Source organism: Larimichthys crocea, chromosome XIII, assembly GCF_000972845.2.
Source record: "Larimichthys crocea isolate SSNF chromosome XIII, L_crocea_2.0, whole genome shotgun sequence".
Lineage (NCBI taxonomy): Eukaryota > Metazoa > Chordata > Actinopteri > Sciaenidae > Larimichthys > Larimichthys crocea.
In genome coordinates this window covers 29,881,517-30,022,659 of record NC_040023.1, presented here as the reverse complement: position 1 = coordinate 30,022,659, position 141,143 = coordinate 29,881,517, and the positions used below count along the sequence as shown (strand labels likewise).

The 141,143-nt window shown below is 39.8% G+C and overlaps 11 protein-coding genes and 1 long non-coding RNA gene across 17 annotated transcripts in view; 5 read left to right on the top strand and 7 right to left on the bottom strand.

Annotated features, from left to right (window-relative positions):
• bcam (basal cell adhesion molecule (Lutheran blood group)) overlaps positions 1–37,740 on the top strand; it is a 48,094-nt gene extending 10,354 nt beyond the window's left edge. Inside the window, exons 2-17 of one of the 2 annotated variants that reach the window (XM_019267205.2) lie at positions 22,423–22,550; positions 22,783–22,999; positions 24,750–24,823; positions 24,961–25,057; positions 25,181–25,363; positions 26,188–26,309; positions 26,396–26,537; positions 27,046–27,161; positions 28,757–28,898; positions 29,201–29,325; positions 30,127–30,268; positions 31,029–31,052; positions 31,649–31,681; positions 33,354–33,495; positions 34,181–34,280; positions 35,676–37,740. In XM_019267205.2, the coding sequence (XP_019122750.1) occupies positions 22,423–22,550; positions 22,783–22,999; positions 24,750–24,823; positions 24,961–25,057; positions 25,181–25,363; positions 26,188–26,309; positions 26,396–26,537; positions 27,046–27,161; positions 28,757–28,898; positions 29,201–29,325; positions 30,127–30,268; positions 31,029–31,052; positions 31,649–31,681; positions 33,354–33,495; positions 34,181–34,280; positions 35,676–35,678 (1,790 nt within the window). In that variant the 3' untranslated portion in view covers positions 35,679–37,740. The remainder of the gene's footprint in view (positions 1–22,422; positions 22,551–22,782; positions 23,000–24,749; positions 24,824–24,960; positions 25,058–25,180; positions 25,364–26,187; positions 26,310–26,395; positions 26,538–27,045; positions 27,162–28,756; positions 28,899–29,200; positions 29,326–30,126; positions 30,269–31,028; positions 31,053–31,648; positions 31,682–33,353; positions 33,496–34,180; positions 34,281–35,675) is intronic. The other variant, XM_019267206.2, reaches the window with a different exon arrangement.
• Positions 37,741–50,597: 12,857 nt separating this feature from the next.
• On the bottom strand, positions 50,598–53,774 carry LOC104929459 (trypsinogen-like protein 3). The gene is made up of 5 exons (XM_010743990.3): positions 53,684–53,774; positions 53,461–53,599; positions 52,262–52,515; positions 51,193–51,329; positions 50,598–51,068 (listed from the first exon to the last, which is right to left on the bottom strand). Exons 1-5 carry the CDS (start codon positions 53,721–53,723, stop codon positions 50,868–50,870), a joined length of 771 nt encoding a protein of 256 aa, XP_010742292.3. The 5' UTR covers positions 53,724–53,774; the 3' UTR covers positions 50,598–50,867.
• A 2,947-nt stretch (positions 53,775–56,721) lies between these two features.
• On the bottom strand, positions 56,722–58,056 carry apoc2 (apolipoprotein C-II). The gene is made up of 4 exons (XM_010743991.3): positions 57,976–58,056; positions 57,640–57,702; positions 57,369–57,525; positions 56,722–57,267 (listed from the first exon to the last, which is right to left on the bottom strand). The coding sequence occupies exons 2-4, from the start codon at positions 57,686–57,688 to the stop codon at positions 57,177–57,179; spliced, it is 297 nt and encodes a 98-aa protein (XP_010742293.1). The 5' UTR covers positions 57,689–57,702; positions 57,976–58,056; the 3' UTR covers positions 56,722–57,176.
• A 13,350-nt stretch (positions 58,057–71,406) lies between these two features.
• Positions 71,407–73,695, bottom strand: apoeb (apolipoprotein Eb). Its single transcript, XM_010743993.3, has 5 exons — positions 73,610–73,695; positions 73,314–73,386; positions 73,043–73,196; positions 72,666–72,953; positions 71,407–72,573 (listed from the first exon to the last, which is right to left on the bottom strand). Exons 2-5 carry the CDS (start codon positions 73,354–73,356, stop codon positions 72,222–72,224), a joined length of 837 nt encoding a protein of 278 aa, XP_010742295.1. The 5' UTR covers positions 73,357–73,386; positions 73,610–73,695; the 3' UTR covers positions 71,407–72,221.
• A 5,288-nt stretch (positions 73,696–78,983) lies between these two features.
• On the bottom strand, positions 78,984–80,307 carry LOC104929462 (apolipoprotein A-I). The gene is made up of 3 exons (XM_010743994.3): positions 80,199–80,307; positions 79,904–80,054; positions 78,984–79,779 (listed from the first exon to the last, which is right to left on the bottom strand). Exons 1-3 carry the CDS (start codon positions 80,236–80,238, stop codon positions 79,203–79,205), a joined length of 768 nt encoding a protein of 255 aa, XP_010742296.3. The 5' UTR covers positions 80,239–80,307; the 3' UTR covers positions 78,984–79,202.
• A 1,695-nt stretch (positions 80,308–82,002) lies between these two features.
• Positions 82,003–83,532, top strand: LOC104929463 (apolipoprotein A-IV). Its single transcript, XM_010743995.3, has 4 exons — positions 82,003–82,115; positions 82,211–82,260; positions 82,416–82,566; positions 82,711–83,532. Exons 2-4 carry the CDS (start codon positions 82,221–82,223, stop codon positions 83,285–83,287), a joined length of 768 nt encoding a protein of 255 aa, XP_010742297.1. The 5' UTR covers positions 82,003–82,115; positions 82,211–82,220; the 3' UTR covers positions 83,288–83,532.
• Positions 83,533–88,579: 5,047 nt separating this feature from the next.
• Positions 88,580–92,952, top strand: LOC104929464 (meprin A subunit beta). Of its 3 annotated transcripts, XM_027286206.1 has the most exons (16): positions 88,580–88,822; positions 88,923–88,944; positions 89,098–89,142; positions 89,335–89,366; positions 89,450–89,546; positions 89,673–89,790; positions 89,886–90,064; positions 90,245–90,463; positions 90,573–90,734; positions 90,812–91,030; positions 91,247–91,450; positions 91,550–91,684; positions 91,812–91,976; positions 92,131–92,239; positions 92,356–92,408; positions 92,858–92,952. In XM_027286206.1, the coding sequence occupies exons 1-15, from the start codon at positions 88,775–88,777 to the stop codon at positions 92,363–92,365; spliced, it is 1,764 nt and encodes a 587-aa protein (XP_027142007.1). In that variant the 5' UTR covers positions 88,580–88,774; the 3' UTR covers positions 92,366–92,408; positions 92,858–92,952. The 3 variants fall into 3 exon arrangements, with proteins under 3 accessions (XP_027142007.1, XP_027142006.1, XP_019122755.1); XM_027286205.1 differs by having other exon boundaries at positions 88,581–88,822; positions 89,459–89,546; positions 91,247–91,684; XM_019267210.2 differs by having other exon boundaries at positions 88,581–88,822; positions 91,247–91,684.
• An 825-nt stretch (positions 92,953–93,777) lies between these two features.
• LOC109140401 (meprin A subunit beta-like) lies at positions 93,778–97,655 on the top strand. The gene is made up of 12 exons (XM_027287226.1): positions 93,778–93,792; positions 93,897–93,984; positions 94,307–94,325; positions 94,433–94,471; positions 94,640–94,665; positions 94,754–94,838; positions 95,246–95,363; positions 95,473–95,651; positions 95,985–96,203; positions 96,425–96,589; positions 96,816–97,046; positions 97,186–97,655. Exons 2-12 carry the CDS (start codon positions 93,922–93,924, stop codon positions 97,653–97,655), a joined length of 1,614 nt encoding a protein of 537 aa, XP_027143027.1. The 5' UTR covers positions 93,778–93,792; positions 93,897–93,921.
• A 349-nt stretch (positions 97,656–98,004) lies between these two features.
• LOC113747275 (uncharacterized) lies at positions 98,005–99,366 on the top strand. The gene is made up of 5 exons (XR_003463514.1): positions 98,005–98,107; positions 98,223–98,267; positions 98,340–98,387; positions 98,460–98,504; positions 98,651–99,366. It is a non-coding gene; the product is annotated as an uncharacterized LOC113747275 (long non-coding RNA).
• A 137-nt stretch (positions 99,367–99,503) lies between these two features.
• Positions 99,504–104,941, bottom strand: tomm40 (translocase of outer mitochondrial membrane 40 homolog (yeast)). 2 transcript variants are annotated; one of them, XM_010741403.3, is made up of 9 exons: positions 104,819–104,941; positions 104,011–104,246; positions 103,675–103,835; positions 103,218–103,319; positions 102,909–103,014; positions 101,057–101,179; positions 100,785–100,861; positions 100,549–100,651; positions 99,504–100,013 (listed from the first exon to the last, which is right to left on the bottom strand). In XM_010741403.3, exons 2-9 carry the CDS (start codon positions 104,225–104,227, stop codon positions 99,874–99,876), a joined length of 1,029 nt encoding a protein of 342 aa, XP_010739705.2. In that variant the 5' UTR covers positions 104,228–104,246; positions 104,819–104,941; the 3' UTR covers positions 99,504–99,873. The 2 variants fall into 2 exon arrangements, with proteins under 2 accessions (XP_010739705.2, XP_027142204.1); XM_027286403.1 differs by lacking the exon at positions 104,819–104,941 and adding an exon at positions 104,625–104,744.
• Positions 104,942–105,651: 710 nt separating this feature from the next.
• ddx61 (DEAD (Asp-Glu-Ala-Asp) box helicase 61) lies at positions 105,652–113,943 on the bottom strand. Of its 2 annotated transcripts, none has more exons than XM_010741401.3 (13): positions 113,825–113,943; positions 111,999–112,873; positions 111,575–111,638; positions 111,314–111,418; positions 110,774–110,903; positions 110,322–110,468; positions 109,949–110,043; positions 109,736–109,858; positions 109,504–109,632; positions 108,803–108,983; positions 108,580–108,681; positions 108,228–108,442; positions 105,652–107,675 (listed from the first exon to the last, which is right to left on the bottom strand). In XM_010741401.3, exons 2-12 carry the CDS (start codon positions 112,175–112,177, stop codon positions 108,240–108,242), a joined length of 1,458 nt encoding a protein of 485 aa, XP_010739703.1. In that variant the 5' UTR covers positions 112,178–112,873; positions 113,825–113,943; the 3' UTR covers positions 105,652–107,675; positions 108,228–108,239. The 2 variants fall into 2 exon arrangements, with proteins under 2 accessions (XP_010739703.1, XP_010739702.1); XM_010741400.3 differs by having other exon boundaries at positions 113,694–113,877.
• A 1,848-nt stretch (positions 113,944–115,791) lies between these two features.
• Positions 115,792–133,997, bottom strand: bcl3 (BCL3 transcription coactivator). The gene is made up of 9 exons (XM_010741399.3): positions 133,156–133,997; positions 132,377–132,497; positions 124,360–124,468; positions 118,987–119,188; positions 117,947–118,035; positions 117,756–117,833; positions 117,210–117,377; positions 116,709–116,808; positions 115,792–116,614 (listed from the first exon to the last, which is right to left on the bottom strand). The coding sequence occupies exons 1-9, from the start codon at positions 133,649–133,651 to the stop codon at positions 116,496–116,498; spliced, it is 1,482 nt and encodes a 493-aa protein (XP_010739701.1). The 5' UTR covers positions 133,652–133,997; the 3' UTR covers positions 115,792–116,495.
• Positions 133,998–141,143: the final 7,146 nt, after the last annotated feature.

The following is a 141,143-nucleotide window of genomic DNA, read 5'->3' as shown; positions in this document are numbered from 1 at the left end:
ACAGGACCTCCTGTCCTTCATCGGGCACTTTCTCCCTTTCCCCACCTACACTGTGCTCATTCCTTTTTTTTTCCTCTTTATTATTCTTTTCCCATTGGGCTGAGATAGAATTTTGAGCAGGACAAAGGAAACGGTGGCTGTGACTGAGAAAGACGAGAGACAGCTTGGGCGGTCGTGAACTCGGGATTGTGTTGCATTTGTTCACTTCAACATCGTCTGCACCTCTTTCTCTCTGTGTCCTCATTTCTGTCTTTCACTGTCTCCTGACCCTTCTCTCTGCTTCACACTTTCACCTTCTTCCAGTTCCTCTTGTCTTCTTGGTTTCTCTTTTCACTACTGTGATTCCTATCACCACTCTCAGAATTCTGCCTGCTGCTCATTTGATTTCTTACACCACATCCCACCGCCTCGCTGCCTCCGTCTCACTCTCGCTCGCTAACTCTGATGTTTCTTGTTTGTGTCCGTCTGTTCCCACTCAACTATGTGGTCACAGCCCCTGCAATAGATTATCAGTCAGTTGATTCACAGAGGGCAGCCAAAGCCTCCAGTACAAACATGAGACAATATCCAAATGATTGGCCGGTTGGCTCTGGACCGTGGAAACCAACCTCCATATCAGCTTGAGCCAGGCTCGGTCCACAGGTCTGCCCGTAAACCATATGAGGCTGGTAACACTGACACACTGCAGTGATTCTGTTTGTTTGCAGCAGCTGCTTTGTGTGCAGTACAATCCAAAATAGAATGAATTATCAGAAAAATAGAGAAGCCGCTATCGGTTGTTTTCACATATGGTTGTTATGCATGTGGGCGAGGGAAGAAGTTTGGATTGCAGAAATCATGTTAAATTATGCCAATAACCATGCGCTACTTAGACCTCCTGTCCAGATTTTTTTTTTTTTACAGAACGGATGAAATGTGCATGTTCAGCCATCAGTGAGTTCAGCAAGTTCTGTTTTTGCTCAAGTTTTGATTCCTCACTTGCAGCATCTGTGAAAAATAACTACAGTTTGTGCAAACTCGAGGCAATTCCTTGCTGTAGCCCTACACTTTGCACAGAGAAGATGGTTGTTGTTTTTTTGTTTTGTTTTTTTTGCATATATTAACTCTTGCTCGGTGCACATTGTGTGTCATAGCTCCCATATGTTGGTGCTTATTTGCAGAATATTATGATGAAGCAACCAGTTTATGACAACAGAGGGTGGTGAGCATCTGGGGGCTAGTATGCTAAATGTATATAATACCTCTTTAATCTATAGAACACATTGTCCCCAATATACTCTGTCTTTCGATTCCATCTGCCTTCGCTTGTTCCCGGCTAAAACTTAAGCTGGAGTGTTACCTCTATGTGTCTCGCTGCCTTGTTTGCCACTTCAGCCTGAGCTTCACAGCTCATTATGGAGATATGGGGCTGGCTTCTCTGCCCCCCAGCTACCTTTCTGCTCAGAGATGGAGAGTTGAAGTCATGGAAAATTCTGGAGCACTGCTGATGATAGACAGCTTCCACGTCTCCTGTCCGTCAACTTGGCTTACTTCTATTCCACATACCTCAGCTCACAGTTCTTTAGTCCTTCTCACCTCTCCCTGAAATTGACAGACGACCCCCCCCCCCACCCTTCCCAACCCCCACCCCTCCTTCCTGTCCTTTCCCTTCTTCCCCCCTCTCTACCCCTTCCTACCATATACCTGTGTGGACAAGCTTTTGCCTGCCTCTGCAAACCTCTCTCAAACACCCTTTTACCCTCTCTACCATAAATGTCAACATTCGCCCAAGGGCCCCCAACCCAACTGCAGAATGTGTAATTCTGACCGCGGCATTACAAAAGCACACTGTTCTCAAATGGCATTTAGTGACATACAGACTTTAGTGGACAGGCTTACATTAGTGATGTCATGTCCGAACAATGGAAACAATTCTGGAAATGCAAATTGAATATCTTACTCATGTTCTAAGTCACGTGTGCATGTTTTTTTGAGCTGGTTTGTGATTTTTGAACACCGCATTATGAATAATGGATGAATGATGCGGTTGGGGGGGGGTCCGGCTACGCAGCCGCCGCTGCCTTAATTGAAACAAGTTCAATAGTGTCATGTCTGCTTTTATCTCGATCTTGTTTCCTTTATCACTCCATCCCCCACTCCAATAATGAAAAGCACAGACTGAAAGCTATGAATATAGTCATACGATCACTGATGTCCAGTAATATACATATTATATATATATTTTCTCTCCAGCAACATGTGTTAAACTTAAGTGGAATTTTCTAATGGTTTCTAATCTTTCATACGTTACTATGAAATATGGCTAAAAATTTGAAGAACGCTGCTCAACAGTTTTATCTTTATCTTGCCTCAGAATGGTCTCTAGCCCTCTAAAATCTTTCTAACCCCACCCTTCTTTTCTCACCTCCCTCCACCCATCAGTGCTTTCTCCCCCTGCTCCTGCTCCCTTTGCCTTCATATGCTCCAATGTGTCTACATTATTACCAGATGCCTAGAGATGGAGGAGGTGGGATGCGATGGTGCCAGAGTAGTCGAGGTGTTGATAGTTAAGCTTCAACACTCCCACAAACTTCTATAAGCCTCCTCCTTACGCACATGCACACACACACACACACATCCTGCTTGGCTTCCTACCATATGATGTTTTGTTTCCTTTAATATACTAAACGACCAGCACTTGAAACAACCACCTGAACCATCTGCTCCTGTAAAACACCTACAGCAAGACTCATCTACTTGGAAAGAGACCAGGAATTTCTTTCCGGCTAAAGCTTGGTGAACAAATGCTCAATCTTAAAGGCTGGTGTGCATGGACATGTTGGAAAAAAAACAAAAAACAGTACAGTCCAGTTTGCTGAATATCTCCCAAGCTTAGACATAAAGTCATATTTTAAAGATCTGGACCGAGATCAATGGACTGAGTATTTATTGGCGCCACTGGTTCTCTATTTTAGGAAGTTACTGGTTCTCCAGGATACAGTCTATATTAATTGAGGAACAAATCTTTCTCCATACTGTCTGCCTCTGTGGTATGCAGTATGCTATGATTAAAGGACACCATGACGCACTTCTTTTTTTGTACTCAGTTTTTCTTTTGATCTGGGTATGTGGCCGATTAGCATATCATATCAGTGCCAGTTTTGACACATCTGCTTTCTTCTCCATCTCTTCCTATCTGTCACCGCCTGTCATCTTTGTAATCTCTGTCAGACACCATCTTCCTGTCATCACGTAAGTTGTTCTGCCATCATAAATCTGTTGTTTTGCTCCTCGATATGGTATCTCGGCTGCACACGTGGTTTGTGTGTTTGAGTTTTCATGAATGAATTTCGAATCATTTCAAACCAATTAAAGCTGGAACCAGATCATGTTTGACACTTTTTCTCGAAGGATTAATTGATTATTAACTGTTGCCAAATTCATTTTCATTCTTTCCTGTCATCACTAAAATAAACAACAACTTAAATCCGTTTTAACCTTTACCTCTGAAGACAAACTCTCATGTACATTAAGTTACACGTTTCCTTTGTTAACCAGGCGTGCCCTTAGTTTTCAGTGACTAGTAAAAAAGGTCGATCATACTTATGAAATGTCATTGGGAAACTTTGTAAATTTGCCTTATTTAAATTAGGGTGAATATACCGTGTGAGTGTGAGCATGTGGGTGCATTGAGATGCATCAACCACAGGGTCACGGGCCCATCTGGTGTGAGATCTCATTGGCAACAACATCACACGTCAGCATATGACCTTGGGTATGGTCACTTAAAAGGAGACGAAGGATTGATGGTATTTTTGTCCTGAAAAGCAGGACATGGGCACTATGTGAGCAGAGGAAGGGAAGGTACGAGTCAAACCTGCTGTTGGGTCCACTGGGTTAAAAGCGGCTGTTGAAAGAGGAGCAGAATGTGGCTGAGACATTTTTTTTCAATCATATTGCCGTGTCTGACCTTTTCGCCTCTTCCTCTCACACCCCCACCAACACTTGTCTTTGTCTCTTTCTCCATCCATGACGACGTCCCACTGTTTTTGTCTGTTTGTTTTTTTGACTTCGCTGTCTCTTCCAGCAAACCCTCCAGCCCTTACCTGCCCTCACCCCTCTCCCCCACCGTCTCCTGTCACACATCATGTTTCGCACCACCATCTCATGGAGCTGCAGGTCTGTGCAGGTCGCAGCGCGTGTTGTTTTGTCTTTCTCGGGTTTCTCACATTCCAGATATTATCACCAGGCTCCAGTTAGCTTAGCCTGATAGCCATCTAGACAGGACAGTCAATCACTTAACAGACAATGATGGTGCCCGTGGTCTTAACACAATGATACCTACATCATGTTGAACAGTCATGAGGTTATCTTGTCAGAAAACTTTGTTCTCTTCTTGTTCGTCATATTTTCCGTTTTGCTCTTCAGAGTCACCAGACGAGTATCCCTGGAATCAGTCAAAATGAGAATGAGCGTTGAATATTTAAATCTGAGCTTCATTTCCTTAATTATTTTGTCTGTTGTCTCCCATTCCTTGTCTAATCACATCACCATCCAAGCTATGAATAATAATTTAATGAAGCATTAATGAATATGAAAAATGTGCTCTGTAGCAGATTGGAATTTTATGAGGATTGGAATAATACACCTTCTGAAAGTCTCTGGTGAGCCTTGATGTGTAAATGAGTTAGACATTTTTGGTGTCTTAGTCAGAAAAATATCCAATTTATGAGAAGTGGCTTCATGAAAAAGAAATCAGAGCTTGGAATTGAAATTATTCATGGCTGCCATTTTCTCCAGTTTCGTTCTGTCATTTTCAAGCTCTCTCTCTACAACCATCATTTTATCAAGTTGAACGCTTGAACAATGTTCTCATTGTCTGTGTATTTCTGTGTTTGTGTCCGTGCGTGCCTACGTGTATCTATCCACCTCTAATCCAGCCTTGGGCAGCTTCTGTCCCCTGTAGGCTCAATGTCAGCAGCCTGACTTTGATGTCAAGCCACAATTTATTCGTCTGTCTCTGTGGACTCCCCTGCTGTCCACATAATGTCAGGCAATCAATAATAATGTGACCTGCCTATCTACCCCGCCTGCCCACTGCTTTAGTTATTCACCCCCTGCCCTGCACTGTTCGAATCTCTGACCTGCCGCTGCCCCTGAAAAAACCCCTCTCGTTCCCATCCTTCCCAGTTTTACCAATAATGCCTGTCTAGCTATGACAATAACCTCTATGTCTGTTACCCTGGTAACGTACACCCCCTCTAAAGCATAGACAAACCACTACACCACTTGTCAAAAAAAATTGTTCCCTATGGAAACGGATCAAGAGAGGGAGGGCTGAAGGTAGAGATGGTGGGATGCATAAAGAAAGAGAGAATTAAAAGAGAGGACGGATCAGCTGTTTGTTCATGAATACGTTTAGTGTGCCCTCTTTTCCCACTCCCCTTCAAGCCACCGCTGCATTTCTGAGGAGGTAATAGAGAATGGGAGAAGACAGGTGTGCCATTATGGTGCAGATTAGTGAAGAATGCTGGAAGGTTGACACAGACGGGGAGTTTGCTAACTCCACTGCGTTTCTGTGTATGCTTGTGAGCTCATATTCCCTCTAGGTTATCGCGGAAATATGTGCCCATACTATGCGATCTGCGTGCCACTTATGAAATGCGTGCTAGCCCAATCCATATGCTGAATGATATTTGAAATATGCTAACTGGGTGTGTAAATACATGCATGTGTGCATGTGCAGCTTTCTTCCGTCTCCTTGCCCCTACCCATGTATGGGCAATAGTTAGCTCCTCACTATCTCTTCGTCTGCAGCTTATCTGCTGGCCTGTCTTGAAGTGTTGGTGCAGAAAATAGAAACTATGTCGTAGGAATGCGTTCTCCTTTTCTTTCCCTCCCATATGATATATGCACCTCATATACAACGAAATACCATGAGACAAAAGATAATGCTGTGTGACATGGGGAATGATGTAGGGTGCTTTTAACCGTATATCACAATGGCATTTTATCTTTTTATAATGAGTTGCCTGCATGAGAACACTGGTGGCATCAGTTCGAGACAGAAAGATATTTGAGGAAGCTGTCTGCATACAAATGAGTGTGTAGCTACTGTATCTGGATCTCTAAATAGATTATGCATCTAGCATTGTGTATTTTTCTGCGTATTCTACCTTACAGCGAGCATCTTACATTGTGGTTCTTAATGGGTCTCTCCAGTAACCAGCCTCTCAGCCAGTCTTACACCAGCCACTCAGCCAGCCATGTGGTCTCTCTCCACTCTAATTAAACTCACTGTGGTTCCAAACTCCAACCAGAAAGACACAACCTCAATGCCAGACTCTGTGTCAGCTGCCAAGACCTGTATGTTGTTGTTGTGTATGTGTGTGTGCACGCGTGTGTGTGTTAGGAAGAGAAAAATTGAAAGAGGCGAAGAGAGGGGCTCATAACCATATTTGCCTCTCATTTTACTCTGTCAAGACATAGTGTGGAAGAGTCTGCCAAAGCACAAGTGGAGCAGTGTGGGGGGGGAACAAATATAAATGTGGAAAAGGAGACAAAGAAGGATCTACAGTAGATGGTGCCTGATGGAGGGAAAGAGGGAGTTTAGTGGATTTAAAAATCAAGACGAAGAAAGGGAGGAATGCAGGAGAATAGTAATTAACTCTGAATTATTCTATCTCGGAGGGATCAGGGGGGATTAATAGGAGCTTTGGTTTGGATTCTGCACCTTTCACAGTGTTTCAGCATGGTAGTCTGGTTCCTGTATTTAAACGCGTGTTTGTGTGTGTGTATGTGTATGTATGTGTGTGTCCTGCATGTGTCTCGCTGTACTCCAGAAGGCTCCATGTGTCTGTGCCAGTAGGCTTGTGACCGTATCTGCCTGCCAGCCTGCCAGCCAGCAAGCGATTGTGTGTGTATTGATGTGTGACTTTGTACCCCCCACTTACTGAAGTTCATCCAAGCATTATAAGTTAATCCGCCATAATAGGCAAAAAGACAGAAAGTGGGGGGGAGAGTGGTAGGAACTGGGGGTGGGAGGTGCGGCATCAAAAGGTAGTGAGAGTGTTTTTCTATGTGTGTGTGTGTGTGTGTGTGTGTGTGTAACAGTCTGCTGTGTGTGAGGTATGCCATGCAGGAGACTACAGATTTAGGGCTAGACAGACCGTTCTAAATCTCCAGCTTATACGCTGTTTTGGGACAGCAAGTGTTGATAGCACAGGCAGGCAGACAGCTCATGTCGTTCAGATGAAAATCATGGCTTTGGCCGCCACGTTTTCACAACTATAAATCAACCCAAATCTGATAAGAAAACTCTGATTTAAGAGGGAAACGGGGTGTAAATATATAGTTATATATATATATATTTTACTGAATGAATCATTGGTGGAGTATGGAGAGGTGAAGATGATAAGTTTGAATCTTGCGGTTTAGCTGACATGTGGAGGTCAGTGGTGGCAGTGAATTAGCACAGGTTATGGAAAGTGAGGCTTTTGTTGTTGGGCTAAAAGTCATCTATTCCAAGCACACAATGAATGAGTTCACCTTCTAGCCGGGGTTTCCCGTATCTCTCAACCTCACTCTGAGTGTTTCCACTGTCAACACTGTATAAGACTGTTTGTCCAAGACAGGAGGGGTTAGGGGGAGGGAAAGAAAGGGAGGGGTAGAGGGCCAGAGGGCAGGTGCAAGGGTAATTTTGTGACAGCGGAGGAGTGGAGGTGGAGGTAGGCTGTATCCAGCCTGTCTGGAGGCAGTGACCCATACTGTATACACCATGTCTCCTGAAACTCCCTCTCTTAAGTGTACCTTTTTTCCTCCCACCGTGGAATTGCTTGATTCCAAGATTTTCAAGCTCTTGTTAACATGAACTTGTGTTTTCAGGAACACACGCATACAAAGACCCGTGTTCTTTTCCAGCTTTCATTTCCACACTCTTGTGCCCTTTTCTCTCTCCTTTGCCCTATCTCACCACCAATATGTTTACCCCTACCTCTCTTTCCCTCTATCTATCCCTCGCACACAGGCTTTACCAGCCAGCTGAGCATGATGGCCTGCTTTTTTAAAAAAAAAAAAAAATGGAGCAATGGATGGATAAGAACACAGCAGAGGGATAAGGGATATAAAGAAAGGAAAGAAAGGAGGAACAAATCAAAGCGTACTCCAGTGGCCTGTTATCTCATTACAGCGGTACCGGCTTGTCACGCCCGACTGACTGGCCCCCCTAAGGAGCACCCTCGCCCCCATATAAGACCCCCTTTATTCAACAAGCGCTCTCGTATTTCAGCCTGGCCACAAAGAAGGGCAATTCTCTCTGGTTTCTGAGCTGTCCACACCCGATTTGTGTACCCTAGCTCAGCCAAGGCATACAACAGGGGCATGGGCACATACACAGAAGCCTTGTTAGTCGCTAGTTATGAAATGATGCTTGCGGATAATGGAGGCTAATAGGGAGAGTGGATATCCATTTGTTCCACCATTTTCTCCCTATTCCAGCCCTCTTGTACAGTCCCATGTGGGTATTAGAAGAGGGCTTCTAGAGGGAACTGCTGTCAGCTGAAGTAGTGGAAATGGTTCTCTGGCTTTTTCCCCTCTTCTGCCAAAATGAAGGCTCATTAGAAGTGAAGGGAGGGCTGTTTCTAAATGAGATGGGCAGAGTGCTACTCAGCACTCCTGCAGAGAGAGACTGAGAGACGAGAGAGAGAGAGAAATCAGGAGAAAGATAGTGGAACATACACAAGCAAGAGCAGTGTCACCATTTTAATTAACGCATCACATAAAGGCGGAGGTGGAAAAGTCACGCCAAGCAGACTAAGAATGAAGATGAGCATTCACGCCAACATTCAAGCAGACTAAGAATGAAGATGAGCATTCACGCCAACATTTTCCGGTCTTTCATAAAAGATCCCCATCACCTGGTGACATCTATGAGCACCTTTTTTTATGTTTGAATCAGGCAAACTCGTAGTTTTGTGGTTTTCATTTTCAAGTACAATGTGCATTTAGGAATGGAGCTGTTGAGATATGAAGGGCAGGCAGGTGTGTTTGTGCATGTGTTTCACTTTGTGGATGTTTGTGAAACAGTGCTCATACTGTAAATAGGCTACTGTAAATAGAACTTGAGACATTCATTCAGACACTCATCGGTATTAAAATACACACGGGTTGGCAGGACAGCCTGTTTCAGCCTTTGCTGTGTGTGTGTGTTTGTGTGTGTGTGTTTTGTTAGTAGGGTCAACAGGAGATATTTGAGACCCGCAGAGAGACATGTTGGCCCACTTTCACCTTTTCCTCACCTTACAACTTATCTCGAATCTTATTTCCCCTCTGGAACAAAAGTGTCTGGGTCTGTTTTGTTTATCTTAATCAAACACACTGCCAGCTATTGTATTCTGAACGACACACACATACACAAAGCACTGAAATATACACACTACTACAGTGTGTTGTTTTTTTACAGTAAATGGGCATAAGAGCTACCCTACACTGAGTATTTATCCGTACAGTATGCTAGGAAATGACTTGCAGGATGAATTGATTCGAGGATAGAGGGAGAGGGGAAACGAGAGAGACGGCAGAGACGGCAGCACTTTGTCCTAACCCTTTTAGCGAGATTAGCTCCAGTCTTAATGTCTTTCCCCTTATTTATACTCTGGGTGAGCCTTTCTCCCCTCACCCCCTCTCTCTCTCTCTCCTCCCTCTGACAGTCTGTCTTGACTACAAATGACAGAGGTGTCAATAGGTTTTCATTTTCAAAGCATAAAACCATTACAGTAACAAACAGCAGCAAAAGAGAGGACAGAGAGGAGTGCAGACTAAATTTGGACTAAATCGAGTTATTTCATATTTCCTCGAGTCAAGTTAACTCAGGTACTCTGGTGCTAAATCACCTCTGTAAAATTATATCCATTGACGTAACAGAGGTGACCCTTTCCTTCACTACTTTGTTGCCACTAAACTACCTGGAGCCAAATGATTTTGATTTAAAAAAAAAAAAACAAGCGTAAAACAGTGAACCCCGTGGACGTCCTCCCTTGACTATCTTTGTACTAATGTTAACCATTTACACACTGAAAAGTGATAAACAGTAAGGAATTTATTTTTTAAATCAGGAACCAAACTTACTGAAAATTACTGAATGACATATAAATCTTCAGCGATTTAATGTCAGTTGTATATCATAAGGTTATTTTATGACCTTAAAATACATTGTCGAGTGCAAACGTCAAGTCACCAGCATGTCACCATACCTGTAAATGCTGCCGTCCTTCATTAACATCTGAAATATGTAAACATGTTTCACGTCAGGACCTGAACTGAACCAATTAGTGGATTTAGAGAGAAATTTCCATCAGTTATACACAGAAAAGTCAACTCTTTGCTAAAGTTTGAAAAACTTGGGCAGGAAGAGTCTAGCAAAAGATGCTAGACTTTGCATTTTAGAAAATATAGACTCCAGTGTTTTTGGAGCTTAAATCAACACACCTTAGGCTTTGCTGCTTCAGTTTTAACCATTCCTGGTCTCTATCAGTCTCTTGAGAGTCATTCAATTTGAATAATCACCGGAAGTGGAAGGAACAGTCCACCACTCCCCTTTTTGTCAAAATCAAGTCAGTCATTTACATGAACATGTCTATAATATGCCTGTTTGTCCTACCAGTATTGTCAATCACTTATCATCCATCCATCATTTTTTCAGGGCTGCCCCTGCTCTTATGGGGTCCTAAAAGGAATTCATAATGCCCCTCATCACTGAATGCACCTTATTACAATACCCCATTATGGAGGCCAGCAACATTAGAGTCAACATATGCAAGCAGATTGCCTCTGCCAAACATTGCATATCATTGTGGCCCATTAAAGCAAGTCATTTACCTTGATAAATGGGTAGAGGCTGAGGGGAATTGAAAAGACACACCGGGGACCCTCTCCTTCCCTCACTTCATCTTTCTCCTTCTCCTACTGCTCCAATTTTAACTCCTGCATCGACAGTACTTTCTCTCTCTGGTTTGATGCTCATGGCTGCACTTGCATCAGTGTCCTCCTGTATCTCCTTGTTCTCTCCTTCGAGATCCTCTAGCCTTCTCAACTTTTTTTTCTCATTCAAACTTTGCACCGCACTGCTTAATGCGATCTCAGTCGTCTGCCTATCCCTCCATTCCTGTCTCGTCCCTCCTCCTGTTTCTAGATCTTATTTTCTGCCGGGGGCTGTGTTTCAAGGAAGGAGGGAATAGCGAGAAAGACTGAGAGAGAGGGAAGAAGAAAAGGACAGGGTGGGTTAATTGGAGTGCCTGAGGCAAAAGGGATAGAACGAAAAGAGGGAGAGGAGGAAAAGGAGACCTAGATTCAGGGGCCCCCAAAACATTAAATATTAACACCTTTTCTCATCTCTGCCCCTTAAGTGACATCTACTGATTGGGTTCTCTTTCAGTTGATCAGGACATTCACAGACACACACACACACACACACACACACACACACACACACAGGCACACAGACATATACACAGACATACACACTCACTCTCCTTTCTCTATTTTACCAAATTGAGTTCCCTCTGAAAATGAAAGGCAGCCAGGAGGAGACATAGTTCGGTAATTGGTGGACCCTCTCTGTTTTGTGCCCTTTGATTTGAAAAGTAATGAAATTCCTCTTGATATTTTTTATCCGATTTTGCATGCCATTCACTGCTGCAGCCTTGCTTTGCTTTGTTACCTTCACTGTATTAAGACCCCAAACTAATTCTAATAGGAGCACGACACCGGCTATTGTTGTGCTAACTCACTGTTAATGGAGTCACGTAAAAATGGCATCAGATTGTGCCAGCTAAAAAGATATTAGCTTTATAAATGGCCCAGACATTCTATGTGAGGGATGATTTTAATTTTATTCAGTTAACTCTAATGGGGAAGGACACTCAGACAATCCTTTGGTTTATCAGTGAGACTATATATCAAAGCTGCTTTTGCAGAAACACTTACACAGCACTGAAATGCACAAGACTCATGTATCCATAGCTCTATTTATAATCTTTTTACAAGACATCTTGCCTTTGTTTAATTTTTTCAACCATCACTTTCTGCAAAAGCGGGCCGGAAGGCTGCAATGTCAGCTCCACTAATTCATATTCCGCTCATGCACTCTGTCTCCGTTTTCCCTTTTTTGTTTTTCTTCTCCTTGTTCCTACCATCCATCCCTGTCGTCATTTTCTTCTCCTGACTCACTGGCTCATGTTCGCAAAGGACAAACACAGCCCCTCCTACCCCAGTAACCGCACAACTACACTCATTGGCCACACAGCTCTAAACTCTCCTGTTTGAATGGGGTTGACTTCTCACCCCGTTGCCCGGACAACAGGACCAGCAAGGGGGAATCTCCCGATAGACAAAAGAGTGTGTGAGGGGCCGACCTTGTAGCCCACTTCACACTGTTTGTCAAGAGCCCCTAAACTGCCGTGAGATAACATAACACACACACCAGTAAAGCTGGTGATTTATCTGCCACAACTGCACACACTGTGATGTTACCTCTCTGCCCTCCACTCTCAATGCAGCAGACACTCTTATACACAAAGAAATCCACACACCCGCTGTTTGGCTGGCAGACCTAATTTGCCGAGTCACTGAACTTTGCGATGGATTGGGCTCTGCGTTTTATTGCATTGAGTAGAATGCAGAGATGCTAATATTGTTGGGTTTATGGCAGTGAGGAAGACGGATGCGTACCCAGGCTAATTGCTAAAAGCCTTATGTTTGACTCAGCTGCATTACGTCAACGCCAAGTCCCCGGGAACAATCAGACCTCTTCTAAAAATCCGTGTCCTTGTTTCCACCCTCTGACGCCGTCCTCTATCTCTCCTTACTTGTTTTAGTCCACCTTCTGAATCCAAATGAAGTTATGTGTGTTTTTAAAAAAAATGTTATTCAGAGCATGCTTTACGCATCAAACAGATTTCAAACAAGGAGGTTAATATAAGATTCATTCAGTCTGACAGAAGAGACTGTAGTTTTATACGAGATAATATTCATAAAACTACAATCTGACAGAAGAGACAAATGGTCCAAATACAAAAGATCTGAGAACAGACAGAGAATGAGAACAGAACAATAAAAGCTTACAACGCCCTTGCCTGACAAACAATAAAATTTGTTTTCCCCTCATAATCTCTCCTTTGCCCTAACTCCCCTCTTCCATCTAGCAGACAGCCACACAAAGCCGGTGATTTTGTTGCCAATAAATAAACAAAGTGATAAAAGACAGTCTCCCCTGTTAGACTCAGATGACCTCTGCAACCAACCTGAATGTCTGTGTGTGTGTGTGTGTGTGTGTGTGTGTTGCCGCTGGGTCCCAGGTGTGAATTTTACTTCTACTCAGGTGGTACATCAGTACAAGTTCAGACAGGAAGACAGACAGTCCCCTTCATATCCTGTAATTGCGGTGCAAGGGCTTAGCATGTGGCATCTGAACATCCGGAATCGGTCTATCTCACCTTTAATCAAGAGCTCTCCCCGCCTGTTCCCAGCGCATACAGATATCACACATAGCCCTCATAAAACACAAGCGATCTATAAAAAAAAACAAAACAGGGGTGCCGTGTTTCACCAAGCAATGAAATTGAAGCACCAAATATATATAACTGTGTTTGACTCCAATTAGAGGCCCCAGATATCATCTTTGAAGCGCAGCAGACCTCCAATATGACTTCAGAAAGCTTTTGACTGGCTTGTGAACGGTCAGATGAGATTTACAAGACTGAGGCTGATTCTCTGATTGCTATAATTGGTACTTTAGTAGAGCACTGCTATCTGTGTGTTATTGAGCAAAAAGAAAAAAGAAAAAGAGTTTTTCAGGGGATTCTTGTGAAGTACATAACAGTCAAACCGTGGCTGTCTGACTGTTTGTTCATTAGGAGTTGTTTGAAAGATGCAATAACAGACTGATTCCTTTTAAATCAGAATTATAGTCACTTTATTAGGAAAATAAAACAAACACATAGGGATTTGTCTTGGGAACAGCTCGTCAAGGATCTCTCATGACTCTAGTTTCAAGGCATTTGATGTACTTTATTAGTCCCGCTGAGGGAAATTTCCCTTCTCTTGGAACATCTTAAGCAGAATCAAAACACAGTAGCAAACACAAAAGGAGCATACAAAGAGCAGATAGCAGTCACTGTGCATGCACAAACAGCCCACGTCTAACCAGAAATCCAATGTGATTATTCACAGTGGTTTGAGCGTTTGTGTGAAGAATAAATTCATTACTAAATCATTTTCTGTGCTCAATCAGTGCATTGTGATACCAATCACAATTTGCATTATTCCGAATATTTTTCATTCAGAGATATTCATAGCTAAAGTATTAATATGTGGGCATGTACTGTAGAGGATATGTGGGCATGTACTGTAAGAGGATGACTGTTTGAGTGCAACAGGATATTACAGACCACAATCTGTTTGCAGTGACGCATAATGTGGTGGGGGTCTTTTGTTCATGGTGTTTGCCACAGGATGTGGCCTCTTTTCAGTGTTAAAGGATATATGGAAATCAGCTGCAAGGTGAAAAAAAAAACTGTACCTTATGGATTTACTTTGTGTGTGTGTATATATATATATATATATATATATATATATAATCCTTCTGTCCTTGCATTGTACTTCTCTCCATACACTTTGCTGTCCTCTCCTTAGTTTGTGTATCTCCTTCTAATTAGCATTAGATACACATCAGTGCTTCCCTTTCAAAGGTCAACTCTTAGCAGGACACCGAGAGACATTGTTGCTCTTAATTCTGCCATCCACAGCACTGTGTGTGTGGATACAGTTGTCATTAAAAGTATCCAAGGTGACAGACAATGACCGTCTACTGTATCTTTTTATGTTTGGTTTCACTATATGTTGATTTTTTTTGTCTCCTTGGTTGCTAAAAGTTTTACTTCTACAAACTGCTGGGGTCTGTATGCCAGTTGGGAAACTTCCTCTCTCTGCACGTCTATCATCTGTGTCTCACTGTGACTTTCTCACTCTTTCCCTCGCTCTCTGTATGTGGCATTCATTGTTGGTTACTGAGTGTGAGTGTGTGTGTGTGTGTGTGTTTTGCTGCAGCTGCTGTTTCTGCACTGCACCTGTTCTTGTCTCATCAGTCAGGCGTTGACGGACTGCAGGCCTTACATGGACCCACCCCGACACTGGCAGTCTGACCCAGCCTGCCCCCTACCACACACACACACACACACACACACCTACACACACACACACACACACACACACACACACACACACACACACACACACACACAACACACACACACACACACACCCACACACACACACACACACACACACACACACACACACACACACACACACACACACATATATCATACTATGTATATACAGTGTACAGTATACAGTGCACATATATATCTATATGTACACTCCACTTATCCATTAATCTCAAACTGTCAGCTATTTAAACTATGAGAGGGAACAGCAAGTAAATGACTGAAATTTCACTCCTGCTGGACAGAATTGCAAAGACGTAACTTGCATTCTTTTTATGTCTCGGCAACCACCAGTTGTGTCCAACCACAACTGTGTTATTCAAATGGCAACAACATGCAGTTTTAACACATTAGCAAACGCTACCTTCTTGCAAGAAAGGCCTCTTTTTGTTCATATTTTTACTCCTTACAGCTGGCCCTGTTGGATAAATTGTTGAGATGGAACAAGTTTGTCCGCTAAAATGAAACTCACTGAGCAAAGTGAATTTCCTGAAGAGTGCAAACTGTGCCCATCAGGGCAGCTCAGGCAGACTAATGTGAGCGCTGAGCGAATTACGAAAAGCCCGTAAACAAGAGATTTGAGTCAGATCCAACCTGCAACATTAACAGGCCATTATCTGTGCGAGAGAGCTGAGGGCAACCTGCTACACCCCGCTGCCACAACTGAACTCACACACACACACACACACACACACACACACAGCCTCGAGCTCATGTTGATGGCTCCTGAGTCAGTCACATGGTATCTGTGGTGATGGTAGTAGTGAACCCACACAGACCGAGGAGATCATGCAAACTACAGCCACATCTGTGTCAGCAATGTTGATTAAAACACAGAAGGCGATTATGAAGAGGTTGAGAAATAATTCCAAACATATTGAAAGAGGTGCTGATCAGTGGAAAGTGAAAATGCGGAAGTTATTCAATGACTGTAGTCCTCGTGACATTGAGTCTGTGTCTTCTGCTGCAGTGGGACGCTTGTCTGCTTTGCCAACATTCAGACACACTAATCCTGTTAGAGGCCAAGGATGTTTTGGATCACACACACACATATACACACAAACACATGCACGCAGGTACACACACACACACACACACCTCCTGACACTCCTCATCCATCGGGTACAGTGTTGCACTCCTCTTGTCCTCTTCAGCTTTACACTCGCCTCATAAATCAAGTCTTCTGCACACACCTCGCCGCCACAGTTGGTGCAGATCTTCATGGTCTATCTCTGTGACACATCCTGCATGTAATCTTAAACACTTCACTTGCACCCGTAGCACCATCATCCAGGTGTATACAGTAGGCTTAAATAAAGCTGAGTTACTCAGAGCATCCATGGCTGCTCAGCAGAGCGGTGTTTGGGTTAGTAGGAAGACGAGCAGGTACTGTGAATGAAAAATGATTCACGGTGGCCTCACCCTCCCTTTCTCTTCCTCTCTTTCTTGCATTCTTTGTGCCTTTCTTCTGCTATCTCGCATTCTCTTTTTCCTTCACCGCACGCCCATGCGCAGAGGAGACACACGAGCGGGTTTGTGCGCTTGTTATTAAAGAATGCTCTTTGAGAATGAAGGATGAAAAGAGGACAGCCGGGGAGAGAAAGACTCAACTGGTTTGATGTCCAGAATACAACAGTAGGTGAGGGGAGGGGGGCGGCAAAGAGAGAAAAAAACAGGGCAGAAGAAAAAGAGAGCATCCAGCTGCTTCTTTTCATAATGACGGGTGCCCGCTTGTGTATGTCGGTGTGTGTTGAAAGGAGAAGAGGGTGAAGGAGGAAGAAGAGAGTGGAAGACAGAGACATGGAGCGAGTATTAAAGATGGTTTCACATTAACTTTTCAGTAGTTGTGGGACTGAGTCTCTGGGTCTCCTCCACTCTGCCACAATGCTTTGACTGCAGACTTGGATCTTTGTTGTTTCCACACACCCTGTACTTAACTCAAGCTTTTTGGGGTGCTTCGGTTGCTCATAAATATCACATGCATTATAGATATGTAAGAGTGTGTGTGTGTTTGTGTGTGCGTCAAGGTCACTGTACAGTCTGACCGTCTCGCTCCCATCTGTCTTACTACCCGGTCACGCACCCCATCACACTCCACCTCACACACACTTTCCCTCTCTTTGGCTAAATCCGATTATCTGGCCTGCGTCAGCTAACGAGACCCCCATGAAGCTGCTCTCCCCCTCCGACAGCCCCAACCACTCTCTTTCTCTCTCTCACACACACACACACACACACACACACACTTGTATAGTGACAGCCAACAGCCTGTGTCTCTAAGTACACCAACACACACACACATTGGTCTAATCTCAGATTGGACAGAGGACTCCCTAATTATGCTTTAATTGTCAGACTCTGTCTGCCCAGCTGCCTCGTGTGTAAAACACAGAGTAGCGGTATGACTGATTACTCTGGACCAAAACATATGGTGAATGACACTAAAAGATGTGTTTGAAAGAGAAGAAAAGGTTGAAAGGGAAACCGACAATGAAATCAGGATGGGGATGGGGAGAGGACAAGGTTGGGAAAGAGAGAAAGATGTGGTGCAGATGGCACACTTCATTGCTTTAATTGTCTCAATAGCTCTGTTTACACGCATGCAGCAGCCCAGCTACTCACCATACTCCAGTTAAAAGAGAAAAACAAGCGCGTGTCAGAAGTGATAAATGGAGAAAAACACTTTCACCCAGACTGTCTTCTGGCTGTCTAATAATAGGTGACTATTACTATCTCACAAAAGACAAAATTAGGGCTTGTAGCTGCTCCAAAAGTGAGGATTCAGCCATTTTAATTATATTCCATTATGTCTGACAAATTTGTGGCAGACACATAAAAATGTGTGACACATAATAACACAGCTGTCACTATATTTCCACAGGAAATGAATGTGACTCCTGTTGTGTGACTTGCACAGCAAAGAAAAAGAAATGTGCACGCAGCACATGTCATAGTTTCACAGTGTAAATGCTAACTTGCATGTTTGTCCACCAACATGCAGTATAGCTGAGGCTAATGGTAAAAGTTTGAACTGAAGTATAAAAAGTTAAAAATAAATGAAATACATTTTTGACCGTGAGATCAAAAGTTTTGTCCATTAAGGAACATGGATATCTGTGCTAAATGTTTGTGGCAATCCAATCTGGAGAGACGTTTCACTAAAAAATTAAACTGTCAACCTTAATGGTACTGAAGGAAAATCAGGGGATTAGCAAAGTCAATAACCTCCGTCCTCTTGGAACAATGAATGTTTGTACAGAATGTCATAGAAAAGTCGTTGAGAAATTTCAATCTGTACCAAAGCAGAGGACCAAATGACAGACTTTTTAGCATAGCTAAAAAGAAAAAAAATCTTGCTATTTGAGGCAAATCTTTCATTTAAGTGGAGTGTAGTAAATTACTAGAAGTTCACAAATTGTGATGTCTGTTAACAAGAAGGTTGAACAACCGCCACACCCATGCAGCCTCAAGCTCATGTTGATGGCTCCTGAGTCAGTCACATGGTATCTGTGGTGATAGTAGTAGAGTGAACAGTGGTCACTATATTTCCACAGGAAATGAATGTGACACCAAAAAAAAAAAGAAAAAAAGAAAAAGAAATGTGCACGCAGCACATGCCATAGTTTCACAGTGTAAATGCTAACTTGCATGTTTGTCCACCAACATGCAGTACAGCTGAGGCTAATGGGAAAAGTTTGAACCGAAGTAAAAAATTGTTAAAAATAAATGAAATACATTTTTTACCTTTTGATGGCGTGAGATCAAAAGTTTTGTCTAATAAGGAACATGGATATCTGTGCTAAATGTCTAAATGTTTGTGGCAATCCAATCTGGAGAGACGTTTCACTAAAAAATTAAACTGTCAACCTTAATGGTACTGAAGGAAAATCAGGGGATCAAAGTCAATAACCTCCGTCCTCTGGGAACAGTGAATGTTTGTACAGAATGTCATAGAAAAACATCCTGTAATAGTCGTTGAGAAATTTCAATCTGTACCAAAGCAGAGGACCAAATGACAGACTTTTTAGCATAGCTAAAAAGAAAAAAAAATCTTGCTATTTGAGGCAAATCTTTCATTTAAGTGGAGTGTAGTAAATTACTAGAAGTTCACAAATTGTGATGTCTGTTAACAAGAAGGTTGAACAACCGCCACACCCATGCAACCTCAAGGTCATGTTGATGGCTCCTGAGTCAGTCACATGGTATCTGTGGTGATAGTAGTAGAGTGAACAGTGGTCACTATATTTCCACAGGAAATGAATGTGACACCTGTTGTGTGACTTGCACAGCAAAAAAAAAAAAGAAAAAAAAAGAAAAAGAAATGTGCACGCAGCACATGCCATAGTTTCACAGTGTAAATGCTAACTTGCATGTTTGTCCACCAACTTGCAGTACAGCTGAGGCTAATGGTAAAAGTTTGAACCGAAGTAAAAATAGTTAAAAATAAATGAAATACATTTTTGACCTTTTGATGGCGTGAGATCAAAAGTTTTGTCCATTAAGGAACATGGATATCTGTGCTAAATGTCTAAATGTTTGTGGCAATCCAATCTGGAGAGACGTTTCACTAAAAAATTAAACTGTCAACCTTAATGGTAATGAAGGAAATCAGGGGATTATCAAAGTCAATAACCTCCGTCCTCTGGGAACAATGAATCTTTGTACAGAATGTCATGGAAAAACATCAAAAATAGTCGTTGAGAAATTTCAATCTGTACCAAAGCAGAGGACTAAATGACAGACTTTTTTAGCAAAAATCTTGCTATTTGAGGGAAATCTTTCATTTAAGTGGAGTGTAGTAAATTACTAGAAGTTCACAAATTGTGATGTCTGTTAACAAGAAGGTTGAACAACCGCCAATCTTCCCCAAAACACTGCGTGATGCACATCGCTGATTCTTTTCGCTATGAGCGGATTAACAGAATGTCGCTCTAACGCTGAAGATTCAGTGATTTATTTGAAAGTATGAAAAGGAACTGGCAACAGCTAAGCCTTCCCCTTTTGACTGGATAATTGGTTTCCTCTAATACTTCATTAAAACATGATCCAATATTCATATTAGGCTGTATCAACTGGAGATTAATCAATACGATTTAGGGTTCCGCATGTGCCAGTGAGAAACTTGATTTAATGTAGAATGTGAGTGAGTTGGTATTTTTCCCATGCACCACTTAAATTCTGAATCCTGGCTTACACAGCACTTCAACATTCTTGTACATTTGCTCGTCTGGGTTTGCTGTTTGTGTTGGCGCGGAAACAGAGGAGGATTTTCTTTTGGGCTACATCCCTCTCACAAACTTGAAACACGAGACTCGGTTTGTAAAACTAATGTTGTTACACTTGAGAGCCACTGAGCTAATAGAGAGGGGGATACTGGATATGGGGCGGGGGGGAAAGAAGAACATAAGGAAAAAGAGAGGCAGGATAAAAATAGAGGCGAGGGAAGTGAAAAAGTAAATCACGAGGAAGTGAAAGAACACAACAGTGGTGTCAGACATAAGATCTTTTCATCAAGTGTCAACACTTGACTGACCCCTGACCTCCTTGGGTCATTGTGAATCACAGCATCCGACCCTGGTGGAATGTGTCTCAAAAACAGACCTACACAACACCGAGCGAAAAGTGTGCATTTGACAGCTCTCCCCATTATCTCCTCTATATGTACTCTCTGCCTTCCTTTTTTTCCTTTCCATCCTTCGCTCTCTTCTTTCCTCCTCGCAGCAGAGTGATAACAAGGCGGTCATCCCTGAGCTCCTCTCATCTCTCTTTAGACATTTTTTTTGTGCAAACACTCTTTCATCTTCCCTGTCTGCATTTCTCTGCCCTGTTATTATAACTAGCTTGTCAAACAACTATGATTCCCAGAAGTCCATCCTCCCCACTCTTGGCAGATTCTCACAACAGATAAATTATTTAAATGTAGATTTTGTAGTCCAGAAATTGATGACATAATTTATGTTACCACACAGAGTATGGGGCTGGGTTGTTCATTAGTAACACATACTGTATGTCCAGAATATGAATATTAAACTGAGTGTAGATCCTTGGCTTTTTAATGATTCTTAACTTAATGTTTGGAGTGTTTGCAGCATAGAAAGATTTTGCGGATATAGTTAAGTTGTTATTTACTGTTCTGTTACTACTGCTTGCGCCAATGCATCCATTATTTATTCTTTAAAAAGATCGTTCTAGTTATAGTTTATTTCTGTCAAGGTGCTATATCTTCCAGCAAACATGACCCATAAGCCTGTAATTTTTATTTTTTTGCCTAACACTGTGTTGCATATAAGCCTACCACTGTGCACGCATGAAATATGCCACCCATATGTCCTTCTTTGCAGTTATTCTTCTGGGTTCAGGATTTATGACACTGTATGCGCTGCAGTGACTTCATTAGCGGAAATGGAGCTCCTTCTCTTCCTCCAGCTCTCAGTCTTTCTCCTCCCTCTTTTCCTGCACCTCCTATCTGTGATGAAATCTCTTTGTCATATTGTTTCGCCATAGCTACATGTGCACAGAGTTCGAAAGCTATAGTGTTGCGCTATCCCCACAGGAACCAGTTTAGGTCCATCCTGTGCTCTAGCTGCTACTCTCCCATTGATATCTGGGACACTGTGTGCATCCTAATGTCTCTGTTGAATGGAGTGTACTGACAGTGACAAGGCCCTTCTAGCTCCCCTCTAGGTCCCTTAACAGTTTTTACTGCAGTTGATACACCTTTAAGGGAAGACTGATATTTGTAGCTGCTGCAGTCTGTGTGGATTTGCAGCAGTTAAATCAAATGGAGAACTCGCACCGGCAAAAACATATCGAAACATCCATAAAAACTTCTTATGCACAATCCTGCAACACAGTCCACTTCTTTGCTATTGATCCATATGTTTAGTATGTTCCAAATAAGCTTACAGTCATGTTGGTTGCATTGTCTACTCATTACCCCTGTCCTTCTATGAGGTGCAATATATGGTACTAAAGTTCTTTGTGTCTTTTCCATTTAATGTATTTGGACATCGCCAAATCTATCATGCCTTACTTTCTGCATACCAGCCTGTCATGTCATAATCCAGAACTGTAATTCAGACCAACACATCTTATTATAAGTCATTAGAGCTTGCAATGTAGTAGGATTTCAACTGAGTCCTCTATCTGTCTTTCTTTGCAGTTTGTAGTGGACTTGTGAGTGTGCAGGTAACCCCTAAAGTGGAGGTGCTAAAAGGAGAGACTGCCAAACTTCCCTGCACATACACTGTTACACCATCTTCCAGCAACACTGTTGTTGAATGGTTCATTGTAAGTAATTTCTCTCTCTATATTTTTTTTTATTCAGATATCTTTTGGCAGTGAAACATATTTTCTTGGCAGTGAAAGTTTGACTTCTCAAAGTTAGAAAGAAATTGCATTTGCAGACCCAATTTCAGGTCCCTTATTTTCTCTGACTTATTTCTTTTTTTTCCTCCTTTTTCCATTACTCCTCATGTCCTGCCCCACTCTTCTGTATCTCTCTACCTCTCCGTCCATTCAGGAGGAGCAGGGAACCAGGAGGCGCGTGGCTTTCCGCTCTCAGAGTGGCGAGGGAAAAAGCGATGACGGCACCCCTCTGACTGGACGGGTCAAAATTGGAGAGGACTTCACCTTGACCATCTCCTCGGTTGAACCCTCAGATGAGCTTAACTTCTACTGCCAGGTCACTGCTGGCTCTGCCGGGGCTGGAGATGACACCACTATGCTCAAAGTCTTCTGTGAGTCGGCCAGTTGTGCCCTTTGACTTTTTATATGACACTAACATGACCTTTTCAAAGAGACCCCCACCCTCCCCTCACTTTCCCATCAGTTGACGACATAAGGAATTTATGTCTTGTTTTGTTACTGTCACTGCCACAAGGTTTATGGCTTTAATCAGATCCGTGTGTGTTCATGCATACCTTAATTTAGAAGTGTCTTAATTCAACCTAATGCATGTAATTCAATTTGCTGATTTTATTTCACACATACGCAAAGTAACTCCAGATATACAGATATATAGTATCAGAATTTGTCACAGTTATCTAGATTTGTCAAGAACAGAACAGACTTCAACTAAATTCTTTTCTCTTCATGCGTAGGACTTCAGAGCCTTCAGAGACTCTACCAATATTCTTTGATAAGATCCCCAGAGGTCAATTAACCGCAATCTAATCACTCTTGACACAATTGATGAATAGTTCAATCACACCTGTCATCTCTCATATATCTCACCTTAATAACGGTCAAGATTTATCACCAAGGCGCTGGGGGTTGACCCCTGATGCTGGCTGCTGTGTCCTTGTCCCTCCCTCAATCATACTTTTAGCACTCAGTGGTCTAACCGAAATGAATACGATTCATTTGCATTTTGGATTGGGCTGATCAGTCACACTAAAGAGGGAAGATTTCCCTGAATAGAAAAAAACAACCCTTTCTTTAGTTCCATTTTAAAAAGATGTTACAAGTTATCCATTAACATTTATGCACTCAGAGGCACTGAAGTTTAAAGCAATCTCATAAAATAAGCTATTAATTGTGAATGGGCTAGTCCTACAATACATCAATGCAGTGCTATTTGACCAAGGTCTTTTTAGATACACTTACTGCTCTCAGTTGTAAGAAAACAGCCTCGCAAACCAGCGATTATTCTTTGTCCGCGTTTGACCACTTGACTCATTGACTCGTGAATTATGATGTGTCTTGTCTTGCCTTAACTTAATAGGGCTGAGTTATGAGGTCTCCTGAGGTTTGAGCTGCAGCAGTGATAGCCTGGTTTCTCTCTCTCTCTCTCTGGAGGCCTGAAGCAGAGTAAACAATACATATAATGAGCAAAAAAAAATCCTGCCTGTATGTCTCTGTGTGTCTTGTGCTGTCTTAACACGCATTTAAATGCCTTTTTAAGGCTAAAAACCTTTATACGGCTGAATGTAAGAAACCAGCTTTTGAATGTTTTTGTTGTACATATAAATTACTGATTCATACTGCTCCGTGCAGTACGTGGAAAAGGAATGGCTCTAAAAAATGCTTGGTCAAATTTGGGAGCAATATAACAAAAAGTACTGGAAAGAACTGAGCCATGAAACAGAGGGAGGAATACCCGTCTACTGTTTATTTTCACAAGAATTCGACAGCTGCATGCAGTGATAAAATGACCTTGCATGTGAACACGAGAGCAGAGAAAAGAAGCAAGAGGGAACATTCACACCTGTGGTTGTGTGTATGCCAGAGAGAGGAAGAGTGTTGTTTTTTGTTATTTGACCCTTATCAGCTCATGTGAACCAGGTCACCGTGGAATAATGTGAAGCAGGAAATTTACTGCTTGACTTAATTAACAAGGTCAGCAGGCATGTGGGCTGGACTGCATATATGGAAGGAGTGGTGTGTGTGAGGTTGTGTGTGTGTGTGTGTGTGCTTGTATTGATGTTAAAGGTTTTCCTCGCATGATGATATAATAATGGTTTTTTTCTTTCCCTTTTCCCGTCTCAGTTGCTCCTGAGAAGCCAGAACTCACAAAGCCGTCAAGTCAGGCCATTACTGCAGGGCAGTTTACCAGCTCAGAGGTGTGTGTGCAGTTTCTGTAATTGTGTGTGCATACTGCATGTGAGTGCATATTTCCCAATTTCTGACTAAACAATGAAGATACACATTTTCAGTCTACTTTCTTTTTGTCCCTCCTGTATTTGTCCATGTTGATCAGATTGGTACCTGTGTGACAAAGAACGGACACCCCCAGCCAAGAATTATCTGGTTCAAAGATGACCAGCCCCTACCTGAGGTCAAGGACAGGAAAGAGAGTGCGTGTCCTCTGTGTCTGTTTGTTTGAATTTCAACAACAAAAATAAAGTCTAATATCATATGCTGCACAAAGCAGATAATAATCTGCATGATCTGTTTCTTCCTTCCCTCCTCTCTTTCAGGGACCTACATGATTCCCTCGGTTGTGAAGGAGGCCTCCGGTCTCTACACTATCAAGAGCACCCTGTACATGCAGCCCACCAAGGCCGACAAGGACGCTGTTTTCAAGTGCACAGTGGAGTACAGCATGCCAGGAGACCAAATCAAACAGAATAAGTCAAACACCATCACCATTAACCTCAACTGTGAGTGAAGGGGAGGGTCAAGATTTTAATTAGTGAGTTTAACAGATGCTGGTGGGGGAATTTTGTTTTGTTTGGACAGAGCTTTTTCCACCTGTTTCCAGTCTTGCCTAACTAAGCTACCCAGCTGCTGGTTGTAGACTTATATTTGCTGGATAGACATGAGAAAGGTGTTGATCTTCTTAACTATTCCTTGGCATGAAACGGTAAAGCATTAAACTGTAGCAATTAGACTTCAGGATCCCTAAATATACAAGCTAAACTGCTTGATAATCAAGGGACGGTTTCTTGTCTTGACTAGTTTGCTGCTTACTTTTTCAGGTTTGTAGTAATTGGATAGTTGTCAAGGCATTTCATACAAAGCCCAAATATGTCAACCTGTTGAGAAGTAAATTCACGGGATCACCAAATTAATCAGGATTTATCCTCTGGTGACCATGAATGGCTGTACAATATTTCATGGCAATCCACCAATTGTTGAGATATTTTACTCTGGACCAGAAGTGGAGCTGACATTTGGTGGTGGCTAAATTTTTAAAAAGATATCTGTTTATTTATCTACTTTCTGTAAGTCTCTCCCTGTTGTTGCTGGTCCCATTTTATTGGTAGATTATCTTACCTCTTGCTAAACGCTATAGTTAATGCAACACAGTGGAATTTAATATCAGCTAAGGAAGAATGTTAAGGCAAGGAAAGGGGGGATACTGAGGAAGTAAAACATACTGGAATGTTTTGCACATCTCTGATTGATGATATCCACTGTAACTGTGTAAATGTATCCAAAGGAGGAATTTTCATCTGTTCCATGTCTGTCCACGTCTGTCTAGATCCCTCTGAGAAAGCGACCTTTTCCCTTCTCAACAAGGATCCAGTGAAAGAGGGCGACACTGTAAACATGAAGTGCGAGACTGATGGAAACCCACAGCCTGAGTTTGACTTCATTAAAGATGTACGTGTGCATTTCATGTATATATGCGTTTGTTTGAGAGATGTCAATGTATCCCATCGTATCCCAACATGTCCTTCCACCTTCAGGGAGAAACCGTCGTTGGTCAGGGTGGTCTTCTGATGCTGAAATCTGTCAAGCGCACAGCCAGTGGTGTGTACACGTGCACGGCCACAGATTTCGATAACCTGGATGCTGACCTGACAGGAAGTATCACCCTCAATGTCAACTGTGAGTGAGCTAAAGACAAGACACGCACTCTCACACAGAGACACACAACTGCAGAATGAAGTAAACGCACATAATTTACCTCCTGTTTGTGCAGTTTCGCCTTTGCGGTTAGCTGTTTGTTTCATCCGTAAATCATAGAATTAAAAGGGTAGGAATGAAATGAGCTTTAATGGAATCCAATTCAGTTTTTCACAGTTCATCTGTTACCTTAATATTATCCCAACTACACTCCCTAATTTGATCTTACCACACATATTATGTTGAGATACACTAGAAATAGCATCGAATAGGCTTAACTTGGACTTCAAAATTGGGCTTACATCAGAGTAAGTGCAATTAGCTTACACAGAGAAGAAAAGAAATATTCTGCTTAGTACAGCTGTTTTAACAGCCTTATTACATGGTTGTTTAAGCGATGAGAAGATTTTTTTTTATCGTAAGTGGCACTTTAACTTTAACTGCTTCTTGCTCCCCTTCTCACAGTTGCTTTCCGTCTTCTCTCTGTTAGACATTGACCCAGTGAGTGTGACCCCTGCCCAACCTCAAGTTGTCATGCTTGGAGACAAAGTGAATTGGCAATGTAAGACCAAGGCCTCTGCCGCGCATACTCTTCAATGGAAAAAGGTGTGTCCCATCGTTTTCTCAACCTTCCCTCCCTTCTCCTTTCATGGAAAAGTGTTGCATTTCTAAGTATACAGAGCTGTACTCCTTTCCTCATCTGTTAAAACATTCCTTAATAACAGTCCTTACAATCCAAACTTATCATTATAAGATATTAACAGCTCTGGCTGGATGTTGAACAAGAATTCAGTCTTTCCTGGGGTTCCATATTTGGTCATTTTGCGATTGTGGTTCAGCTGTGATGCATACTTTTTAGCAACACTACTTTTGGTTTTTATTAGATAAGACAAAACGCCATAATGTAACACATACAGTAACTTACTTAGTATGCAGCTGTTACACAGCACTGGAGCTTTTGGATCGGAGGCACTGCCTCCTTTAAAGACAGTTGTGATCCTGCTACACAAGCTGCATTGTGTCCAATTGCAACAACTGGAAGGCCACTGCTGTTTGTGAAAGAGAAAAAAGTAACAGTAATAAATATTGTACACAATGATAGTGTGTCATCTGGGGCGGTGTTTGGCTTGGTTGGTGGAGCGGCCGCCCCATGTGCGAGGGCCAGGGCCAGTTTTAGCTATGGGCAATGTGGGCGACCGCCCAGGGCGCAGTCTCCGTGAGGGTGTTGGGGGTGTTGTTCGCCCAGGGCGCAAATGTAGCCAGAACCGGCGCTGGCGAGGGCTCAGTCCTTGCTGCAGAGGCCCAGGGTTTGAATCTGACCTGTGGCTCTCCCGTGTCTCTATCAAAATGGAGCTTGAAAGGGCCAAAAAAAATAATCTTTAGAATGATAGTGTGTCATCTACTAATGAGGCAATTTATCATGAATACCAAAGAAAAAAAACGACTTTCACCTGTGTAGGAGACATGCAAGTTCACTATATATCAGACATGATTTTAGTTTACAGTAGCAGGAGAACTTCATGGAAATGAAAACCTTTAAAGCTGTCTGTAGATGTGCCAGAATAGCAGCGGATGATTAGGGTAAAACAAGTTGGAGTTTGCATACTTTTAGTGTAGCAGGCTAAAGGGAATAGTTAATAGCAATGGAAAGCACTGCTTCTGGTCTCTCTTTTCTATGGGAAAATCTATTCTCTAAATTTATTTTCTACAAACCAAAGAAGAGGTGATTTGTTAGCTCATGCAGTCTATCTGAAGATGCTCTTTACAGGTAGCAGAGGTGTATTTGGTATTCATGTCTTGTCCTCAAACTTGAAATGTGCAGAGTGTTGCTCCAGTGTCAGGCCTGTTGTTGTAGACTGTGTATCTATTGTTGTGTCTCCTGGGTGTGATAGAAACTCACCAACTGCTGGTTTTCTGGGTAAGACAACGTGTCTGTTCTTCCTAAGAAGGATTCCTATGAGAAGAAGTTGAATGGAATTCCAAGAGACAGGTTCATCATGGACGACTGACTTTGATCTGTTATCGCTGTGCATGATGAGTGTGTGTGAAGGTTCTTTTTCTGCTTTCCCAGCATAGCTGCATGCCTTCAGAGGAGATATTCACAATGCTGTTCTACTCTCATATTTACACACACAGAATGAAAAGAAAGAACTGATAGTGCGAATCCACTTGTGTTCATTTCCATATGTGTGTTTCTGCAGGGCTCTAAGGTGCACTCTCAGGATGGCATGCTGACACTCAACAACGTTTCCTATGCTGAAGCTGGAGAGTATATGTGTGTTGGAGCTGTGCCATCTGTGCCAGGACTGACAGCCGAGGCCAGTGTCAACCTCACCGTCAAAGGTAACACACTCACATAGGTCTATAAATATAAAAGTTTATTCAGTTCCTCTGACTTGAAGTTTTTTTTGTTGTAAAATGATTTGTTAGATGAATGACCAGCTGAAAGTTCACTCAACTCAAGAAATTAAGTTTATAAAACATGATCATCATATTAGCAGACTTCCTAGCATGCAGTTAAGACTCTAAAACTCAGAAAGTCAACATTGGATTTCATTCAAATGAACCAGCCTACAATGATTTACAGTGTGTGCCTTTGCTGTTTTGTCTTAACAAAACTTCCCCTTTTTTACTGACTTTAACAGGAAAACCAATGATCGAGCCACCCACTCTTGGAGAGGTGGGGAAGGAAGGAGACATGGTGTCTCTGAAATGCTCGGCCTATGGCTTTCCTGCCCCTCAGTTCACCTGGAAGCCCTCTGGAAAAGAGGTATGAATGCAAAACAAAAAGAAAATACGATATACTATTATCCAATCCTAGTGTGCAATTTACAGGGATAAAGATGTAAATATATGTAACTGCTATGTTTCTAGAAAGGATTAAAAAAGTTAAATCAGAAAAAAAAGGGGTGAAGAGGTGTATCAAACGAACAGAGCTATCGCTATAAGTGTTTTCATTTAGGTCAGTATGTGAAGTTGGAGGAGTGATTTTTCATAACATCATAAGATCTTCTTTTCAAAAGGCTGGTATGCCGACCTTCAAAAGCAATAGAAAAGAGATGAAGAAAAAATAGCTTGCGGAGCTATGCAAAGTAATATTTTATTCTAATATTTTATATTGATCTGATGTAGTTGAAGAGAAAATCGCGTACGAAGCAGCTTTAAAGAAATTTACAGAGGGAATACAGCTTCATAATTGAAATATTACATAAAATAAAATGATAAAATGTAATAAAACTTTCATAAACCTTCTGAAAAAAAATGTATAATTTCAGAAGCAAATAGTGAAGTGTAGAAGATCAAAGCTGAGAGATAGTTAAACTTCCAACAGATCATTTTTAAGATCATATCTTGATCTATAAATGTGAATCATGGTAAGAAATGTAGAATAGAGCAATACTAGAGGGTGGGAAATGATAGGAACTATACATATCAAGACAAAGAAATAGTGTGTACAAAACATTAACAGAAAATCATTCCACATTTAAAATATGAGGAAGAAATGATGAGGGAATATGTAAAAAATGTATGTTCTGTCTCTTTGTCATCCTTGCTCCATCACTCCTGCCAGTCGGTGTCAGTGGAAGATAACAAGGTGGTGAGCACCGTGACCCTAGCAGCCACAGCTGAGGTCATGAAGGACGGTGTGACCTGCATGGTGTCCAACGAGCACGGAAAAGATAACAAGACCATCCTGGTATCTCTCAAAAGAGGTCAGTATCAGAAAATGATGGCAATAACCGAGCTTCTTTATCGACGTTCCTCCTTCCTTTTTTTTTTTTTTTTTACCACTGCAGTCTTTTGATGTTTAGTTGTGATGTAGAGCCTAAAAATCTGAAAAAGATGAAACTGGATTTTGTTCAGTCTTTGATTTCAGAAGTCAACTGCATCAGAATTTTTTTGTAAGATCAAACTTGGCATCAAAGTGGAGATTTATCCATCATCGCCACACAAACTAGTTATTACGTACAGCAACTGCCAGGTGTTACTGGTAGTATACCAAGCTTATATATGGTGGACAAATAGAGTTCAATAATGATGAGATGACTCTGAATTATACTTTCAAATTAAAAATTAATAATAATTAAATAATCATATATATTTTCCACTCAGTCCAAACGACAGGAATACTGCTTACTCTGAATCACAGATATTGTTCCATGATATTTAAGTTAAAGAAATATGTTTATTACCTAGTCCAATATAGTTGCCATTTTCGGGTGTTATGTTTTTGCATTTGACTACGCTATGGATGTTTCCTAGCAACCAATTTACACATTACAGGTGACAAGAATGGTACAATCTAATTTAATGACTAGTTTGAAGCAAGTAGTTGCTAAGAAGTTAGAATAAATAAATAATAGGTGCACAGATAGCTGGTGCAGCTGGATCCAGGTTTCTTTTGCTCTTTTAGCAGCACCACGACCTGCAGACTAAACCCTTTCCTCTTTTTTTTGTTCTCCTCTCTTGCAGCAATTGACAACTCAGCCAACAGAGGTAGAGCCTTCTCCCTTCTCCTCCTCCTCTCCTCCCTCCTTCTCTCAGGACTCTTTGTTGTACAGACCCTGTAATTTAGAAATCCCACCCCACCTCTCCTACACCCATCTCCTCTTGCCCCAGCCCCTCCATTACACACACACACACATATCTACACACATACACACCTACACACACACACATAACTCCCTCTGCTGTACTGTAATCTTGTATATTTGCCCTCTTGCTACCAAACACTGTGGATATTGTATATTGTTACTCTTCTTCTCTTGTCACCTTTGTATGATGTCTGTCCTATATTTTGTGGATGCTACTACAACTTTTTTGTGGCCCTTTGGGGACAATAAAGGATTCTATTCTATTCTATTCTTTCCTTTCTTCTCTTTGTTTCTTCACTGTGTCTCCTTTTTGGTCACCTCTTCTTTCCGACTGCCTTCTTGTTTCTCGCTTTTTCCTTTTCGTCGTTTCTACTCGCCGGGGTGCTGTGTGTACGATCTTTTAACCTTAGCGTTGTGTGTGTATGCTCTTAGTGGTGTTTGTCTTGTGGTTGTTGCTTTGCTATGCTATGGGACTGAGAAACTGTCTTTCTCTCAAAGTGCTGCTTTCTGGAAACCCTGTGCTTAAGTCAGGTCTGTATTGCTAACCCTTTTGACATGTGTATGGAGTTCGTCTAGATCTGTAAGTCACTGTGTGTGTATTGATGTTTGTGTGCACACACAGGTTAATGTATTTGTGTTTACAAGAAAAATGTGTTTGTGTATCCGTGCTTGTATTACTGTAGTTGAGAGGACAGACCTTAAATTATACTTAATTTTTGAGGAACTCCCATCACAACTAGAATTAATTTAGATAAATTAGCTGATTATTTGCTCATTTAGTTGATGAATTATTATCATTATTCATTTTTTGGGGTTTTAAAGAAAAGTTCATGCAAACCTGCTTTCTAGTTCGAAAACAAAAACATTTTGGTGGAAATATTTCAGGTCTCCTGAACGGAAGGCGACCCCGATAGCATATTTATATCACTGAATAAATAAGAGAGATGTGTTTGCATCATTTTTTAAAGTTTGTCTGCAGTAAATTCAGCTCATGTTGAGGTCAGTGTAGCCCTCGAAGAAGTGTAAGCGCTGTTACTATGGTTACCGTCATTTAAATACACTTCGTGCATTGATTTAGAAATGTTAACTGCTTCCCTGTTTGTGCCCGAGGTTCAACTTTAAAGGAATAGTTTGACATTTCCTGGAGTCTTGTCATCACCGTGCTGTTGCCAGGCAACTAATGGAAACTCCAGGAAGTCACTGAGACCCCGCTAAGAAAATAGTCAATCACATAAACCCCTGTAAAACCATTAAAAAAACAAGCACCTCTTAAGATCACAAATTATAACGTGTTAATTTGTGATCTTAATAGGTGCTGGTAATTGCAGACAGAGGCAGGTGAGTTGTTTTCCCCCTGTTGCCATGGCAACCGTTTACTCCAGCTCCAGCTTTATATTTAACTCACAAAAGAGTGGTATTGATCTTCTCATGTAACGCTTGGCATGAAGCAAACAAGTCTGTTCCCTAAAATGTTGAACTATTCCTTTAATGCACACCAGCCAGCCAATCAGAAACAAGTATTCTTAAATCTTGGCCATTGTATAAATTAGTGTCAACATTGGCCTTCGAAACACAAAACAATATATTTAAAATACTGTCAAAGTTTATGGAGAAAGTCATCATTATTGTAGTATCATGTCCTCACAAGTATACTAATACAAGTGTAGGTGGATGGGTGAGTATGTTCAGTGTTGTTTTCTGGTTCTGGTCAGCTGTCTAGTATTACCTGTGAGTAAACAGGCCCCGTTCTTGGGTCCCATCACTTTTCAGTCATTGCATTCAAAAGTTAGGCTAACCCCACATCCCACTCCCCGCTCCTTCTCCTCTCCACCCATCCATCTATGCATTGTCTTCATTTGGACCCCTTCCTCTCCCTTTCTCCATCCTCCCCTCTCTCTTCCCACCCCATCACCTCCTCTTTCCTTCCCCTGGTAACCAAAATAAAATTTACCGCCCCCCCTCCACCTTGCCTACCTCTCTTCTACCCCACGAATCAAACACCTCTACCCCCCTCACAATGCCCCCCTCCTTACCACTGCGTCTTCCAAATCAAAAAAAATTCCCTCCACCTTCTTCCCATCTCCTCCACTGCAATCAACCCTTTACCACCCACCCCGCGTCTTCCTCCCACCTTCATCCCGCCAACCCTCCACCCCACCATCCCCTCCTCCCTTCCATGTGTCCCTCCATTGCGGTGCTGTAGCCGACCAGCAGCAGGGAGGCTCCAGCGGGGTGGTGATAGCCGTGGTGGTGTGTGTTCTGCTGCTCTTGCTGATGGTGGCCCTCATCTATTTCCTGAACAAGAAGAACAAACTGCCCTGCAGCAAGAAGGACAAGAAGGAAATGTGAGTAGATAGTAGGAGAGAAAGGGAGGGAAGGAATAGGAGGACAGAAGGGATTAACATGATTGACATGAAGCGATTACCTCATGTAGCTCAATAACCACAAACGTTAAACTGTGAAAACAAAATGAAGTAGATTTATTTGGGGCTCTGCAAAGAAAACAGTGATTATTTTTAACAAAATAAAAGTCTTATTTATTTGCATTTAATAAAAAGAGAAGATGCCACATATAACACAAAAGCAATGAATCAAAAAAAGTCTGCAGTAGTAAATGTTAAAGGAGACAAATATGCCAACTTTTTTTTTTACTAGTGTCAGAGTAAAATTATATCTGCTGTTCTCTTTAATTTTCTGCCAATAGTCTTGACTGCTGAAGTACTTTATGTGTCAACATTATGCCAAGCTAACTTTCAAAGACAGTTGTGCCAGCATTATTGCATTATTACTTCTGGCATACATTTACACAATGTGTGTTAAATATGTGTATGCATTGTTAATAATGCTTTATTACTGCTAAAAATAAAAAATAAGCCATTTTGCAATCCTTTTGTGCAGCATGAAGAAGAATCTAAAATCTGTGTGAACTTGATGATAAATAAAAAAAATGTCCATTTCATAATTTTGGTCAATCATTCACTTTTCTTACCTCTTTCTTTGTATTCTTTTTTCCTCCCATCCTCTCTGCAGGGCCAATAAAGAGATGAACAGCGACATAGTGGTGGAGATGAAGACAGACAAAGCAAATGAAGAAGCCGGTCTCCTCAACAAAAGACCGTCCACAGAACAGGTGAGAACAATGGACGCAGACATAGAGGTTACATAGAGAGTCATAGATCAAACCAAAGCCACAGTACACACGTTTCCTGTGAAAAAGATCCAATAAGCTCAAAAGTTTCCGGTGGCCTACTTGCTTCTGTTGCCACTCAGGACAGTGGCAGTGGATAAAAACAAAGCCATTCTCGATGTGAATGGGCTTCTCATAAAAATAGTTTCCATTTAGTCACTGCTTGTGGTCAGGCCCGTATGATGTAGATTCTTATCACAGACAAAGAGACAAAAAGAAACTGGGGATTTTCCAAAGAATGTAGTCATGTTTCGATTTCAGTTCAACACTGCTGGTTAATGTAGTTAAACAAAGGGCATTCTGATTATTCAGACGTGAAGGAGCAAGTAAGTGGTAAGCAGCAGTCAGCAGAGGTCTTTGGATGTATTGCAACACCTCAAGGCTGCACATGAACGTGGCTTCGTCATAAATTTGATCAGTTTGACATAAACATGAGCTTTACAGTCAGCAGAAATATCTACAGACACACCGGAGTGTTTGAAGTCAGTTTTAGTTCAAAGAGAGCAGGTTTGAGAAAGCTGTCCATGCATCCCAAATGATGGAGCGTGACAGCTGAGAGTCATTTGAAAATGTCATCACAAATGTGAAACACTTCATCATGAAATTCATGGTAGTGGCATATTTGAAGTGAACGTAAAAGCGATTTAAAGAGAGTCTTGTTTCATGTGATTTTTTTTTTTTTTTAACAACTGACAGCAGACTGTGTGACATTTCAGAATTGCAGGCAGATTGCAGACACATTTTTTTGCTTTGCTTTTGAAATGGATAAGAAGATGTAAGAGTCACTCGATGTTTCTTTCCTGAGATATCATTAAAAAAACATCACCCTGTAAGCTGTCTTCTCTGAAAGGCTGCAGTCAAGCTAGACTGATTTAGTTTTATTCACGAACAAAATTATGTAGGAATGTCTTACCCCAATAAAGTAACATGACCTTATAATGCTTACAGCTTATAACGCCTTATAACAGCTTATAAAGCTGCAGAACATATTGCAGCGATATAGAGTTCTGAAATATAATAGCTCATTTGAATTCCACATATGAAGTAAAAACCCATAACAGACTGCATGTTACATTAACATGTGGATGTAATTAAATTAATGTGCTTGTTTTAATGCTACTGCCCTCTAAGAAAGGTTACCTACAGTTAATTAACTGGAGTTAATTGCTGAATAATGCAGAGGGAATAGTTATTAGTGTTTGGGGCACATTTGAATAAATATTTATTCTTCATGCATAAACATAAATACAGTATGTCTTATCTTTAGGAGCATATGTTTATCCATAATGATGGCACTTGGTCTTATTATGTGTGTTTTTCTCTCTTTCTCTGTGGCAGTGATGAAACAAGACGATGAAAGTAACCGACAGAGGGATGAAGGGACGGAGGAATACAGTTATGAAGACAACAGGGCTAATTTTGTATTTACTACACTAGACTGTGGGGGACAACAAGAGGTGGAGCATGGAAATTGGTTTGTTTTGGGGACCTCGGGAGGCTCACCATGTTTGGCATTGCTTGTTTTATAACCCGGAGTAGACCGTTTGGATGGAGTTTCACCTTTTTTCTTTTCTTTTTTAAATTAAAGATAGAGTCGCCGTCAAAGTTAACTCCATCCATCTGTGCTACTACAGGTTTAAAACCATACACGTTCAAAACCACAATGTGACATCACTGGATGACAATATTATCATGGCTTCTTTTGATTTCGAACTCCTCTGCAGAATAGAGCTGTACAGTGAGGCATGGCTGACACAACCCAGACACAGTGGCAGAAATCTTTCTTGTCTACCCCAAATGAAACACAAAATGCCATTATGAAGCCACTGTGTGTTACTGGGGTGTGTGTCTGTCATGCACATCTATTCTGTTTTGGAGTTTTGCACTTAAATTCTGTGCTCACCGCTGGGTATATTGGGAAAAAAATAATCACAGGCTGCCATTCTGTTTCATTCACCTCAATAACAAGTGATGATTTATGCTCACATTTAAAACCTAAGCACACTGTTTGGCACACATTGCTGTAACATTTCTGCTTGTTTTTTTTTTGTTTGTTTTTTAGTGCTGTTTGTTTAAATGCATTTTTGCCACCTGTGAATGTTTATCCCCATCCTCCCACCCATCCACCACCATATCTGTAATTAGCTTTCCATAGAAAAAGCCCGGGCATTTAATAACGCCAGTCCTTTTCTCTGAAATTGTTTTGCTTTTTTTAGATCCAGCTAAAGAGGCAACAAGCGAGCTATTAGGTTGTACAAATTTGTTCTTTCCGTTTTCACCATACTTGTATATTATGTTAGTACACAAATTGTTCACTTGTTTTTCCTTTGTTCTCCAGTTTTCTCTGTAAATTCGCAAACTGATTACCCTGTCTATCAAGCAGGATGTGTACTGTGCACGGCATGGAGCTCAAACAGTCATTACAAAGCTTTCACAGCCTTCCAGTCCTCTACTCCTGGATGAAACCGGTCTCACAAGAATAGCACACAGTGGTTTCACTCAGGAAGCCCAATTATCATCAGCTTTCACTGAAAAAAAAAAAAAATTGGTCGAAATTTGGTGAAATAGTCGACAAGCCAAAACCGCATCTTGCTACGTTGTCGTTTACACATGACAACAAAATGCGGCTGCACCTTTTCACCTCTTAGTAGAAATCACTAGCACAGGTTCACTCTAGTTTGATACGAGCAGGGAAGGGAAGGGGAGGTGTGAGAGGGATCAGGGGTTGTTACTGATGTATGCGATGTACATTTTTTTTTTTTACCAAATCAAAGAGTTTTGGGTGTCACAGCAAGATTGTTTATGTGTTGAGGTACGCAGTACTGCCATTTTATTCCCTACACTGTTGGCAGAAAAGGTGTGATTGGGTTGACGTGCCCTTTTACTTTGTTGTACACTGGAACTATTGGCCTTGACTTTTTTTTTATGTTTAAAAAGGTCGCCTCAAACCACTATCTCTACCCACAAGGCATATTTTATTTTTTAATGTCTGTCTACTGATCTTGCCATATTGACTGTTAGCGAACCTGTGATGGCAGGGGAAGATAGATGAGTGAACTCAGAGCATTGTTTTTTTGATTTTCATGTTTTATATAAAAAAAAAAAATTGTGGTATAAAAGTTTGTTTTTTTAGAAAGGGGATTCTTTTTGGAACTACTGAGTTTTCATTTTTCCCATGCTTTTCCACTTGCTCTGAGAGACAAGAGAAAAATGTGTTTTGTTTTGTTGTTTTGTTTTTTTTATAAGATATTCTCAGTGCTTTACTTCTCTCTCTCTGTACTGTGTACTGTATATTTTGTGGTACTGTTCTGTTGTGACCTCTGTGGTGTGTTGATGTATCTTTTTTTTTGTTCCGACTGTGTAGAATTTATAATGAAAAAACTCAAGAAAACCAATCACAACACTGTATTCTCTGCGTTTTTATTCCCATCCCCGAAACAGGAAGCTGCTTTGGCATTTCTTTACCTTGATCACTGTTTTTTTTTAACCACAAATTGAATTAAATTTGTTCTGATTTACTGTTTATACTTTTTTAGAAACGCAAGGTTGTGTGGAAGCATAAAATGTTATGTCTGGCTACATGAACAGGCAACTTACCATCTTCAAAAGCGCAAAATCCTAACAGAAATCAAATTGCTACTGATGTAATTCATCCGCATGTGTTTTTCATACACTTCCTAGATGACATCTAAATTGATTCCTCGCTCGCACCAAAGTTTAATCTCCTTGATATAAACAGCATTATGTAAATTTCCCCCTCTCGTTGATTGATCCCATGATTTGTTGTGACAGAACAGAAAAATCAAGGAAGCTCTTGTTTTGCATCGATAACTGCTTAAGGGATCAGCTCACTGCCAACTTCATGATGCAGCGTTCCCTCCACTCGCTTTCATTTTTAGAAACGAGTTGAAATTAAGCCATCAATCATCAGCAGAGCGATGTGAGGCTGTGTGCACAGATCAGTAACAGTTAGTAGGACACTTATCAGTAGCAGTTATAATCGTAATTGGCTATTTGAAAATTCATATATCAAAACCAAGCATTAATCAAGAGAAGGCATGAAAGAAAAGATCTAAACTAGCCTTCACCTTAGAAATCTTCCCTCCCTCTAACATAAGCTTACGTAACAGTGTGCTCTAACCTTGCACCACTTTGTGACTTGTGTTTTTCCCCCACAGCATGCATACACACAGGCTTTCTAGTTACGAGCCTATCTGAGCTATTGTCCTGGCACACACCCCCTGCTCTGCTGCGCTATCCATTAGGAAATTAAAAGTCGCCCATCAATGTGACCTGCAAAAATCGATCTGTGTTCAGAATACAAAGCCGCAAAGATGGAAGCAAGCACAAAGAGCGTATTGGCAGATAGAGGGGAATTTATGGTGAATAACAGTGTCAGTGTCATCCCCTGCTGATGTAACAGAGGTGGGGAAACATGTCAGCATCATCAGGCGTTTTAGACTAAAAAACCTGCAATGAAACCTCTAAACATTTGCTTTTCCACAAAGCAAATAATCTTAGATAGACCAAATTTGTGTATAGGGAATGTAGAATGTATTAATTTGATATTACTGGTAATTATATGTAGGCTGAATCTCGACAAAAAGTAGCATTTATCATCTTGTGATACCATCTACCTGCCCCACCCATCAAAAATGTTCATTGTATCCAGTCTGGGCTATTGCAGAAACATGGCGGTGGAACATGGCAGACTCCACGTGTAAATTAATCAATTATTATTATCAGATATACTAACGAACATAGTTGTGCATTTTGTATTATAAAGTAATGGAGTATTACTGGGATTAGTATGTAGTCACTGTAACTGCTTAAAGTTTAATCTGTTACTCAAAGTAATAATGTTATTAAGTAATGCCTTACTGTCCAACACTATCACAGTTGAGTTGAGGTAAACTGTATAGCCACCTTAAGCTACAGGTCATGTCAGACCAGGTACTGCTGTAGCAGCAAAACCCCTGCACAAGGTGTCTTTTGTTGCTTATGAATTCAGCTTTTCATTTGAGCGTTGAAGATTGTGTTATTTCCTCTCTTAAAAGTTACATAGTCTTGTTTTAGGCGTACGAGCTCTGTGATATTGTGACGAGTAAATGTATGAAATATAAACACTAGTACAGTGAAACCTGGCTTTAAGTGTGTGATCAAAAGTAAGTGTTTTTTGTATCTTGCCGTGTGATCCTCCCTTTTTTTGTTTTTACAAAGAATGAGAGGATCAGTGCTTTTCAGTCTTGCTAACAATGAGAGGGATTACTGCCAAGTGTCCTTCCCTTCCTTCCTTCCTCCTCCTCTCTACCCGCTATGAGTTTTCATACTGCTTCCACTGGGTTTAGTTACAATAGCTTTAAACTGATTTAGCCATTTAGTGTCAGCCTATTGAGGGATGACAGCCACTGTCTGTCCCCTCCGCCTGCTCCACCTGATTCTGATGGCTACTCAGTAGCACTTGGCTCGAATTCAGCTCAGAATACACACACACGTAGAAATAGACACACTATTATGCAGTGCTGTTGAGATGGATCCAGGTTGCGTAAGGCTCTCATGACAGCCTTGCTGACAATATGTGCTCCATCATCCTGCATAATCAGCACACACATGCAGTTTGAGCATACGACCCCAAGAGCAATGAGGCTAGAAAAAGATCAGCACAGTAGTAGAGATTAATAGAGGACTGGTTGTGTCAAGGGAGGAAGGGAAGGAAGAAGATAATTAATTGAGAAACTTACAAGTACTGAAGAAAAGGGGGAAAAGCTAAATGGAGTGAACTGAAAATGGATTCAAAGGCAGGATGGGGAGGGGAACATATTGACGTAGGAGATATATGTAGTATAGTGACGGTTAGTGTCAGCGTGAGCGGAAATGAGAGCAGTGATTGGTGACGAACAACGAAACAGGATGCCTTGTTAAGATGTCATAAATCTGCATTTGCTCTGGGCTTTTAACTAACATGGGCTCCAAGTAATTGAAACAGGTGATAAAGGGAGGAAGGGAGGAAAGGGAGGTGGAGGATGAAGGGAAGGAGGTAAAGAATGAAAGAGAGACGGGCAGTGATAAAGAATGAAAGGACGCTTGTGTGATAAGTGTGTTTATCTCCCTCAGTCCTAAGGTTTAATATCTTGTGTGGCCTGAATGTGTTTATTGTCTGGGTGTGATTACAAGAGACAGAACAGGCTACTCTGTACTCTCTGTGTGTGTGTTATACGCACCTGTGTGAGCCTGCATTTATCTGCTGTATTTCTGATATCTATCTCACAGCATGGAAGATTTGTTTCATTGATTGTATCTGTGAGTGTGCTATTAAACCGAGTGGCGTCTGATCCCCCGCCATTCGAGCATCTCGCGAGTGTGTGAGCGTGTGTCACTCACAGCCAGGCTACCTGTGGGATGTTTGGTTATTAAGGCACAGCTTGGTGTGCTTTCATTTTAATTGGTTAGGTTTACTTTGTGCTGTGTCTGAGGGAATGAGAGGCAAATAGAACCGAGGGAGATCGAATTTCCAGCAGGGTTCACAAGCTAAAGAGTGTAAAAAAAAAAAAAAGAAGAATAAAAAAATATGTAGTGTTGGTGTGTAGAAGCAAAGAAGTGAAGATTGTGAGCTGTGTTTTTGTGTCACTCCCTCTGAGTTCATCTATGGAATGATGTGGTCAATCCACAGGGGTCAGAGGTCACTTAAATTTCCCATGACAGGCTAAAGTTAGCTCCAAGATTCTGCTAAATGATTTAAAACACTATTTTTAATCAGAACCATTCAAAACCAAAACCAAGTTCTGGGAATTTGCCTTTGTGGACTAATTTTTTTTTGGGGGGGACATTTTAAATTTTCAGAAATTTTATTAGGTAGTTTCACACCTCTGTGTGGTTACACTGAAGGTTGACAGAACAAAAACCATACTGATCTGAAACATCAAGGCTAACCAGGTTTTGCCAGGTCGAACCTGTCAACTCCTTCTACCGATCGTTAAACAATACGACAGCAGGAAATCCATCATAACGGAGGAAAATATTTCAGTTCCTCCAGACACAATAGAAGCAATACACCAGAATAAAATGCAGCTTACTGTAGCTGGGGAAAACATTTGCTGGGTTTCTAAGGTAAATAAATGGGTAGTTGGGAAAACACTAATAGCTCTTCACAACATTTAAATTAAAACTATTTTAATTGGAGTCACAGAAGCTGCTAGTATATAACAACCCGTCTAGACTGGAATATTTGTTTTAGAGATATTCAACGATAAACTTCCTACTTGTTAAGTATAGATGTAGCAAAATCAGGATGAACTTTCACCGCCGACTGCTCCACCTCCAGGATGCAGCCATATGTAGTTTCACAACTTCTGTTGTGAAATAGTAATAGTGATGTATATGACACAGATAACCCGTAATGTAGTGTATTAGTATATTTTCACTGAGGTCACAGAACAGAAACCTTGAAAATATGATGCCCTCCCTACATGTAAAGTAGTCTTCATGCCTGGAACTTTATGTCCTAATTTATCACAAGGGCTTATTTAATCTAAATATTTCATTTGTTTTAATTTATGTCGACCTTCTCCCGAAAAACGGGGTGGGTGTTAAAAGGGAGGCACATGAGACCAGGCATACTTGTCAGAAAGAACAAAACATGATGGAAAACAGGACCATCAATCAGATTGAAGTCTAAAATCTTCTGATAAACTGCCACGAGGGCTTCACATCGGCATTCTTGATTATGATAAAATGTAGATGCATTAGTGTTCACACACAGTCACACACCATGAATGCTAGATTTATTGCCAAAAGCAATAAAAAATCTCATGGGGTCCAGTAGAGAGAAATGGGGGGGGGGATGGGATCAGAGAATAAAGTCAGCGTTAAAAGAAGAGGAAAGAGGGAGAAGGGCCCAGAGGAGCTGAAGAACAGCTGTTGAGTGCTGCTCCTCGGAGAACTTCTGTACATGCAACAGGCTCCTCCCATTGGCTAGCATTACAGCACAACAGCTGCCTGGAGGACAACACACGCGCGCACATAGGAACCTATGTTTTTTAGTGATGATTTATACACATCACTCCTATCTCGAATGTGTGCTTGTGTCGGTTTGTGCTAAACCGGTGCTCTTGATATGGCTAAGGGGCATGTTGAGCTGTGTGGCATTATGAAATGGTAGCACATTCTTCGTACTTGACCTTGTTGCCAAAGTCTCTCTGTAGAAAGCACACCTGCCCGAGGCCACACACACACACACACACAAACACACACACACACACACAGAAAGCCGAGAAAAACAGCAGTTGCATTTACATCATCCAACGGTATGCGAGCCTTCATCTTTCTCTCCTCTGTGTCTTCATTTAATTTCCATCACACATGCATAAACATGCACACACACACAGTGAAATGTGTTTTTTTTTCCCTTGTGTGTTGTAACAGTAATAGCGGTGACAGTGAGAGCGACTTAGGGCATCCCAAGAGTACACCTGATAATTACTATCATATGCTCCACTGACTTACTAATGGAGCTTTGCCATTATATCCTATCATGTCCTCCTTTTTTTTTTTTTTGTTCATTCTCATATTCACCCTCCTGTCTTTCCTACAGTTGGGAAAAACAGGATCTTATGTGTGTATGACTTGTTTTATTAAACAAGGGTAATACTCAATTCTGCCCGCCTCATTTAGACCCGCATTTCCATTTTAAAACTCCCCTTTTGACTTCAACTTCTAGTTCATGCTTCCCATTCACCCTTGTGACCTTCCCTACTTTTTTTTTTTTTTCTTAATGGAAAAAACGACCAGCTATCTGGTGATGAGAGAGCTCTGCTTATTACAGAGCCGGAGGGGTCTTATCAAGCTGCTCTGTGCAGTAATAGAAAACACGACATGAGCGTTTAGTCGCTGACAGCTGCTGTGCCAGTGTGTCTACCTGTGTCAAGGTTTTCCCCCTCCTGCATCGCCTCTTTGTGTGTGTGTGTGTGTGTGTGTGTAAGTAAGGATCCATGGTATTTCTCTTAGCGGCATCCTTATCGGCTTATCGGACCTGTCCACTTTATTTGATGTTGGATAAAAGGACATGGGCTCTGCATAACCTCTCACACACACAGCAGGGGAAGAGTGTGTGAGAAAGAGAGAGTATGTGTTTTTGTGTGAGATGTTTCACAGACGCTCAGCTACTATAAGTATGCGTGTTAGGGTAAATTATTTTCTCCCATAACCCGCAGACGCTCCTCCCTCTTCCTTGCACTGCCTGGCAGTGCCTGTCTCTTGTCCACACACACACACTATATATTAAAGTACAGTATATTTACTTCCTACACTCATTTGCTCCCACTTTGACCTCTGTACAGCAATACGAAGCTGCTTTAAATTACTTCTTAAGAATCTTAAGAACAACCTGTACTGTATGAAAAGTTGTGTTAGGGCGTGCTTCTTTTCTGAGCCACATGCTGTAGGGTAACTGGCAGCATGGGTGGGGTAAGAGGGGCTAACATTCCTTACTAATTGCATGAGTTCGCCATCCCTCTCTTCCCTCAATATTGTGTGTGTGTGTGTGTGTGTGTTATGTGTGTTCTTCTGCTATGTGCTGCAGAATAGCTTGGAAAATTGCCACTAAGACATGTGTTTGTGGAGTCGACCTTTGCCACACAGGGTCGAAGCCGGGGTTAGGTTTTACATTTCAAAGGTTAGCTGTCATGCTACAGTAGGAATGAGGTCAAGGGTCATCTCAAAGGACATTTGTCCAACTGCGATTCTGCTTGAAGGTGCTCTCTGTCTCTTGAAATGTAATATATATTTTAATAAGACAATGCCTGTATGAATCAGTGTTAGTTTAGCTACATTTACTCAAGATGAAGTGCAATATTGATTAAATCTATACCCAGCCCATAAAAGAGTTTACATTTGTTGTTTCGGTCCTCGGGGTAGTATTTCTAGTCTGGTCTTCGAAATCCTTTGCTGCACAGGAAATGATGCATTAATCCTTGTGACAGAGGCTAGTTTAAAATACATTGAAGAAGAAGTTGTTTGTTTGCAATGACAGCTATCGTGGCTGTACATACAAAACAGATCCACAATATTAGCATGTGGTTTAACTTCATGGGATTGCATTAGATGATGTCAGACAGGAAGATCTTTAGATCAGTTTAAAAGCTGACTCTTACTGGTAAGTCCAATGATCTCATGATCTACCAAAATAATTTAGTTAGTTTGTTAGCATTCATATAATAAGGAACAGGACCGGATATCTTTTTAGAGGAAATAACTAAAACTCAAACATGATCAGAGACTTCTCCAGCTTGAATAAGTCAAGCTCTACTCTACAACTTCTCTGAAACTTCTATGATTGCACGTTTTTCAAAGTTATTCACCTCCCAAACCCCCGAACTCCACTCCCTACTACTTGCACTGACAAGTCGTTTCTGTTTCTAATTTAATTACCAGGGATAAAAACTCAATTCTGACATTAAAACCCCCCTCTAGAAAGTATTTTACTTTTAAGAGTGGATATCATCGATTCTTTTTGTTTTTGGAGAATCAATTCCTCGGCGCATCTTGAGAGAATCTTGCCATATGATTTATTATTGATGTTTCTCGGGCGTGATGCAGGAAAACTCAGCTACAGCAGGAGGAGGCCACTGAGATGAAACAAACTATGATCAGCCAGCTGTTCAGCCAACATACCTTTTGTTAGAAAAAGTAACTCTGTCTGTGGCATTTTCAGTGTTCTGTGGAAGACATTTTCCTGCAGGCGGGGAGTTTCCAGGTTTGCACTGATATATGAGTCGACTTCTCTCCCCTGTGTGACAGACCTATCAATGAGTCGCGGCTTAGCTCTGGGGGGTTTGTCAGGCTTACCTGGTGTTAGCGATGGGACATCTCTCTCTCTGCTTGGGGGTGGTGTGTGTATGTGTGTTTTGCAGCAGAGTTGAGAAAGCATACAGCGTACATTCGATATTCGATTCACTGCAGTGAGCAGTTGTAAACAGCATTACAAACTGTGTATCTACTTGTGTACTATCATCGGGTGTTAATTTTACTGTCTCCCTGATGTAAAGTGTGCCCCCAGGTGAAGCTTTCTTACTGCATTCCTCACAGGCAAACACATAAGTACATTTACTCGAACACTTTGAGACATGCTTACACGCAGGAAACAACATGTTCTGGTATGTAGCAAGAGCGTTCGCCAATCCACAGGGATTATAGGCCTTCCAGAGAAAGAAAGATATACTGGAAAAATTACAGAGTAAAAGGGAGGGATGAAGTACTGTGTATCCATGGAAACGGAGCCTGTCCGTGGTGTTTTTAGGGAAGTGTATGATGATTGCAAGGGGAGGCAAATGGATTCCCTGTGGGGTTTACCTCTTTGTAGCTGTGGCCCCTTTTTGAGAAAACCATTACTGAAATGCACATGTGTATGTCTTTGTGTCTTTGTGTGTGTATGTGTGTGGAGGCGAGGGGGGTTGATTTGGAGTATGCATGTTCTGCCTATCCCCTTTCTGTCTTTCTGTTTTTTTGTGGCACAAAAGCACCTTCTCTTCCAAGCCTTCATTCCCACTTCGATTGTAAAACTCAAGGTGTTAACTGACAAAAGTACCTGAAGGTATAAAAGATTTGGGGTTTTTTCCACACTGGTGGTGCAACAATGCAACCTGATCCCATTCTGACCCACCGAAAAACATTGAATGTGCCTTAAAGACAGTTTATTGCATGCTCACTGCCTTAACGGCAAAGAGACTTGAAATCTGAAACACCTTCTGGCTAAATTCTGTATAGGCTAAATGATTTGTTAGTTACTTTCCAGCTTGGAAGAATCAGGTGTTCCCTGTAGAATACATTTATTTCAGGAAAATTGCCTGCTGTTGTTGCTTTTCTAGGGAGAAATCAATACAAATATTATTTGTTAACTCTCACCCACTATCAGTCAGATCTTAAAGAGACATCCTAGAGTATGTTTGAGTTTTGTTTTTGTTTTGTTTTTTTGTCATTGCCGTGGGCTTGTTGTTATTCAGGTGTAACTCTGTAAACGTGCAGACATTCAATAAAAATATATGTTATCATAATCACATATTCACATACAGTATGCATGAAAACATTCAGTCTGTGGATGCAATAAATATTAGAGAAGGGAAGGGTTGTCGTAGCCCTCTGGTCATTTTTGTGTTGATGTATTGAGAGTGGAGCTAGTGTGTAGCACAGAATGTCCCCATTCACTGCAATGCACTTTGTAACTGCATTTACTAAACAGCCTGTGTCCACCAAGGTGCACATTCTCATTTAAATGCACAGCAATATCCAATATGAATGCATAATGCCTCCCCCACCTCTGTCTCTTACTGACACTCACACACACAGGCAGGGATAGAGTGTGTGTGTAAGGTTTGGATTGTGCAGTGGGTGTGAGCGAACTCGCTGATCCACTGTAGTGCTAACTATGATGGAGGGAGTGGGAGAAAAGCAGTGTTAAACTAAGTGAGGGATGGTGTGTGTGTGTGTGTGTGTGTGTGTGTGTGTGTGTGTGTGTTCATTATCTCATCAGCTCTTGCATTATCACTCTCCACACACACAATCGCACACTCTCATGAACACATGTGTTAGCAAAACATGATTTTAATTACTTACTCACTCACTTGCTGCCTCTCAGAGCCACATCCCACACCTTTGCACACACCGCATCCCACACATACATGCACAAATGCAGACGCTGCTTCCTCTCATTGTGCTCTTGTAGCTATTAGGCTTGTGTCATTAAAGCTCTTCAGGCTAATTATCTACCCTGATGAGCCACAGGTCTCAATGGGACGACGGGGAGAGATCAGACATGATTGACTTGGTCTGTGCTACTCTCAATGAGCCATTAGCCTAGTGAAACAGAAACACCCACATACAGTATATGCTTCCACAAAAAAACACACACATGCACAGGCAAGTCAACCTCCCATATTAATTTACATCTTTGTGAAAAGACCTGTCAGTTGTTAGGAAGAAAAATTCTATGGTGGAGGGATAAGTGTGAGTGTGTGCACGCGGTGTGCACTTTGCCTCTGTTTGTGAATGTGCATTTGAGTGTGAGTTCGTCACTTTTCCTCTCTCATGAGCCAGGTGCCACAGGGGAATGCTGGGAATGTAAGCCGGCGATGAGTGATGGCGACAGTTTGCCAGAGAAACAGAGGGAGATGGAGGAAGGAAGGGAGATGCCTCGCATTTACAGATATAGTACCAACCACTGATAAGCACTGTCACACCGCAGGAAAAGGATTTCCCCCTATGGACCATCGTTCTTTTTAATTCCCTCATTAATCAGTTTATGCTATGATGTTTTGACAATTTGGGATGATATTTGTTTTCAATATGGGCCGTGCATGCATGCCTGAGTTATGAAAGTCAGAAGAGAGGGGAGGAGGAAGAGAGGACATTTAGAAATTGGGAAATTATTTACAGCATGTATACAGTAAGGAGGGAAAGGAGCGATGGTTAACCATCAATAAAGTTAAAAGATAAGCATATTATAGCTAACTGAGCTGAGAGAGAGGATTCCACAGTGAATCCACAATCAAAAGTGTTTTTGTCTGAAGGGTAGATTCAACAGAAATGGAAAGAAGGAGAGAAGCTCAGTGGGAGTCAGACTTGTGTCTAGAATTTATTCCAGGGCATAAACATCCCTCTAACCACCAAGGTCATCTTATCTTTACAACTTCTGATAGTGTTGGTCCATTAAATTCTGGTGGGAGCTTAGGAAGGTGCTTCTGACCTCCACAGTTCAAGAAACAAGGTGTCATTTTGAATCCAACTGTATTCTTAAGCAAAACACAAAACTATGCTGCTTGTCAAGACAGGCGTGTCTTAAGATTTTTCTTTTCCTAGAACCCCAAATGGAATGAGACCTCATTTTGGGCTATTACACAGAAAAAATGTTGAGTCTGAATGTAGTGGATGACAATTTCCTCCTGAAGTCAGTTAATCAACCCTTGGAACTGAGATATTTGTAAAATTAGTAATAGTTGTCTGTCAGCGGTGTGGCTCTAGGGATGGAAAAGCAGCATTGTCAGACAGTTGGTTCTGCACAGACTGAAATATCTCAACAACCATTGGATGGATGGCCATGAATACAGACATTCACAGATCTTTGGTAATCCCCTGACTTTTCCTCTAGTGCCACCATGAAGTTGATATTTAGGATTTGAAGTGAAATGTCTAATCTAACTATTGGATGGATTGCTGCAAAACCTGGTGCAGTTGAACAATCATGTTCCTCAGAGGATGATCTCCTAACTTTCATAATCCTTTAACTTTCCTTCTAGCACAGTCCTCTAGTTATAAATTTTAACTTCCATTTGTATTTTGTGCTCATTAGCAAATTCTAGCATGCTAACCTGCTAAACTAAGATGGTGAACATTGTACCTGCTAAATGTCAAAATGTTTCGCATTGTCTTTGTGAGCCAATATCATGTAGGTGCATCCTCGTGGAGAAACTTGCCTGACTCTCATATCTTATAGCATAGTCATTTCCTTCCTACTGTACTATATATCACTGTTTAACCTTACTGAATGGCTTTGACTCACTTTATATGCGAAGGAAATGAAAGGAATTCCAGCTAGTACTTACAGAAAAGAAATGGTCTGTGGTGTTTGCAGAAGCACATAAGATGACCCATTTCAGTTACCAGAGAGTTCACTTGGAATTTATTAGGGGGATGCTTCAGATCTCTGAAAAAGTCTTGTAAAACGAGGAACCTACAAGCCATAACAAACTGCAGATCATTTTGGATTTGGTATAAAAAGAGACCAAGAAGGTATTTTGTATTGGGTATCCCACCTGAGGGAATAAGTAAAGTATATATTGTATCTATTACAAAAGCTAGAAATTACTCTCACAGAAGCTATTATATACAATTGGTGTCAGACAAATCCCCCAGAATTACAAACAATGGCTATCGAAAAACAAACAGCAGCTCCTAAAACTCATACCAATTAATATCACACTGTTTTCTGAAGTGACATCCCAGTTACCAAAGTCAGCCCCTCAGCTTGCCTTCTGTCTCCCACTGAGGTGGGAGAAGAGGGGGAGAGTGGGTGATGAGCGGGAGAGAAATGCTGAGAACAGATGGCGGAGTGGCCCCTATGTTCAGCTGCCTGGGTGATTATGGACACAGCTGTCAGTCACTTCTCATGTAAGTGTGTGTGTGTGTGTACGTGTGTGTGTTTGATTTTGTATATTTATGAAGTGTCTGTACTTTGTGTGTGTGTGTGTGTGTGTGTGTGTGTGTGTGTGTGTGTGTGTGTGCCTATAACTCCCCCGTGTGTTCTCCAGTTCCTTTGTACTCAGTGTGTCTCGGTAGTGTTACATTAGATCCCTGCATTTATTGCTATAACATATCTATGCGAACATATTGGTGTCGTTGCAGCACTCAGATCTCAGATCAGAGATCACAAAACCTTGTAAAGAATGTAAGATTCATGTCACCTGTTCTTACTGTCAAGGCTGCCTGCCTGCCTGCCTGCCTGCCTGTCTGTCTCTCTCTCTCTCTCTCTCTCTCTCTCTCGCACATTATGCTCCTTTATTATTGGGCTTTACCCCCATCTAGTGGTGCTTCACAGTAATGCTGCTGTAATCTTTGCCGTCTGAGTGTTTGCATGATGCCAGGCACACCTCATAAACAGTCATTTCATTCCAGTATTAGTAACTTGATGGTTTCATTTCAAAATGACATTTCTACTATGTTTAAAATGGCATTTACCCTTGTAAAACAAGTTAGCTTTCTGTTACTGACACTAGACCTAACCTTTGACCAAGTTACAGTTAACACTAAAGGCAAACGCATTGTTGGTCATGTACCAGTTATTTTGGAGATGTGGGCTATTTTGCTTCCATGACATAAAAATAATAATGTAGGTGCTTAAAAATTACCACTGGATAATGTCTCCCTTGCATACAATTTCAGCAAACTTGCAATACAAAAAAATAATTGTCTTAAGTAATCAACTGGGGGAGTTTCATGGCGATATCATGGTGTCACCTGTACTATCTGGCTTTAAAAATTGCATGTTAAAGTTACCATGTCTGCATTATTTGATCTTTTTGGCCACTTAAGGCAAGACAGGCTGTGAACACAATATTGATGCTAGTATTATGACCATATTACATATTTTAGACAGACTAACATATTATACTATATGCACACATCCAGTAAATTGAGTAATATTACAATTAGTTGTAATACAATTAGTTTGTGCTCATGTTTGATGTTTCCACCTGATGAATGAAATGAGAATCGTTTTTTATCAAGATGTAGTAATTTTTATGTTCAACGTGTAAAAACAAAACAAACAATCGCTGTCTATGTATAATTCATCATCACTGTCTCCTGTATGCACAGCAGCATGTGTGAAATTATGATTTACTGAGGGGGAAAAAAAGATCTGAGCTAATTAGCAGCTATTAGCCAGCTGTGTGCTGAGGCAAATGAGGAAAAAGGAGGAAACACAGAGTAAAGAGTGTACTAAAATTCATAAATAAAACATGATTTCTCAGAACATATGACATTTTATTCGTTGTTGTTTATATTTGCAGGTGTTGTTCCTGCAGTGGTTGTCTGAAAGTAGCTGTCCATCACCTGGTTGATCCACCTATTGTACTTGCACATCTTGGTGTAGACGGTGGGATTAGCTCGATCCCTGCAGCCATGATTGTGCCACTGCAAACCCTGCAGCTCGCCATCGCACACCAACACACTGCTGGCATCATACTGCAGAGAGAGGAAAGGATGAGGAAAGGGAGACAGTTGACAGGTTAGATTCAGAGCTTAAACAAACGTAGAAGTGAGATATACAGCAGTCTGATCCACTGTTCCTTTGTGTTGTGATGCTCACCATGCAGTTATCTGTGTGTTCTTGCCCAGCACAGACCATGCCATCACTCCAATACAAATCGGAAGGGAATGCGCGCTCACAAGTCTGGTCATTCACAATAGGCACCGTTATACATTTCAGCTGTTGAGAAGGACTATCTGTTTCCGAGAAAAAGGATGTGTTATAACAAAGATTAATTTAAATGATCTCATCTGAATCTGTAACATAAGTACAGTTTAGTCATTGTGATATATTCTGTACCACCTATCAATGTGTCACTCATTCTTTGAGTGACAAAAGCTTCTTTCTATCACCTCGGCAGGTCTATGGATTACTTCCCATTTCTTTGCATTACCACTTTATGCACCAGTGCATAAAGTCTAAACCTTGAGTGAGTACTATTTTCAAGGTCTACCTCTTTTTAATTAGTGTTGATCACTGACCGGGCATTTTGACAGCCAATTATAAACTCCTCTGATTAAAGAAAGCCATTTTTAGCCGTTATTAAAACAGAACGTTCATGCCTTGTTAGAGCTGCAATGACCAGAATATTGATGAGCTTTTTAGCAGGTTCATACCCACCTGCTGATTAGAACCCAACATTCCCCTGAGTCATGGTGAAAATGTAAAAATAATTGTTGCACAGTTTGTGTTTCTTTCTTTTTATTAAGCCTAAGTGTCCGATAAATGTTTCCTGCTGTAAAGTGAGTTGTGCCACTCATTCCCTCTTGTCGCTGCATGTGTCTTCAAGAGGCCAATAACACTGTATTAACTTATTTCACTTGAACAGGAAGGGTTTTTCTAGATTAAAGATCCACTATGTTGTGTGGTACTTGAAACGAAATGGTTCTTGTTTGTTCTGAAAACTTTTTGTGATTTGAGTCATCATTGAATCATTCAATGTAAAGTACGAAAAGCTTCAGTTGGATCAAATATTCATGGGAAAGCTGTAATAAATATCATAGGACAGGGAATACTTGGACTGGACTGGATTATAGGACACTGCCTTTGCTGCAATTATACTAAATTCTGATGTGGTGGCAAGTTAATGAAGTCTAAAAGCCACAGTATCACCTTTAAATCCACTTACAATCATTTGGGATGGTAGATCCCCAGCCGCTGACATAGCAGGTCTCTCCAGGCTGTGGGCAGCGTCTCGGCAGAGGGATGGGCTGAACATACTTGGTGAAGCGAGCAGGTTCGGCCAAACGGACCAGCGTGAGGCTGTGGAGGCTTGAGCGGTAGGGACTGTGAGGGATTACGGCAGCAACTCGAATGTGCTGCTCTGTGCCCTCCTCCACTGTAATGTCATGTTCCCCAAGAGATACAATGGCGTTGCTGGATCTGCAAGGACAGGCGAGATAGACTCTAATTCATTAGGCACAGGCAGACCTTTCATGGCCTATGACCGAGGAACAGTAAGCCTGAATCAGACAAAACAGCAGGTTAATAAATGTGGTGTAGGAGGTACACAAGTGAAATTTTGGCCTTTCTACCATGTAAAAACAACGAATACAAATTTGATTGACGTGTCAGATTGTAATAATACATCCTCTTGACATTTTGACATTTCACTGCTACAAAATGGTAAAAACAACTTACAAAAATGTGTGACCTATTCATTAATCACTTTTATGAGGCAAACAAAAAAATACAAAACTGTCTGCTTTTTAATTTTGACAGGACAATTGTGTGAAACTGGAGGAGCTGAAGACTGAAGGCCATGCAGCAAATTGAATTTAAGTTTTAAAAAAAAGAAAAGAAAGAAAGAAAGCAAAAAACTATTTCTATTGAATTTCATGTAGTTTAGTAGAATATATCAAGCACCTCAGTTGCGCTTTACCGAGGCCAAATGTAATTTTACTGCTGACATTTTTAGGAAAATTAAATTATCGTGCAGCTATTAGAATGAAATTACTGCTTGACCAAAACAAAAGCAACTCTTTACATTCAATTTTTTGTTTTGAATGACTCTGACAAGCACTCAGAGCATGTAGACCTCTGCTAAAGTCAAATGTACAGTCTTCTATGGTATGCCCTGTGACTTGGATCTGCTCCAAAATGTAATAGGTTCTTTGTTGGTCCATACTACACCCCAACACTAAGTTTCATGAAAATGTGGGTCAGAAGTTTTTCTGTGATCCTGCTGACCGATAAACAAACAGCAGAACAAACATAACCTCCTTGGCGGAGGTAAAAATGTCTGAACACACTGGAACAAGACACAAAAAATGATGCCAGTAATTCAAGCAGTAAGTTTTCATTTGGCACAGTCAATATTACACTTACGTGGGTGAACATGTAAAGGAGGTTGCTATCCACCATTGGTTAATGAGAGCTCCACTGCAGGAACTTCTTCCATAATGCAACCTGACCTGCCAGGGTCTAGAGTGAGGCTGGCAGACCTTGTCCTCCAAGGGAGCCGCTCCTTTAATGGACAAACAAGACCACAAGAAAGTAAATATCTATTCTAATATTCATTTATTTTTATTTATACATGGTAAATATCTACCTGCAAGCCCCAAAGCAACCACCAGAAGGAGAAGACTCATTCTGTATGCCTGTTGTTTTTGTAGTGTTCCTCTGTAGTTCTGATAGTTTGTGATTAATCTGGCTTCTTTATACCTGCGAGTGTTTTATTACTATCCAACATCATTTTCAGTTCAGAAGTGACCTTTGTAATAACCTTATCAGAGAAATGTTCCACATCCGTACTTAACAATACATTCAGTTAGAGTTACACATCTTTTTTACCGTAACCTTCCTTTCCTGAGAACAACAAAGATCCTCATTTGCTGCGTTTGAAAGATTTCGCTCAGATATAATATATCCAGTTGTAGTTTTTGTGTTTTGATGATGTCTTTTTCATAGATGGATGCACAGATTCTTTTGGCTTGGTGGGCTATATTAAAAGCATTTTTTATGGTTAGCGTTTGTTTTGCAAGTAATAATGTAGGAGATAAGAGTGGATATATTATGCCCACTATTGTTTATAAAGTTAATATTTTACCATCATGCAATTTTAATAAGCTTGTCTCACGCAGATTGATAAGATAGACAGATAACACAGATTGCTCAACTTGTTTGGTGAAACCAAAATATTTGCTAATAATATTCTCTCTTCCCAAAAAGACGATTAAACATAGGACCCTCACAAAGCTAGTTAACATTTCAAGAGCTCAGTTTTTGTGATGAGATTCTTTGTTTGAAGCACAAATTGCGCCACTCAGACTATGAAACAGCATGGTTAACTCATTAAATTCCTCTGATCATCTGTTTTAAAAAAATCCTATACTAAACCTTTACCAAAGAACTTTACTAAAAGGTCAGTTTGATCACAAAGAAATTGTTCAGGTTGACATATTATTCCTTCCCTCAGTTATTTTTTGTCAAATACATAAAACAAAGCACAGAATACCAAACAGTCAAGCCAATAACAACGCAAAACAATCAATGATATGAATAAATTATTCAAATTGCCACTTATAATATGAACAAAATTAAGACAAAGCTGTTAATTACAGCAATACAGCTGTGTTTCACACAACCATCCATAATATTAATAAAAAACTAAGACTAAAAGAGAAAGACAATATTAACATATTGTCTACTCTAGGGATAATTAATTGTCTTTTATCCACAAGTGGGATGCAGTATGTTGACCAGGCTACTCCAAAACAGCTGACAAATATTCAGGTATGTCTTTCATAATGAAAGCAGACTGTGTAATATCTGAAACTGTTATGCATATCAGTGACACTAGTTGAAGTTTAACAAGATCATTTTATTAGCGGCAGACCATATGACTGCACAATGCTGAAAGTACTCAAGAACACAAGTGAATTAAATACACTTGATTGCTGGGCTGACAGAACATTTCCTTCTGATAGTGATTGCAATATGCAGTGAGCAGAACAGATGCTGAACAGATGCTGATCAAGTGTAACTCCTGATAATCTGATCTGATTAACTTGATCAATCAACTTGACATACTGATTTCAATGGTTTTTATTGACCCCGTCTTACACAGCTTGTAATTCAGCTCCTCACACATTGGTGAGAATATTTCTAAAATCAGAAAAGTAGCCATACTATTTGTTTTACCTCCTGCCAGAGAGTCAGGGGTGTACAATCATAACATTTAAGTCTGGCAACCAACAAATTATGAATGATGACATCAACAGCAGAGCTGAAATCCAGAAATATAGCTCCTATTAATTTACTATTGTCAAGTTCTTTGCACCCCTTATCCATCACATTAACCGGGACAGTCCTGTGAAATAACCCAATCTGTAAGCATGTTGACACTGAGCGAACAATTCATTATTCACAAAGTGCTGTCCAATCTGTCTGAACATGATTTTTTGTATGATTGTTCTTTAAGACAGGGAGCAAACTCATAGATCTGCTGTTCTCTGCAGCTGACAATATGCCACTTAAGAAACATCTGTTTAATACACATAGCAGGACTCTGCTATTCAGATTATGGATTGGGGGAAATAACCTTTTTAGCATTTTGTTTATAATTATGAATAATCTCTTATATTGTACAAGAAAGCATGACAAAGATGGGTTATCATAAAACAAACTCAACAATAATTCCTCAATTTTAGCAATATAAAATGAATTAAAGTAGGTCCAGATGCGCCATTGGATGTACCCTCTCACTTTAAAGTTACATCCTGTTTAGGTGTGGAAATCTGATGGATGGACAGCTCTGAATAAAGATGCATCCAAAACAAAGCTGAGATTGTAATCCAACTCCGTCAAACCACATTTGTAAATAAATAAATAAATAAAGTCAGGGACACAATAAGTTATGACTCTTCTTTCACTGTGTGAAGTAAAGAATCTGCGTTGGTTTTAGATGCACACAGATTAAATCATATTAGAGCAAAGCCAAGTCTGATCACAGATCACAGTTGAGCCAAAAGATCTGAGTCAAATTCTGATACCAAATACAGAATGCAATTCTTCCACATGAAATCTGGACAGATCTGGATACACAACAGGGCCATGGACACCAGGACCTGCATGTGGCTCTACATCTAAATTATATGTCTGTGCAGTAAAAGTAGTGGCAGTAGTGGTGTTTGTTCGTCCACCACAGATTTGTATTCTGTCGCTTGTCTGTATGGTACAACTGAACAAAATGATGCCTGAAAGCAAATTTATCTCCTTTGTTTGTGTCAGCTGTAGCTTCAAAAGGAGCCACATGTTGTAGATTCATTCATTAATTAAAAATCACAAAATGTGTGCATCTCTGGCTTTCACAATCCGCAACACAAACAAAACTTTGCAGCCTTTGCTGTTATCTCTGTTGGTTTCTTTGCACTCACATTTTCACATGTTGTTTCCTTTAATCTTTTATTAATTACAACACAAGTCTTTGTTCGGGTGCTGCCTCAGCTGATAAAGAGTCTGTTGCCTCATCATCGATTCATACAGACATAAACACGTGTGTCAATGAGATCAAAGAAAACACAGGTTTTTACACAAAGACAGGAGAAAAATGCAGAATTTACTACATCAAACTGTGAACCACAGACATTTTGTTTGTAGAAATGTATTTATTTCAAGATATGACACAAATATTTAAACTTACTCAGAGACCATCACTCAATTAAGAGGAAACATAAACACCAGTAGGTGGCGATGTATCATTATTATTTGCATTATCTTGTTGCTTTTCTAATTCTGAGACCCATGGAGAATATTGTTGGTACATGATAAGGTGCTGTGTGTCCTCTGGTTCTGTCCTCCAAGTTGTTCTGTCCAGTTCCTTCGTGCAAGATGTTCCCATTGGATGGTTATCATTTACCACCAGTTCTGTGGCCAAAGAAAGTGCCACAAAGAGCTCATAGGGTCAATGTTTTTTGAAGATGAGGTTTGAGATTCGGAGGCTTAGATGAGGTGAAATTTACAGATGACATTTAGGCTTTTTGTGTGGAACTTGAAAGTTCTTACTCTGTCCGAAAAGGTAGCTGAGGTAATTGGAAATCAGTTTATTGCTGGGTATAAAACATGTGAACAAGCTGATCCTGAACGATGCCTGCATAGGTGGACACAGCTGTGGCACTATCGTCATAAAAATTCCTATAGGCGACACAGAAAGAGAAGATTTTAAATTTTAAAGATACATAAGAATCCACACTTTTTTTTACTGCATCAATGAATCTGCATTTAAAATCTCTTACTTTGCCTTCTCCTCCAGCTTCAGACCCTTGATGCGTTCTAGGTATCCACTGGCAGTGTTGACAGCACTGTCATAGTAGGTCTTGAAGGTACCTGTGACCTTGGCCACAGTCCCCTGATCCTCATCAGTCTGCCTCGGCACACGGAAGCTTTCAGCGCCTACACAGGCCAGGTAAGAAGGGTCAAATGGTACCAACGTTTTCTCAGTGAAGCAATACATTTTTCCATCACTGGTTTATCCTATGAATGTAATTTCATGAAGAAGGCACTTACTCAGAGCGAGCAATGCAACCAGCACAGTAATCACCAGCAGCTTATTCATTTTGTCACTCGTGTCTGTGAGGAGAGAGAATTAAGAGACATTTAAAACTTACCTCACTTTATCCACTAGGGTGTGACATTGTCATACATTTGTCCACGTATGTGTAGCTGATAGATTTATGTCTATATTAAATGTAAAAGCCTGTTTTTTCACTCTTTTAGTATGAAATCAAGTTTTCCTGTCTCAAAATCTTTTTTTTCTCTCAAGTAGTCTCATATCTATGAATTTCCATGCATTTCTTACATTCTACCTCAGTCAATAGTTGAAATAGAAACGTCAGTACTCACTATATTTCTCCTCAGAAATCACTGTGATGAAGAAAACAGAGTACGAGGCACCACTGACCAAACCTGTTTATATAGGAGCAATGTGTTGACTTGTCGTTCCTAGAGCCAAAGTACACTCTGTGGTAGATAAACCTAAGCTGTTTTCCTGTGTGAGTGTGTTTGTTGGAGTATGTGTGACATGATAAAGCAGACATTATAGCTATCTCATGTAAACAGGAGGATGCGAATGAAGCATCAAAAGAGGTTTTAAACGCAATCAAAACCAACCAAGGAATTTGATTTCATAAGCACATACAGGGGCCGAAGGAGGGCTCAAGTTGATACATTTACCACTAACTGTGTGTACGTGTGACTCTAACTCAAAATATACCACAACCATTGATTAGGTTAGTGGTTCATTAATACAGCACGCTCTTACAACTTGCCCTATTCACAACTTTCATGAGGGGGTACCTGCAACTTGCATAATTGTGATGAGTCATCCTAAGTCCTGTGAAGATGGCCAGAAGTCTAGAGTGTGTTGAACACGTCACCCGGGCAATTCATGTTATGAAATATTTTTGTCAGCTAGTTTAGATTTATTAGGCCACAGCTAAAAGACACCTATAACTTATTTTCTATGGATGTTAATTTGACTTATTTTGTAAAAATAAATAAAGAAAAACAAAGAAAGAAAAAAAAAGTTTCTTACTCATCAGTGGGTTCTTAATCAGAAATGGAGAAACATCTGTTTTTTAAGCAGAGGACTTACTTGCACAGAAACATAAAATATTTTTGTCTCTCGCTCGCTTTCATGTGAATTGATTTCAAATGAAACTCGGAGTACAAAGTGCACTCGCTCACTCATTATTGGCGGTAAATATTGTGGCTCTGGTTAATATGTGCAAAAATTTGTTTGTTTGCTTTGGCAGATCAAAAAACAAACAAAGGTGATTGTTTGTCACAGTTTTGTGAAAAACAATCGCCTGTGTTTGTTTTTTTTTTATAGCTAAAGTGAAATAACCTACAAACCCTCAGGTTTTTACAACAGTAGTTTGTGGAAGCTTTAGATTTCTTTTCATGTGACTTAAGAAACTAATTGTATCTTTTAATTAGCAAACTTCAGCACAAGAACTTAATTAACTTCCCATCTACCTGTGTTACTCAATTAGATCTTTTGAACCTCCTGTGTTTTAGAAGTCCTTTTCTCTGTAATGGCTACATGTTGACTGAACCCTAAATAAACATCCCAGCCAATCATGTGATCCGGCCTCACATGTCATGTTGCTTGCGACCAGAGCTCAGGTCAGTTTGAGGACAGCCGTGGGTGGCAGAATGATTCAAACTGTCTGAGAGTTTGTGGTTTTGATTAAATCCAGCTGATTCAGTGCTGCTACAGACGACATTAATGGTGTATAATGGTGCTGCTGATACTGTAATTTTACAGTTGGGGGATTTGTATATTGAATCAAAATGTGAAAAATAAGCCACAAATGAAGAATTAACACATCCTGCTGGCATAACATGGCATCATTCAAAATGACCTCACGCTAAATAAAATAAATGCTTTAAAAGCTCGTGTTTTCAGCACCTTTGTTTTAAATAAATAATACGTTTGAGGGATGATTCAAGTGGTTTTGTACTTTGATCAATGAGACACATCAATAATTTTTTATTATAGGAATATGGCAGATGCAAGAGCATCTGTGTTTACCACTGTAAATCAATTCAATTACAGTTTTATCAAAGTGGCAGTTCCAAACAATATGACTGAATGATCTTTGTGTATTTCATTTTATTTTGTTTATTTTTGTTGTTTTTTTAAACTATAACTATAACTATGTGATAGCAGAGTCTGGAACAACTTTTGTTCTGCTCATAAAATAAGAAGATGGGATAAGTTATGCCACAAGCTTTATGATATTAACCGTGGAAGTAAACCTTCGATCTCTGAATGAAGAAGTAGACCTCAAGTAATTTCCAGTTCATTTTAATGAACACATTGTAACACATATACATACACAATCATACTTTGGTTAGTGTATACAAACACAAAATACTGTACATGCAAAATTTGCATAGGTGTTGTTGTTGACTTGTTTGCCCTACTTTTTAACTTGGTGTGATTTGGCAAGGATATTAATTTGAAAAGAGGCAAAGGATTGTATTTGCATTGTGCATTGCTCTTCTCAGCCTAAACTGGTGTAGTTTCTATGAGCTAACTTCTATTACAGGCTGCTGACAGGTGGTGTGTTCCAGTTGGTCTTCTTTACTCAGTGGGTAAGTATTTGTTCAGGTAGACCTTGATGTGGTCGATGGCATCGCTCAGGGCATCGCCAACGCGTGGGCGAAGGTAGTGTCCGTACAGACCCAGCACTGCTGTGCGGGTCCTGTCAACCAGGGGACCTACCTCCTCACCCAGGCCACTGCATAAATCAGGAGAGACACATTATTTAAGCACATTTTCATGGCAAAATGGATTCATCATCTATCTTGTGTTCCTTCAACAGAAACTGTTAAATATAAATGATATTTTAAAATGCATAATGAATATGTCTTTACTCACACAGCAACCTTGGCGACGGCTTGGAACTCAGGCTTGGTCTGCAGAGTCTCAATGTACTCTTTGACAGCCTGCGTTTTCTCACTGTCAACATTGTCCACTAAAGGAGCAACAGCGGCCTGCAGCTTGCCGTAAGCAGTTATCAGTCTCTTGTAGAAGACAGATTTCATTTGATCGTACTTCTCAACAAGATCCGGTGGTGGTGAAGGGATATCACACAGGCTCATAGAGACTGGAATAAAATCAGAATGGTAGGAGGGTTATGTCAGAAGACGATCAGAAGATGTTCAGTTGAAAGAACTGTAAGAATTATCAAAGCATCTATTTGTGTTTTATTTTTATTTTTATTTTTTGTCAATGAGCCTTTAAGGCCAAAGAAAAGCTTGCATATCTGTATGCATATATTTAAAATGCTGTCTGCTCCAGCAGCACAGCGTTATTTAAAAGTCAGTCTTTATCTTGCATATCAACCACAGTTAAAGCTGTGTAAAAGCCAGCCATGAAACCATGTCCATTAAATCATTGTTACACATGTGAATGACATCAAAGCACATTAATTATTTCATCCCTTTTCCAACAAGAAATGCAGATAGTCTTAAAAATTAGGAGCATTTGCATTTAGAGTCACTTGCTTTAAATGGCTCTCTGTCACACAGTAGTTCAATTTCTGTTGAAAACCATACTGCAGTTGTTCATATTGCACAGGTGTGTTGCCTTACCCTGCAGAGCGAGGATCATGGCCAGGGCAATTTTTGCATTCATCTCTGAAACAAAAGAAGAAAATTAAAATTGAACTTTCCATTTGTTGCATCCATATCTTCTTTTCCATATCTGACATTAGCAGAGCAATGAATAAGTTGCTGAAACTGCAGATGCAGATGCAATGCAAAAATCAAATACGTAAATGCTTTAAAAAGTAAATCTATTTAAAAGTAGCTTTCGGAAGAGAAGCTGCTGCATTAAGAAGGGTGATTACCTGCTGTTGAGTTGGATGTACAGATCCAAGAAGTGACAGTCTTCTCTGAGAGTGAGTTGTCTGTAACTCGGAGCTCACATCTGGCCAGGATGATATAGTGGGGGACTGCAAACAGACGTCATCTGACAACCACACACACACACACACACACACACGCACACGCACACACACACATACACACACATACGTGCATGCATGCACATGCACACTTACACACACATGTTCACCAAAACAAAGTCCACTGTACATGATACGACGTTAAATACTGTATGTTGAAATATGATTGAAGTGGTTATGCAATGTTCCTCAAATATAGGTTTATCTGTATTCATATGGTCATGCACTTGGAGCCCCCTGATACTGCATGTAATGTGCACGTACAGTGTGTCATAACCATGATGTCTGACATGGCAATAAAAAAGGAAAAAACAAAAAAAACAACAGCTAGTGTGTTGATACCTGCTAGAGTAAAACATTACTCTTAAACAGATTAACTCTTGCTAATCAGCAATTCTTTGACGACACTTTATAATGTCTTTTCAGATCGCAGTCAAATAGTCAGCAGGTCAATCAACTAGGACCTGTCTAGACACATTGTGCTAAAGCCAGAGCAATGCATGATGGGATTTTTGCACTCACCTTTCACCCTGATATCTCGAAACAGAGTGTATGCAGGGTGATTCATGATCTTCAGAATGACTTAAAGGTTTTCTCTAATTAATGTAACTGTAGATGTAATGTAGATTAATGTAACTCATTTGATCGAGCAAAAGTGCATGTTTTATACTAAGAAACTAGAGATTTTGCTTGTTGATTTCATAGAAGAAACATGTTCTATATTTAATGTTGGTGAATTTACCTTCTGATCAAAAATGATTTTATTCTCTCCTGCCTATAAATATTCCATCTTATGATCTTTCCCGCTCTCTTTGCAGGACAAGCTGTGACAGTACAGCCACATTTACTACAGACGACATCAGAGCTGTTTGATGTAAATCTGGAGGTTTATTATGAACTATATTGATTCTTTCTTAAGACATGATCAGTTCAGCAATGAGTGGATGAATGAATCATAGATAAGTCAAGTGGTGGTTGTCTTTAGCTTTGAGGTTGCTGATCAGCTGGAATGGTTTGCTTTGAGTAATTATCAATGGTTGTCTGGATCTTCTCCACCACAGATGTTTTGATACCAGACGCCCATTCAGCATAGCTGTCAGCCACTGGTTGGATGTGGTCTTCATAGTAAGTACCAGCAAAGTCCATCACTGTTCCCCCAATACTCTGGACTGTCTCTTTGACTCCCCTATGAGATGCAAAAGTACACAAATAATTACCAAGGTACATAGAACAAGATATTTGAACATTTCAGATAACTGGCATCATCATTTACAGACAAGTCCAACTTGCATGCAATAATTAATGAGCAGCTGGCAGATGATGAGCTTCAGGGTTCTTCTGGTAATACCTGGCTCTGTCTGCCAGCCTCTGCAATATTCCTGGAGGCTCAGGAGTAGGTGCTGCGGTAGGTTCTTCAGCCAAGAATTGGCCACATGCTGCGGAGGAGGAGGTTTGTCAGATAAGACAAAACTGGAAAAAAAAGGCTCAGAAATAGGAAAAAAAAGTGAGAGAGGCTTTAAAGCCATACCTTGCATGAGGAGGATGAGACTAAAAACAAGCTCTTTCGTAGACATCTACAATGACCAAAGGGGAAACACAGCTCTCAACAATTTGTGTCAATGTAATTCATTTGCAGTTCCAGTTATATGCCACATCTACTGTCTGTCGTAGTCTGAGCACATTATGTTACAGGATACTGTTTTCTTTCAACAATGCCCCTTTTCAAAGCTAAAATCATCATAATATGAACTAAAATCACAGATTTCAGAACTAAGTTTGACAACAAGTTCATTAACATCACAACATACATGTGCAGAGGAGTGACAGAGGGTATTTTACCTTTTCCTCGTGGTCAACAGAAGTTGAATGAAACATGTGTTATCATGCCTCTTTATTTGTATTAGGTGACCGCAACAGCGCGTACAGATCGTATGATCTTTTTTTCCCCCACCAGAGACAGGTAAATAAACAGGTCTTTGACCAAAATGTTAGTCACAAATTGAGGGTCATTTTTCTCTCTTTCTGTCTCTTAGGCAGCGACATTCTGACAAATACTTTTAGGGAATCTGAAATAGACAGAACATAAAGGCAAAGTTCTCCTGGCTGTCTGTTCATTGGTTTCATACACCACAGACACTGGTGTGATTTGCTTTTCTTTCACCTGTTAAATGCTAGCTGGTTAGACGTGTTAATGTTGGTTTTCAAGTTAATTTGCTTTTTAGATCTGCAGGTCCTGGTCCTCTTGATTTCTTTTTAAGATCAACATTAGCTGAGTTCAGTAAATGTCCCAGCGCCCTTTGGATCAGATATCTCAACCCATTTTGTGGGGGCTGATATGTATATAGATCAGTCAAAGTCTTTGTTCTGGCAGGAGAGATATGGGTTTTAAGGGAAGACTGTAGAAAGATAAACATTTTTAGCCAGGCAAAGCATTTCTGTGGGCAGAGTCCACCACAAAATCAATTAATTCTTGTCAGTACATGGTCTCTGTGCTCGCATGTTCTGAATGGGAACAGCTCAACACTTATGTTGAAATTAGAGTTCATAACTACATTGCACTTAAGAACCTGATCTCACAGCTGTGAAAACAGACGGGATCAAGATTTGTCCTTGTTTTTAAATTGTGTGTTGGGCTTTAAACATCTGTACTGTCCTACAGAGTTAAAGATGTGTGTGTGTGTGTGTGTGTGTGTGTGTGTGTGTGTGTGTGACATGACTGCAGCCTTCCATTATGCATCAGAAAGGTTATATTTATTATACAATATATGCAGTTGATAAATGAAAATCGAAATATACACTATTAAACACTTAGTTTAAATCTATATTTAATGAAATTATGTTTACTTAGATTAGAACTACAATAAGGGAGGTTAAAAAATAGTGCACATATAGTGTATAGTATGTTTGCATATACTGTACTTTTTATAATATTATTTACAGAGACCCAGCTAACAAAAAAACAAAAGTGGTTTAAGACAAGACAACACATATTTGATATTAGAATCAGGTGGATTATAGTTTAGCCACATCAAGATGTAGATTTTACTCCAAATCTAACAGTAGCGATGTTCCTTGACATGTACAGTGTATCTTCCACGTAGGGAAGCTGCTAAAAAGGTATTAATAAAGAAGAAGCAGTTAAGTCTTAAACAAAGTGAAGTGAAAGTGATTTGTTTGAGAATTGCAGTCTGTGACCTCTGTGCACCAGCTGCTGACTTCTGTCACTCTGTTCTCTGAACAGATCTCAATGAACTGGGACAACTGGTGGATCATTAATCCAGCATAAACAGTGACTTTAGCCCAGGAGTTGTGAAATGTCATGCCATGTTGGCACTTGCCCTTTGGTACCAGCTATTAACACAAATAAAATATTATCTATCCGATGCTGCTAGTTGTTCTTTGATGGTGTGATTAGATTTACTGCTTGTTCATATGATACTGTCCCTTGCATAAATTCATGATTTGGTCAAAGTGTATGAAATCAACTCACTAAAAGTGTAACCAGATGGTTTAATAAACTAATAATGGCAGATTTGTATTTCACATTCAAGATTTGATAGTGTTACAAAGAAGAAAGCTTCGACAGAACAAATACAAAGACCTACACCTTTCACATCCTTTCACTGTGCTAGTTATTTCTCTACAAGACAGTAAATGTAATAACATTCAGGTCTGATCTCAAAAAATTAAGAAAAAAAAAATCTTATGAACGTGAAACTGGAAATTGTGATTATTTCTGAGTTGAGTTTTGGGTTTTTTTTTATCTTTTAATATTCCAATCTTAGATTGTTTTTTCCATAAAACTCCTTTTACACTCTGTATAGCCCTTTACTTTAAAACCAGATATACATATTTTTTTATTGTACATTTCTATTTTATATTCATGATTCTTGACTTGCACTGCTTCTGTGTTTTTCTTTTCTCTAACTATGTTTATTTTGTCAATTATGCACCAGAATCCAAGGCAGATCCCTTGTATGTGAGAATCTACTTCTTAAATAAGCTGATTCTGTTTGCTTGATATGTGTCTTGTAAATATTGATTTGTTAATTAGAGGAAATAAGTTTTCCTAAGAGTTCCTCCCATTTTCTTCTATTAAGTCTCTTTTGTCACAAACAAGAAAACTGGCACTTAAATAATCTCAACCCGTCAATTGTTTCACTTATAGATTTGACAAATGAACTGCAGTGATTTATATATGGAGACCATACTGTCATAGACCAGAACTGTCCATTTATTGATAGCAAACATTGTTATCAAACTCTAATAATATTATTATTTGTATCATGGTCACTTTCTTTGTAATATTTCTCACACTATGGTCACTTTACATTACAATACTCTTTTTATATATCATGCCAGGTTGATTGTTTTTCGTGTTTATTGTGTAGGTTATAGATATTTCTGTCTGTTAAATTTCTCTGTGTTTATTGTGTTTTTTGTTTTGGCCTTTTCTACTTTTTTTCTAATTCTGTAGTGTATGCTACACTTTTATTGCTGCTGTAACAAGTAAATTTCCCCATGGTAGGATGAATAAAGTATATCTAATCTAATTCCACTTTAATTCAGAACACTAAGAAGTTCCTCACATAGACAAATACTGACGCTAACACAGGATTTATATAAAAACATATTTATTAATTTTTTTTACATCTTTAATGCACAGATTACCAGAAATTATATATATTTAAGAAGACATCTCTTTACAGAGAGGCAATGCTCAACCATTTTGTCTGGTCAACAGAGCAATGTGTCATATCAGGGTCCTGACAGGACAGAGTGAAGAGGTCAGGGGTCAGAGGTGGGAGGGATAGCAGGTTGAGGTCTGGAGACAGAAACCTGTCTACTGCTGAAATTTGTTCTTCAGTTTCTCTGCAGTCTCTTCAAACCACCTCCTGAGAAAGAGAGTACAAAAACACAGTGTTACACAGAGTCAAAGCATGCATGTCATTTTCTGTAAATGTCCTAATTATTTTATGGGTTCGAGCACCTACCTTGTGTTGGCTGCGAACTCGCTGTTTTGAATCTCATCAAAGGTAGTCTTGACCTTATCAAGCACTGTCTGTCCCATGTTAGACATATCCTGGCCAAGCTGGGTGAACTTGTCCTCAACGGTTGCGTCCTGAGCCTCTGCGTGTGAGAGAGATGGATAGACAAAGTTACGAAACACCGGAGACAAAGGGGGAAAACCCAGATATTTTCAGGACGTTATAAACACACAAAACTTACCTGTGTATGCGACAAAAGCCAGCATCAGCATGGCAACTGCAAGGTACAGTCTCATCTTGGCTGTGACTCTCTGAGGAGGGAAGACAGAGACAAGTCGTTGTTTATTACATGGCATCAGTGCATATGTTGTCTTTAAAACAAATACGCCCCTGCACTTCAGCACCACAGGGACTGGACAGCTCCCTTTGCGTCCAGACTGCGTCTTATAATTTAAATTACTTAAACTTTTTTTTTTTTTTTTTTTTTTTTTACACCTGTTCACTTCTTTAAATGCTCAAATATCAACATAACAACATAATATGTTTAAATGATTGTTATTAAGCTCTAGTAAGACTCTTTTTTTCAGTTCTAGAGGTGATATAAATTAAATGTAAACCATACCTGTTTTCCGTCTGACAGAAGAAGAAAAAATAGAGTGTGTGATGAAGCTCTGATCTGTGTTCCTTTTTATATGCCTGCTCTGTTCTCGGTGTGTGACGCAAAACACCAAGTCAGCATGTACACGTGGTGACCTTGTGGTGTCACTGCCCCCTTTATTGACCAGCACAGATGTGGTTGCATTAAAAGAGCCTGATTATGATACAGGGCCTCTTAAACACTTCACCTATGAGCAAATAATGTGATAACGCAGCACACTTATGATAAAAGTTATTATCCACCACTGTGTGCAGTATCTCATTATCATTCCCATGTTTACAAAGATTAGGAGCAGATCCCAGCTCAGTGATGATGTTAAGGACAGTGATGGAATGTGACTAGAAGTAGTAGAAGAAGAATTAGATTCAGTCAGGGGATATGAGTTCACTTAAGTTAGTTATGTTATGAATTAAGAATACCAAAACAAGAGTTTTTCACATTTCTAGCTTCACAAATGTGAGGACTTTCTGGTTTTCCTTTTTAATTATTTTAATTTGTTTTTAATAACCCTGAGGCTGGAACCATTGGTTGGACAAAACAAACATTGTGAATGTGTTCCTCTAGGCTTTGGGTCATTGTGATGTGTGTAATTTTCCAGTATTTTCAGAATGTTTACAAACCAAATAGTCAATCAATTCCTGGAGAACATAATGTGGCAAATTAATCAATTTAAACCATACAAAATTGTTATAAAGTAGCTCCACTTCAACCAATGACAGCAGTAAAGTTTGATTTTACACTTATATAATGTATAATAATATACATTTATAGTCATGGGGGGCATTTTTCTGCATTGAGTACTTTTATTTCATTTCAATTTCAAGATTATATTTTTAATTGAGTAACATTGTCACTGGTGGACTTTTATTTGTAATAGTGTTTTTACAGAAATAGGTGCACTTAAGTAAAACATCTGAATGCTTCCTCCACCAATGGTTAAAGGATATAAGTTTACTCCTCAGCAACAATGGCATCAATAGACATGATGCAGCAGGAACATAGTTCAACACTGATAGCATTGAATAGACCTGAACCATTTGGAAGCTCCTTTGGACCTGAAGTGTTGGACTAGACTCGGCCATATGGCGTTACATTGTTGGTTAGAGGTTATCAAGTTTTGATGTGAAGTAATTGTACTGATACGGGATCAGTTTTTACTGTTCAGTGATTGTAAACACGATGCACATTCTTCACATCGTGTTGATTTGACATAAAACTACATTTTTAAAAATGATTTTACTTACAGTAAATGAGTAAACATTAGTTAACAACCATGTCTCTCAATGTCTCTTAATTCCCTTTTCTCTCTAAACATCACTTATTTCCTCAGACTGAATGTTGCCTTATGGGGCCAGAAGTCACTGACAGTTTGAACTTGCTGACTGCATGTCCAGTTCTGTTTTTTTTTTTGGTTTTGTTTTGTTTTTTGTTTTTTTGTGTGTGTATCTTTCCATTTCATTGCATCATTTGATGTTTCTGTAAGCCAGACCTTCCCTTTCTTAAAAGGGAAGTGAGTCAGACAGAGCCTTATGTGGTCCATCTTGTGCTTTAGCATGCAACAGAAAAACAGTACAGTCAGTTGAACTGCAGTAACCCCTCATTACAACTGTGAACTGTGAGTTAGAGCCAGCAAGTCTGTGTCGGACTGTTTGAAGGCTTCATCACTCCTTAACATATCTGTTTTCACGCCAGGCTGTCTGCTGTGGAGGGCCAAATGCCCATTTGTTGCTTAAAACTCAGTCTATAAGGTGCTACCGTTATAACAAATAGCCAACAATTAAGTCAAATGAGCCTTCACGTGCCCCAACACTCACACCTCACCTATGAAAGACGAAATCTCCATCTCTTTTGTCATGAAGTGGTCAGTGGGTTTATGTATGAGCTTGTGCTTGCGTGCCTATAAGCTCCACTTGAATAATTGTAGGAGGCATAGGGCGTGAAAGTGCACGCCTTGCGTGCTCCCAATTTGCAATAACAAGCTTACAAAAAGGCTGTTTTTGTGTTTGGCCAAGGGCCCCTGTGGTGATTAATGTTGTGTGCCAGCTCTGAAGGGGAGGGAAAGGATGTAGAGAAGAGATGGGGTAAGAGGTAAAAGAGGTAAAATCTCTGCAGGGGTGTTTTGGAGGGGTAACTAGCAGTCATAGGCTAGCTAGCACCTGCTAGTTTGCAGGGACTTTTTTTTTTTTTTTTTGAGTGCAGACACCCTACAGGAACAGACGGAGCAGAAGTGCTGAACTGGCAGGATGCTTGTGGTTTTCCTGTTTTTACCATCCATGACAGTTCCTAACATACAGTTTATTGTTGGAGTTTCACATGTCTATTAAAGGGAGGGTTTCTAAATAAACACCGGTTCCTGAACGGAGTGATATCATAGGAGACAAACACCTAACCATTGTATTAGTCACCGTTTCACTTTGCATGCAATGCCCTTTAACACAGATAGAGATGATCAACATGTTTTGTTCTAAGGCAGTGAGGTTTTTTTGTAGAGAAGAAAAACAGCTTAAATTAACTAAATACCAATGTATAGTCATCTATATATTATTCTACATATATGCCTTATATATATACAATTCAAAGTCAACATTTTATAAGATTTTTTGGGAGGGAATTGTGCCTTTATTTTCTGATATCTTGATTATCTGATGGTGTGCAGTACATAGTTACATAACAGGAAATGTGGGAACAGAAAGGTATAAGACAAAAAGAAAAAACAATTCTGCCTTCAGACCTAGGCCAATAGATACAAGTTTAAAATCACTATTAAGTGTTGAAATGTGTTTTTTTTTTATCTAAACTACACACACTTGCAGCTGATACTAAAGCCGTTATTACCTCCCTGATTAAAAAAAATGCGTTCTGTTCTGTTCTCGTGGTAAATGTAGTTTACTTTATCTTCCCAAAAAAGAAAACACAGCTGCATGGATTCAAGTGGAGGGGTCAGAGGAGAAAAGAGGAGATGAACAAGGGACAAATGGTGTCCTCTACTGGCCTCTGTCCTACACTTCAAAGGAAAAACCCTGCTGAGGTGAATAAGCATAACAATTTAAACTTTCAACTTTTTTAAACAATCATGACCATATTTCCCCCCTTAGGTTGGTCCAGATGTGTGGTCAAGCAGGAAATCCTCATTTTTGACAAATTTACTTTGGATCTAGTGTAACTGAATCAACTGTAGGATCAAATGTTTGCTCCTGGGTGCAAGACGTTAAATTTAGAAAGACCCACACTGAAAGTTTTCATAGATTCTTTGGAGCATCTTTGTCTTCTGTTCTGGTACCCTGGGGAGAGAGATAGCGCAAACATTGCAGTTTAGTGATATGTATCTTAACCACTAGGTCACTGCAAATAGTATCTGTACATTTACAGTATGAGCATTTCTTATTTGCACGTCTGGACAAATCTGTCTATACAGATGCACTGATGCATGTCATTTAATATGAGCTAAGCCAAGATAAAGGTAGAGTGTCACCATAAAAAGAATTCAATCAGCGGCACAGCATGTTCCCAAATGCCTGCTGGGATCAAGAGAAAGGAATCTTGGATCAGATCTTAACAAGCCTGGACTAGAAGAAGGGTTCCTTCAAGTCAAGGCTCCTTGCCTATGTGGGGGTGGTGGCTGTGTGAGGGAAACAAATGGAGAAAGGAAAACAAGTGGGGTGGAGTACAGGTAGAAAAATAAATTTAAGATTAATTACATTTTGGCAAAGAAGGACAAGAGGGCCTTTGTGTGTGTGTGAGGGGGTGGTGAAAAGAGTTCTCAAAGAGGCCAATGGCATTAGATAAATGGTTTTATATAATGAGCCCCTGGAGCTGTAAGTAACAACTGCTAAATGTACGAACATGATGGGTCGATTTTCATGGTTAAAGCACTAGTGAGCTTTATTAGAGGTCGCACAGTGTATTAATCTTCATAATAATCTACATTTAGTGAAAGTTAAGGACATTCCTCTAGATTATTTATAGATATTTTTTATAATATTATTATGCAACATTACCGTGTTCAAACCGCTATAGAGACGTAAAGTATAGTCGGTCACCAACAGCTTTGTGGAGTCTCTAGTTGTTAGCGTAACTGGACCTCATCTTAAATAATAGATTCTTAGACTCTTTAATGTTTGATCAGAGAACCACACAGTGGAAACAGTTCATCCTTTCTAGGTTCTTTATTCACTTAGCACTGTTGAGCAAACTGCAGCCACAGGCAGTGCACTCACAGTGAGCAGCATGGTGGGCACACAACATGTGAAACACAAGGGACACTCTATAGTCAGACTGAAGAATGGTCAAGCAATACACTTTACTCACTGATTGTCATAATTGCATCATGTCATTTTAAATTCCACTTCTCTCTGAACAACAAGTAATGCAGACAATACAGAAGGACACTTTAGTGGTTCAGTATCAACTCTAGAAGAATTCAGTGCATCTATTGAAATGAAAGACATTGCAAGTGTTTGGTGCATTTAGAGATGATACGGTCTGGAATCGTTGCCTATGAGGCTCAAACTCTGCAGTTATATTTACAACCAAACAAAATGTAGGAAAACTCAAGACGAACACTTTGGGGAGGGGAAGCCAGCTAGAACAGTTAATTCGAAGTATAAAAGCAAAGCATATTACAAATAACTGTCTCTTTGTAATCAGCCAGGGTGCTTGTGTTCACTGATCAAGGGAGTTGATGAAAGAAGAAAAGAGTGACTACACAGAGGAAAGATCTGAAACAGACATTCATCTGCTGACTGTTTTCTCAAAGATGCATCTCATCCTCCCTCCTTCATCTCATCAACCCCCTTACCCTGAACAATGGAGCACCCAAATGAAGATATCATCTGTAACTCTCAACTCCCCCCTTTCCCCTCTCTGTCAGGGTATTAAGAAGTCAGTGGTTTACACATCAGTCATGTGACAAACAGTGAACCCCCAACCATCTATAACCCTTAAAAAGACCCTCAGAGTCTTTCTTTAGGCAGCAGAGGCAGCAGTCTCCTTGACCTTGTCCACGATGGTCTCTAACTGCTCACGGATCTGGGTGGCTAACGGGGAGAACAGTTCGGTCAGCTCATCGATCTTGCCTTCCAGAGAGGTGCGCAGCTCCTGGGCGGTGGCCTCCAGTTGAGTCTTGATGCCCTCAGCCTGGGTCCCCAGCTGCTGGCCCAAGTCCTCAGCCTGAGTCTTCAGCATGGAGGAGATGTCAGTCAGCTTCTTGTTGGCAGTGTCACCAGCCTGCTGGACGTAGGGCTCAACCTGCTCCCTTGCAGCATCCAGGTTCTGGGTGACACGGGACTGGATCTCACCCACGTAGGTGGCCACAGTGCTAATGGGTGAACAGGAAAGACACATTTAATTTTCATAGGAACAAGCACGAAGAAAGAGAGAAAGACATGTGATCGCTTCCACCCCACTTACTTGCGAATCTCCTGGGAGTCCTTGTTCAGGCGTTTCTTCAGCTTGTGGGTGTAGGTGTTGATTCGGCTGCGTACGTCACCACTGTTCTGCTCCGCCATGGTCTTGAGCTCACCCAGATACTCAGTGCTGCGCTCCTTGGCATCCAGCATGTCCTTCTGGAGCTTGTTGACCATAAGCTGCAGGTCCTGAGAGAGCTGGTCAGTTGTGGTTTCGGTGTAGGGTCTCAGCTTGGTCTGGATGCCTTCCTTGTATGTGTCCAGCTCTGCCATGGTGTCAGTGATCAGAGTGCTGGAAGCAGAAGAACAAGATGATCAGATAGGAAAGATAGGAAAACTTGAAAACAGAGAAATGGCATGAGAAAAGGACTATTCACTTACTCTAGCTCCCTGCTGAGCTGAGAGGCCTTGATGTTCTCCACAATTCCATCAGCTTTTTGGCCCAGATCGGCGATGTACTGCCAGAAGCGGTCCACGGTGTCCTCCCAGCGGACTAAAGCAGCATCAGCCTGGCGCACAGCACGTGCATTGCAGCCTGTTATGAGCACATGTAAATAAATAAATAAATAAATAATAATAATCTTGAATAAATATACAAACATCAAATCCAATAAAATGATGATAGTACATCCTAGAGCAGCAGTTTACTTACCAGTGATGACTGCCACAGCAAGGATCAGAGCTACAGCCTTCATGATTGTTAGACAGACAGATACACCTATGAACTGAAGGAGGGAAATGTAAGCAATCAGCAATATTAAACAGATTGCAGCAGAGTACCCTAGAATTTAAGTTGTAATGTAATGAAATAATAATCACTAAATTGACAACCTATAACTGAACATTCAAAAAAATAGTTAAGTAAGGTAAGTTTAAAAATAGTTAGATAGAAAGTTATTTGCACAAGCTGGAAGGTCTCTCTGTGTGCTGTGCGCCCCTTTCACTCACCTGGCAGGTTGAGCTTCCTCAGTGCTCCCTGATCGGTGACTGAGGCTTTTATACAGTTCCAGGAGGCTGCTGGAGCGCGTGTTGCGCGCGGGGGGAGCGGCTGATTACCCCCCTGCGCGCGCGCGCGCGTTCACGTGGTGATGATGATGATTGTTGTCTGCACAGATTCCCGTTTCTCTCCACGTAACGTGCCACCAACACAGCGTCCGAAGTTCTCGCAAGTTTGCATTGTTGATTGAGCAATCTGGTTGTCACGACAATAACAAGGGAAAAAAAAAAATCACTGTGTCTGAAAATGTTTCTCTGATTTCACACATCCACAACAGGGGAGGTAGAAAATCCACTTGTTACTTTATTCTTATACTCAGAGGCAGAAAAAAGTCAATTCAGGTCATTTCACTTTTAACTACTTTGTATCCTGTTAAATGCAGCTTAAAATACAACAATACGGCATGTTTTAAAGGCTGAGTATGTGTACCTGTAAAGTAACTAGTAACTATAGCTGACAAATAAAGGTAATTGAGTACAAAAGCACAATATTTTCTTCTGAAATGTAGTAGTAGAGATGTATAAAGCAGAATAATAACGATAAACTACAGTAAATTACTTTTAATATGTATTTAAGTACAAGTTGAGTAAATGTACTTAGTTACATTACGTCAATGCTTCCTCTCTGCTCCATCTCAGTGAAAATCTTTGTACTTTTTACATTTATCTTGTAATCATGATGATTTAGAATATAATACAATTATATAAATTAACATCTCAGCGGTGCATTTTAATTCAACAAGTGGGTTTTTTAATAGTATTGTTAATTTTGATCTTTTACTGTACTTTGCCTTTAGTTTTTACATAGTGGTACTTTTTTTTTTATTCTTCCACCACTGACTATTGCAGCCTTGGTGTTAATGGTTACAACTTTGCACGTTTTTCCCTACTTCTGTCACCAAGCGGTGTTATCTGAATATAAATCCTCTTGGCACTGGGATGTAAACTAGCCTTTCACACATGCATTAGAATCTAAATGGTCTTCCAGCACTGACCGTTGACACTCATCCTAGCCCCCTATAGCCACATAACCCCCAACACATCTGGTATCTTTGCATTACAACCCCACTCATATATTTCAAAGGGTGAATGCATTCTCTGTATGTAGAACATATGCAGCAGACGTCTTCTATGTACTGTACTCGTTGTACTGTACAACTACATGACATTGAGCTGTAAATTACCAGTGAGTGCCTTAAGCACAAATAAGATATCAGCACTACAAGATGGGCATGTTTAGACTTGGGGACACTCAAGTACAGAAAACCCTCCTGTACAAAAGAAGGATTACAGGTAATAAAATACAGAGAAAATAAACTATTAAAAAAAACAATGTGCAGGCACTGAACAAATGAAGTAAATTATACAGGTTCCAGGAAAAAAAAAAAACTCAACCCGTTTTTTATGTTATAAGTTTCCCAGATGACAGAAATTTCCAGGATTTTGAAAATCTGGCACAGGGAAGGGGGTGTTCGATACAAAAAGAGTGTGTTTAGTGTACCTAGTGTTTACTCTAGCTTATTGAGCAACGGATATTTATTTAATGGTTGAACATAACTGTTGTAAGCTCAGATACATTCTTGTCCTCTCCGCCAGACAAACCTGTTATTTTCCTGCTATGATTACAGATTTAAAATACTTTTGTTGCACTGGCACGGAATCCAAAATCCACAAATCTCAAAACTGAAATCAACATAAAAGTATTGACTAAAGGGTTTTATAGGTATCACATTCTATCGATAAAAATAGTTTAAGATGGGAGCAGGAGAAATCTCAGTGTGACTCATTTGTTACCAGTTTTGTCATTTTAAGTAACAAAATAAGAGGAAACTGGTATTTTAGAATGTAAACATTTTACTATACTTTTACAATCAAAATATGTAGTACGTTATACCAGCCATGACATATCAGTTTTTATATCAAGCTCATCTCTGATTCCATCATAGCTCATGATGTGTAAGGACCTTTGCTCTGCAGGACTTTAGGCCTCTTTGTTGGCAACCCATCGGATTTATCTGCTTTGTAATTTTTCTCTACAGAAACCCAACTTTACACAGGAACAAAGTTTGAATGGGTTGGTCAGGTAATTAGTGTTAACATGATAACACTACTGTGTGATAACCCACAGGGGTCAACTGTATGTTGAGTGATTTGGGAGACTGTGTCCACCAAACGGTTCATCTATCTTTTAATGAAGGAGAATGTTAATCAATCGACAATGAAACAGATAATTCAGAATGTTCAGGTGTTACTTCTCTGTTTAAAACAAAAGACCTTTGACTTTAGTATTCCACAGCAATAGTGTGCAGCGCGTTGTCACTGCAGGAGGCGTGTCGCACACAGGAGAGTACTGTACGTTCAGTTAGATAACCAGTCCAGTCCAGTTCAAACACGTAAACAGTTTTAGATTTAATTGTATCATTCTGCATAGAACTGATTTTTTGTTTTGTTTTTAAGAATTTTCTTTTTACATCTTATCTCAAATTTGAGGAACATGTTTAATCTCTTGTATAAAAACCTACACCTTCCAGTATGACTATCACAGATGTAAACTAGATAGTTTGTGTCTGTAAAGGAGATGGCCCACAGTGACCCAACTGCACACATGGAAACACAAAGGTCACAGGCCAGAACACACAAACCAACAATGCTGTGCTTTCCCTGACTGACCGGGATAAAGGAACAGACAGGAGAAGTGAAACGGATAGTTTCAAGAACTATGAGGTAATACAGTAAAATAAATATCTGACACAGTCATCTAAACTACAGCTACTTCTCCTTTTGCTTCAACAACAACACAGGCAATGTCCAAAGATTATCAGGGGAGAGGACATCTTTAGATAGTTTGAACAACAGTAACCTTAGTCTGATGATGTTGTTTTCTGGCAGCCGGTTTAACGAATTTGGCTCTTGGTTAAGTCTGGATGATCTCACCCCTCCGAAAGGGGAAACATCTGTTTGCACAAGTCAGCAAGGTTATTATAGTTAACATCTGTGGGTTAAAAGTTGTTGAACTGGATGTCCAAGTTCAGAATTTAGTGTTTTAGCCTGTAGCATACCCCCCCCCATCATCCGCCTCTGAGTCAGAGTGGTATCAGCTGATTGAGATGTTTGCCAACACAGCCAACTGTCTGAGTAGTTTTGCTGAGTTTATAGCAAGAGGTCACGGGATTGATGCATGCATCAGCTAATGTATGCCTATTATGAAAAGTTACCTTGAGTCAGATTGCTGCCTGCTGTCATTCTAGCTAATATTATGCTTTAAAACTGAAGGACAAAAGCCTCGTATCTACCAAGGAGTTCAAGCAGTGCATAAACATTGTTGGTTTGTTGGCAACGTATTATTTGAATTCAGTGTAAATGGCACTAAAGGAGAAGATTGATACAATTTTCATGTATATGTTAAAATGAAGCTACAGCCTAGCTTAGCAGAAAAACTGAAATCAGAGCCAAACAGTCCAAAATTTCTAAAATTATATATATATGCCTACCAGCACCTCAAAAGAGTCACATAACTCTCTGTAAAATAACAACTTGATATTTTTACACTTTCTTCAATGTGCAGATGCAACATTAACTTTGTAATTAAGTGCTGATTTACCATTGGACAGATGTCATTTCCCTCTATTTCAGGGATATCATAATCTAAAGCTCTCATTAATAAAGCCAGTAAGCACATGTCCCCAAATGTTAAAGGAGCAGTGTTTAAGATTTGGTATTTTTTGTAATTCAGTGCAACTCACTTGACTCACTATGACACCACAGTCATAAACAGGGGCAGCTGTACACTTGTTCAGTGTAACCTGTGCATTTATTTTGAGTTGAGTTTTGAACATTACATTACTTATGATCAAACTTTGCTAACACACTCAAACATCAAGTAAATTTAACATCATGATACAAGGCCTAAGCTCATCTCTCTAGCTGCATAACACTCCCTCTGTGCTTTGAGCTGTCAGTCTGGGCAGCATGACTAACTTACTTTAGCAACAAGTAAAACAGTCCATCAGGAAATGATGTAAATCACAGAGAGTTGCAGACATCAGCAGGAAAATTAGAAAAGAAAGATTTTATAAAATACGACACAGCTTCACCAAAATATGTGAAATAGTTAATGGTGTGTGACTCAGTAACCCCAAAACCCCAAATTTTGTATAATATTTAAACAACTTTAGGTACATATAGGCTAAATAAGTGTAAGAGAGTAAAACAAGAAAAGTAAAAGAAAGGGGATAAAAATAGGTCCTTTAGTCCTCCAGTCCTCCAGTGAAATTAAATATGCCTTTATATTAATACATCAGGAAAGGTTTTACAACATTTACCTTTATAACATGCAGATTGAGAATATAACCAAAGAGCTTAACACAATGAGACATAATAAGAAATCAGAGCTGTGTGTGCTTGGAGGGTTAATGGAGAGCATAGCCTTTGACAGTTGGGGGCAGAACAGAGGAATGTTGTTTGCCACTTGGTAAGGCAGCGTGGGAGCAATCTGGCAGCAGGGATGGAGGGCACAAAAGGAAAACTACAAAAAAACAAGGTGAAAGCAGGATGTGTTTATGAATTTCAGACTTGCAGAGACAAACCTGAACATGCCTCGTCCAAGACCCACAACTGAATTGTACAGGGGCACTGCAGGGGGAGGCGGGCGCGATTTTGCAACCAGAAACTAAACAGACAGGAAAGGCTTTATTCCTCCCTGATGTGTGATGCAAATACAGTTTCTTGCTGTCTTACAACTGTCAAAATTTAAACAATTTATTAAAGATGCCTGGCTGCTATTTTGCCCACATCTGCACATGAATATATACAATGAAGTGACTCTATATTTTCACTAGATGGCACTAATTTGTTTCAAATATTCTCAATGCAGCCAGTTTTTTTTATATTTTCCCTTTTCCCTGTAAAGTACTTGAGCAGAAAATATTTGTTTATAAATGTTTATAGTGGCACGATGAACAAAATATTCTTGTTCCATAGTCTAGATCTAGATGATCAAACCATTTAATTATGTAACTAACTCCTTACAGATAAACAGTGCCTTGATTTCTACATATGCTCCATGTGTTGCAATGTGAGAACTGCTTTCTCCTTCCATGTGGACACATGCAGACATGAAACCATGAAAAAATGATGTGTTTTTACCGCAAGGGATGGTTTCTAGTTTCCTTTAGAATGTGTGTAATTGTTGTTGTTGTTTTTTTTTATATATATATATAATTTACTTGCCTAAGCTGCAAGAAAAATATATATTGACCATCAAATCATCCCAACACTCAAATCAAATTTCTTCAGGACTTTGTAAATAACATGACAGACAGACAAGTTGATGTTTCCTTTTTACTTTATTTCCATAATATAGGAAGAGAGCACCGTGTGTGGTCACAGACCAACACTCAATATTTGTTATTAATGCATTTAAATACTGTATTTAGCTTTCTGAATTGATGAGCTTGTGCTGTTGTTAACAGCATGGCGGTGTTGCTGGTATCAGGTAATTAGTTCTTTGGATGTAGTTCCTTTCTTAACGTGAGGTGAAGTTGACTTAGTTGGTTTTAACAAAGGACTCGTAGAGGGAGGTGAGACGAGCCTGGAGATCCTGGGCGTAGGGGTCCAGCTTTTCCCTCAGCTCATCAACGTAGGGTGTGGCCATCTCTTTCACCTGCTGGGCTCTCTGGGTCAGCTCACTCTGGACTTTCTCGGTCACAGGTGCCACACTCTCCTTAAACTCCTGCAGGTGCTGGTCCACCTTCACCTTCAGGTCATCAGTGTAGGGCCCCAGCTGAGTCTGCAGATCTTTCACACTCTGCTCCAGGTTGGTTTTCAGCTCCTCACTCTTCTGTATCAGGGTGGTTCTCAGGGCCTCGGTGTCCACAGATTCTGCGTAGGGTGCCAGCTCCTGTTTGAGCTGGTCCACTCTCTGCTGGATCTGGGCCTTAATGTCCTCGGTGTAGGGCTCCAGCCTGTCCTTGACTGTGTTCAGATCCTGGGTCAGACGCTCTTTCAGCACATCAGCCTCTGTGGTGACTTTAGTGATCAGGTCCTGGGCTGCAGGAGGAAGCTGCTCCTGGATGGAAACTGCATATGTGCTGGCCATGTCAGCACCCTCTGTCAGACGGGCACTAGACAAGAGAGTGAACAATGAGGCAAAACTGTGTTTTTGAATTGCATGTCTGTTACTAATATAATAAGATTTTTGCCTCATTAGCTTGTCACTAATGATCACAATGGTCTTGTCTGACCTACCTCACATCCTGTCCAAACTGAGACTTCCTGATCATCTGGAGGGTGTCATCAGCTGTCTGGGTGGCCTTAGAAACATAGTCCCAGAAGGCATCAGTCAGCACTTCCAGCTGTGGCTTGGGTGCATCAGCATAGAAGAGGTTGGCATTACAGCCTGTTGAAAAGACACAACAGTTAAAACAACACTTTCGATATATTAAGACATCTGTACAAGTGCATATTTATGTCTTAGCATAGTATGCAGTTTACACAAACAGATACAAAAAAAAGAATAATGACATTTTTCTGTCATACTCACCGGTGAAAACGGCTAGGACGAGCACAGCAAGGACCTTCATGGCTCTTAGCAAATGTATCTGCAAGTCCACCTGGGAGCGCTTGGTTTCAACTGGTGAAGTTCTGCAGCTTATATAGCGCTCCAGACAGTAATGATCTCAAAGTCCAGGTGATAGTGCCTTGCTGTCACCTTGCCTCACCCTGCTAACTCGATGACATCTTGTGCCAGAGAATTCATGCAGCACACATGCACACACCCATACTTTTAGACCAATGCACACAGACACTGAGAAGTTCATAACCCATAATTTTCTGCAATGATCATCTGCCAGCTAAAAGTTTCTTACTGAATTATTATTATTGATACATTTTTTTGTTGTTGAAATAATCACTGAAATGCATGTGTGATTTATTGTAAATTCAGCAATTCATCCTTAAAAGCCTGTCTGCCTTGAAAAAAGCAGTGTCCTTAATTGTTCTTTGATGTCTGGCTTTGATTAGATATACAGTAAGTGTTTTATTGTCCCCATTGACATCAACATGGCATTTTTCCAGCTAACATTACAGAAGCTTGTGGGTTTAGTTTCTGTGGCAGTACCAATGTTCAACAGTCTCTATATGAGTCAGTCTGGCCAAGGGTTAGCAGACTCAAACACCGTCAGCTCCTGAAGGACAAAGTAGCTGCTGTTTCACAGTGCACATACCATAGTCCACTTCTCTGAAACCACTTTTGAAGATCAGCATTTTTTAAATTTATTTTTATTTGTGCTGTGACCACATTTTTTTCTTAAAAAAGGAAAGATACATTGCTGAGTCTTAGACCTTAAACTAGAATATTTAACTGGAAACTTTTAGATTGTTTTGCCCCAAGAGCCCTTTAAGACTTTTGTACAAGTGCACTTGAAGACAACTTGATATATCTTTATCTCCTGCTTCTTCTGGTATTAGAAAAATAAGTAGTTTAATAAATATTGAATAAATATTACAAACTTATTTCAATTATTCCTCTTTGAGATAAACAGTATAGGTTTGAAGGTTAAAGCAGTTTTCAAAAGTCCACTATTTGATGCTGACATAAAATCTAAAAAGAAATTAATATTGATATAACCATGACTTAAAATATGCTGGTGACTCTGAGAGTGAAACACTTGCAGTAAAGCTGGCCTTGTACCTTTTTTTACTGAAATGTAATGGTGAAACTGACAAACAATTAGAAAGAAAAATGCTGTGTTATCATAAACAATAGTCAGTTACAGCACAAAGGTGCTGTAAAGCTGAAATAGTACACTGACAATGCTGGCAATGTTGCTAATTGGACTACAGAGAAACTATTGGTCCAGATATCCATTTGATATATATAATATATTTCTGTACAAACAAACATATATAGGCCTGAAATTTAAATATTTCAGCAAAATATAGGGATATTTTGACATCCTGTTGGATTTATTTATTTAATTATTTTTACTATAGGCCTAAATTAAAACAACATTTTAGTGCATTTTAGTGTGCAACATTCACGTTTCCTGACCCTCATACAAAGTCCAGTGGTGTGAGCACAGCAAGGTTATCTGGAGTTATCTGCAGATGCACTGGAGTACGTGGACAGTTAATAACTGTATCCTAAGTGCTTAGAAACGGATCAGAGGAGAAATACTGCAATATTTCTAGTTGATATAGGCTTTATTTTACATTCCTGGATGTCATATAAGCTCAGTATACTGTACAGACTGTGTCTGCGTGTCTGCAACTGTAGCCTCAGCTGTCATGTGATAACAGCCTGGACAGGCAGCAGAAACAGGAAGAGAGCCATTATGACAACATGGCAGGGACTCCTGGACTTTGGGCTCTAGACTACAACTGACTTGAGTGTATATATAACAGTCTGACACACTGACAAACACACTTTAACGCTCAGAGGTACACAAGACAAAAGCAGGTGAGAATAACACTACATTTTAAAACAAAACTTTATGCAGCAAATATGTATTTTTGACATTTTGAAAGTTAACTAGATTGTAATTGTTTTTTTAGAAACGCAGTCATGAAAGTGTCCGTGGTACTAGTCGTTGCAGTGCTGTCTGGTAAGTTGCATTTAAATTTTTTATCTTTAAAGTGTCTTTTCTGTATAGCTTAGTCAAAGCTACAGTATGCAGCATTGCTTCAACAACCATCATCACAATCAAAATAAAGTAAACGGCTGCACTGTCCTCAAGCTCTTCTTGGTTCCTTCCAACAGGCTGCCATGCCAACCTATTCTATGCTGATGCACCCAAGCCACAGCTGGAAGTGCTGACTGATGTTTTCTGGGACTACATTGGCAAGGCCACCCAGACAGCTGATGACACTGTTGAGATGATCAGGAAATCACAGTTTGGGCAGGATGTCAAGTAAGTTGTCTGACACCATGGTTGTTCACTGGCCACTCAATAGATTACCATTGGTTTTGCTAAATTAATGCCCTGGTCATGTATCATTAGGACTAGTACGGTATGACACCAATCTCTGATGGTCTAATCTACTTTGTCTTCCAGTGCCCGTCTGACAGAGAGTGCCGACATAGCCAGCAAGTATGCACTTTCACTCCAGGAGCAGCTTCCCCCTGCAGCCCAGGATCTGATCACTAAAGTCACCGCAGAGGCTGACGTGCTGAGAGAGCGTGTGACCCAGGAGCTGAACACCGTCAGGGACAGGCTGGAGCCCTACACCGAGGACATGAAGGCCCAGATCCAGCAGAAAGTGGACCAGCTCAAACAGGAGCTGGCACCCTATGCAGACTCCCTGGACTCTGAGGCCCTGAGAACCACCCTGATGCAGAAGAGCGAGGAGCTGAAAACCAACCTGGAGCAGAGTGTGAAGGATCTGCAGGCTCAGCTGGGGCCCTACACTGATGACCTGAAGCAGAAGGTGGACCAGCACCTGCAGGAGTTCAAGGAGAGTGTGGCACCTGTGACCGAGAAAGTCCAGGTTGAGCTGAGTCAGAGAGCAAAGCTGGTTAAACAAATGGTGGCCCCCTACGCTGAGGACCTGAGGGAAAAGCTGGACCCCTACGCCCAGGACCTCCAGGCCCAGCTCATGTCCCTCTATCAATCCTTTGTCAATGCCAACTAAGTCAACCTCTACATCTGATCCATCATTTATTGAGACACTGGCCTTGTTTGGTCTACCTCTGTTTGAAGCATGAAATATAATAATTTAAATATTTGAATTGTACTGTAAACCAATTTAAACTGGGTGTATACCTACAACATAATATTTATTGCAAGGTGCAAATATTGCACCTCTGCACTTGTCAAACATGTATATACTTTGTTTTTATTATGTGTTGTGAAGTTGGAAAGTGTAACTTTTTTTGTAATTTGTGTTATTAGTTATAAAAATAAATAAATAAATAGATGAATCTTGAAAATACACATGTGACCAATGTTTGAATATATATCCATATCCTTGAGGGACACTTGTGTGAATTCAGCCATTTAGATGTTGGAAAACACTGTGATGTTAAATAGTCCCCCAGCCTTTTTCCTGTTCCTCTGAAAATAACTCACCATCTGCCATAAGTTCAAGTATATCTGCAAAAAAAGAAAAGGTGATATTTTGACAGCCAGCTGGAAAATATTGTTCTTTTAAAAGAAAGTAAGTCAAAAGTGACTCATCACTGTCCTGACACAAAATACTGTATACATACTGGATATTGTAAAAAAACAAAACAAAAAAAAAAACAATAAAACAAAGCAACATTTTAGTGCCTGGTGCTATTTTATGCAGCTTCCTCCTGCAGCCCAGGACCTGATCACCAAAGTCAGCTGGCATGCTGAGAGAGTGCGTGACCCAGGAGCTGAACCGTCAGGAAGAGGCTGGTTGAACAAATAATGACCCCCTACACTGATAATCTGAGGGAAATACGTCACCTCTACGAATATTATTTAAGTCAACCTCCACATCTGCTCCATCATTTATTAAGATGCTGGCCTTGATGCATGACATATAATAATTTCAATAGTTGAATTGTACTCTAAACCAAATTAAACTGGGTGTATACCCACAACAGAAAATGTTGCACCTCTGCACTTGTCAAACATGTATATACATGTATATACTTTTTTTTATGTATGTTGTGAAGTTGGAAACTTTTTGTAATTTGTGTAAGTTATAAAAAATAAAAATAAAATAAAAAGATGAATCTTGAAAATACATATGTGACCAATGTCTGTATCTTTTACAGAACAAGTAAAAATAAGAAGAAATCAGTTCAGATAGCCTACAGTGTATTGGCAAGCCATCCTGAAAGTACACAGCACTGATAAGTATTACATCATAAACATATAGAGAGAGACTACTATGGTCACATGTCACATGGGGACATGTGCTGCTTTTTTTCCCAGGAGGCAACTAGAACCTTACTCGTGTCTTAACACGTCCTGCCTCCTGTGACAGTTTCGCCTCCTGCTTTCTCCAGAGGCAGATTATCCTTCTTATTCTTGTACGTGTCAATGCTTGCCATGAAACTGCACCTTGGTGTGAACGCTGGAATTGAGAAACGGCTGTGAGAAACATGGGTGACCAACGTGATGTGAGAGAGGCCTCCTATATTCATCCTATTAGGTTTCATATAAAACAAAAAGAGTTGTGAGAGTGAAAAATAAATCCGTCGCGCTCTTACTTGTTTCTAATTCAAAATGGTGTCTTTGTTTCGGTGGAGATTTGAACAAGAAGAAGAAAAATTCTTTCTGTAATCAAAAATAAAAATTACGCAACCTCTTATTGTTGTAAATATACAACACAAAGCGTTATCTTTCCCCTTTTAACAGTGCCAGCATTCAACGTGGAGGGTCAGAGTCCAAAAACAAGAACATACACTCTCTCTCTCTCTCACACACACACACACACACACACACACACACACACACACACACACACACAAAGGCTGCATAGGGTAACCCACTAACCATGATGGCAAAATGATTTTATGAATACCAGTTCTTTATTCACTCATTCACTTCATAGCTTAGACTTGTACTTCTTTCTTAAGTGTAGGTCCCTTGAAATTCAATCTGTCCTTACTGTAATTGAAGCATTTTAAAGTGCCTCTTTCACTAAGATATAAACTAATCAAAATACTGCAAAGCTCTGTGAGACTTTACAAATGCAATTCTAATCTCACATTTCCATGCCCCAGCCTGTTTTATACCTGATTAGCACTTGTGTGGGCACCCAGAACAACTATTCACCCTGCATTATCAGGCAAAACAGCCAAAAGGCATTGTTAAGGCCTTTATCCCACTTTCTAATTCCAGAGGCTAGACTGATGTCTGCAGCATTTAAAGTCAACATCACAGACCAGGAGTTCTTGTTTGACGCACACAATTTCTCTGAACAAGACGCGTCATGCCTTAACCACCATGGCAACCAAATTCATTGCTGTTTTGATGCAGATAAGAGATTGTCACCAGACTATTGCTGCAGTTTTGATAAGCAAAACAGTGACCGGGGAGATGAGAAGATTGCTGTCTTTGTATGGGTCAAAGCTCTCAGGCTTTGGCACATGCTCCTCCATGTTGTCCGTTTATCAACTGGCCTGGATGGATGATTATCATAAGAAGTTCTTGGGGAAGAGGACATCTTGCATATAAACAATCATACATCCCTTAAATAAATATGAGAATGGCTTTGTTTAAAATAGAAATGATCTCAGGGAGATTTTCTTTCAACTAATTACTTAAAAACTGTCCACCTCTAATCAGCAGCTACCAAGCTTCACAAAGATAGTACTGTACATAGTTATTTTACTTTAAGTACAGTAATGGAGTATTTTTACATGGTGGTATTGTTACTTTTACTCAGCTGACTTCATCTTTGTCTTGAGCCAGACATTGAACCTGCATGATGCGTGCATGCATTTGAGAAAATGGAAGTCGCATTGAGAAAGAACCATCTCCCAAATTGTTGTTACAAAATGTATCTTGTATCACAGTAAACCCAAATGGTCAGTGTTTCCTGTGTAAATACCGCCATCAAGTGGGGAGACTGTAACAGAACAGTGTAAGAGCTGTGTGAGTGTGTATAAAATAGCTCACTGTTAAAAGGGAAATGTAGAAAAAAAAATGAGAAGGTAGAGGTTCAGGTGTCCTGCATGTTCACTTTAACAAGGCGCATGACTAGAACTTATTTGTAATGAAATATTCTATTGTTAATTATTTATTTACTGTAACTTACTGTAAAATATGAAATCTACACCACCAGAATAAAAGTGACAGAGAGATTCACAGAGAGATGCTATTTGAGTAGCTGACTTCTTGCAAAATGGATGTCATGTTTTAAATATTTTAAATGCATTAGTGCTGACTGACTTCATCTTGTCACTCAGTGTTGTTGTTAGCAGCTGTAACAATGCCAGCAGGTAAAACGGTGAACAAAGAACAAGGCGCAATGATTTACCGCATGACATTGTTAAAACACATCAATCAGCATCCTACTATGAGTGATGTGGCCTTACAATAACACAAAAGGTTATTTCACAACAGATTTGTGTCGTGTGTAAATTTCAAAAGCGTTTAAACACAATGAACCTTTGACAAAGACATAATAGGTGTGCAAAGTTTGGTTACATCTGTGTCTGTCAACACCAAAACAAAGAAAATGGTATCAGATGATCAAAATCATGCTTATGTAACATTTGCTTACTGAACAGGACATTCTCATGAATGATGCTCCGTCTCATAACTATCACATGTACTGTACCAGTTCAACAGCTTCATGTGTATCTGTGCGCACGTGCACGAAAGGGCACGCAGGCAGATTGTATGTTTCCATGTTATTGTCTACGGCTTTGACGTTTTCATGTGACAAAACTTGCGATGACAGGTGAGCAGTCCACTGCTCAGAGAGAGACAGAGAGACAGAGAGACAGAGAGAGGGAGAGATCAGTTTATATGGGAAACACTAGTCACATATGTGCTGGATGAGAGCCTTAGTAAGATAGAAATAGTCTCTCTGACTGTGTAGGAAAGAGTGAAGTAACTTGATCCACCTGTTTGTTTTGGTGATTGAACTGTTTGCCTTGAACTACATGCCTGAATGCCAAAGGGGTTCTTCTACAGGACTTTGACCAAATACGGCTGTAATCATACTTATTGGAGTCATACTTCTCTGGCCTGAAATTCTAAATTTTATGTTTTTTGCTTGTTCACTTAATCTACTGTATATGATGCTGATGTTTTTAAGGCTATATTAAGGCTGGTATTTTTGCAAGCTTTATAATCTTGATAAAGAAAATACAATGATTGGCTGTGCATCATTTGAGACCAAGAATGTTAACAGTCAGTCCTGGTACAATACATTAAGAATAAACTATCACCAGTTACGGTCAGCTTTAATTTATTAGCAACAGATTGTACTAACTGCACTTAGTTATGTGTCACTTTTGTTACAGCATGTCCATTGTAATTCCTATGTTACACACATTTTGACAACGGACTAAGGAGAAGCTTATATATTATAATATAATAATAACAACATATAATTTTAGAAATATGAAACACCTATTTATTTTGACTAGATCTGACATTTGTCTTTGAATGAGCATCTCAGACCTTTCCAAGTGTCGGATGTGTGGGTCTGTCTGTCTGATGCAGACAGATAAGAGAACCTGAAAGAGAAAAAATACAAACGAACACGTTGAAAGATTTGCACATACTGGATTACAGTGGACAATATACAAAAATGTAGTAATTATATGTTGCAAAACAAGTTACACAGCCATGTAGCTCTTTTGAAAGCATGGGAAACCACCATATTCCATCACCATTGTTTCCAGACAGGTAGGTTTGTACATTTTGTTTTGTGATACTAAGTATAGTATCAGTGTCTGCTGAGAACTCTCAGACAAAGTCACGTAAGCACGAAACTGAGTCAAACAAAAGGATACCAGTAAGAAAAGGTAAAAATACAAAAGTATGAAACAGCTATCTGGGTTATAGGTTGTCATTCTATCAACCTATTCAACCTAACCTAATTTATTTATCAGCCAGCAGCCTGCAAACTGTTTGTAGTGTAACTGTAACTGTTGTCACAAAAACTAGTTCAGCTGGTTGAAGGGTACATGTACATGAAGATAAGAAGAAACATCAGGTCACATCTAAAGTCTTAAATGAAGCCAAAATGATGCAGAAATGACAATTAAAATGAAAAATATTTCCATTTTTTCATACCTGCAAATCAGAGTTGTTTAAATTCTTTTTAGTTTTTCTTTTCACCCAATATTTGTATTGTAAAGTAGAGCGTCTACATCTAGGGGCATAGAATGAGTAATAGTTGTCAACAATATGCAATGTTTAATCAGTGTTGTTTTGGTTAGTGTTTTGAAAGGGCGTGTGCAGGACTCTGTGGAAGTCAGTAGCTGTATTTTCCAAGAAGTATGTTTTTAGACATGCTCTTTTTCCGGGAAGAAAGATAAGAGAAGATCTATTGGAATTTCTATCTATTGGAAGAGATAATAGTACAAATACCAATAAGATTAGTGAGATTATTTATTTGCAAAGAATTTAGACGTGTTGATGTTATTATTATATGTATTTCTAGTATTTTTCATTTACAATCATGCATAACTGTATTGTCGTTGTGCTGTGCATACTTCACCATGTCATGGTAAGTACATTTATATTTTTCTTATTGTTACAGAAATACACTTGTCGATGGATTTCTTCCATTTTGATAATCTTGTGATTTATGATCTATTCATTTCCAGTCTCTCGAGCCAGTGTTCATAGGTAAGCCTATTTGTTCAATTAAATGAAGAACAAATATTTTTATACTTGACATTAAAAACAATTATTAAACAATTTTCAAAAGAGTGCAGAATTTACAGAGACAACACAGGCTTCTGTTAAAGCATGAATGTTTTTCTGTGTTTTGTTCTTAAGAGATTGAAAGTGATGAGGACTTGGACTTAGCTGTAATAAACAAAGGTAAGATGAAATAGAGAATGGTAGTTAATGCATTTGAATATGCAGATGAGATGCTTCCTCCACTGGAACTATATAAACATACTGTGGATAAGAACAAATACATACTGTATACTTTACAAATGAGATAAACTGGCAAAGAAAAGTTCACAGCTGTTTACTTCTAGTAACAACAGCTTTCTGTTTACCATCCAGGCCTGGATCTATTTGATGGCGACATTATGCAGGTAAGCAATGTATATAATTTATTATTTGCAACATGCCATATTGAGTTTCTTTTTATTAATTTAATGACTTTACTTCATCTAAGGAAATCCAGACAAAAACAAGGGTCCCCAGGAATGCCATTTTGAATAGAAAACACTTGTGGGACAACCCTGTTCATTATGTATTAGACGACTTGCTTAGTGAGTGACAGTCAATAGACCTTTTTCCTTGATCATTGGATATACTCTTCTGAAGCATGACCAAATCAGAAGGCAAAGTAAGATGGAAAATACTTCTTATGACTTTTCTATGTTGTCTATAAGCAGCAATGAATGCAAAAGGAGTCATCTTGCAAGCCTTTGAACAATTCCGCTTGAAGTCATGTATTGACTTTAAGCCCAGAATGGCCGAGGAATACTACCTTTCAATCACAGACTTAAAGGGGTACATCTGTTTTTCCTTACAAAATATAATCTACTAACTTTCTATTGTGGCAAAAAAAAGAGATTTAATTCTGTATGTTGCATCTCTCTTTGCAGGTGTTTCTCTTCTGTTTCAAGGTTGTATAAAGATGGCCAAATTGTTTCCATTGGTGAGAGATGTGATCGTCTTGGTATAGTAGAGCATGAGATTCTCCATGCTTTGGGCTTATATCATGAACAATCAAGATATGACAGAGATGACTACATAACTATCATGTGGGAAAACATTAACTACGGTATAAATATCCTAATATCCTAATCTTTTGAAATGTCTCTCAAATGTTGTTTGCATCACAATATTTAAAAGCAATTTAATCTAGAAGTACTACTTTGAGTATTAACTATTGCTAAGACTCATTGTTCTGTATGTTACTGTTGTGTGTCTGTGTCTTATTATGTGTCTATCTGGTCTACAGAGTACAAGGGAAATTTCAAGAAATTATCACCCAGTTTAACTACAACATTTAATGCTCCATATGACTACATGTCAGTGATGCACTACGGCAAAAACCATTTTTCTTCAAACTCTAAAAACACAATTGTCACTAAGCTTCCAGAGTATCAGGACAGAATTGGCCAGCGAATGGAAATGAGCCCAACCGATGTGTATAAGTTGAATCGTCTTTATAACTGCAGTAAGTTGTGACCTAACATGTTGCTCTAATTCTAAATTATTTTTAAAAAACACATGCTTGGATTGTGCTATACAAAGATGTATATGTTTGTTTGTTTTTTTTACCACAGACACTTCGATTTCCTTTATGGAGCATTGCAACTTCTCTAATGCTGACATCTGTGGGATGAGCTACTGTAAAAAAGGCTTGGCTAAAGGTTGGACGAGAATGAGCTTTGCTCCTGGAAAACCTTTTACTGACCACACCAACCTGCACAAGATGGATGGAAAAAGTATAACTCTTTTTTAAAAGTTAAACAACAATGAGAGTGACAATAATAACTGAAAAATGGTCAAACCCACTCCCAAGGTTACTTCATGCATGCCAGCACAGCATCAGGTCAGGAAGGAGACTCATTCTGGCTGGAGACCAAGAGGATGAATCCTACTAGGAAGTGTCATGTCCAGTGTCTCCAGTTCTACTATTACCACAGCGGAAGCCCATCAGACCAGCTCAACATCTGGATCAGAGAGTTTCAGGATGAGAGGAACTCTATCGGAAATCTCCACCTCATGGGTCAGATCACTGGTGAGGAAAATGGACAGGGTCATGAAATGCTACGTTCACAAGAAAAAACTACCAAGATCACGGACTCATAGACCACAAATCATTAAGATTCATCCTCTTGAGGCTAAAAATATCTGTAATATAACGACAATCCTTTAAATTTGAGATATTCTCTGGACCAAAGTGGCAGACAAACATGCCACAACAACTGTCAAAAGCATTTGTTTCTCCTTTTAGGTGAACCAACCTATCAGTGGCAGTTTCACAAGGTTCCTCTGAATGCTTCTAAGTCTTTCCAAGTTGTGTTCGAGGTGCGCAAAGGAAACAAGGAGTCTTCAGGAGGCTTTTCGATTGATGACATCAACCTATCTGAGTCTGAGTGTCCACATTATGTCTGGCAAATTAACAACTTTGAAAGGATTTTGACAAGCTCTAACAAAGGTTATCTATACAGCCCCCGGGGATATTCTGCAGGAGGTTATTCTTACCAGATAGTAATAGCTCTGCGCAAAACTTATTTTGGAGTTTATTTTCGCTTAGTGTCCGATGACTCTGATTCAACACTCGAATGGCCTTGCCCATGGAGGCAGGTCACTGTCATCATGCTTGACAAGAACCCACACATTCAAAAACAGATGTCCAAACAGATCAGTTTATCCACTGATCCATCATTCTGTGAGTCTATAAAAGAGCCTCAATGCTCTACTGTGATGATTATGTTAATGTGTCAATACAACCTTTTGCAATACGGTCACCACTGATATGTATCTATAATTTTTTTCTCTTTTCTGTTTTTCTAAAGTTGCATTTGAAAACCCACGTATATTAGGAAAACATATTGAAAGCAATGGAGAGTCTTTATATGTGAATCCATCCTTTGGGATGAAAACATTTCTCTCCCTGGAGCAAATTAGGAGCCGAGACTACCTGAAGGGAGGCACTGCTGTCTTCTTCTTTTCAATGAGAGGTTAGCTTTATGTCTCATTCTATTCAGATATCTACAAGTAAATTGTAAATTGATGGTGTAGTAAAAATTTTGCTTCACTTTTTTAATATTTCTTGCCATATTTTTGATTTTTCTTGTTTAAATTTCCCTTTAAATTCATACACGTTGCCTCTAGATATTTCCAGTCTGCAGGAGAGCAACACTTTACCTTGTCCAAAACATCCACCGAGTAATTTTACCACCACCTACCCAAACAACTATGAAAAAGGCCCATGTGACACAGAGTAAGCTCAAAAGACTTAATGAAACAAGCTTTTAATATCATACTTTTTTGACAAATAATTCTGAAATTCTGCATTCACCTTTAATGTGTAAGATCACTGAGTTTGTGATTCTTTAGGTTGGATTGAAACATGTTAAATCATTGTTCCTGGGAGTGCTTACCTCAAAATGGTAAGTTGTACTCCCCCATATTGTTGCTTCCCCAGTTGTTCTGAATGTATTTTGTTGCCTCACCTTATCATGTGTTTTGTTACGAAATATACATGAAAAATGGAGATTCTTTCATCCCTCAACAACAGGACACATTCTTGACATAAGTAGTATCAATGAACAATATACAAGAAAAAATAAGTAATCAAGAGATAATCATGACACACTAGGCTCATTGTGGTTATAAACTAATGGAAACATGATGATATAAACAGTGTATATCATATTCTATATCTGCTTGATTCTTTAACTGGAGCTTCAGTAGCCGGACCACACCTAAACTATGCCACTTCTGACAGTCCTATAAATACCCTCTTAATCCTATGATCCCCTTCACTCTTGAATTCTGCACACCCCTCCCACCTATCCCATTTCTTTCACTTGTTTCCTCTCCTTCCTACTCTCCATAGGGTTCTGAAAGAGGTCTGTCGTGGCCGGGTGCAACGGTGAAATCCCTCCTGAAGCTTCCCCACACTGCAGCATTGACCAAAGAAGTACAATCATGATCATGCTTCACTCACAATCTTTGATTTTGTCAATAAATCATTTAAAAGTATCTTGTTGATGGTGTGGTCCATGTTAGTGAAATAGAAACCCACAAAATTTTACACAAAGGACTTTGAAGACAACTATGCAGAATACCAGGAACTTTAACTATTCATGTAATTAATTGGAGCTTGTGGTGAGATTATTTTGGTAACTTCATATTTGACTGGGGACTTTTGTTATAGTAACATATTGTCATTAACTACTACTTTCTGATTAGTTACTGATTTTTTTGCTCAACACTCGCTTTTTTGTGTTTTCCAATATATTTTCTTGTCTTAGCTGTCAAACATACAAAGGAGTGCTGTGTAGTCTGAAGTTTAATTACACAGTAAGATACAAGAATCAAAAGGCTAAGGCCCAACTAATAAGCAAATTAGGAACTGAGACTTCCTGAAGGGAGGCACTGCTGTCTTCTTCTTTTCAGTGAGAGGTGAGCTATTATGTCTCATTGAAAAGAGACAATAAAAACTTCTGATCAAATCAAAGGACATACAACAAAGACAGCAGGATATAGTTTAGCATCAAGTCCTGGAGGCTGAATTCCACAGGTTACACCTTAAAGACAGAGAACATACAGTTCTATAGACTATATCTATGGAATTTGTTTAAGTGTTGACAACATGTAAGATTGACAAAGAACTTGTCACTGTTTTAAACAATAATCATGTAAAAGAATGTAACTTGCATGACTGGTTCTTTTGTTGGTTTTTGCTCAGTGGGTTTTCCTACCTGCTTAAAAGGACGTTCGTCATACAGTTGCAGAGTGGAAAGTCAGGCTGATAGAAGGTTGAGACAAGTAGGTATTTTCTATTCATCGTAGCTTTATTGCATTTCAGTAACTGCATATCTATATTTGAAATGTTCATGCTTCTTCATATGTTTCTGTTGCATGATTTAAAGGTTTGGTCCAAGACATCCTGCAAAGATGAGGGGCATCATCTTCCTTGTTGTGAACTTGGCAATTATATCATCATTCTCAGTGAAATCAGTAAGAGTTGATTTAATGTTACATTTTTCTGTGAAATTAAGATCTATTTTATACTACACTCAGAATGAACTAACAATAATGTTTAATTATCAGCAGTTTGATTCTGAAATTTGGATTTTATATCATGAAGCCAAATTTGAAATACTGTGCAATCAGGAGCAGAGAAAGCAACTATAATCAATAGCCACTTTTTATTAGAAGCAGGAGTAGTAGAATAGTACAAAGCAATCATGTTATTTCTTAAATTATATTACATTGTATAGCTGAGAATCACATCGTTCACATATGTTGAAATGACCAAATATGATGTTTGTTTCCATAGGATGAACCAATAATAGTGGGTAAGTTCTAAAATGTAATGTTCATTTCATTTTATTTCATAAAATAATTCATTAACTATAATTAATCAATGTTACATCATAAGGCAACATTTCATATGTCTTTGCAGACATTGGTGAAGACAAGGACATTACAGAAATAAACAAGGGTAAAGTTAAACATCTTCATACAATTAAATGGACCTTGTGGTGAGATTATTTTGGTAACTTCTGGTAACTGAGCACCTTTGTTGTAGCTTCATGTTATCTTTAAATATTAGTCATTGATTTCAGTGTTAGAAAAACTCCTAAAAGACACTTTTTATGCTTTATCTTAGATTTGGGGCATGATGATATTCTTGAGGTGAGTTTAGCATTTTTTTTTATTTAAAATGATAAATGTTGTGTTGCATAATTTTGTTTCCAATCCAATGCATTTCCTATGATCTTAGCCACCAAACATACAAAGGAGTGCTATTAACACTGAGAGCCGTCTTTGGTCGGATGGAGTTCCATATGTTTTGGACAAGAGCCTTGGTAAATCTAAATTCTTCCTGCATAATAACTCAGAATATTTGTTGTTGTTTGTGAGGACCACGCCTATGCAATGTTTACACTGTTTAGGAAAGTTACTGAAATATGTTGCAATGTTACATTTCAACCAGCATCAATCAGAGGAGGCTAGTGCCACATGTCCAGCGAAATCAGCAGCACTTTGGAGTGAAGCAAAGTTATTTGGCTGAATGTCTGATATCTTAGGTCAACATAGTTTCACACAATCCAGGTGTGCAAGACATCCCCTCCACCTGAGTATCTAGAAGGAATTGTGAGAGCAGTGCCTCAGAATAATGTACACAAAAAGAAAATATCTCATCTATTAGTTACATTTAAATTGTCATTTCTTTGTTCTTTCCCTATAACACAATTTTCATTAACAACGGAAGAGATGAATGCTAAAGGAATCATCCTGAGAGCCTTTGAGCAGTTCGGGCTGAAGTCATGCATTGCTTTCAGACCAAGGGATTCTGAGACGTATTACATTTCTGTCCAAAAATCTGGCGGGTATGTATGTATGTTTTGATGAATGTAGAACATGAGAAATTTAGCATGGTCAGGTCAGTAATGTATATGTGTGACTGTTACTGATTAACTTTTTTTATTTTCATTTTAGATGTTTTTCATATGTTGGGAAAGTAATACCCAATGGACAGCCACTCTCCATCGGGAGATTCTGTGATGAGATTTCCACCGTTGAACATGAGTTCCTCCATGCTCTTGGCTTCTACCATGAACAGTCCAGATATGACAGAGATAATTTTCTGACCATTGCATTCGAGAACATCATAGAAGGTTTCGTTAAGACTTATATTATAATATTCCTGTTCTTTACATGTCTTATGTCAAAGTGTATAAAGAGAGAATAGATAAATCCAGCAAGTACATAAGCATATTATTAACTCAGTAATTGTTTAAATAAAAGCAGCATTATCAAATGTGTTTAGAAATGTATCAATCATTGATCAAACTATGTAAAACCAAATGTATTGACACCCAATAAAACAATTATTAAATGCATTACGTTGATACTACACTATGTTGATAGGTTGAGTTTAAGAATCTAGGTTGCCGTGTATTTTTGTAATACAGTATGCTGAAACTGTTTGTTTTATATGTGTCATCTAGGTGTTAAAAATAACTTTCGAAAAGTTAGCAGTGAGTTCAGCACCACCAACGGAGTCCCATACGACTACTGGTCAGTGATGCATTATGGCAAAAATGCATTCTCCAATGGCAATGGGTCAACAATTATCACCAAAGATCCAAAATTCCAGGATGTTATTGGTCAAAGAAAGGAAATGAGTCCCAGTGATGTTTTGGAGCTGAACCGCCTCTACAAATGCAGTAAGTGATGGATGAGCCATTTTTAGGAATGCTTTGGGTTTGTTTGTTTCATTGATTTAAAAGTGTCAAATCTGTGTGAACACAATGTACATTGTCACAGTCACATTTTTCAACTAATTTTCCCTATTCCCTATTTCCAGCTCAGGAACTTTTACTTTTGATTTTATATTCCAAATTCAATTAAGAGTCCTTAATCCTGTTTTCCTCATTTACTTCTACAGACTCGACCATTGCATTTAAGATGCACTGCAGCTTTTCTAATGGGGGCATGTGCCAAATGAATCGCTGCTCACAGAATGGCACTGGCTGGCAAATGGTTATGAGTGTTTCTGGAGGTCCAAACTCTGATCACACCAATCTACCCGGGGGCAGTGGTGATCATAGTGGTAAGATTTCAAAATTTCAGAATTTAAATTTTGCTGTTGCTTATGACTGTGCTGACTTTGAATCACAAAAGCCCTAATCTCTTGTCATCTTTCTGCTGTCTGCTGACTTTCTTGTAACGTAAATCTTGATGATGTATAATTAACTTAAATTAAATTGTATGGACTGTACTCTATATGTAGATATTGCATTTGAAGGTCCACCATAACACATACCATTACATTCTAGGTCAAGATGCAGGTTACTTCATGCATGCGAGCACAGCATCAGGTAAGGAAGGAGACTCGGCCTGGCTGGAAACCAAGAGGATGAGTCCTACTAGGAAGTGTCATAACCAGTGTCTCCAATTCTACTATTACCACACTGGCAACGAGGCAGATCAACTTAACATCTGGATCAGAGAGTTTCAAGATGAGCAGGATGTCAAAGGAACTCTTCGCCTCATGGGACAGATCACTGGTAAGCTGTTTGTTTATCTGGTATTATCTGCTCTGAATGGTATTTAAGATTCTGATGAACTGTTTGAAGGATGCATCTGATAACACAGTCATTAATTTGTAAGTAATGTAATTTGGTCTTCACAAAACTCTTCCTCCAGGTTCACCAAAATCTTACTGGCAACTCCATCATGTTTCCCTGAATGCCACCAAGCACTTCCAGGTGGTGTTTGAGTCTCGTAAAGGAGCAGGCAGCTCTTCGGGTGGATTCTCAATCGATGACATTAATTTGTCTGAGACTGAATGTCCTCATCTAACCATGCAGATTAACAATTTTGGCAACCTTTTGAACACTAGTGATTTTAGAACAACCATATACAGCTCACGGCAGTACTCCAGAGGGGGCTATGCTTATAGGATTGGGATTATTCTGTACAGGTCATTTTTTGGACTGTTTGTGCAACTGTTGTCTGGTAAATATGAAAACCAGCTGGAGTGGCCTTGCGTAAATAGGCAGGTGACCTTCCAAATGGTGGACCAGAACCCCAATATCCAGCAGCAAATGTCCAAGCAAAGAAGTATCACCACTGACTTAAGACAATTATCTGATGGTAAGTTTAAAACAACATGAACAAATGTAACAGTATTTCCTCTTTGGTTATTTGCTTTTAATGTTGCTTTCTGTAAACAGGTAATTATAGATGGGACAATCCTCGGAAGTTTGGAAATTCATTTGTGGAGAATAATGAGACCATCTTTGCTGGACCACTGTTTGGCATACAACAGTTTGCATCTTTGGAAGAATTAAACTTCAGAGAGTACCTCAAGGGGGGAAGTGCCGCTTTCGTCTTCAGCTTCCAAGGCAGGCTGATGTTTTTACTGCTAAACTTGATTGTAACTGTTCTACTTGGAATAAATAAAACATGTTTGTGGATGTTTTGTTGTACAACACAACTGAAACTTTCCTGTTTTGCTAGATATCACACCTCTAGTTAATGGAAGTACTCTACCATGTCCTGAAGTGGGACCAGTGGAGGTTAAACATCCTCCCACAAACAGGAATGGAGGTCCATGCGCGACACGGTATGACATTGTGTTATCATATTAAGTAGATTTTCACCAGTTCTTACCTTATAATATGAGAACGATATCAAGTATTGAAATAAGATTTTAATATGCCTTCCAAATAATTTTACAGGATCTTCACCACCACCAAACCACCTCCTAAAAGAGATGATGACAGGTACTTAGATTTATTCTCATTAAATTTAGTATTGAAACAAGATTTGAATATGCCTTCTGAATAATTTTACAGGATCTTCACCACCACCAAACCACCTCCTAAAACAACAGATGATGACAGGTACTCAGATTTATTCTCATTAAATTTAGTATTGAAATAAGATTTTAATATGCCTTCTGAATAATTTTACAGGATCTTAACCACCAAACCACCTCCTAAAACAACAGATGATGACAGGTACTCAGATTTACTCACATTTTACACACAAACTACATTTCACCTATAAACTCCATCTGTAATAAAGCCTTTTCAAATCAGTATGAGGCATATGTCAGAAATCCTCTGTTCATGTTATTTAATTCATTTTTTTGTTCCTGTTGCAGCATTTTTGGTGTCTCTCCTGGTTTGGTGGCTTCTCCTGTCCTCACCCTCCTGGTTGCACTGATGCTCGTCATACATCGTTGATGTGTGTCCTCCATCAACATCTCACATTAACACATGGACAGGGCTAGCAAATTTGCCACTGGCTGAGAAATTAAGTGATTTTTACTTTTTATTAAATGTCTTTCTTTTTTTTTATTGCTTATATAAGGATGTAATAAGAGAGATGCAATGGGTAAAGAACTATTGGCACTATAAATCAGGTGTTAAGTATATTTGTTGGTATTTTTTTATTTGTTTGTTTGATATTTTATAGTACTGTAGTCCGTGAGACAAAAATCTGAGAGATATTTTTCATATATCAAGAATACATGCAGTACATAAACTGTATAAAGTCTGTGAAAGTTTATAGCTGCTCCTGCAATGCTTCTTGATTCACAATAGCATATTTGAGAATCATAAAAAAAATGCCTGCAATAACATGGTTTGTTTCTGGTGATGAAAAAATGCGTATTAGTATCTGAATTGAATTGTATTGCATGGATAAATCTTTATAAATCAGTACACTATTATATAAATAAATAAAAGTAAACCACTACAAGAACTTCACTTTATGCCAAATGCAATCATTGCAGTTATCTAAGGGTCTGCCTGTGGCATCTGGATTCTCTAGGTTTATCAAAAAATGATCCCTTTCACATTCAAAAAAACATTGATTACAGCAGGGTTAGGTGTATTATTCTCTGTGCTGAGTTGCATCAGCATCTTTACTATTCAGACTACATTATATTTTACAAATAATTAAGCTGTCCAAACTCTGAACCCAGTTCTTATAAAAGCAATAACAACATCCAGTTTTACAAAAAAGTAATCACATTTATTTCAATCCATCATACATGATCACCATATATTATTTCTAACCACTTACTTTGATTTTCACATCACATGTTCTCATGCATCACTGATGCCCTCTGATATACATCTCTCTAGCCTCTGGGTATATCCAATAGACCATAAAGGAAAGACATTTGTGCTACAGAATGTAGGCATGGCTTGGCCAGTCCTGGCTCCTTGGTAGGTGTCATTGTCTCTCTGTCTGCCCCAGAAATCACAGTTGTAAGAGAGTCTCTGAATGCAATTTCTAAAACTTAGTCCAGGTTCCTGTGTGTCTCTGTGCCAGTCCAAGCTGTGGCCTGTGAGCTGACTCCAGGCAGCCCCCGCACCTCTAGCCAATGGTGACACCAAAGCCACACTGGAACTTGTTCTTACGGTGGTTGAGGAAAGCCCCTAAGGCCAGTGTGAGAGGCAGCGGCAACAGTTTCTTTTCAAGGGTTGCTCCAACCACCCAGTTACTGTCAACTGTGCCTGCGATCAGGAAAGGTGAAAAAGTAAATCAATTTCCTTTAAGAACAAAACCTATATTTTATCATGCTCAAATGAACAGTCACTTAATTTTAGTGGTGAGGCACTCAGATTCTTTTCCGAAGTAAAAGTAGCAATAGTACAGTATAGTCGTTTGAAGTATTGGCATCAAAATATATTTAAAGTAACAATATTTACGGTACTCATTATGCAGAAGGCCCTATTCCACATGCATTTATTTGTATATCACAAATGTATATATCGCAACCAGCAAAGGTGAAGTTCACTTTAACTACTTTACTGCTGGGTAACTTGTTATATAATGACATATAGTTTATCAGATGGTGACATTTTGTACTAATAACCTGAAAAGTAAAGCTGTGCAATATTAAGGTAGCAAGAACAAATGTCCCTCTGAAATGTAGTCCACTAGCATACCATGAAGTAATTCAAGTACGAGTACCTCAAAATTGCACTCAAGTGCAGTACTTGAGTGAAATAATGGAGCTTTGGCTGTAGTTATACTCGGTTTATTTACCTTTAAAGAGCAAGTTAGCTTTGGGAAGGTCCAACTGGTAACCGAAGGATGTTGTGGTGTCTTGCATCCTTGTGCTGGCTTCAAATTCGACTCCTATCTGCAACTGTAGATTAGATTAGAATACACAAATTAAAAGGACAGGTTCATGAATACACTCCTCACATGTCTATATGCACGAGTATTGTTTTAAGGCAGACTTGAAAAAACAAAATGCTGCATTTTAATAATTTTAGTACCTGATCATTGGCTTTGTGATAGTATGTAGCATGAGCTCCTGCTCCCCCTAAAGTCAATGTAGCTACATAGTTGTCACCTGAACAAACGGGAAAAAAAAAAATTTAAACATCTATCACATAGATGACAAAACAATGAGATTAAATAGACATCATATTATCTACACCCTGGTCACGATACAGAAGGGTGAATTAAAGAAACTTCCAAAATTTTCATAATATCAAATTCTAAAGACGACAAAACAAAACTGAAAAATCTGAATTTTGGATTTTACCTGTGTATCTGCCCAAGAGGGAGGTGACAGTTCCTTCCTCCCCTGGTCTCCTGTGGTACACTAGCTCACCACCCAGGGCCAGTCCTGGTGTGATTGACTGGAGATAGTGGGTCACCAAAATGCCTGAAGGAAAGTGGTAAAAGAGCTTCCATTATAGTCTCTTTTCATCCATGTGTGTATGGACAAGAAGAGACTCTCAGGTCTTCTAGCTCTTCTTTATTTGTCCAGCTTTTCACGTTCTGCCTTCGGGATGTCCACATCATATTGAGTTCTACATGAGGCACCACTGCTGTTTTCTGATCCTTAACCATTAGCACTATAACAAACCTCAATATCTTCTTGACACCGACAGAAATGCTCCAACTACCTTACTAAAAGAATCATCTGGACTCCACAACTTTGCTTATACTACTATATTTATATTGTGATATTGATTTCAACTGTATCACCCAGCCATAAACAAGACTTATATTCTATTATCAGGGCTGAACAGTGCGGCATATAGGTCACACATGCTATGAAAAATAAACGAATTAAATTGCTGTAGTGGCATGTGATACAGCTTTGGGATGAACTTGAGACAGAATTGCTTGGTTGTGTGAGGTGAATAGATGCTGCATCGTTATTCTAGCTGTGTTCTGTCCCGTAATTAAAAATCATGTTTCGAGCTCCGTTCATACATCCAACACCAATACCCACAATTCCTAGGGAACATTTCCATAATTCCTTTGCGGAGTCCATACATATACATACATGTAAATACCACATTCAGACGATGTGTGAACGCACCAGACAAATAGGTAGCAATAGGTGGTAAAATCATCATAACTCATTTTCAAGCAGTTTGGTTTGTGCCAGATCCCTGACATGAATTTATGATTTATAATACGGGATATTCAAAAAAATGAAATTAAAAATGCAGGTGTTCATACCTAAATACTTTCTTATGGAGACAGTGACAGTAATAGTCAGTTTTTGTTTAGAATTTGGGGAAAAAAATTAAGGTGTACCGTATTTTCCGCACTATAAGGCGCACCTAAAAGCCTTCAATTTTCTCAAAAGCCGACAGTGTGCCTTATAATCCGATGCGCCTTATATATGGATCAATATTATTTAATCATGGCTACCGTAGTCAGGGGGCGTTGCCAAAGTAACCATAGACATATATACGTAGACGCATTGAGCGCTGAATCGTACGTCGACGTCGCCTCCATTTTGGATGTGGCGAAGTAGAGCGCAACCCTTTTCCTTGTATTAGTTTACGGGCAGATCTGCCACATCCAATATGGCGGACGCGTTAACGTATCGCAGCAACGGACCAACCTGCTCAATGAGGCGTCTATGTATATATGTCTATGTATATATGTCTATGTATATATGTCTATGGAAGTAACAGTGGTAAGAACGGTAAAGAGGAATTCCAGTCCAACACCATTTGTGTCGCGAAAATACTACGTCACTGACATTACCTCGGGAAAAATAATAAAACAGCTGTTTATTCATTTTGTGAACGGAGTTGTCAGAACGCTGGTTTGTATTCTGTTAATAAAGTTTGATTGAATTATCTGACTGTTTTGTTGACATTCCCTTTAGCGCAGCTACATCTAGTGGATGCATAACGCAACCCAAGCCACTACTGTAGTTTCTATTCTATGCGCCTTATAATGCAGTGCACCCTATATATGAAAACAGTTTTAAAATAGGCCATTCATTGAAGGTGCGCCTTATAGTGTGGAAAATACAGTAATTACAAAAAAAAAAACACTTAACTTAAATGACTAGGTAAATTAAATAAAGTCAAATTTAAGTAAGTAAGTAATTTCTGAAAGCTTATTTGTGAAAATATACATACCAGATCCAACAAGTACGTCTGGATTTCCGAGCGTCACTGCAGAGGTGAAGTTCTCACCACGATACTCCATGTCACACTGCCAATTCACAAACTTCTGCTGCTGAGTCTGCAACACACAAAACGTAGAGTCCAGGTGGATTCACGGAGTAAACTCTGATAATCTACCTGTGTGTGTGTGTTCTGACTTTGTTTAATTCATCTACCCAGCTTCTAAATCTGAGTCTGACTCGCACTTTATGTGTGAATCCACGCTAAAAGCTGAAAAAAAGACAACATCTCAGATATTGCTCCTTCTATAAGTTTACATACCTGGATGGCTATTTTGGAGCGCACAGCAGACGTGAGCTGGTGAATGATCTGTGCATTCAGACTGCCAGTATTGTCCATATCTCCAACCATGACTGGGAATGACTAAAGTGAACAAAACACACATTTGTTAGCTTTCAAGTCATGTATGTGGATAATAATTTAAACATTGCCTTCTGTATTAAAAGGGTATATGCAAGGGTATAGAGATCTTTGGGGCTACCAAAGAATGAATAACAAGAGTTGAAAAAAATCAGTTTTAAATCCTAAATGAACATGTTAAACCTTTTGAACAATTGAACTTTTGTTTGCCCATTTCACTGTCCAAACAACCAACTAAAAAAAAAAACACCAGACTATATTTAGACTTAAACCATGAGTAGGAAGATTTACAACCCAAAGCTATAAATATCAGCTTCATTTTAGGGGTTTGTGGAAGTGAAGTGAAAATGATCATTACCTCTGCTGGTCCAGTCTGTTTAGTGCCAACATAGGTGGAACCAAACCGATAACCAGATTCACCCAGGGTACTGAGGGTGACAGTATGGCTGACCTGGAAGTGGTTACTCAGGCCTTTGTTGACCACTAACCGCACCCCTTCCATCTGCAGAGGAAACACCTCTGAAACAGAAAAAAACAAACAAACAAAGATCTTTGTAATTCAACATCAGATAATTATGTAAGCCCACACCAATATGACAATGACACCGTTATTACAACACCATGACTATCACTTAAAAGTTGCCATGAACTGTCTTAAATGTATCTTTAAAAGTAACTTATCACATTTACTAACCTTTACATTTGCGGTGGCACTCCTCGTATGTGCCCGGGTTTGGGAGCGGGGAATCTGAACCTGCTGCCTCTTGGCCAGATCCAGATGTTGGAGGGACGGAAGTCACTGAGGGCATAGTGAACCCTGGAGGGACTGACACCAACCCCGGGCCCCCTTGACTACCTCCAGCTGCAGCTGGGGCAGGACTGGGGGAGGCGGCAGCCAACACACTGCCCATACTCTGAGACTGCAACAGACTAGGAAAGAGATAGACAGCTGATGAAAAATGCATTCAACTCATTAATTATAATCACATTGCTGGACTGTTACAATAATCCCTGAAAAGGCCGGTCCTAATTGGATCATTCAAATGATTGAGCACACATATAGCCACTCTCCACACAGTATATATCCCTCGGCGAGCTGCAGTGAGTGATCTGTCCTCCTCTCCTGTGACAGTACAGAAGGTTGGTTGTAGCTAAGGCCTAGGTTAGTCTGACTGCCGGCATAATGGATAATAACAGCATTAGATATCAATGCATACACCCTGATAAACGCAAGAAATATCCAACTGCAAACGTGTGGTCTGCTACAGGGGCCAGCATTGGAGATTAGCCAGTACAGCAGCATTTAACCTGCTAATGGCAGCTTAGCAGGGTTTGTTGGTTAGCTCGGTGGCTAAGGTAGCCATGTGGAGTCGACCACGAGACTGGTTCGTCTCTCCACGGAGAACACGGAGATTTAAAAACACGACATGTGGCGAATAAACACTAATAACTATTATTTTTCTATGTATGTACTCGTGCAGTATTATGGTTTAGGTACTCACGCTGACGGGTTTGGGTCCAGGGGAGGGGGGTAGTTCAATACCGGTAAAGTTCACGACAACGTCCGTGACCGTAGTTTGACAAGTGCCCGCCTATTTCCAGTGAGTCGCTCATTGATTGGCTGATGTAAATAACACTCCAACTGTCATTGGTTGAAATTACAGCCGGGTCAGCCCGCTTCTTGCTGACGTAGGGCACGGTTCATTCGCCCAACACTGGTTTCATTCAATCAGCCACTGAATGACATTCCAAGGGTACACTTATTTTAGGGGCTGAAGCCACGATTACATCCACGAAACTATAGAAATAAACCGAAGCATGGATGTTGATGATTTGTGAACCTTTTTAAGATTTACATTTACACTAATGGTATTTAATAAATACAATAAAATAAACATGAACTATGAATCGGTGTGATTACACTTTTACTGAAATTGCAACTATTGTAGCAGAAGCTGTTATTTATATTTTATATCTATATATCTATCTATCTATCTATCTATCTATCTTAGTGTATTCATGTCACTGTTCATACTGTATTTATCTTGCTATTATATTCATATTTAATTATTACCATACTTATATTTATACTAATAACTCCATTTACACTGTGCCATATTGCCACACAGATGTCTTTAGCTTGTATATTTTCAGATTTGTATATTTTATACTTCATGTCTATGCTGTTTGGAATAAGAAGGAAACGTAATTTCAATGCTCTGTATGTCCTGTACATATAGCAGCACTGACAATAAAGCTGACTTTGACTTTAATTAGAAATTCTAATATTAAACATTTACACGTTTAACAAAAAAACAAAAAAAAGCATAACAAGTTAGTCATTTGGACTTTATTTCGAGGTGCTGGCATTGATACACGTAACAGAATTCCTGCCCGTCTGTCTTTCTACTGAAAGAAACTGGTCATCAAGTCATAAAGGTCGTTCTTTCTCCAGAATGCAGTGATGGGACAAAATGGTCACAGGTTACAAACCCACTCCTATCACGTCATAATTTGAATGATGCTTGCACGAAAGGCAAAAACAATTGGGGAACCAACATTTCTAATCAAAAAAGGGGAAGTCCTGAGTCAGACATGAAATGAGTTAAGGCTAATGACTCTTTAGAAAGCGGGCGCACACACACAAAACACACACAACATTCCCACAACATGCTGGTACATGGCAGTAACACGATGGTTAGCCAAAGAAACAATGTTTTAAATTCAAGACGTACATCTTTTGTGACATTGTGCTGAATTCAAGTAGTCCAGCAGTAATACGTTCATACAAGAAGAGCAGTACAAGCTGGTCATATGCACAATTTGTTAGAAGACAAATTAACTTGCTACACATGAGGAAAAAAAATCCGCAAATCCTTTTCAGACTGTACTTGTGCTTTTAAAATTAAGTAAGAATTGTTTGGGTGCCATTTTATCTACAATACAAAGTTGGGACAATGTCCTGAGTACGGTAGAGGTTGGAGGTTAGACTAAGGCACTTTGGAGGGAAGAAGGGACACAGAAACTACATTAAGATGGCTGAACAAGTTGGCCAGTTTTAACATGTCAACTAAGGCCTCTCATCCTGTAATATTTACGGGTAACTTCAAGACCTGAGAAAATGCTGCCTGGTGTTAAGGTTTTAAAAAAAAGGGAACAAAGAAATTTCACAATCAAATACCAAGTTATTTGTCCTTAGATTTGTGCTTTGACAAAATGCACTATATATTGTCACTGACAGTGACTTATAGTTTCTGTTTTCTAACTTTGGTTCCCCTTTGGAGGATGTTAGTTCGGTTAAAATATGGACGTGTGTATTGTTTCAGTCACTGCATGCCCAAATGTTTGCAATAAAGTTACTGAGCAGAATATTTTCATGACCCACAGGAATGATAGCCAGAGCTACAAAAATAACTCCACCCAGTGGCTACATTATTAGATACACCTAAAAAATATAGAAATGCAAATAATAAATCAGCCATACAGTGCATGAAGGCATGCAGACATGGTCAAATTAGTTAGCTGTTTGGACCGAACATCAGAATGGGGAAGCAATGTGTGTCACAGAGGTACACAGACAAAGAAAACTGAGGTTAACCAAAAATGCACAACAGATGACTGGAAAAAATGTCACGCGGTCTTGCAAATCTTGATTATTACAGATGGTCGGTCAGAACACACTTTGGACCTTTAATATTAACTGAGGATTATTTAAATGCCAGTGCCTTCTTGAGTACCATTTTCCTATTTGCCTGACAGTCATCAGATTTGAAGGCCACAGTGCACGTTTGAAACAAGGCTGAACACCACATGAAGAATTCAGGCTGGTACGATCCAGTACTAAAAAGGTGTACCTAAAAAAGGAGCCACTGAGTGTAAATTTGTTTCCTTTAAAGCATCTGCTTAAAAGACATATCAGCAGGATGTGACCATGTATAGTTCATCTGCACAGCAAAGATGTGAGGTGGGCTTTTTCCCTCTAAGTCTACCTTTGGTTTCACATTTTTATTCTTACAGCAAAGTATAAAAAAAAAAGTTTTCATCTATTGTCAAGAGTGACTAAGTTCAATGACAGACTTAACCATTAGCCCAAATCACATGTACAGAGACCATCACTGGTAGCATGACTGAAAGTTAAACTGATTCAGGTGGCAGTTTTCAGTGGGAAAGATACCAGTTTACTAGCATGTGCACAGACAGAACAGACAGACAAATTGCTGTAAACTTAAACTGGAAATGAAAATAAATCTAAAATTGACCATTTTGGTGGCAAATTGGGGGGAACAGAAATCTTCTTGGAATCTTGTTTTAAGAAGCATCACCGATATCGTGTGATGAATGCCAGACACCACGTTTCTCCTGGAAAACAAACCACAAAAGAAAAGTTAGAATTTCCAATAACCACTATGTGAAAGAGAGCTTCAGCAACCCTGCAGAGCAGACAGCTGGCTGTGTGCGCTGATCAGCGTTATGAAAATCCATGTTGACTGCTATTGGGCAGCTTGAGGAGACAGCCCTCAACCCGTTCACCTTTTAATCCTGTAAAACTTCATTTAATCCTCTTGATGAAAGAGGATATTATCCATTAGCAAGGTTAATATTTGTTCTCGTTCAAGCTAGAGTCCTCAGACTAGTCATTATTTATATACATACAAACTAAATCTTGTTTGATTTTATAGTTGCAATTATTAACATATTTGACAAAGTAAGTAACTAGAACCTGCCCTTTATTCAGTGGCCAACCACCAACCACGTATGGGGCTGTGCATCAGCACTTTTTCATATCATATTGTCTACTTGTAGACAAAAGCATATAAACCCGTCTAGTCTACTAGAGATGTGAACAAAAAAAAAAAAAAAAAAGGTTTATTTCTGGTCATGGCTAGTTTGAGAGCTGTTTGAAAAACTGACCATTCAGGCTGCTCACAGTTCCTTGTTTTTGGCTCCGCCTTCGATGCCATCCTCATCTGGGTCAACAGAGTGAAACTCTGCCACGTATAGGCTCTTATCGATGCTGCCGGGGATGGGCTTGATTTCAGTAACCAGCTGATCCTCAATGTTCTTCAGGTTGTAGCGGTCATCTGAAGTTATCAGATTGATGGCCAGACCCAGGTGACCAAAACGCCCTGAGAAGACAGAGACATAATGTAGCCATTAAGTACTGATAGTAGTGTCATGGAGTGGACATGCCACATTTGAATAGTGGTAGCTGAAAACACATTGTTGAGAGTGTAAGGATTTATAAAAAAGGATGAATCCTCACCCGATCTGCCAATGCGATGCAGGTACGTCTCTGCACTTTTGGGGAAGTCAAAATTGATGACCACATTTACTGCCTGGATGTCGATTCCCCGAGTGAATAAGTCTACAAGACAATATGAATATTAGCCAACCATGTGACCACTGAGGACTTTAATTTGTGCTTTATTTAAAAAAAAAAAAAGAAAAGAAAAAAAAGAAGGTATTTTCAAACTTTCTTCACCCACCTGTGCAGACCAGGTTTCTGCACAATCCATTCCTGAAGTCATGGAACACACGGTTCCTGTACTCCTGCATCATCTTTGCATGAATGTAGAAGCACGAATAGCCCAGTTGGGTGATTTTCTTGGCCAGAAGCTCAACCCTCTGGGTGGAGTTACAGAAGATGATCGACTGATTGATCTGAAGCTGTAATACAAACATGGATTTATGATTAATGACTGAAGGGATACTACATTTATGAACTAACCCAGGCTCTCTATGATAAGTCTCAGGGATTCTATGGGACCCATCTCAGCTGTGGGTTGTGCTAGGGTGGCCAAACAGCAGCTGGCACTTCTCGGTTCTTTGCCAGGATATATGCGGCTCCTGTCATTCTGTTGTCCTTATTTAATTTTGAATCAAGTTTTTATTTATCTTATGTAAGCCCTAATGTGAGCCAATCTCTTGAATTAATAGAACGAAATGCACACTTCAGAGGACCTTTACCCAAGTTTGTTTCAATGATATTTTGCAAATGGGAGTAAGCAATTTGGATAAAATCCTAAATTACAATACATGTAATTTTATACTAAGGCATCAATATATGTATATAACAATATAGTACAATGTTCAACCAGAGAAGGCAGGCTGGTATCAAGTTACTTTCTAAAATGATACAGCTTTTTTTAGGCTCTTAGTAAACAACTGGTAGGCACTGAACACTCACCCTAGAAAACAGTGTGTTGAGACAGTGGACCTTCTGTCTTTCAGTCACATAGGCATAGTACTGAGTGATGCCCTTTAACGTCAGTTCCTCCATCAGGTTGATCTCATAAGGTTTCTTCAGATGTTTGCTCTAGACAACAACAAAAAAAATTCACATCATGTATTATGAAGCCACAACAAGATTTTAAAATGTTCAGCTCTTCAGAGAATCAGACCGCTATTTGAATTCTCACCATGAATTTTTGGACACTGATGGGGAAAGTAGCAGAGTAAAGCAGGATCTGTCGTTCTCTTGGCAAGAAGGCGATAATATCTTCAATCAGCACCACAAAGTCTTGGGACAGCAACTTATCTGCCTGAATAAACCGATATTTAAAGAAAGCCAGTTTAGAAAACACAGTCAACAATATTTAAAAGTGAATTCAGAAATAAAGAGTCAAACTCACCTCATCCATCACCATCATTTGGACCTTATCCACTTTTGCCACACCCTTCTTCATCAGGTCTAGTATCCTGCCTGGAGTTGCAATCACTACATGCACTATTAAGAGAGAGATAGAGAGTTACAAACGGAAAATGAGAACTGTTGCACAAAAGACACTGCTAAAATGAGGTCAATGAGTGTTTGTCATTGAGCGGCATTTTGAGTAGTGCTGTTGGCATCAGTCTTTAAGAAAGAAAAAAACAAATGAGACTTTAGAGTGACAAGATAAAATGCATCACTGGGCATTAGCTTCCAGGAAAGAATTACTTTTCTACAATCTTCTTCATGGAAACAGTCCTCTTTATTATCTTGAATATTAACAGCACGACAAGTACCTATCTCATCAAGACGCATGATATCATCCCTCAAGTTGGTGCCACCCGTCGTCGCCATGACCTTGACCCCTCCGAGGTGCTTGCCGATCTGAATGCTGATCTGGCTCACCTGTAGGGCCAACTCTCTTGTTGGCACCATCACTATGGCTGAATTGAGACAGAAATGGGAAGGGCTGATGAAATGCAAGGGTTGGTGGGATGCATGGAGAAAATTAAATAAAGTGGTGCTGAAAAACATTTATAAGCACACTTTATATACTCAGACCAAAAACCCCACTCACTAACAGTAGAAATAGGTATAGATCAGTGCAGGAGTCATATTTACTCCATAGCTTCACTATAATTTTGGGGAAAAAAATACAGCTCACAAAGTTGGGCGGTTGAAGATGTATATCTGTTCACACTGCAACAGTTTTAAAAATAGCACCATCAGGGAGTCCGCAGACACTCACCCTGGATGTTATCCTTCTTCAGGTCTATTCTTTCCAGGAGTGGGATGAGGTAGGCTCCACTTTTTCCTGTGCCATTCTTGGCCCGAGCCAGAATATCTCTGCCTGACAGAGCGATAGGGATGCTTTCCTCCTTTAGTCAGAGAGACAAGTCCAATGAGTACAATGAGCAAGAGTCATGGGACATGGCAGCTTTTTTGGGGAAATAAGGCAAACAATCATGAAAATCTGTTGTTGTTTATGTTGTTCAGATTTAGGAGAGAAAAGGGAGACCAAATCAAGTTTTTTGTTGCCCCACACTTATTAAAGGCATAGATGGGATCCTGTGGTGGTGGTGGTGATGCAGGTAGTGACGAATGTCTTCATGAAAATGTGAGAATAACTGAAACCCTGAACTGTTCTGGGCTTTAGTGATTGCAGTTCATGTTGTAATTGTGATTCACGAGAGAAAGGGGGCCTGTTGAGACATTTTAAGACAATCTCAGGGCCTGAAGTTCACTTCACAAACAAGAGGGCCCCAGGCTCTAACATTCTTTCACTTACCTGGATAGGGGACGGTTTCTCCCATCCCATTTCAAAGATTCCCATTAGAAGTTCCCGCTTTAGGCAGTAGTCTTCAAATTCATTTCCCTTAGTTGATGTCACATCCTGGCAGACCAGAGCAGAAACATGATTACTGTTTGACAGTAATGTTGTGAGAGAATTCGAAGTCAATGCAGTTAGTGAAGCTAAAACATTCCAAATTCAGCCAAAAAAATAAACAATCTGAATAATTATGTCAGCCTGAACCAAGAGCTGCCTTACCGAAGTTTTCATCCTGGTATCTTTTGGAGGAAGTTCCAGGCACTTCTTCCAGTCATCACCAAACCTTTGTAAATTGTAAGAAACAAATAAACAACATGACAAAGGACAGCTCTGAAAAATATAATGAAACCCAAACTAGAGATTTTTCCAAACCCAAAACTACTTTTCCATGTATATTATTTACACAGACTGGGATGCTGGCGACAAAAGGAGTAAAATGTGACGCTTTGAAGATTCTCATCTTCTTTTTTTGGTGTTAACATAGGTTTGTTACGTAAGAAACACATCATTAAAAGCTTTGTTCTCTGGGAAGAAACTACATTTATATTCTTTTTGTTCTCCAAGTAAGATGTGAAACTACAGAAGTGATACAGTCTAACATTATTCAACACACAAGTGAGCAAATGTATGGAACCAGTCTTACTTGATGCCCCCACTGCTCTGGGGAATGCTGCTCATTTTCTGGGTGGGACCGAGTTGCTGGGCAGTTCCAAAGAGTCCTGATTGTTGTCCAGCTGGCTTAGTCTGTCCTCTGAACTGCCCATTTGCTGGTTTGTTCAATCCAATCATTGATGCTGGGTTTGCTGTTCTTGCTGTAGCCATGGTAATGTTCCTCAGAGTGTTATATCTTTTCACTGATGTGTTTCACTTAATTGCACCCGTGTAAAAAAACAAAAACAAAATCCCAACAACCTAAAAAAAAAAGTTCTCGTATCTTTCCTCTCTAAAGAATGTTTTGTGTTCAGACGTTCAGACCTCTTGAAAAGAAGAGGTCTGCGTATGAATTCTGTCTATTTACAAGACAACTCTCCAAAAAAGGGAGAAATTAACATTCACATGAATAAATAAATCAAAAATGTGACCACCAAAAAAAATCTTTTTTTTTTTTCTTTGTAAGTTTGTCAGAGTATTCTTATTATTGTATTGTTGCTGTGATGATGATCCAGAATTTTCGCCGCGTTCTTCGGGTCTCTTGGCTTTTTTTTTAAGTCCAAGTGCTATGTTCATACATTCAAAAATGGCGAGTAGCAAAATACGATCTGCTTGGTCACGTCTCAGACTATTCTTCTGATTTGTTCCTTGGACATCAAAAGTCTTCACAATGTCTTTGCTGGGGGGGCTTAATACTGGCTCAAAAAAAGTCACTCCAGCAATCTTTTCTTTGACATGGACAGTCCACTTTAAATGTCTCTGTGGGTAATCTTTTTCCAGTTTCCTTTACACTCCTGCAGCAAAAGTTGAGATGGCAGTCTGCAAAGTGCTCTGGCAATTGCCGATCAACAGAAAAATCCAGGTTACCTGCCAGGCAATAAAACAATCGGGGATGGTTATTTTAATATAAAACACCACCACACTGAACAGCACTGATCAACCTAAACTAACATTACTCACTAGTCACTGGAGATTAATAACATAGCTACATATTATACGTGTGCATTATCAAAGTGCAGCTTCAATAAAGTGGGATACAAATATCACCCTGTTCAGAAGAAACATCTAATTTTAGCAACAGCTAGACCGTAAAAGTTAACACGTACACTTTCGTCCAAATTAAATTAAATTAAAAAAGGCGATAATTAATAGTAGAGTAAAGAGCGGAAAGAGTTAAATGAACAGCCAGTGTGGTTTTGTTGTTATGCTACAGGTTAGAGCTAACCTAGTTGACGACAGACAAAAGTTATGCTCAAAGAAAGCCACCGGACGTTTAACCACGTTGAACAAAAATACAAACTAAAAAAATAAATAAAATCACAACCATTAGATAAATTCGTCCCGTGTGCTGATCTTCACTGATCCGACAGCAAAGTTAGGTTTAATTAGCACGCCTGTAAGCTGCGTTTAAACTTTACGCATAGCAACGTGGCTTCGAGCGTACAGCTACGCAGGCTAACGTTACCGGGAGCGAGCATGCTTTAAAATCTTTTTTTTTTTTTTTTTTAAATCGACAAACATATGTAGATAAAGCGAATTTATCCGGAGCCTCTCGGGTTTGAACCTGTTTTATATTTTTTAAAAAACTGTTTTATTCAAACGATTAAGTTAGCATGCTGGTGTTAGCCTAGCCACTGTGCGTTAACATCAACGGTTAGTCGAGAAATAAGTCGGAGCAGGATGCTACCTTCACTTTGCCACATCCACCCAAAGTCTCCTCGTTGTGTCGTCGCTTAAATGTTATACCAGAGAGTTTCCTTGACAATTAAATAGTCGCTTGTTTCGAGAGAAGAAGGAAGGGAAGGAAAAAAAACACACCGAGTTATCACTCTTTTGTCTCTTCTTTCACAATCTCGGCGATTCAACATGGCCGCGCGCTCGCTTTTTGGGCTGGTTGTTTGCTCCGAAGGTCCCTCCCACTGACCAATCACAGCGAAGCTTTCAAATTCAGCCGACCAAAACAAGACAAAGGTGAGAGGAGAAGATCACAAAATCAGTAAGATCAGAATACTGACAATGATTGTTTGGGACCCCAGACTAACATGAAGGGAGCATGTGAAGGGCATAGTGGAGTAAAGTAAGAAAGTCTTTAATGTAATGAGGTGTTTGATGGGATTAGAATACTTTACTTCATTCAAATATATGTCCATCCTAGAGATATTTGGGAGATATTTGCTCGAGAGCATGGTGAGTATTCTGCTGGAAGAACATAATAAGATTGTAATGAGAAATGTAAGCAACAGGGTTTCCAGGGACAGGATCAATGCTGGAGACAGTGTCAGGCCAGTCAGTGGCAGACCATTTTCATATATATTCTGAGCATGCCCCCTTATTCAATCATATTGGCGAGAATTTGCTGGAGAAAAATATGGACAATCTTTGGCCTAGCAGCGTGATGTTCTTCAGAAATCCATAAAATCAGCATGTATCATGAAGGGAGCATGTGAAGGGCATAGTGGAGTAAAAAACTAATGTAATGAGGTGTTTGGTGGGATTAGTATACTTTACTTCATTCAAATATATGTCCATCTTCTTCTTCTCCTTTTGGCTTTTCCCTTCATGGGTCACCACAGCGAATCAGTTGCCTCCATCTAACCCTGTCTTCTGCATCCTCTTCTCTCACACCAACTACCTTCATGTCCTCTTCCACTGCATCCATAAACCTCCTTGTTGGTCTTCCTCTAGGCCTCCTGTCTGGCAGATCAAAACTCAGCATCCTTCTACCAATATATTCACTATCTCTCCTCTGGACATGTCCTAACCATCTCAGTCTGGCCTGTCTGACTTTATCTCCAAAACCTCTAACATGAATGGATGCTACAAGAAGCTTCTGTGGATTTGGAGATACTGAATATTAAGATCTAGTCCAGGAGTTTTACAGCTATATACACATTTATACAGAGACAACAGGGGCAGCAGTGGTTATTCCTGGTCATCAGACTAAGGTTTCCATGAGAACATCAAATGATTTAAGTGTATATGCAGTTGAATTATGTGCACTATTTTTGGTGTTTGAGTGGGTGAAAGACATAGCAGGAAGGAAAGTACTCATCTGTAGTGACTCAGCATCAACACTGTCAAGCATTAAAACAGAATCAGCCAGAGCACACCAAGAAATATTGTATGAAATACTGTTAAAAACAAAATTCAAGGCTGGTGCATCAGGGAAAAGAAATAGCATTCATGTGGGTACCCACACATTTAGGAATCCTTCTCTATGTTTGCAAGTTTGCAAACAATGCAGTTAGAAAAGATGATGTGGAAATTAATGTTGAACTATCAAAATCAGGGGAGAAAAGCCTAGTCTGGAGGGAAATGAACAAACAGTTCCAACAATATTGGTATAATCAGACAAAAGGATCAACGTGAAGTAGGAGAGGTAAGATATAATGGAGGTAACAGAAAGGAACAAGCAATCATGAGCAGATTAAGAATAGGGCATAGCAATTTTAATAGTACACTTTTAACTTACTGTACTTTACTATAGGCAAACATCTAACTGGGTAATGTGATTACTGTGAGGAAAGGGAAACAGTAAAGCATTTCACACAGGAGGGCAATGTTTTCAGGACAGTGGAGGTTGGGATTAAGAATGTGCTTTAGTGTGGGGGGATTTAGAGAGGGCAGAAGACAGATTTTTAGGTTTTTGTTTACAACTGGATAAATTAAAAAAATATAATGAACTTGGAAACAGCGATGGAATGAAGACCACAAGGTGGCAGTAAATACAACAAACGGATGCCAACTGCTGTAAAACCAAGAAGAAGAAGACGACAACAAAGCTGAGACTGTTGGACACATTTTATATAAAAAATATCTACAACTTTTAATAAAACAACACACGTGCACACAAACATAGATTATGTGGACAGATTATTAAAATGGCAGAAAGAAGAATTTTGATTGTGCAATATTAAGCAGGTCAAGTTACAAGTTCAAGCCTTACAGTAAGCAGACTGCATACAATTTAAAAGACTTGGGGTGGCAAAACATTCCCTGTTCATGTCTGGGTGGAACATTTCTTACACATAATCCCTCTCTCCCTTCATTTCCTCCCTCTACTGTCAAAAAGTAAAGGCTGTAACAGGCCAAAGGGGCCTAGAAATTCACATTCAGGTCCATCATTTATTGACATTTCCAAGCTGTTTCACATATACAGCCTTGATTTATGCAGTGGCACATTTCAGGTCCATGTAGAGAAATACACTGCAGCAGCTTGTAAAACATCAGTTTGCTCCCAGTCATTGTGGTCGGGAGGTACCCACAACAGCAGCTGCATGACTAGAAAGGTTGCAGGCACTGGCCCGGGTATCAAAACCCAAAGACAGACACCAACTGTGACTGTCTTTTGTCATGGAGTCCAGGAAAAGAAAGCCAGCTTGTAGGGATGTATAACTTCAGGTGCAGTCTTTAGCTGGTCTGTCATCCCATTAGCTGAACTGTCTCCCTGATGTCTGCGTGGAGGTAGTTGCAAGTTTAACCCTTTAAGCTAGTAAAATGGATATACAAGTGTAGATGGAGTCTTTGGGGAGTGGGAGTTGCTGTGATGAAGGCTGTGTGGTGTAGTTGAAGGTGAACATCCACGACTGTGGTTGGGAGATGGGGACCCTAAAAGAGAGAGCCAAAAGAGTACAAATGAAATACTGTGATTTTAGTGACTGTGTGTACTTGCGTTGTGTTAACTGTGTGTGCATTTTCTGACCATTTTCCGTTAAGCTGCTCCCATGTGGCGAGACAGACACACAGTGTTGCTCTTGAACTCTTACGTGGTTGGAGCCTCTCCCTCGTAACACGTCTGCTATCTGCAAAAGATTTAGAGTCTGTTACAACCAGAATTAAGTGACACACCAAACCAAAAAAAACGAGTCATGAGGCCGACAAAAATATAATCTTGGAAGTGAAAATACTGCACCATCCAGGTCTGACCTGTAGAGGGGAGGATACACACATTTACTTACCACTGTGGCTCCAATCATTCCTTCCTACTAACCTAACCTGACCATAATCAGGTAGATTCAAAGCTGTTTCCATGTATACTGATATAAAATAATTAGCAAATGAATGGGATTGAAAGTTTGGATAATCAGGGAAGGAAGTCATTCACAGTCAATTTAGTAACCTTTTTTTTTGTCCTGAAGCATCAACCATATTCAGTAATGGCTGTTTTATCATGCAGATTTTCTTTCTCTGTCATTTCACTTACTTTCTTGTTCTTGGCCACCATAACAGGAGTATCATTATGATAGTTCTTGAGGCTGCTGTCAGCTCCGCTCTTTAGGAGCAGTCGCACAGTGTCCGCCTGACCGCGGCCGCAAGCGCTGTGCAGGGCAGTGTTCCCACTGTATGACTGACTGTTAACATCACAGCTCCTCTACAAGAGAAGAACGGAAGAAGTTGACACGTGTGACTCATAAAGGAAGACTGAGTAGAGTCGAGTAGTGAAACAAAAGATAGATCCATGGAGAGGGTGAGTTAGATCTGATAGGATTGAAGAAGAGAGGTGAAGGAAAGAGAAAAGATAATTCTGCCCATGAACAACATCATCATCAACCATGATGTGCTCAGCTCTGATAGTAGTCAAGCTAAACTACGAATATTTTGCTCCAATTCTTAGTCTTATCTATAAGCTAGAAAAGAATGGAGAAACTGTATAAAGTTTATGAGCTGGAAAGAGAAAGCCAAACTTATCAAATAGAGCTGAGTCACAACCCTCCCCTCCTTCTTCCCTGCCCACACACAACCTCATTACCTCAATGAGGAAGTGGACCATGTCTGCATTATTACTCTCCACCGCGTGCATGAGCGGACTCTGGCCACTTTTGATGTCCTGATGAGAAACAAAAAAAGCACCATGGGAAAAGTCAGAGGATGCAGAGACCGTAAAATCTGTGATGTTGTGAAACGTCGTCATTGCTTAGTCAGTGTAGCACAGGGACTGACCATAGCATTGATGTCAGCTCCAGCATCTAGCAGCATTCTGGCCAAATGTTCGTGGCCGCGCAGCACGGCCAGATGGAGAGGACTCAAACCTGACAACAGAAACAAAGAAAAACCTGTATTTTACAGTGAGCAAATGCAGACTTAGACACATACAGAATGCACATACTGCATGGACGTGTTTGTACATATTAAAATACATTTCAAACACACATTAAAAAGATGAAGTCACAGACTAGATGCTATTTTTTGGTATTTAAAATGCTGCTTCTCTGTTCTGTTTCTGGGTTAGCAAACTGCTACCATATGACCTGAGAGGTTTATTTTTAGATATCTCAGTCATATCACACAATACAGATAACTGAGAACTACTGTGATATGTTTACTTTTCTTCATCTTTATTAGGACTCTTGAAGCAGTGTTGTTAATGTGCTAGGAGAGATCGAAGAATGTGCCGTTTATAGTCAAATCTACTGTACTGCAACATGAATCTTCTGACTCTATGTCATTAAAATGATAGTAAATGATGTAGATTATTTGATCTGATCCCTTCACCCCAATTCAGCTCAACTAAGATAATACGTTTTGTAAATAGGAGAGGCCTGTGTATATTTGTGGGGCTTTCTCCCATACGCACACAGTAAAAGAGTCTCTGGGACATGTCAGGCATGTCATGGAGATATACAGTAAGATGCAAGACTACACCAGACCACAGAGGAAGGACATACCCTGTTTTCTGCCCACCCACACATCCAAAACAAGCCACCTACCTCAACACGAGTTCTCATTTCTCATACCCCCCAAGCACAAAGACTAGTATGGTAGACTGTGTCTGTTACCAGATAGCTCATAATTTTGCAGCTTTTGGTATAGCACTCTGAATGTTCTGGTTACCATGTTGATGTTTTTGTACTATAAATTACTCTTATAAAAGCATCCACAATAGATGTGAATTTAAACTGGGGAAAGGGCAGCTGATAAGTGCCCAAAAGGTTTTCAGTACAATACATAACAACGAGCTTCTTCAGTAGACCACAACTAACCCTCATAGTTTCTGATCTCCAGGCATGTAGAAGATGAGGCGCAAGAGAGCAGAACAGACAGACAGTTACGCTGGTCGTATTCACAGCAGAGGTGGACCGCTGTTTGGCCGTTACGGTCTAAGGCAGCAGGGTCGGCCCCCTCTCTCAACAAAATCTCCACCATGTTTGCCTGCTGGGTTATCACCGCCAGATGAAGGGGAGTCTGAGGGGGTAAGATGAGAGCAAAAATTACAGTTTAGACAAACCAGTGTATTCAGGTCCACAACCACAAAAGGCAATGCACTGTCTCTCAAAATAGTCTTCATTTTTCACACCGTACCACACACTAGACTGCATTCAGAGAGCGTGAACCCCTCCTAATGCTGAACAATACTCCCACTCTCTACTATCGTCAAAGACATAATTTCTATATCTTAAAATGTATGATAAATAGATTCCTTAGCCATGTATGGATGCCATTATTACAAAACAAGTATCTATCTTAGTGTCATTCTTCTGACTAAAAATCTATCTAATAGTGGAAATCCCAGATTCTGATTGCTATCAATTCTAAAAATGTAGTTCCTCCCCCAAAGGCTTTTTTGTTGACTAAATCAAATCAATTAAAGGAAGTTTAACATTTTGGGAGATTCACTGTTTTGCTTTTTGCTGGAGAGGTTAATGAAAAGATAGATACTTCTAATGTCTGTATGATGAAGCCAGAGCCAGGAGACAGTTGGCTTTACAAGACTAAAAACAGGGTGAAACAGCTACCCTAACTCTCAGCAAAAAAGTTAAAAAAAGAATATTACTTTAGGTTTTTGAGCTATTCTGCTGCTAGACAGACAAATTAAGAGTTACAAAATCATATTCTTCATAGTGGAAGTAATGAATACAAGACAGGAAATGTGACACAGTACACATTTACAAAATCTTAAAATCACTACATTCTTAGTAGTGCTGGTATTCAGCATTCTTAGTTCCAAGTAAGGGAGGTTACAGGAAGAGTGTTATTATTTCTTGTAAAGGGCTCCTTTCATCTCTAACCTGTTCTACAGGTTAAAGGTCAGAGACACAATAAAAGAATACCCGTAAGGATATGACAATGCCTAAAATAAGTAAACAAGAAACTATGTTTGGCAAGGTTATCGTTATTACAAATAAGCAGATGGAAGCATTGGTATTTATGTGCCTATCCCCATATACATACACAAACAAGTTGTCAGCAATCAACTCATGACTGTGACTGTGAGACCTTTGCACTATGTCCCACAAAAAACACAGACGAGCAACAATGAGACTGTGTGGTTAATTCAAAATGAGGAGGAACCTGTTCTTAGAGACAAACAGTCTACATGGACAGGAAAATCAAAAATTACACAGAGTTCACCAGGTTTGTGCCTGGATGAAACTACTAACTGGTGAATGAAATCACTTGAGCAATCTAGGATGTTTCTTTGGGTGAGGTCAGCATGTATCATCCTGTTGATAGCTATGTCAGCTTGACCGTGGGAGTCACTGCCGACGCCACTGACAACCTGCTGTTTAAATAAAGTAATGCATTGAATTCATTCATTAATTACTCATTAAAGGAAGTCTTTAACCTGGAATTTTTTTTGCCTCTATTCATGTTGCGCAATAAACGCAGCAAGCAGGAACAGATAGTTGCTCCAAGTTTCACTTTTGCTGTATTACTACTGTATGTACGTGTGTGTGTATGTGTGTGTGTGTGTGCCTGTGTGTGTGTGTACTGGGGGTTCCAGTAAAGACTATAAAAAAAATTGCCTAGCAGTGGGAGAGAGTCTTTGTGGAATTCCTCCAGTGTGCCAATGCCAGTGTTCCTCCCTTCAGCTCCTGTTTCCCTGAATCCTCTGACTCACACATACACACTTACGGACAAAAAAACATGTATGCGCACACACACACACACACACACACACACACACACACACACACAGAGTTATATTACCCTGTTGAATTTACATTCTTTGGACCTATAATCAGCATGCACCAATAAACATCTGATTCCTTTTTGACCCCACACAGCACTAATGAAACTTGGATTTTTAGTATCCTCTTCACTCATTTCCAAACCTTAAATATTTACCTTCCACACTCAGGCCTTCTAATGCTTCTAAAATAGACCTCTCAGAGTTGACAGAGTTTAGCTGTGTCTTCCAGTAAAGGATTTTTTCGAGTGACTAAAACAAAAATCCAGCGAAGATAAGAGGAAGGGTGGGTATGGAGTGGAGGGGGGGCAGGGTGGAGAGACGGACGAATGAGGAAGAAAAGGAAGCAGCAGAGGGGAGTCCAGGGGAAAGACAGGATAACAAGGGAAAATCCCTGCTCTTTCCCCTGGGTCTGTCCTTGCACATTTACATTCCTGAAAAATGAGTGGATCAACATGAAGGAGGTGAAAAGATGAGAGGAGGTTTCTGGGCATAAAGAACAGCCCCGGGCTGGCAGGCAGTGCCAAACACAAAGAAAGGTGGAAGGCAACACTAAAGAAACAGAGGTTGTTCTTCTGCTATGAACACTAGAAGTTAAAGCCAATCCTGTTGCACGAATAAACATCACACACACTGTTAACGTCACTGTTGTTGACAGTTATACTGATAACATCGTCAGTTCATCAGTTATGGTTAAGGGACCCTAAATTCTCAAAATATATGCATATCTGCGAGTGATATGAAAAAAAAAGAGAGACAGTAGTGAGAGAGCGAGGCAGATAGAGAGACAACACAAAAGAGAGAGAGCGAAAGAGAGAGAGAGAGACACGCGCAGGAAGGGAAAGTCCCTGTAAACTACCCTCAGTGCAAGGTATGTTGAGAAACAGCCCAAAGCCGGAGGGGAGGGGGGGTGGGTTAGTGTGACATGTGACTTCTCGGAACGAGGATACTAAAGTACACACAAACATGCGCACACACTCACACTAAAAAAATAAAATGGCATGCCAGCATGCGCGTAAACAAACTGAAAAAAAAAAGTTTCATATAAATTGACATGAATTTGAATAAACATGACATTGACATGACATTTACAGATATGTCTTTAAAGAAGCTGATATGAAACACATGATCTGCAGACTGCAATGTAGCAGTAACACATGCACGTTAGTGGATGTTTTTAATCTAAAGCACATGACCATTAGTGCATGATTTGGAGTGGGTGGCCCCCGGGGATTCAGTCCCCAAACCCCACTAGTGTCAGTGCCACGCATTACATCGTACGCTGTAGCAAGAGCAGAAAAAAGTAGACTACTATGGTGAGTGTTTGTGTAGCATGACCAGTGTGGGAGTATCAAACAGCTGTCTCTACTATCATAGTAGTTCAGGGAGTAGAAGGCAAATCAAACAGCGACACTTGCACTATTGTTCAGTTACAGTACTGATAGTAACACTCTGTCAAAAAGTTCCATATGCATAACCACAGAAACTCAGGATTTGTCATCAATATTGGAAAAGCTGTTTTTTATTTTTGTCTCTGGGAAGTTGGCCAGTGCCAGAAAATGTACTCAGATCTGTCTGGTAAACTTTAAAGTTTTGAAAAATGAAAAGTTCCCTGGCCTCATTTTGATAAGTGTGTTCTTTATGCCTGGTATTCAGTTAAAACCACACAATCTGGTAGGCAAATGACTGTGATGGGACCTGTGCCTGAAAATCTCCCTTTTTGGTTATAACTGTATATGGTACAATACATGTGAGTGTGTGAAAAAGAGGGTTTGTGTATGTGTGTCGCGTGCATGCACTTTCATACACAGGATATCGCAAAACCTATGCTGTCAAGCCCTTAGCGATGAGGAAAGACAACAGCCGATGATAGCACCAGCGTTATTTCTGGTAAGTGAGCCTGTGGTGTCCTGTGTGGTGTGAAACCCCAGCCTTGAGAACTAAAGCTCTGCACGGCTCAGGTGCTTTCTCTGTTGAAAGGATGAAAGAGCAGAAAGCTGGCAGAATACAGAGCAGGAGGTAGAGACAACGGTGGGGAATGTGAGAGAATGTGGAAGTGTTGACTTAAGACGAGTGGTTGGGACGGCCCTGGATTGGGAAACACTCAAAGACAATTCCTTGTACACATTCCAGTAAAGTACCACTTTGGCATGCATTACACTGTGTAATCTTCCAATTGTAGGCCTACTTTTAAAACTATAATTCACTAATGAGCAGGCCTACTATTTGAATTATAGCCACACTATATCCACATTCATCTGTATTTCTGTAGCCAATCGCCAGGGACTCTCAGAAGCACTGTCCGCTTCCTTTTGCTGCTCATGCACACAATCTACAGTAATAGTTTGGGCATCTGTTTTATTATATGTACGCAGCAAGCTAATCTGCTGAGGAAATGCACTGCGGCTCAATGAAAACCAGGGACTGAAATTCTGGAGAAACTGAAACCAAATGGGGACTAGGCCCTTGCCTGGCTGTTTGGGTTGTTAGATTAAAAACGTTTTAAATGTGATTTTAAGAGACAAAATTCCTGATGTATCTGTGTATATGTTTAGAAAAAGAAACACAAGATCAGTGATTAAAAAGTAACTGAACTACTCAGAGTAGTTTTTGAGAGTTGGTTACTCTGCAAAGAGTGTCTGTCTAACTCTTATATGCAAGAAAAAAAAAGCAACTGATATGCTGGACTACGTGCTAAAAGTGACATCTTTGCAATTTACAGAATGTCATGCATGTTTTCCAGCCTGTTCTAGTGGTTGTAGACAGCAGACATGAGTCAGGGTTCACGAGAGTTCATGGGAGACTTTGCTCATCTTAATTAACTTGTCTCTGTCCTCAATTGCACAACATGGTAAATCCAGCAAACCCTGAAAAATCCCTCTCCTACAGGGAAACTGAATATTCAAAAACTATGTACACAATCAAACAGAATGTTGTAAACCAACTTAGCCCTTCCCAGCACATGCATGGTTTTGGCTTGTGTCAAGTACAGGTGGAGAAACCAGGAAGGGTGAATTCCACTGCATAACCATCAGCCGCAGTGACTGTAAGAGTATGCGATAACGCAGTGCAAGGCAAGGAGGAAACCAAGGCACTTCCTCTTTCATTCTTTTCCATGTTACTGTTATCAGAAGGGTGAGGCAGGGCAATGTGTTTTATATTCTGTGGTTGACAGTGCAGAAGTCCCCCATTGCACTTCTATTCTATGTCTATCTTTCATCACGTAACACTGACACAATGCCGAGACCTGTTTCACATGTGTTAGAAACCGAACTAATCCTTTTGTGGATTGGATCGGTGCCACATAGGAAAAAGGAAGACAAAACTTTGCCTCAACTGCCAAACTATTCATTTGAATTATGCATTCGTAAAAGTAACAATCGCAGCTCTGTGTGAATGCATGTTTTCTTTAACAGACAGAAATGCAACATGTGTGTTGTCTTACCTGACGGAGGTTGTTGTAGATATCAAGGCTTCTGTGTGCCAACTGTAGGAGTTCTATCAGTTTGTAGACCATCGCCAGCTCCCCCTGCACCACAGCAATATGGAGAGCTCTGTATTGAATAAAAACAGACACATAAGCAATTTCACACTAACAGCTGACAGAGAAATGTTGCAGAGGCCGCCTCCATTTCAAAGGTTAGTGAACGGGGTCACAGGTGCTGACACTGTGACCTACTAACTTTTTTGTTTAACAAGATCATGACTTATCTAATAACTAATTGGAGATAACACTTAATGTGTGTATGATATAGATAGAGATACCATACATGTATGTGCAAAATGTATTCAAAGTGAAATCTGCAATGACATGGCATGTCACTTCAGCAGTATGCGATGATATGATAATGAGAATGTGCTGAATGACTGAGGGCACTTAGAGTTTTTGTTCAAAACAGTTAAACTCCCACATGGTAGCAATTAAGTCAGTGAAAAACTCTACAGTAGAGTCTACTGTAGGTCAAGCAATAGTTCAATATTTTGGGAAATGCGATCATTTGTTCTCTTGCTGAGAATTAGATCACTTTCAGTTCTGTCCATTAAATATAAGCACACAACCAGCAGCCAGTTAGCTTAGCTTAGGATACAGACTGCAAAACTAAGAAACAAAAGTGTTGTTAAGTCTGCAAAAAGAAAACCAAGTGTAAAAACAGATATTTTACAAGGATCATGTGCTTGGTTATTTCTGGGCCAGGACGAGGGATTTGTTGATGTTTCAGTTGGTTGCCTGGCAACAATTTGGCACATACTTGGTTTTCATACAGATTTAACAATGGAGATCAAATGTGTTCATTAGTAAGGTTTTGATATGTTGGTAGGATTTTTGTTACCTTAGGACAGAGTCAAGACAGCTTTCCCTGTTTCTAGGTAATCTAAGCTAATCAGCTATTGAAATACAACTTTAGATAAATATAGTCTATGTCGCTCAATTTGGAATATTAACTAATTTTGTTCATGGTCTTTAAGCTTAGACTGTCATGGTCTTTTTTGTTATCAGAAGCAGCAAATTCTACTTGATCTAAATGATCCCACTTGACAGTTGTACCGAGGAGCTCCACAGATGTACTTGCATGACTCACACTACCCTTATCTCACCCTTATCAAGACTAAAGGGGAAACCACTATGTGCGGTCTCTTCGTGAAGCGAAAGAACAAACGCAGGCCAAAGTTTAGGACAGGGAAAGGCAGAACACTAAGCGGGGGGAGGGCGTGCTGTTGAAAACAGTGAAGCAGTTTTCACAATTTTCTTTTTCATTGTCAGAAGAGCTTCCAGTAAGAGTCAGAGTTTTATGTCACTTCCTGTTGTCAGTAACAATGGCAACATTCTTTATCTCACTGTGTGTGCTGTGAAAATCCAGCCATTAAGCTTTATGGTTTCTAACAGGGGTTTTTCTTGGTTCACTCAGTCAGCTTCATCCAATGGATAAGTCATAATAAGACAGTACAATCGTGCAACAGGAAACAGGGACGCTTCTTGAGAAGTTTAAAGTACCCTTGCACAGAATTTGAGGTCAGAAAATAAGTTCTTACAATGACAAAAGCACTTGCAACACTTCCTCTCAGCAATGTGTCCTACTGACATGGAGTCATTAACAACAGTAATTTCCTGCCTGAAAAAAAATCTGATTAAAGACCATACAGTGCATAAAGTTCTACTTTTGCACACAACAACTACACTTTCCCATACATCTTATCAAAACTTGTGAGTGGTTCAAGGAACGGTTCTTCGTGAATATATCTATGTATCCATCTATCTTATCACAGTATCACATTACTCCACACATCTCTTCCAGCCATATAAAACCAAAACATCTTATATAATCTCTATATTCACAGTAGAAACATTCAAATTCTTTGACAACTTCATGAAGGCAAGTATGAACAGAATAATGCCTGTGTTGTGTTAAACCGATAAGCATTTGCCAACCTTCACTTGGTGGTTGCAAGAAAGAAAGTGAATCTCTACTATGTCTGTGTATATAATTAAAGATTTTATGACAAAAAATAAAATGCAAATTGTATGCATGCATTATTCTTGCAAATGCAAGAGCAAGCACAGACTCTAACTCCACAGTGTGATGAAAAAAACAAAAATCGGTGTGCAAGAGCAGGTTGGCACTGCAACTTACAATAAACACTCACTTACTCCTGACAGAGCAAATAGCCGAAAAAGCAGAACTATATCTTGGAACAGGAGCGAGTGTGATAGTTCTTTCCCCAGCTGGTCCCTGTTCCTGTAACTGAGCTCAGCACAATGAACAAATCTGTATCAACACAGATATATTTATCATATTTACTGTACATGCTACTAACCTTTAAAAAAAACCCTGCAGTGTCACGCTAATAAATCATACAGTGATTGAAGTGATCAGTCATGCTGCCACAGTCAAATGGGTAATGGGTATAGGCCATTCATGTATGACTTGTTGATGTATTTTGTCATTCTGAACCCTGGGAAAGTGTTTAATGGATGTATGCTCTCATCAATAGAAATTCAAAGGCCTCTTGCACTGTAGTTTTTCAATGTGAACATCTACTGAATCAGAGCTCATCTCTCCAAGAACTGACTGTATCAATAGTTGCCTTTATATTGGCCTAAAATGACTAAAATCTCTCTTGTTATACTCTACTCTTCATCTACGTCCATCTCTCTCTTTTTCTCTTGAGATGAAACTGTACTGTTTCTAGTTCCTGGAAGTTGGGTAGACCACAGCCCCAGATAACCCCAAACATAGCGGCACTGACGCAGACAGGAGTCCCAGGCTCACAGTCACAGCGTATGTATGTATGTGTGAGAGAGAGATGAAAAGCTTTTCTTTCTTTTTTTTTTAATAGAGAAGACAGCATTGTGCGGTATCCTTTTTGGTAAAATATGTAAGGGCGCGAGCAAACTGAATGATCAGACTGAAGCCTAACATATCCTGTGGTCTATAGACCAGCTGAGCAATGAGGTGATGTTGTCACTGTGTAAACAAAGGAGAAACAGAGACACACTAGTGTCCAGTTAACAAGAAATGAAGGCTCACGTCAATTTGCAACACCTGCTGTGCACATAACTGCCAAAAGCCACCATAGTCCTTTATGTAATGCATTCAGTTTTAACCTTGAGCCAGTCAGAAAGTTGCTGAGTGACTGTGTGATGCACTTTTAAGCTTCTGTTTGAAAGAACTGTTTGTACAGCAGTTGAGTTCAAGGCTTGAATAATCAGGTTATTAAACATTAATCTGTGTACATATCAGGGTGTCAACATCCACAGAAAGTTTGGGCTTGCTAATGTAGTTCAAAACACGGCACGCATAATCTCATAGTTAGCACTGACTCGTGTTAATGCTGTTATACCAAAGTCAGAGTAGGACATTTCACAACATGTGGATGGGTTGTCATGGAATTTGGCAAAGCTATCCATGAGAGCCCCTGACTTTTCCTCAAACAGCACCACAATCTCCACATTTATGGTGAAATAGCTCCACGACTATCAAATGGATGAGGCACCGTGCCTCTCTCATCTAATTCAATCACTTTAACCCAGTCACCTGTGCATACCCATATAAGTATGTCCAACCCCTCTTTCCTGTTTGTCTCAGTTCTCACGACTCTTCCCTGCAAAACCCATACTTCTCCTTTCTTTCCTCCCAATGCGCAGCACGGCAACTAAGTGGTCAGCACTGTGGCCTCACAGCAAGAAGATCCCGGGTTGAACCTACGTCCCTTCTGTGTGGAGTTTGCATAGTCTCACCATGTTCATATGGGTCTCCACTGGGTGCTCCAGCTTGATACTTACATTCAAGTAATTCTTTTTTTTCTTCCATTATAGGAACAATGGGGCAATGATGCAGCAGCGAGCTTATCAAGAAGTGTCCCTATCCTGAATCTCAACCCCTGGGGTACTGGCAGCTCCAGCTGCCACATGACTCTAATCAGCCCATGTTCATCCCCATGCACTGACCCTTTTCATCCCTTGCCTCGACCCCAATCATCCCACTGTACACAACCCCCTACCCAACTCTCCCAGCAATCAACCCCTGTCATCCATCCCCTTGACCAACCAAACACCGCCATCGTCCTATCCTTCCAGAATCTTGTCGCTTATCCAAACTACTTTTATACTTTTATATATTCAATACTTTGGTTTTTGACATTTCCACCAACCTCAACAGCACTTTATGTTTAGTGCCAGTTAGCAAATGTTAACATGCTCACACACTAAAATAAGATGGTGAACATAGTAACTTTCCCTCAGCATGTTACCACTGTTACTGTGAGCATGTTTCCATGCTGATGGTAGCATTTAGTTCAAAGCACCGTTGTGCCCGTATACAGCCTCACAGAACCGCTAGTGTGGTGGCAGACTTTTAGTGTCACATGTTTCTTTACAGAAATAAAAACGTGGCATGCGCAGAATACAAATAAAAGTATAACCAATTTGGAACATGACGCATAGTGTTTTACAGTATATTGACACATACTGACTACATAGAATTGTAATTAGAAAACATCTGCAAGTAAATAATGACTCAGTAAAGACTTTTCTAAAGATGTATGATTGCCAAGCTCTGCATATAACAGTGCTGGTGTGAAGGTAATTGCTCTGACTAACTGGAAGCATGCAGGAATAAGTAGAAGCTGTGAGACAACTGACACATCTGTACACCACACATACAAATGACTGTGGATAAGAAAGTCACACAACACAGAAATGAAGAAAAAGACAGAGAGAGAGAGAGAGAGAGAGAGAGAGATGAAGCTGATAGAAAGAAAGCGGTAAATGAGGAAGTGTGGAGCGGATGTTTGGGTTTTTTGAGTCCATTCATTTAAAAACACAGAGAAGAAAAGAGAGAAACACAGACACCTGAGAAAAACCGCAATCATGTTTAAAAACTGAGCACTCAACACTGGTTTTCCCGAAACTCAGAGGCGCTGAGAACAGAGGATGAACCCACCCCATTGACGTAAAACAAACGCATGCTCGCCAGCACTTAAATTATGCATACACGCATTCACGCACACACACATTCATGTACATACAGACAGCGTGAAAATGACAGGGGGGGGGTTGCGAATGTTTCTGCAGAATTCACACAAAGTTTCATATAACCACAAATCAACAAGCAGGTACTACACAAGCTCTGAACTAAATATAAAAAAGTCTCTGCACAGCAGCTTCGTGGAATTGAATTTCGCTGCTAATGAGATAATGTTCATATCAGATTTTATGTTATGTTATATGTTTATGTTATGTGTCTGCCCTGCAGACTTGGATAACATGCTTGTAAGACGTTCCAGACAAGAGGTTCAACAATTTATTGTAATAAATACAGCAAATGAAGATAAATGAAGACAATAAAATCAGACTACAGGGCATCAGTGTTAAAGAAGCCACGCTGTTTAAGACAAATACACTGACTGTGCAAGTACAAAACTGTAGAAACTTCATTGCTATGAATAATGTATACATTTCAATACATTGTTTTCTTCTTATTTCCTTGCCAGTATTTGTTGATCCATGTGAGAGGTTATGAGACTCTAAAACAGATATGGGACAGTAAGCAGCTGTGACTTGTCACGGGACCTATGGCTCCGCTAAATGTTGGTCATCACGAGTTCTTTGTCAAGTGGATGCAAATGATGCCGATACCTTTTGAAACCGCAGCGTCAAAGAGTCATTTAATTCTTGGACATATGTTTTCAGTCACATGACTGTGCGTGTGTGTTCTTGTATCAGCTTGCCATTTCAGTTAGTGTGTGAGTGGGCGTTAAAGTAGCCATGCGTTAAAGTTTAATATTTGCATTCATGTGGTCCTGTGTCTAGTATTCTCATTCCAAACCCCCAGCGACTCCAAATTTTTACGCCCAGAGAAAATAGTTGATTTTATAATAATAAGTTGTTCAACACAGACACACACTCACACATACAGTACCTACACATGAAATGTTTGCTGAATCAGACAGCTCAGTGTCAAGTGCTGCTATTGTTTTCAGGTTAGTATGTTAGATTGGTGCATCCGTTGGCACTGGGTGAATCATTTCACAGTAAAGAATTGTGTCAACTACTGTATGAGACTGCCACTGACTATACCTGTTCATATGCAGAACCAGATGAGTCACGGAGATTAGAACAAACGAATTGATTTGATACAGACCTCTCACAAACCACATCCAGGTTGTGTATAGACAAGCGTTTTGTTTATGAGGTCAGAACGTCACTTGTTGAGACTAGCAGTGTTTAGGTCTAGCCCAGTGAATCACTTCCATTCAGTTGCTATTAAATGTGACCATTTCAGTTTCACTTTTTTTTCTTTTTATGTCAATAATTTTTCCTGAGAAGTTTGTTCAAGTGGCGTCACTGTCAAACCCTCAGAGAGGCAATATGGATATTACCGTCTGTCATTGGCTGGTAAGAAGCTATGATGAAGACTGCATTATCAATGGACGTTTTTAATGCGAGATATTTTAACATGTCAGTACGAAAATCTGAGGTTTAAGAATTCAAATCTTTCTCAGTGCTAAGATTCCTCACAGTGTGGACGTAAAAGATTCAGCATCGATACAGTGACGGCACATAAACAAGAGTTTGCAGCTTGCACAAAATTATAACTGACTGACACTGACCGTTCATTTTCCAGTCTCAGCTAGATTAAAAGTTGTCAAGCAACGTTGTTATGTTGCATTGTTGCTCTCACAGCATCTTTTGCCAATCAAGGTTACTTTTATACGTTGGGGGATATGGTAGAGGGAGGCAGAGTGTGATTAAAAACACACACACACATGGTATTTTAAAAACAGACATCAGGGCATATTCAGATTTTATGAACTTGCTAGTAAGCACAAACTGGACAAGACATGTGTTTAGAGCTTTGGTAGCCGTTTTCACCATAAATAATACAGCGAACAGCTAATCTGTCCAGAACTGAAGAGGTTCTCTCAACTTTGCTGTCCTGCTCAGAGAGCGGTAGGAAACAGTGATATCCCGACTGTACAGCAAAACCAAAGCCATCGTGATAGAGGAAAGCTAGTTGACTGCCATTACGTGTGATTCCTGGACTGTCACGACTGACAGCCGTAGTTATGTTTATGTACTGAGGTGGGTCACACAGACACTGGTATTGAAAAGATGAAGCTTAGACAGTTGTTGTCTTTTAAGAGCACTTTCTAAATAAAGAGAGAGTTCTGATTTGTCTGACTGCTATATTAATTGATGGATATTGCATCTTCAATTTTCTATATTACTGCATGTCGCTACTTTTTTCAGAGAGATGCATCAAGAATCGTTGCGTATTTGTATCATTGAATCATGAGGCCAGTGAAGATTCACACCTTTAGCTCAAGGTTCTGGTAATGGGCATGCTGCCTCATTGTCACACTCTCATGGCTTACTGGGGCATCTAAATTTCCTACTCCTGCAAGTTAAAAAGTCTAAAACTTAAGGTAGTTTATGCAACTGGGCCTTCACCTTTAAGCATAAGAACATTTAAATACAATATTCATAAATTTTAGACAAATTTTACCTTTTTAAGTTAAACTGAGCATAACTTTCATAATTAGCAGGTTTGCCACTGACGAGTCACCACTTCCAAGAAGTTATTAATATTTTGCATATCAATCTTGTACAGTAGATCACTAGTTCAAACTTTTGACCTCTCTACAGGTGAAGATGTGAGCTGGGTTTGCTCGGTCTAAACAAATTAAACGAGGAATCAGCTCAATCTTCTGGAAATGTCATGAATATTCATGACTGTGGTAAGATTTCAGATCTGCAAATTGTGCTAGTTTCGACTGTCAATGCATACTTAAAAGCGATGATTATGAAAATGCATGAGGTGGATGAATCATAGTAATCTCTTAAGTTTCTTGTATGAATCAGTGTCTTGGATATGTGATGGATGGATGGATATGATAAAAAAAAAAAACGCAAAGTGACATTCTAACTTCAGACTTAAGCCCATGTAAAAACATCAACATACGTGTCTCCATCTTCATCTTGACGTGTGGCCAGAGAGATACCAGCCAGCAGGTTTTCAGTTGAGTGGACCAGAGCGTGGTTCTGCTCTGGGACAGGGGGCAAACAGTACACTGGGTAGGGACCTGAGCAGGGATGACACAGAAAGAGAGGTAGAGACAGCAAAAGAAAGAGAGAGAGCGACAAGTTGGAGGCAGAAAGTAAATATACAAATAAATAGATAAATGAATAAAGATACATGACAAATTAAAGGGCTGGCCTGGCAAACAAGTCTTTTTTGTGTGTACATATGCGTGTGTGCATGCACTGTATTCAGTTATGATTTGACTAAGCTACTCTTGTCAGTAAAGGAGACTGAATGAAGAGGAATGACTGCAAAATTTGCTGAGTGGACATTTTCTCATTGATTCAGCTGTAGCTGCAGCATCAAATGCAACGCCACTGTCATTTCTGCCACCTGTGAGACATTGGTGGCCAAGATATAAAATAAAAAATAAAATAAATAAATAAATAAAATAGCATTGTTCATGTATACCAAAAAATTTATTTTGAGAGCCCCCTATAGGCCTATCTGTTTTTAAACTTACTCTCTAACTTAACATCTGCAGAGTGTACAGAGATACACGTCACATCCAGATGAATTATTTTGGTCATACAAATAATAGTTTATAATAGTTTTCTTAGAAAATAGCAAAAAATACTTTAGATGAGAACCTTTTAGGGAAAAAAAAACTTGGAAGTAAAACAAAGTCTTGTTAACATATAGGGGTTGGAAACGCTTACCAAAATGGTGCAAAAAGATGGGATATCCATCTGGACGCTGTACTGACTGTTCATCCCGCCTGGGAGTCACCGGTGTTGTGCCGGTCCTGCTGTCAGTCGAGGGTCGACCGGCAAAACCTTCCCGAAATGTGGAGTCCGTATCTACCGCTGGGGAAAAGCGATCTCCGCTGTGTGGAGGATTCGGAGACTGCCTTTGCGTCTCCGGCTCGACATGTATCGGGCGTTTCCTAAAAGGAAGCCTGAAGGAAGATTTGTCGGCTGGACGTTTGCGAGAAGTACCGGTCTCTGAGCCGGGGCAGTGTATTTCCAAACTGTCCGTCCCTGTGCATGCAGGGTGCGCAGGTGAGCCGCCTGTCACTCCAGCGTCCCTGACGCGACCTTTGCAGTCCGGACTCCTCGACCCGGCGCTCCCACGTTCTCGGTTACTGGTGCGCAGATCCAGCGGCGCTGCGGCAACCGACTGGTGGTCACCGTTCATGGTCATGATCCTCGGCATTAACTGGGGGGCCGAGGTGCCCAGGATCTGAAGAAGTTTCAGGTGTGTGAGCGTGAATACAACTTCTCGACAACTTCAGTGACAGTTAGTGGGATCAGTCCATCCAAAGTGGCCAATAGTGCGTAATTCCCATCCTCATGAAACCAAATGGGCAGCGATCAAATCATCACAGTTTCCTTTTGTGTCACTGGTGTGTGTCAGATAAGCGTTCAAAATCATTGACTCGTAATGCAAATTTATTTTCGAAGAAGAGCCAATAGAAGTTTGGTGTAGTTCATGCCTATCCCACCTATGGCAACAACTGCAGGTACAGTGCAGCTGTGCGAACGCTCATCTGCCTGCTTAATGAACGTAATCAGTGACACTTAGACGGTGCTTTCCCTCAAACCGAAACAAAGCGATTGGCTTAAGGGCAAATTATACAGAGTGCAAAAAGAGAAAACACACGCTTTGAATTCACAATAATTTCAGCATTTCCGACTTCTCTAACATCTGTCTGTTTTGCATGCAAGTTCGAAACATCTAATAGTGAATTTCTCAAGAAAGAAAGAAAGAAAGAAAGAAAGAAAGGAAAGACGGATCAGTGCGTTTGTTGATGCGGGTGCTGTGAGGCACGTCTCTGTGCAAAATATGACAACATGTCTGAAAAAAACATACAGGATTAAATCTGTGCTTTTAATGCATGTTTAATAGCCAGCATCGACTAAATGACTTTTTTCTTATTTCCAAACTTGAGGATAAGTTCATGTACACTAATATACCCTCAAATTGAGTCTCCTGCAGGTTACCTGTATTGTGGTGTACTTAAAGTGTACTTCTTTCCTTTATTACCACTTTATAGATGGAACTGAAACAGTGACTTTAACAGCACGCAATGTGATGAATTATATACTTTTATTATGCAATTGGGCATATTACCATATTTATCATCACTCCTACGTGACTTTCTGTGTTTTCATGTCATGGAAGGGAATTTTCAATCTGTTTGTTTATGTTTTTTTGATCACATGTTTCAGTGCCTTAGGTCAGCACTCAGTCATAATGTTCATTTTCACATCTCTGTCCAAAAAGTTCCACGGTGTCTCACTTTTGCTGACCATATTGCGCCACTTGTGACACATTACAGCTGAATGTTGTACTCACAGATGTGATTTTTCTCTTTGGCACTCACACTTTTGCAAGTTGCAGATGCATCATCTGAAGGCCCAGGTTGGTGATATGCCACCAGCTTGCAGATTCAGAGCAGAGATTGCTCTACCTAAAGGAGGAATAAGTAGGAAGGAAGAATTCACAGAAAATAAGTGACTGACTGATCAGTTGATACCATGTCACTGCTGCCTTACATCTTACCTGATTACAGACACTTACAAAGCTTAAATGTGTATACACAAGCATGCATATGCACCCACATATGCACAAATAACACCTCATGTCCTTGTCTTTAATCTTATCCTACTCCACCCTCAGACTAGGCTCTGATTACCAGGGTCAATTTGGGACTTTCCTCTTTCCACTGAAGTGTGGCACTGGCAACAGAAAGTCAAGCTTGGTGTCTAAAGTCCCTAAAAGACCCCAACACTACACAAACATGCTCTGCAGCTGTCAAGGCACTCAAGCATTATGGTCTCATATGGCACTGGGTGTCATTATTTATGAAAAACCCGGGGCCTACCTCTTTTACAGCTGTCTCATCCTAAACTAACAGAGTTTAATGAATGAAATGTTGACTGAGGTTTCATGATCTGTAAGAGCATACAGATATAAGTAAACAAACGTACCCAGAACCCTTTAATATTCAGAGGCTTAGTATTCTGAGACAATGCTGCACAGTGACTGTAGAGAGGAGGCATCAGTGGCAAGCATCATGACTTCCAGATACAAACCAATAAAATGAGGCCCCCTTGTGCCAAGACAGAAAAGGTGCAACTAGACTGTCAGAAATGATCAAAATCTAAACATTTTGAAATACATCTCCAAGGAATTAACCTACATTTAGATAAGACAGTAGAAACTACTGCCATTTAAATGGGTAACATAGTCAGATTTCAGTTACAGCATTAACCTTGGTGAGCAGGATCTGTGTAAATATCTCCCTCTTGTGGATGTTGCAGCAGAGGTTGTCAGTTTTCTCATTTTTATATTGCATATTGAGCGCCGTATGATGCTCTGTGCCCCAAAAGATAGAAGCTATATTCATGAGAAAAGTTGCAGTTTACTCAAGGTATTTAGAATATTATACACGTACCCATTCTTGTTTCTTCTATCTATCTCAGGTATACCTGATTGGGCTGATCAGTGGATGTCCCTGTCCCATATTCGACTGAGGCAAACCAAGCAGCCGTCTGGTCCCAACAGAGTTACATTTGTGTGTTATTCTTTGAGGATAGAGATCTGGTATTCCAGTTTTCAGTTATTTGATTCTTAGTTTAGCTACACAATGTTTTTGATAGTTCAGGGGGTCCTCATCCCTACATGTGTTGGTCACAATTGGTTGAGTCAATAGCTTTGATTTTGTTTGAGGCCATAACCAGAATAATAATGTGTCCATTGCCTGTTAACACCTGGTGATGTGTACTAAATAAAAACGTTCTGGACATAAAATAAATATTCCAATATTACATGAAATACATTACTTTATTTACCCCATAAGTTCAAAATGTAGTGATGTATTTTATCAGGCTTCTCTCAAGGCTCCTTAGCACTGGATGCTAGTGAAGGAAAGTACAGTATTGAGGTACAGTACTCACTCGAGTATTTCCATTTCATGCTCCTTTATACTTGTACTACACAAAGGCAAATATCACACTCTTTTACACCTTTCCCTGGGAGGGAAATTCATAAAATATCCAGGAGATTAGCCTCATTTTCAATCCATCTATAATTACTATCCATTATATACCTATCTTATTTGAAATGAGTCATTCTGCATAATGAGAACTTTTACTTTTGCTACTTCAAGTACATTATGCTGCTAATACTTTGTACTCAAGTACCACTTTGAAAAACTACTCCTTCTGCCACTTAGCACTAAACTAAAATGGGAATTTCATCATAGCTTTTATATATAAATATCAGGTACCTACAATTTTGACCTGATGATGGCGCTAAAGGAAAGGTTAAGGAATTATCTAATCTTCTGAGAGGTGCATTCATGGGGGTGCTTGAGTAAAAGTCAAAGGACAACCAGAGTCATTAGGATTAATCATTAATCATTAGGATTAGTATTACAAAACTTCACGCAATCCATGAAACAATTTTTTAAATATTCAGCCTGGAACAAGCAGTGGATTCACTGACTTGCAGAAAATCTTGGTGAGAATGCCAACTGAATCCATTTAATGACAGTAAACATTGTTCCATGCTGACAGTCAGGTGAGGTGATGATTCTTTTTATATCCCAACCGAGACAGTTAAAGTGGCTGAACTTTGACCTTTGCTGTGAATGAGCTACCATACTTCTTGTTCTTGAACAGCCTACCTGTCTGCGTGCTAAGTATAACTGAGATCTTGCCCACTGCTTTCATTCTTAGTAAATGCTAAGTTTTGAGTCCACACCTCTCTGTCTCCCTCCTCCCTCCCCTCCTCTCTCTCTCTCTCTCTCTCTCTTTCTGTCTATGCTTGCCTGTCTGAGCAGTAGAGCAAAGAAAACAAACCTGTTTAGCTGGCTGCAACTCAGGAAACCCATCAAAGGGTGCACCAAGAAGAGAGAAAGAGAGAGAGAGAGAGAGAGAGAGAGAGAGAGAGCAACAGTGACACCAAGAAATGAAAGAAAAAAGGAGCAGCAATGTCTGTCAATGCCAAATAACAGACAACATGTTTCCGCTGTGCTGTGAGTAGATGTCTCGGCTCTGTTGACCCTGACAATGTTGGACTGCTGTGCGTCGAGGTGAGCATATCTATATTGGTAAGCATGTTAACTAGTGGACAAGTAAGGCTGAATGTGTAGAGTGGGAGAGAATTAGGAGCCAAAGCAGAGGTTGGTTTAAACTGTTATCTGGTTAAGTCAGTCTAAAACCCTCACTTCCTTTTGTTTTTAGTTAACTCTTTCTTCTATTGTTGTATTGTTGTTGTTGTTGTGGAAATCTTAAAATCTAGCTTTGGTCTAACAGATCTTGTATTTTTGTGTTTTTCTGACAATCTGACAGGAGTGACAAGAAGAACGGACAGGAGTGGCTGGTTTGGGGAAATGCTTAGCTTTGAGTGCATTTTTAGAGATGCCGTAATTGAAATGCAATGTAATTCTGTTGGATTATTACTGTATGGATGCTGTTTGGGTGGGCTGAGATGTACGCTTTTCAGATGAATGGGAACTCACAAAAAATCATTTTAAGGACAACACACACACACAAAACACTTGAGCCAGTATGAATAGCTCCTCCTTTTTCTGCTCAAAACATTCCCATTCAAAAACTGAGCTCTCATATCTTTTCAAAACAGTAGGGGCATTTATTATTTATCACCACCCCCCCCCACACACACCAGACAGATATTTAAGGTTGTTTTTAGATCACATTCACGCACACAACAGCACGTTATGGCAGCAGCAGATTCAGGAACCTCCCAGCCCACTACTAGTGGAGATCGGCGGCTGGTGGACAAGGCCCTCAAAAGACTGGATAAGCTCCACGAGCTGTGCAGTAACCCCCGGCTGGGCCTGAGGAACAGTCCACCATACCTGCCAGAGCTGGTATCTGAGACAACAATTGCTTATCCAGGTTTGGGAGGCCCTACAGAAGTTACAGGACGACGGGCAGCCAGGGGCCCCGGGAGATGGGCCAAGTCCTAAGGGTCCATGTCCGACCTGCTGGGCGACAGGGCCCTGTTGCTGTTAAAGAGGGACGGGAGAAGTTTAGGAGACATCCAGCTACAGGTAAGAAGATACAAGAGAAGCACTTTTTGATAATTGTCATTCAGTAAAGATGACAAAATGCGGTCGTACTAGCTTTTTAAATGCGGCAATTTGCAGCTTTTCTGTGTTTTGTATCCTTTTAAATTGATATTCTTTGAATTTTGGACTGGTGGTCGAAAAAAAAAGACATCTGAGACATCACGTCAGGCACTCGAACTTGTGATAGGCAACTTGTTTCATTATTTTGGACGCTTTATCAAACTAAGTAATTAAGTGATTGATGTAATAGATAATCTACAAATGAATTAATCTAAATAATGTTAGTTGTAACCCTAAAAGTCATATTTCATATCCTCATTTTAAGAGTGGTACATGAAAAATATTTTTTCTCACTTTCCTGTTACAATATCAAGTCGTTTTTATTTGCCCAGGTTTCTCAGACTCTCTTGTACCACAATGGACAGCTGGAATCAAAAGAGAGTGCATTTTGTATTGCTCACAGCATTAAACATTATATGCGAATTAATAGAACATTTTTCCTGAAAACTTGTGCAGCAAGGACTGTGAATTGTTCAAAGTAATACCAAAACCTTTTTTTTTTTTTCCGGAAAAAGTTTCCCTATTACTGTCTTTCAATTCAAAGAACTATGTGGACACCACAAGTAAAATTTTATTTAAACTAATTCAAACGTCTGAGAATAAATAAAACCAAAACTATCTGCAAGGCCAGGTACCACATGTGGTAACTGACCATTTAAGGATGGCTTTACATCGTGATAGCCATTTTAGGCAGTTTTCCAGACCAATTCACTCAGTAAGTCTTTTGTAAGACAAAGAAACTGACAGTGGGGTCAGAAAGAGGCCATACATCTCAAAAATCTTTATCGAGCACCATCCAGACCAGAACCTGGAATTGAGAATCTAAGACCATCCTTCTATATTATGTTATATCTTCAGAGTCGATAGTTATGACGGAGGCTTCAACCTTTACTTGGACACTTTAAAACACCAATTAAATCTCTAAAATTACTATTTTTACACCATCTATAGAAGCTTTAGTGATGTAAAATAACTTTTCCCAGTTCCCACATGTCAAATATAGACTTCATTGTGAGCAAGAGGGAAAAAATGACCACGTTCTGATTGGCTAAAGTGGATACAGCTAAAAAGAGTGACTTTTTTCTTCAGAGTTTGGCCTGCGTTCTTTGCTGCTGTTGGGACTGCTAATGATGAGGTGGAAACGGGGCCAAACCTGGGTCTTTGTGATGCTAATGTGGGAAACTAGGCAAAAGAAATTACAACCTCAGTATGTGAGCAGCTTGGGAAAGAGACGGTTCATACAGGGTATACACAGTATATCCTCTGCTTCCATTATACTGTATCTCCTAAACCTCATGTGGCCTTGTTTTTCATACATGACACTCAAACACTCTTACAATGTACTGCATTATAGTGAAACAGTACATTGAAAGTTTATTGATCATTTTGTGTGTGACATTAGTTGCCATATTCTTAAATAATAATAATAAATATTACTGTAATTTCAGCCATATCATTCAGCCCTCCTCAGTCGAATCAGGCACCGCCGAGCTCCAATCAGCAAATACATTTGTCAATATTCTGGCCACTGAATGCAAATTGATACAGGAACCAGCTTTCATCAGTTGATCTTATATTTTAAGATTTATTGTGTCATCTTCAAGAATCGTCTGCATGTACGATAACAGATGGCCTCCTCACCGCAGTCGCATCTGCATGGGTAGCCATGCGGCAAATTCCCATAATGTTATGCGTAATGTGGCTTGATGTCAAAGCAAATAATGTAAATATCCTCTTTTGGGTTTTAAAACATCCTGCTATAATGTCCTTGCAGCTTGTTATCCCACAGACTCTGGCCTGTAAGCTGCAAGCACTGCGTCTAGCTCCAATAACGCTGACTGTTGGACGATTTAAATATAAAGTCTCCTTTTAGTAAGTGATTTCTGCCTGGCTATCACAAGAAACTGAAAACAGAACTGAGATAAAACTGGTGAAGGTGAAGGCGACAAGACAGACAATGGAAGGTTGAGTGGATGGAAGATTATTGTCTTTGACTTCTGACTTTACCTCCTCTTTATTAAGAACGCATGCAAATATGCCAAAATCATTAACCACTCAGCTAGAACTGTGTCAGACACCATATAAGAGACATATATATATACACACACATATTAGTAATTTATCAGTTACAAAGTAAATCGAATATGTAACCACTAAAGAATAAATTCAGGTTTTAAAAGTATACATTTCACAAAAAAATAGTCACGGCTAACTAATTATGACTGGCTGTCCTGGAGCGCTTAATTTTGACACTGACATATATTTGATCATGCTGAATATTTTAGTGTACGCTTAGTGTCCAGGGTGTGGCTAGACTGTTTGAATGTTATTTCAGTTAGAACCGCTTTAAGAAACTCCTCACTGCTGACAAAATGTATTAGTATCACTGATTGATTCTGTCTGTCCGTCTCCATCCAGGTATATCCAGTGTCCACAATATTTCTTATATTATATTTGCACAATTTTCACATGTCCACATGAGAGTCTGTGCTCTAATCCTCACTTAGACAATAGCTTTAAAGATATAAATACATCAATACCAAT

What these genes read in the sequence shown, in the direction of transcription:
- LOC104929459 (XM_010743990.3), bottom strand. Translation starts at nt 53,723, where the DNA reads ATGAGTCTTCTCCTTCTGGTGGTTGCTTTGGGGCTTGCAG. An exon ending in GGTTGCTTTGGGGCTTGCAG is followed by an intron (nt 53,600 to 53,683) that starts GTAGATATTTAC and finishes TGTCCATTAAAG; the next exon opens with GAGCGGCTCCCTTGGAGGAC. An exon ending in AACACACAGATAACTGCATG is followed by an intron (nt 51,069 to 51,192) that starts GTGAGCATCACA and finishes CTCTCTCTGCAG; the next exon opens with TATGATGCCAGCAGTGTGTT.
- LOC109140401 (XM_027287226.1), top strand. Translation starts at nt 93,922, where the DNA reads ATGAGGGGCATCATCTTCCTTGTTGTGAACTTGGCAATTATATCATCA. An exon ending in TGTTTTGGACAAGAGCCTTG is followed by an intron (nt 94,839 to 95,245) that starts GTAAATCTAAAT and finishes TAACAACGGAAG; the next exon opens with AGATGAATGCTAAAGGAATC. An exon ending in CCTCATGGGACAGATCACTG is followed by an intron (nt 97,047 to 97,185) that starts GTAAGCTGTTTG and finishes CTCTTCCTCCAG; the next exon opens with GTTCACCAAAATCTTACTGG.
- bcl3 (XM_010741399.3), bottom strand. Translation starts at nt 133,651, where the DNA reads ATGCCGAGGATCATGACCATGAACGGTGACCACCAGTCGGTTGCCGCA. An exon ending in TCTACAACAACCTCCGTCAG is followed by an intron (nt 119,189 to 124,359) that starts GTAAGACAACAC and finishes TTACCCCCTCAG; the next exon opens with ACTCCCCTTCATCTGGCGGT. An exon ending in GAGCTGACATCAATGCTATG is followed by an intron (nt 117,834 to 117,946) that starts GTCAGTCCCTGT and finishes GTTTCTCATCAG; the next exon opens with GACATCAAAAGTGGCCAGAG.
- tomm40 (XM_010741403.3), bottom strand. Translation starts at nt 104,227, where the DNA reads ATGGGCAGTGTGTTGGCTGCCGCCTCCCCCAGTCCTGCCCCAGCTGCA. An exon ending in AGACGTACTTGTTGGATCTG is followed by an intron (nt 101,180 to 102,908) that starts GTATGTATATTT and finishes ACTTTCCTTCAG; the next exon opens with GCATTTTGGTGACCCACTAT. An exon ending in AGCTAACTTGCTCTTTAAAG is followed by an intron (nt 100,014 to 100,548) that starts GTAAATAAACCG and finishes TCCTGATCGCAG; the next exon opens with GCACAGTTGACAGTAACTGG.
- LOC104929462 (XM_010743994.3), bottom strand. Translation starts at nt 80,238, where the DNA reads ATGAAGGTCCTTGCTGTGCTCGTCCTAGCCGTTTTCACCG. An exon ending in CGTCCTAGCCGTTTTCACCG is followed by an intron (nt 80,055 to 80,198) that starts GTGAGTATGACA and finishes TCTTTTCAACAG; the next exon opens with GCTGTAATGCCAACCTCTTC. An exon ending in CAGTTTGGACAGGATGTGAG is followed by an intron (nt 79,780 to 79,903) that starts GTAGGTCAGACA and finishes TCTCTTGTCTAG; the next exon opens with TGCCCGTCTGACAGAGGGTG.
- apoeb (XM_010743993.3), bottom strand. Translation starts at nt 73,356, where the DNA reads ATGAAGGCTGTAGCTCTGATCCTTGCTGTGGCAGTCATCACTG. An exon ending in CAGCTCAGCAGGGAGCTAGA is followed by an intron (nt 72,954 to 73,042) that starts GTAAGTGAATAG and finishes TTCTGCTTCCAG; the next exon opens with CACTCTGATCACTGACACCA. An exon ending in GACTCCCAGGAGATTCGCAA is followed by an intron (nt 72,574 to 72,665) that starts GTAAGTGGGGTG and finishes TTCACCCATTAG; the next exon opens with CACTGTGGCCACCTACGTGG.
- LOC104929463 (XM_010743995.3), top strand. Translation starts at nt 82,221, where the DNA reads ATGAAAGTGTCCGTGGTACTAGTCGTTGCAGTGCTGTCTG. An exon ending in AGTCGTTGCAGTGCTGTCTG is followed by an intron (nt 82,261 to 82,415) that starts GTAAGTTGCATT and finishes TCCTTCCAACAG; the next exon opens with GCTGCCATGCCAACCTATTC. An exon ending in CAGTTTGGGCAGGATGTCAA is followed by an intron (nt 82,567 to 82,710) that starts GTAAGTTGTCTG and finishes TTTGTCTTCCAG; the next exon opens with TGCCCGTCTGACAGAGAGTG.
- ddx61 (XM_010741401.3), bottom strand. Translation starts at nt 112,177, where the DNA reads ATGGCTACAGCAAGAACAGCAAACCCAGCATCAATGATTGGATTGAAC. An exon ending in ATACCAGGATGAAAACTTCG is followed by an intron (nt 111,419 to 111,574) that starts GTAAGGCAGCTC and finishes CTGGTCTGCCAG; the next exon opens with GATGTGACATCAACTAAGGG. An exon ending in GCATCGCATTGGCAGATCGG is followed by an intron (nt 108,443 to 108,579) that starts GTGAGGATTCAT and finishes CTGTCTTCTCAG; the next exon opens with GGCGTTTTGGTCACCTGGGT.
- LOC104929464 (XM_019267210.2), top strand. Translation starts at nt 88,775, where the DNA reads ATGCATAACTGTATTGTCGTTGTGCTGTGCATACTTCACCATGTCATG. An exon ending in TTGATGGCGACATTATGCAG is followed by an intron (nt 89,367 to 89,449) that starts GTAAGCAATGTA and finishes ACTTCATCTAAG; the next exon opens with GAAATCCAGACAAAAACAAG. An exon ending in CTTCTTCTTTTCAATGAGAG is followed by an intron (nt 91,977 to 92,130) that starts GTTAGCTTTATG and finishes CGTTGCCTCTAG; the next exon opens with ATATTTCCAGTCTGCAGGAG.
- apoc2 (XM_010743991.3), bottom strand. Translation starts at nt 57,688, where the DNA reads ATGAATAAGCTGCTGGTGATTACTGTGCTGGTTGCATTGCTCGCTCTG. An exon ending in GGTTGCATTGCTCGCTCTGA is followed by an intron (nt 57,526 to 57,639) that starts GTAAGTGCCTTC and finishes TGGCCTGTGTAG; the next exon opens with GCGCTGAAAGCTTCCGTGTG. An exon ending in AAGCTGGAGGAGAAGGCAAA is followed by an intron (nt 57,268 to 57,368) that starts GTAAGAGATTTT and finishes TGTCGCCTATAG; the next exon opens with GAATTTTTATGACGATAGTG.